We start from the raw sequence: 138,385 nt of genomic DNA, 5'->3' as shown, positions 1-138,385 counted from the left end.
AGTTCTCAGCTCTCTGCAGTCCCAAGGGTCAGCTCTCTGCAGTCCCATGGGTCAGCTCTCTGCAGGCCCAAGGGTCAGCTCTCTGCAGGCCCAAGGGTCAGCTCTCTGCAGGCCCAAGGGTCAGTTCTCAGCTCTCTGCAGTCCCAAGGGTCAGTTCTCTGCAGTCCCATGGGTCAGCTCTCTGCAGTCCCAATGGTCAGTTCTCAGCTCTCTGCAGTCCCAAGGGTCAGCTCTCTGCAGTCCCAAGGGTCATCTCTCTGCAGCCCCAAGGGTCAGCTCTCTGCAGTCCCAAGGGTCAGCTCTCTGCAGTCCCAAGGGTCATCTCTCTGCAGCCCCAAGGGTCAGCTCTCTGCAGCCCCAAGGGTCAGCTCTCTGCAGCCCCAAGGGTCAGCTCTCTGCAGTCCCAAGGGTCAGTTCTCCGCTCTCTGCAGTCCCATGGGTCATCTCTCTGCAGGCCCAAGGGTCAGTCTGAACTAGTAAGTGTCGACCTGTCTCAGTTGTCGCGTCCTGTCCTCTATAGTCAATAAACACCTGGCTGAGGCTGGAGAAGTAGTCAGATGTAGTTTCCTCAGATTTGTGTTTACAAGCAGTGATAGCTGTCCAATCTACCGTTCCTAGCTAGAATTGTGGCCTTCAATCTTTTTACTATATTAACTGGCAGCTCTAAATTAGCCTCTCCGGGCCTTTCACCTGGTTTTCTATCCCTATCCATTGTCATCAAATCTTCCCACTTATGCTTGAACAAGGCCTCATCGTCCACTTTCCTTATGGGTCTCCAAATATCTGGGGGCAGAATTAACCCAACGAACTGGTCTATGTCAGTCAGTGTTATTGCATAGGTAGTAATAACCGTGTCCAACCCTTCGTAGAATCCCGTAGGATTCTTCTGGGGTCAGGCAAGTCCTTTTTGAAAGCTAAGATGTCAGCTCGAAGCCACAGAGTGTACACCCAATTATATAACGTCCTACTTTTGGCGTCTGGACTATCCAGTCACTCAGTAGTACCTGCCCCCCCGAGTGGGGACAAAAACTGGAGCAGCTTCCCTTATTGGTGCCGTATGACCTCCATTTGCCCCCTCCTTTACTAATGGTTTTTACTCTTCCTCCTGGTCTCTCCTAAGACACTCCATCATTTGTGGCGTGAGCGCTAACAAACTGTTGCTTTCCTCAGCACTTCTCTCCCCTCGGTCAACTTACGATACAATCCCCTAACATGTTCTGCTGGTGTCACTCCGTGGCGTTTCTCATAAAAAGAGAATATTTCATAAGCAAATTGTTGTAGGAAGTAGCCCTTTTGAGGTGGTGCATAAGCCTCATAGATAGCCCGGATCTGGCTAGAGGGAAAAAGATCCTCCAGACAGGTGCGAACTAGAACACCCAAGGCCTGTTTCTGTGCAGATGTGATGCGGGGTGTGTGGGATCGAGCAGAAGATGCGGTCTTGGGGTCAGATTGAGCGGGAGGGGCAGTGGGATCAGGAGGTAGGGGTTGGGCATTGTCAGAGGGTATATTTCCATCAGCCAGCCGTGGGACAGGATGGGGAGGGACATGGTATGGTGGTGGTAAGGGATGGAGGAGAAGCTCCTCTTCATGGGGGTCTGCTCGCGCTAGTGGTGTATGACGCACAGGATACTGACAAGACACATTCAAACTGTGTTCTCTATCTGTACATGCAAGGTTGGTTGCAACTTTTTCCTGTTGTAATTCTATTAATTTCTGTTTATCGCGTTTTCTAGCCTCTTTTTGTAACCTTTCCTGAGCCCTTCTCTCTCTTTCAGCTCTCTCCTTTTTCCATTGGCCTAGTACAAACAAAAAGGTGTCGCAAATCAGCGACCCTACCAGAATCCTTTGTCTCGTTCTCCAGGTGGTCTCTTTACTGCAAAGATCGTCCAAGTCTATCGAGGGCCCGAGTCAGGACCGGAGCCACTTGCGGGGGTCTTTTCTGATGTAGTGAAGGTCAGGTGGTGGCTACCAAGATGAGGGTCTTTTTCACGTAGACCGGCCCCACCACCGTCCGTTCAACTTCCTCATCAGGATCCCACGACCGGGTAACGCAGGCCCAAGGGTCAGCTCTCTGCAGGCCCAAGGGTCAGTTCTCAGCTCTCTGCAGTCCCAAGGGTCAGTTCTCTGCAGTCCCATGGGTCAGCTCTCTGCAGTCCCAATGGTCAGTTCTCAGCTCTCTGCAGTCCCAAGGGTCAGCTCTCTGCAGTCCTACGGGTCAGTTCTCAGCTCTCTGCAGGCCCAAGGGTCACCTCTCTGCAGTCCCAAGGGTCATCTCTCTGCACCCCCAAGGGTCAGCTCTCTGCAGTCCCAAGGGTCAGCTCTCTGAAGGCCCAAGGGTCAGCTCTCTGCAGGCCCAAGGGTCATCTCTCTGCAGCCCCAAGGGTCAGCTCTCTGCAGTCCCAAGGGTCAGCTCTCTGCAGTCCCAAGGGTCAGCTCTCTGCAGGCCCAAGGGTCATCTCTCTGCAGGCCCAAGGGTCAGCTCTCTGAAGGCCCAAGGGTCAGCTCTCTGCAGGCCCAAGGGTCATCTCTCTGCAGCCCCAAGGGTCAGCTCTCTGCAGTCCCAAGGGTCAGCTCTCTGCAGTCCCAAGGGTCAGCTCTCTGCAGGCCCAAGGGTCATCTCTCTGCAGCCCCAAGGGTCAGCTCTCTGCAGTCCCAAGGGTCAGCTCTCTGCAGTCCCAAGGGTCAGCTCTCTGCAGGCCCAAGGGTCAGCTCTCTGCAGGCCCAAGGGTCATCTCTCTGCAGGCCCAAGGGTCAGCTCTCTGCAGGCCCAAAGGGTCAGTTCTCCACTCTCTGCAGTCGCATTGGTCAGCTCTCTGCAGGCCCAAGGGTCAGTTCTCAGCTCTCTGCAGTCCCAAGGGTCAGCTCTCTGCAGGCCCAAGGGTCAGCTCTCTGCAGGCCCAAGGGTCAGTTCTCAGCTCTCTGCAGTCCCAAGGGTCAGCTCTCTGCAGTCCCATGGGTCAGCTCTCTGCAGGCCCAAGGGTCAGCTCTCTGCAGGCCCAAGGGTCAGCTCTCTGCAGGCCCAAGGGTCAGTTCTCAGCTCTCTGCAGTCCCAAGGGTCAGTTCTCTGCAGTCCCATGGGTCAGCTCTCTGCAGTCCCAATGGTCAGTTCTCAGCTCTCTGCAGTCCCAAGGGTCAGCTCTCTGCAGTCCCATGGGTCAGCTCTCTGCAGTCCCAATGGTCAGTTCTCAGCTCTCTGCAGGCCCAAGGGTCAGCTCTCTGCAGGCCCAAGGGTCAGCTCTCTGCAGTCCCAATGGTCAGTTCTCAGCTCTCTGCAGTCCCAAGGGTCATCTCTCTGCAGGCCCAAGGGTCAGCTCTCTGCAGCCCCAAGGGTCATCTCTCTGCAGCCCCAAGGGTCAGCTCTCTGCAGTCCCAAGGGTCAGCTCTCTGCAGTCCCAAGGGTCATCTCTCTGCAGGCCCAAGGGTCAGCTCTCTGCAGTCCCAAGGGTCAGCTCTCTGCAGTCCCAAGGGTCATCTCTCTGCAGGCCCAAGGGTCAGCTCTCTGCAGGCCCAAAGGGTCAGTTCTCCGCTCTCTGCAGTCGCATTGGTCAGCTCTCTGCAGGCCCAAGGGTCAGCTCTCTGCAGGCCCAAGGGTCAGCTCTCTGCAGGCCCAAGGGTCAGTTCTCAGCTCTCTGCAGTCCCAAGGGTCAGCTCTCTGCAGTCCCATGGGTCAGCTCTCTGCAGGCCCAAGGGTCAGCTCTCTGCAGGCCCAAGGGTCAGCTCTCTGCAGGCCCAAGGGTCAGTTCTCAGCTCTCTGCAGTCCCAAGGGTCAGTTCTCTGCAGTCCCATGGGTCAGCTCTCTGCAGTCCCAATGGTCAGTTCTCAGCTCTCTGCAGTCCCAAGGGTCAGCTCTCTGCAGTCCCAAGGGTCAGCTCTCTGCAGTCCTAAGGGTCAGTTTTCAGCTCTCTGCAGGCCCAAGGGGCACCTCTCTGCAGTCCCAAGGGTCATCTCTCTGCAGCCCCAAGGGTCAGCTCTCTGCAGTCCCAAGGGTCAGTTCCCAGCTCTCTGCAGTCCCAAGGGTCAGTTCTCAGCTCTCTGCAGTCCCAAGGGTCAGTTCTCTGCAGTCCCAAGGGTCAGTTCTCTGCAGTCCCAGGGGTCAGCTCTCTGCGGCCCAAGGGTCAGCTCTCTGCAGTCCCAGGGGTCAGCTCTCAGCAGTCCCAAGGGTCATTTCTCTGCAGTCCCAGGGGTCAGCTCTCAGCAGTCCCAAGGGTCATTTCTCTGCAGTCCCAGGGGTCAGCTCTCTGCCGCCCAAGGGTCAGCTCTCCACTCTCTGCAGTCCCAGGGGTCAGCTCTCTGCAGTCCCAAGGGTCAGTTCTCTGCAGTCCCAAGGGTCAGTTCTCTGCAGTCCCAGGGGTCAGCTCTCTGCGGCCCAAGGGTCAGCTCTCCACTCTCTGCAGTCCCAGGGGTCAGTTCTCTGCAGTCCCAGGGGTCAGCTCTCAGCAGTCCCAAGGGTCATTTCTCTGCAGTCCCAGGGGTCAGCGCTCAGCTCTTCCTGGCATGACTCTACTTTGCCTTCCCTCGAAATGCATTGCAAAAACCTCTGTCGCTTGTCACGCAGTGCCTTAAACGGGCCGTCACTCTCATAAACTGAGTACCACCTGCGGGGGTATTAGCCCTTCTCATCATGACTGCAATACTTTAATTTAGAGGGTACTGTACTTCTACACAGGTGTGCAGTACTTTTAATGGGAGAGTACCACACTTCTCAGCAGGGGTGCAGTACTTTTATTGTGAAAGTCTTGTGTGTCTTAGCCGGGGTGCAGTACTTGTAATGTGAGAGTCTTGTGTGTCTCAGCAGGGGTGTAGGAGAGTAGGGTCTGCTTCCTATGGTCACCCCCACTTTTTGCTGTGATTTTCTGGTTTTTCGACTTTAGTCTGGCTGTGGCCCTGCTAATCAGGACCACACCCCAGCTGTTCTCTCTCTAAAATTGATACCATGTACTTCAGGTACATACCAAATTGGGTATCGGGTCACCTTTGTGAGCCCCAGTATAGTGTACCATAGGTATCCAGGGCATAGGTGTACCCAAAGCCTACCGGGGCCTGCAGCATGTATTGTGCCACCCCTGGCTTGCCATCAAACTGACACCACAGGTCTGTTCACACAGCCTAGGTAAGGTGGTGTAATCACCCCTTACTTAGATATACATACCTATATCTACCTTATATATAGACACATAGTAACCTATAAGTCACTCCTATGGCAGGCCTTAACAATCCTGGAGGCAGAGTGCTTGATTTTAGGTGAGAGGGTGCCCTAGCATGAGCTGAGCCCTTCTGCAGCTTTCAGAACCATCTCCTTATAGCTGTTCTATGATATACCCATACCATATACTCTTGAGTGCATTATAATCCTTGCGGGTAATGCTAACTTTGGTTTGTCTTTATCAAAACATGTTGTGTAAGGTGTCAAACACTTTGGAATACTACCCCCCCCCCACCAGTCCTGGTGGCGGGAGTAGCATTCCACCCTTCTAGAGGGAAAAGACATATAGTTACTGGTTTACCCGGTTAACGTTAAACAGAGCCTCAGCATCACAAAATGGATGCTGCTGCCACAGAAACGAGTCTGACCTCCTGCTGCTGGATGACACTCCGGCAAAGGAGGCCTGGACAATAGGTTTCCTGTCCAGGAAGGTGCCAGCACCTCCCCAGACAGGCTTTAGTGTATTGGGGCAGGGTGGGTTGCATTCAGTGAATGCTTTTCAGACACTGCCTAGGGAACACGAGGTGCTCCATGCATAGCCCGGTTCAAACCAGTTTCTGGGGTGCTCCAGCCCCGCTCTGGCGCAGAACTGGACAAAGGGAAAGGGATGTAGCCACCCCCTTCTCAGGTCAACCCATAGGAGGGACCTAGCCAGGTAGTCCAGCCCCTAACCTTAGTGTAAGTATAGGAGCAATGTCCCTAGGACTTCAGATTACCCTGGACGAATCTTCACAAGACATATCCCGGACCTTCGACGTTCCATTTCAACTGGAAGACGGAAGACATCTCCCTTGTGGTCAAGGAGTGACCACCCTGTGCAAACAGGCACCACCAGTAACTTGCCGGTCTGCATTGTCGAGTCTTCCACCGGAACTCGAAGACTCTGTGACACAGAACATAGACTTCCAGACATTGCGGATCCTGCTCGACGACTCCAGCAAAGCCGAGACCCATAGCGGACACGAGAGACGTGGGACCCATAACTCCTTGACATCCTGCATTTTGCTAACTGCTTGACTCCCGAGGTACCCTCACAGTTGTGCATTGGGGTATGAGAAGCCCCAGACCGGAGCACCATTTGCACTGAAGCTCAGCCCTCCACACTCCACGAGTGCCACGTGGGGCCTGCTCTTGCATTTCAGCTCGACGCGTCTTCCCAGTTCCTGGCCCGTTGGCTAGTGAGCCCCCAGAGGAATCCATCTTGAATCTAACTTGCTTTCCTGGTTGCTCCAGGCTTTCTCCAGCTTCCCTACAAAAGAGAAGCGCCATAGACCTTGCTGGTCTGCACTGAAGCCAATCTTCACTTCCTGCATCAGTTGCGTTTGCCAAGGCTTGTTAGGTCCAATCCGGATACCGACACCGCAGCCAACTAGATCCTTCGTTGCACAGTTCGAAACCAGCTCCTGGTCATCGTCGACACCTCCTGGTCCTCGTGGCTGCAGAGACAAGCTTCACCTCTTCACCTGAGATCATCGTGACATCGCCTGGTTCCTTCCTGGTACCTTCCTGGTCACTGGCTAGTGACCCAGACTCTGTCCCTTCTGCTTTCAGGTTCTTCAGATCTTCGATCCACCCTTGGATCCACCCGGACACTTTTCCTTTGGTCGCCTGCAGCACTTCTTTGCAGATCTCCATAGAAAACATTGACGAAACCCGACACCAAAAGGCACCTATGCACCCGGCCTCCCTGGGTGAAGTAACACGAGTACTCAGGTGCTCCAGTGGGTCTTGACTAGACACTTTGGTAGTTTAGTGTAGCCCCAGCGATTCCCTAGGCCTACTTTCTATTCCGGACGTGGTTCTTATACCACTATTTTGGTATATGGTTAGTGAGCCCCCCAGGGAAAAACTGTATACTGTGCAACTTATCGTATGCTAATTGAGTAACTTGTATTGTGCTTTTACCTCTGACCTCATAAAGAGTGCAGAGGGGTTGTGTTTAGAATAAATACATATATATTTGATATATACCTTGTGTGGTGTCCTCTCATTTGGTATTCAAGGGATTATATATGGTAAAACAACTTGCTTAACTCGCCTACTGAAGTCTTAGCCTGAAGACTGCTGGTTCATGCTACCACTAGGATAGCTTTCTATACGGTTGACTTTACAACTACCACCAATAAGGGTCGATTAGACTGGTGCAAGGTGCCCACTAGAACTAGTAGAAATCATATGCCAGGCTAAATTCTCACAAGGGGTGCAATACTTTTAATGTGAGAGTCCTGTGTGTCTCAGCAGGGGTTCAGTACTTTTAATGTGAGAGTCCTGTGTGTCTCAGCAGGGGTGCAGTACTTTTAATGTGAGAGTCTTGTGTGTCTCAGCAGGGGTGTAGTACTTTTAATGTGAGAGTCTTGTGTGTCTCAGCAGGGGTTCAGTACTTTTAATGTGAGAGTCTTGTGTGTCTCAGCAGGGGTGTAGCACTTTTAATGTGAGAGTCTTGTGTGTCTCAGCAGGGGTGCAGTACTTTTAATGTGAGAGTCTTGTGTGTCTCAGCAGGGGAGCAGTACTTTTAATGTGAGAGTCTTGTGTGTCTCAGCAGGGGTGCAGTACTTTTAATATGAGAGTCTTGTGTGTCTCAGCAGGGGCGCAGTACTTTTAATGTGAGAGTCTGGTGTGTCTCAGCAGGGGTGCAGTACTTTTAATGTGAGAGTCTTGTGTGTCTCAGCAGGGGTGTAGCACTTTTAATGTGAGAGTCTTGTGTGTCTCAGCAGGGGTGCAGTACTTTTAATGTGAGAGTCTTGTGTGTCTCAGCAGGGGTGCAGTACTTTTAATGTGAGAGTCTTGTGTGTCTCAGCAGGGGTGTAGCACTTTTAATGTGAGAGTCTTAAGTGTCTCAGCAGGGATGCAGTACTTTTAATGTGAGAGTCTTGTTTGTCTCAGCAGGGGTGCAGTACTTTTAATGTGAGAGTCTTGTGTGTCTCAGCAGGGGCGCAGTACTTTTAATGTGAGAGTCTGGTGTGTCTCAGCAGGGGTGTAGCACTTTTAATGTGAGAGTCTTGTGTGTCTCAGCAGGGGTGCAGTACTTTTAATGTGAGAGTCTTGTGTGTCTCAGCAGGGGTGCAGTACTTTTAATGTGAGAGTCTTGTGTGTCTCAGCAGGGGTGCAGTACTTTTAATGTGAGAGTCTTGTGTCTCTCAGCAGGGGTGCAGTACTTTTAATGTGAGAGTCTTGTGTGTCTCAGCAGGGGCGCAGTACTTTTAATGTGAGAGTCTTGTGTGTCTCAGCATGGGCGCAGTACTTTTAATGTGAGTCTTGTGTGTCTCAGCAGGGGCACAGTACTTTTAATATGAGAGTCTTGTGTGTCTCAGCAGGGGTGCAGTACTTTTAATGTGAGAGTCTTGTGTGTCTCAGCAGGTGTGCAGTACTTTTAATTTGAGTCTTGTGTGTCTCAGCAGGGGTGCAGTACTTTTAATGTGAGAGTCTTGTGTGTCTCAGCAGGGGCGCAGTACTTTCAATGTGAGAGTCTTGTGTGTCTCAGCAGGTGTGCAGTACTTTTAATGTGAGTCTTGTGTGTCTCAGCAGGGGTGCAGTACTTTTAATGTGAGAGTCTTGTGTGTCTCAGCAGGGGTGCAGTACTTTTAATGTGAGAGTCTTGTGTGTCTCAGCAGGGGCGCAGTACATTTAATATGAGAGTCTTGTGTGTCTCAGCAGGGGCGCAGTACTTTTAATGTGAGAGTCTTGTGTGTCTCAGCAGGGGTGCAGTACTTTTAATGTGAGAGTCTTGTGTGTCTCAGCAGGGGTGTAGCACTTTTAATGTGAGAGTCTTGTGTGTCTCAGCAGGGGTGCAGTACTTTTAATGTGAGAGTCTTGTGTGTCTCAGCAGGGGTGCAGTACTTTTAATGTGAGAGTCTTGTGTGTCTCAGCAGGGGTGTAGCACTTTTAATGTGAGAGTCTTGTGTGTCTCAGCAGGGGCGCAGTACTTTTAATGTGAGAGTCTTGTGTGTCTCAGCATGGGCGCAGTACTTTTAATGTGAGAGTCTTGTGTGTCTCAGCCGGGGTGCAGTACTTTTAATGTGAGAGTCTTGTGTGTCTCAGCATGGGCGCAGTACTTTTAATGTGTGAGTCTTGTGTGTCTCAGCAGGGGTGCAGTACTTTTAATGTGAGAGTGTTGTGTGTCTCAGCAGGGGCGCAGTACTTTTAATGTGAGAGTCTTGTGTGTCTCAGCATGGGCGCAGTACTTTTAATGTGTGAGTCTTGTGTGTCTCAGCAGGGGTGCAGTACTTTTAATGTGAGAGTCCTGTGTGTCTCAGCAGGGGCGCAGTACTTTTAATGTGAGAGCCTTGTGTGTCTCAGCCGGGGTGCAGTACTTTTAATGTGAGAGTCTTGTGTGTCTCAGCATGGGCGCAGTACTTTTAATGTGTGAGTCTTGTGTGTCTCAGCAGGGGTGCAGTACTTTTAATGTGAGAGTCTTGTGTGTCTCAGCAGGGGCGCAGTACTTTTAATGTGAGAGTCTTGTGTGTCTCAGCAGGGGCGCAGTACTTTTAATGTGAGAGTCTTGTGTGTCTCAGCAGGTGTGCAGTACTTTTAATGTGAGAGTCTTGTGTGTCTAAGCAGGGGTGCAGTACTTTTAATGTGAGAGTCCTGTGCGTCTCAGCAGGGGTGCAGTACTTTTAATATGAGAGTCTTGTGTGTCTCAGCAGGGGCGCAGTACTTTTAATGTGAGAGTCCTGTGCGTCTCAGCAGGGGTGCAGTACTTTTAATATGAGAGTCTTGTGTGTCTCAGCAGGGGCGCAGTACTTTTAATGTGAGTCTTGTGTGTCTCAGCAGGGGTGCAGTACTTTTAATGTGAGTCTTGTGTGTCTCAGCAGGGGTGCAGTACTTTTAATGTGAGAGTCTTGTGTGTCTCTGCAGGGGCGCAGTACTTTTAATGTGAGAGTCTTGTGTGTCTCAGCAGGGGTGTAGCACTTTTAATGTGAGAGTCTTGTGTGTCTCAGCAGGGGCGCAGTACTTTTAATGTGAGAGTCTTGTGTGTCTCAGCATGGGCGCAGTACTTTTCATGTGAGAGTCTTGTGTGTCTCAGCAGGGGCGCAGTACTTTTAATATGAGAGTCTTGTGTGTCTCAGCAGGGGTGCAGTACTTTTAATATGAGAGTCTTGTGTGTCTCAGCAGGGGCGCAGTACTTTTAATATGAGAGTCTTGTGTGTCTCAGCAGGGGCACAGTACTTTTAATGTGAGTCTTGTGTGTCTCAGCAGGGGCACAGTACTTTTAATGTGAGAGTCTTGTGTGTCTCAGCAGGGGCGCAGTACTTTTAATATGAGAGTCTTGTGTGTCTCAGCAGGGGTGCAGTACTTTTAATATGAGAGTCTTGTGTGTCTCAGCAGGGGTGCAGTACTTTTAATGTGAGAGTCTTGTGTGTCTCAGCAGGGGTGCAGTACCTTTAATGTGAGAGTCTTGTGTGTCTCAGCAGGGGTGCAGTACTTTTAATGTGAGAGTCTTGTGCGTCTCAGCATGGGCGCAGTACTTTTAATGTGAGAGTCTTGTGTGTCTCAGCAGGGGCGCAGTACTTTTAATGTGAGAGTCTTGTGTGTCTCAGCAGGGGCGCAGTACTTTTAATGTGAGAGTCTTGTGTGTCTCAGCAGGGGCGCAGTACTTTTAATATGAGAGTCTTGTGTGTCTCAGCAGGGGTTCAGTACTTTTAATGTGAGAGTCTTGTGTGTCTCAGCAGGGGCACAGTACTTTTAATATGAGAGTCGTGTGTGTCTCAGCAGGGGTGCAGTACTTTTAATATGAGAGTCTTGTGTGTCTCAGCAGGGGTGCAGTACTTTTAATGTGAGAGTCTTGTGTGTCTCAGCAGGTGTGCAGTACTTTTAATGTGAGTCTTGTGTGTCTCAGCAGGGGTGCAGTACTTTTAATGTGAGAGTCTTGTGTGTCTCAGCAGGGGCGCAGTACTTTTAATGTGAGAGTCTTGTGTGTCTCAGCAGGGGCGCAGTACTTTTAATGTGAGTCTTGTGTGTCTCAGCAGGGGCACAGTACTTTTAATATGAGAGTCTTGTGTGTCTCAGCAGGGGCACAGTACTTTTAATGTGAGAGTCTTGTGTGTCTCAGCAGGGGCGCAGTACTTTTAATGTGAGAGTCTTGTGTGTCTCAGCAGGGGCGCAGTACTTTTAATGTGAGTCTTGTGTGTCTCAGCAGGGGCACAGTACTTTTAATATGAGAGTCTTGTGTGTCTCAGCAGGGGTGCAGTACTTTTAATGTGAGAGTCTTGTGTGTCTCAGCAGGTGTGAAGTACTTTTAATGTGAGTCTTGTGTGTCTCAGGAGGGGCGCAGTACTTTTAATGTGAGAGTCTTGTGTGTCTCCGCAGGGGCGCAGTACTTTTAATGTGAGAGTCTTGTGTGTCTCAGCAGGGATGCAGTACTTTTAATATGAGTCTTCTGTGTCTCAGCAGGTGTGCAGTACTTTTAATGTGAGTCTTGTGTGTCTCAGCAGGGGTGCAGTACTTTTAATGTGAGAGTCTTGTGTGTCTCCGCAGGGGCGCAGTAATTTTAATGTGAGAGTCTTGTGTGTCTCAGCAGGGATGCAGTACTTTTAATATGAGTCTTCTGTGTCTCCGCAGGGGCGCAGTACTTTTAATGTGAGAGTCTTGTGTGTCTCAGCAGGGGTGCAGTACTTTTAATATGAGTCTTCTGTGTCTCAGCAGGGGTGCAGTACTTTTAATAGGAGAGTACCAGCACGTCTCAGAGGGGGTGCAGTACTTTTAATGTGAGAGTACTGTGCTTCTCAGCAGGGGTGCAGAACTTTTCATAGCAGACTACTATACTTCCCAGCAAGAGTTGCAACACTTTAATGGAAGTTGGGAACAACATCCCTTTTTTTCACCAGGGGTGCTGTACTTTTGATGAGAAAGCACTGTACTTGTCAGTAGGGGTGCAGTACTTTTAATGAGACAGCACCTTACTTCTTTGCAGGGCTGCAGTACTTTTAATGTGAGAGTACCGTACTTCTCGGCAGGGGTGCAGTACTTTTAATTGGAGAGTACCTTACTTCCTGGCAAGGTTGGAGTACTCTTAAAGTAAGAGTACCGTACATCTCAGGAGGGGTACATAACTTTTTATAGCAGAGTACTGTACTCCTCAGCAGGCATGCAGTACTTTTTATAGAAGAGCACTTTACTTCTCAGCAGGGGTGCAGTATTTTTAATGGGAGAGTACCTTACTTCTTGGCAAGGATGGAGTACTTTTATTGTGAGAGTACCATACTTCTCAGCAGGCATGCAGTACTTTTTATAGAAGAGTACTGTACTTCTCTGCAGATGTGCAGTACTGTTGAGGGGACACCACCATTCTTCTCACCAGGGGCGCAGTACTTATAATGAAAGAATACTGTATTTTTCAGCAGTGGTGCAGTAATTTTAATGGGAGAGTACCGTACATATCAGCAGGCATGTATTACTTTAAATCGGAGAGTACGAGTATCACACTACTCCCAGGACTTTAGTACCATTTTTTTATAGAAGAGCACCATACTTCTCAGCGGGGTGTAGTACTTTTGATGGGAAAGTACAAGTACTTCTCAGCAGGGGTGCAGTACTTTTAATAGAAGAGTACAAGTACTTCTCAGCAGGGGTGCAGTACTTTTAATAGAAGAGTACAAGTACTTCTCAGCAGGGGTGCAGCACTTTCAATATGAGAGTATCAACCTTCTGACAGGAGGAAGTACTTTCTTTATAGGAGGGTACTGTGCCTCTCTGAGGGGAGTCAGTACTTTCAACAGGAGAGTACAGTACTTATCAGGAGCGGTGCAGTAATTTCCACAGGAGAGTACAGTACTTATCAGGAGCTGTGTAGTACTTTCAAAAGGAGAGTACAGTACTTATCAGGAGCGGTGCAGTACTTTCAACCGGAGAGTGTAGTACTTATCAGGAGCGGTGCAGTACTTTCAAAAGGAGAGTGCAGTACTTATCAGGAGCGGTGCAGTACTTTCCACAGGAGAGTACAGTACTTATCATGAGTGGTGCAGTACTTTCAACAGGAGAGTGCAGTACTTATCAGGGGCAGTGCCGTTTTTTTCAGTAGGAGAGTACAGTACTTATCAGGAGTGGTGCAGTACTTTCCACAGGCGAGTACAGTACTTATCAGGAGCTGTCCAGTACTTTCCACCGGAGAGTGTAGTACTTATCAGGGGTGGTGCAGTACTTTCAAAAGGAGAGTGCAGTACTTAGCAGGAGCTGTGCAGATCTTTCCACAGGCGAGTACAGTACTTATCAGAAGCTGTGCAGTACTTTCAACCCGAGAGTGTAGTACTTATCAGGGGTGGTGCAGTACTTTCAAAAGGAGAGTGCAGTACTTATCGGGAGCGGTGCAGTACTTTCCACAGGAGAATACAGTATTTATCAGGAGTGGTGCAGTACTTTCCACAGGAGAGTACAGTATTTATCAGGAGTGGTGTAGTAGTTTCAATAGGAGAGTGCAGTACTTATCAGGACCTGTGTAGCACTTTCAACAGGAGAGTGTAGTACTTATCAGGGGCGGTGCCATTTTTTTCATTAGGAGAATACAGTACTTATCAGGAGCTGTGTAATACTTTCCACAGGCGAGTACAGTACTTATCAGGAGCTGTGCAGTACTTTCATCCGGAGAGTGTAGTACTTATCAGGGGTGGTGTAGTACTTTCAAAAGGAGAGTGCAGTACTTAGCATGAGCTGTGCAGTACTTTCAACAGGAGAGTGCAGTACTTATCAGGAGCTGTGCAGTACTTTCAACAGGAGAGTGCAGTACTTATCAGGAGCGGTGCCGTACTTTGAACAGGAGAGTGCAGTACTTATCAGGAGCGATGCAGTACTTTTAACAGGAGAGTGCAGTACTTAGCAGGGGCTGTGCAGTACTTTCCACAGGAGAGTACAGTACTTATCAGGAGCTGTGCAGTACTTTCAACAGGAGAGTGCAGTACTTATCAGGAGCTGTGCAGTACTTTCAACCGGAGAGTGCAGTACTTATCAGGAGCAGTGCAGTACTTTCCACAGGAGAGTACAGTACTTTTTCAGGAGCTGTGTAGTACTTTCCACAGGCGAGTTCAGTACTTATCAGGAGCTGTCCAGTACTTTCCACCGGAGAGTGTAGTACTTATCAGGGGTGGTGCAGTACTTTCAAAAGGAGAGTGCAGTACTTATCAGGAGTGGTGCAGTACTTTCCACAGGAGAGTACAGTACTTATCAGGAGCTGTGTAGTACTTTCAACAGGAGAGTGTAGTACTTATCAGGGGCGGTGCCGTTTTTTTCATTAGGAGAGTACAGTACTTATCAGGAGCTGTGCAGTACTTTCCACAGGAGAGTACAGTATTTATCAGGAGTGGTGCAGTACTTTCAATAGGAGAGTGCAGTACTTAGCATGAGCTGTACAGTACTTTCAACAGGAGAGTGCAGTACTTATCAGGAGCTGTGCAGTACTTTCAACAGGAGAGTGCAGTACTTATCAAGAGTGGTGCAGTACTTTCAACAGGAGAGTGCAGCACTTATCAGGAGCGGTGCAGTACTTTTAACAGAAGACTGCAGTACTTAGCAGGAGCTGTGCAGTACTTTCCACAGGAGAGTACAGTACTTATCAGGAGCTGTGCAGTACTTTCAACAGGAGAGTGTAGTACTTATCAGGAGCTGTGCAGTACTTTCAACAGGAGAGTGCAGTACTTATCAGGAGCTGTGCAGTACTTTCAACCGGAGAGTGCAGTACTTATCAGGAGCAGTGCAGTACTTTCCACAGGAGAGTACAGTACTTTTTCAGGAGCTATGCAGTACTTTCCACAGGCGAGTTCAGTACTTATCAGGAGCTGTCCAGTACTTTCAAACGGAGAGTGCAGTACTTATCAGGAGTGGTGCAGTACTTTCCACAGGAGAGTATAGTACTTATCAGGAGCTGTGTAGTACTTTCAACAGGTGAGTGTAGTACTTATCAGGGGTGGTGCCGTTTTTTCATTAGGAGAGTACAGTACTTATCAGGAGCTGTGCAGTACTTTCCAGAGGAGAGTACAATATTTATCAGGAGTGGTGCAGTACTTTCAATAGGAGAGTGCAGTACTTTTTCAGGAGGTGTGCAGTACTTTCAACAGGAGAGTACAGTACTTATCAGGGGTGGTGCAGTACTTTCAAAAGGAGAGTGCAGTACTTATCAGGAGTGGTGCAGTACTTTCCACAGGAGAGTACAGTACTTATCAGGAGCTGTGTAGTACTTTCAACAGGAGGGTGTAGTACTTATCAGGGGCGGTGCCGTTTTTTTTTATTAGGAGAGTACAGCACTTATCAGGAGCTGTGCAGTACTTTCCACGGGAGAGTACAGTACTTATCAGAAGCTGTGCAGTACCTATCAGGAGCAGTGCAGTACTTTCAACAGGAGAGTGCAGTACTTATCAGGAGCGGTGCAGTACTTTTAACAGGAGAGTGCAGTACTTCGCAGGAGCTGTGCAGTACTTTCCACAGGCGAGTACAGTACTTATCTGGATCTGTGCAGTACTTTAAACCGTAGAGTGTAGTACTTATCAGGGGTGGTGCAGTACTTTCAAAAGGAGAGTGCAGTACTTATAAGGAGTGGCGCAGTACTTTCCACAGGAGAGTACAGTATTTATCAGGAGTAGTGCAGTACTTTCAATAGGAGAGTGCAGTACTTATCAGGAGCTGTGTAGTACTTTCAACAGGAGAGTGTAGTACTTATCAGGGGCGGTGCCGTTTTTTTCATTAGGAGAGTACAGTACTTATCAGGAGCGGTGCAGTACTTTCTACAGGAGAGAACAGTACTTATCAGGAGCTGTGTAATACTTTCCACAGGCGATTACAGTACTTATCAGGAGCTGTGCAGTACTTTCAACCGGAGAGTGTAGTACTTATCAGGGGTGGTGCAGTACTTTCAAAAGGAGAGTGCAGTACTTAGCAGGAGCTGTGCAGTACTTTCAACAGGAGAGTGCAGTACTTATCAGGAGCTGTGCAGTACTTTCAATAGGAGAGTGCAGTACTTATTAGGAGCTGTGTAGTACTTTTAACAGGAGAGTGTAGTAATTATCAGGAGCGGTGCAGTACTTTCCACAGGAGAGTACAGTACTTATCAGGAGAGGTGCAGTACTTTCAACAGGAGAGTGCAGTACTTATCAGGAGTGGTGCAGTACTTTTAACAGGAGAGTGCAGTACTTAGCAGGAGCTGTGCAGTACTTTCCACAGGAGAGTGTAGTACTTAGCAGGAGCTGTGCAGTACTTTCAACAGGAGAGTGTAGTACTTATCAGGAGCTGTGCAGTACTTTCAACCGGAGAGTGCAGTACTTATCAGGAGCTGTGCAGTACTTTCAACCGGAGAGTGCAGTACTTATCAGGAGCTGTGCAGTACTTTCAACAGGAGAGTGTAGTACTTATCAGGGGTGGTGCAGTACTTTCAAAAGGAGAGTGCAGTACTTATCAGGAGCGGTGCAGTACTTTCCACAGGAGAGTACAGTACTTATCAGGAGAGGTGCAGTACTTTCAACAGGAGAGTGCAGTACTTAGCAGGAGCTGTGCAGTACTTTCAACAGGAGAGTGCAGTACTTATCAGGAACGGTGCAGTACTTTTAATAGGAGAGTGCAGTACTTATCAGGAGCTGTGCAGTACTTATCAGGAGCAGTGCAGTACTTAGCAGGAGCGGTGCAGTACTTTTAACAAGAGAGTGCAGTACTTATCAGAAGCTGTGCAGTACTTATCAGGAGCAGTGCAGTACTTTCAACAGCAGAGTGCAGTACTTATCAGGAGCGGTGCAGTACTTTTAACAGGAGAGTGCAGTACTTAGCAGGAGCTGTGCAGTACTTTACCAGGAGAGTGCAGTACTTAGCAGGAGCTGTGCAGTACTTTCAACAGGAGAGTGCAGTACTTATCAGGAGCAGTGCAGTACTTTTAACAGGAGAGTGCAGTACTTAGCAGGAGCTGTGCAGTACCTTCAACAGGAGAGTGCAGTACTTAGCAGGAGCTGTGCAGTACTTTCAACAGGAGAGTGCAGTACTTATCAGGAGCGGTGCAGTACTTTTAATAGGAGAGTGCAGTACTTATCAGGAGCTGTGCAGTACTTATCAGGAGCAGTGCAGTACTTAGCAGGAGCGGTGCAGTACTTTTAACAAGAGAGTGCAGTACTTATCAGAAGCTGTGCAGCACTTATCAGGAGCAGTGCAGTACTTTCAACAGCAGAGTGCAGTACTTATTAGGAGCGGTGCAGTACCTTTAACAGGAGAGTGCATTACTTAGCAGGAGCTGTGCAGTACTTTACCAGGAGAGTGCAGTACTTAGCAGGAGCTGTGCAGTACTTTCAACAGGAGAGTGCAGTACTTATCAGGAGCAGTGCAGTATTTTTAACCGGAGAGTGCAGTACTTAGCAGGAGCTGTGCAGTACTTTCAACAGGAGAGTGCAGTACTTAGCAGGAGCTGTGCAGTACTTTCAACAGGAGAGTGCAGTACTTATCAGGAGCGGTGCAGTACTTTTAACAGGAGAGTGCAGTACTTAGCAGGAGCTGTGCAGTACTTTCCACAGGAGAGTACAGTACTTATCAGAAGCTGCGCAGTATTTATCAGGAGCAGTGCAGTACTTTCAACAGGAGAGTGCAGTACTTATCAGGAGCTGTGTAGCACTTTCAACAGGAGAGTGTAGTACTTATCAGCGGCGGTGCCATTTTTTTCATTAGGAGAATACAGTACTTATCAGGAGCTGTGTAATACTTTCCACAGGCGAGTACACTACTTATCAGGAGCTGTGCAGTACTTTCAACAGGAGAGTGCAGTACTTATCAGGAGCTGTGCAGTACTTTCAACAGGAGAGTGCAGTACTTAGCAGGAGCTGTGCAGTACTTTCAACAGGAGAGTGCAGTACTTATCAGGAACGGTGCAGTACTTTTAATAGGAGAGTGCAGTACTTATCAGGAGCTGTGCAGTACTTATCAGGAGCAGTGCAGTACTTAGCAGGAGCGGTGCAGTACTTTTAACAAGAGAGTGCAGTACTTATCAGAAGCTGTGCAGTACTTATCAGGAGCAGTGCAGTACTTTCAACAGCAGAGTGCAGTACTTATCAGGAGCGGTGCAGTACTTTTAACAGGAGAGTGCAGTACTTAGCAGGAGCTGTGCAGTACTTTACCAGGAGAGTGCAGTACTTAGCAGGAGCTGTGCAGTACTTTCAACAGGAGAGTGCAGTACTTATCAGGAGCAGTGCAGTACTTTTAACAGGAGAGTGCAGTACTTAGCAGGAGCTGTGCAGTACCTTCAACAGGAGAGTGCAGTACTTAGCAGGAGCTGTGCAGTACTTTCAACAGGAGAGTGCAGTACTTATCAGGAGCGGTGCAGTACTTTTAATAGGAGAGTGCAGTACTTATCAGGAGCTGTGCAGTACTTATCAGGAGCAGTGCAGTACTTAGCAGGAGCGGTGCAGTACTTTTAACAAGAGAGTGCAGTACTTATCAGAAGCTGTGCAGCACTTATCAGGAGCAGTGCAGTACTTTCAACAGCAGAGTGCAGTACTTATTAGGAGCGGTGCAGTACCTTTAACAGGAGAGTGCATTACTTAGCAGGAGCTGTGCAGTACTTTACCAGGAGAGTGCAGTACTTAGCAGGAGCTGTGCAGTACTTTCAACAGGAGAGTGCAGTACTTATCAGGAGCAGTGCAGTATTTTTAACCGGAGAGTGCAGTACTTAGCAGGAGCTGTGCAGTACTTTCAACAGGAGAGTGCAGTACTTAGCAGGAGCTGTGCAGTACTTTCAACAGGAGAGTGCAGTACTTATCAGGAGCGGTGCAGTACTTTTAACAGGAGAGTGCAGTACTTAGCAGGAGCTGTGCAGTACTTTCCACAGGAGAGTACAGTACTTATCAGAAGCTGCGCAGTATTTATCAGGAGCAGTGCAGTACTTTCAACAGGAGAGTGCAGTACTTATCAGGAGCTGTGTAGCACTTTCAACAGGAGAGTGTAGTACTTATCAGCGGCGGTGCCATTTTTTTCATTAGGAGAATACAGTACTTATCAGGAGCTGTGTAATACTTTCCACAGGCGAGTACACTACTTATCAGGAGCTGTGCAGTACTTTCAACAGGAGAGTGCAGTACTTATCAGGAGCTGTGCAGTACTTTCAACAGGAGAGTGCAGTACTTATCAGGAGCTGTGCAGTACTTTCAACCGGAGAGTGCAGTACTTATCAGGAGCAGTGCAGTACTTTCCACAGGAGAGTACAGTACTTTTTCAGGAGCTGTGTAGTACTTTCCACAGGCGAGTTCCGTACTTATCAGGAGCTGTCCAGTACTTTCCACCGGAGAGTGTAGTACTTATCAGGGGTGGTGCAGTACTTTCAAAAGGAGAGTGCAGTACTTATCAGGAGTGGTGCAGTACATTCCACAGGAGAGTACAGTACTTATCAGGAGCTGTGTAGTACTTTCAACAGGAGAGTGTAGTACTTATCAGGGGCGGTGCCGTTTTTTTCATTAGGAGAGTACAGTACTTATCAGGAGCTGTGCAGTACTTTCCACAGGAGAGTACAGTATTTATCAGGAGTGGTGCAGTACTTTCAATAGGAGAGTGCAGTACTTATCAAGAGTGGTGCAGTACTTTCAACAGGAGAGTGCAGCACTTATCAGGAGCGGTGCAGTACTTTAAACAGGAGACTGCAGTACTTAGCAGGAGCTGTGCAGTACTTTCCACAGGAGAGTACAGTACTTATCAGGAGCTGTGCAGTACTTTCAACAGGAGAGTGTAGTACTTATCAGGAGCTGTGCAGTACTTTCAACAGGAGAGTGCAGTACTTATCAGGAGCTGTGCAGTACTTTCAACCGGAGAGTGCAGTACTTATCAGGAGCAGTGCAGTATTTTCCACAGGAGAGTACAGAACTTTTTCAGGAGCTGTGCAGTACTTTCCACAGGCAAGTTCAGTACTTATCGGGAGCTGTCCAGTACTTTCCACCGGAGAGTGTAGTACTTATCAGGGGTGGTGCAGTACTTTCAAACGGAGAGTGCAGTACTTATCAGGAGTGGTGCAGTACTTTCCACAGGAGAGTATAGTACTTATCAGGAGCTGTGTAGTACTTTCAACAGGTGAGTGTAGTACTTATCAGGGGCGGTGCCGTTTTTTCATTAGGAGAGTACAGTACTTTTTCAGGAGCTGTGCAGTACTTTCAACAGGAGAGTACAGTACTTATCAGGGGTGGTGCAGTACTTTCAAAAGGAGAGTGCAGTACTTATCAGGAGTGGTGCAGTACTTTCCACAGGAGAGTACAGTACTTATCAGGAGCTGTGTAGTACTTTCAACAGGAGGGTGTAGTACTTATCAGGGGCGGTGCAGTTTTTTTCATTAGGAGAGTACAGCACTTATCAGGAGCTGTGCAGTACTTTCCACGGGAGAGTACAGTACTTATCAGAAGCTGTGCAGTACCTATCAGGAGCAGTGCAGTACTTTCAACAGGAGAGTGCAGTACTTATCAGGAGCGGTGCAGGACTTTTAACAGGAGAGTGCAGTACTTCGCAGGAGCTGTGCAGTACTTTCCACAGGCGAGTACAGTACTTATCTGGATCTGTGCAGTACTTTCAACCGTAGAGTGTAGTACTTATCAGGGGTGGTGCAGTACTTTCAAAAGGAGAGTGCAGTACTTATCAGGAGTGGCGCAGTACTTTCCACAGGAGAGTACAGTATTTATCAGGAGCTGTGTAGTACTTTCAACAGGAGAGTGTAGTACTTATCAGGGGCGGTGCCGTTTTTTTCATTAGGAGAGTACAGTACTTATCAGGAGCGGTGCAGTACTTTCTACAGGAGAGAACAGTACTTATCAGGAGCTGTGTAATACTTTCCACAGGCGAGTACAGTACTTATCAGGAGCTGTGCAGTACTTTCAACCGGAGAGTGTAGTACTTATCAGGGGTGGTGCAGTACTTTCAAAAGGAGAGTGCAGTACTTAGCAGGAGCTGTGCAGTACTTTCAACAGGAGAGTGCAGTACTGTTAGACGGACCGGGAGGGTCGGCCGAGATTACGGGGAGAGGACTCCGGGGAGAGCCGTCTCCAACGACTGTACAGACAAGTAACTTCCCCCCCACAGACGGACACCACACAAGATTGAAGGTTCACGAGACTTTATATGCAATTCTTAGGTTACGATGATAGGATACAAGGAGGTCTGGACTCAGGGGTCCCCTCGGTTCTAGTCTCTGGCTTAGGAAAGGGGTAGCGGGACAGTCTTTGTTACCAATGAGTGAAAAAGAGCTCTCAATCCTCGAGCTCGGCGTTCTAGATGATCGGGCCGCGGCGGAGCCAGGCAGGTCCCGAGATGGACGAAGGAAAGGCGACGGTCCGCGGCGGAGCCTGCAGGTCCCGGTGAAGATGACGGTTACAACGGTCCGCGGCCACGCCAGCAGGTCCCGACGACGATGATGGATTTGAAGGTTGCGAAGGCTGTGGCAGCGCCAACAGGCAGGACGATGGTGCACAAGACAGAGCTACGGCAGCGCCAGTAGTCCGTCAAGGATGAGTTCCTCTTTACGTCTCTCGACTCCAAGATACAACTGCCTTCCTGCTCTGGAGCTGCCCCAGTTATAGGGCTGGCGTGCTTTGATGTCCGGACCCTCGTACTTGGAGGTCGGGAGGTCCAGGATGAGGGAGTCCAGACACCCAGCAGGGGGGTGGAGCCAGCGCCCGGGGAGGCGATGGGCGAGCGGCACTTGGCGGGGGAGAGCCATCGGCACCTCTTTCTCCTATTGACTTGCCAAGTAGCCCGCTCACCTCCTGGGTGGAGGGTGGTGCCGGAATGTCTGAGGCCGGGCCAGGCCCAGGGTTGAGGTCGATCGGGGGCCAGGCGGCCTCGTGGTGGAGTGTCCAAGATGGCGCCCCAGGCTGGGCGCGTGGGCCGGCAGTGGATCGGACCCACGAGGTCAACATGCTCGAGGGCAGGGGTCCCTGAGGGGACGGAGGACGTGCAATAGTGGTGTGTGGTACTTGCGTGACTGGACTCAGGCCTGGTTGAGCCGGGGGAGAGCGGCCCTTCATGTGGCCTGTCCAACATGCGTCCCCCCCAGCTGAAGGCGGGGAGAGTTACCCATCCTCTTGGGGACTCTCCTCGTCGAGGCGGAAAAACCGGGACAGGCCATCCGCGTTGGCGTGATCTGGCCCAGGCCGGTGTTCGACTGTGAAGTCCATACCTTGCAAGGAGATGGACCAGCGTAGCAACTTTGGGTTTTCCCCCCGCATATGCATCAGCCACTGCAGGGGTCGGTGGTCGGTCTGCACCCGAAAGTGGGTGCCAAAAAGGTAGGGCCGGAGCTTCTTGAGGGCCCATACCACAGCGAAGGCTTCCCTCTCTATGGTGCTCCAGCGTTGCTCCCGTGGTAGGAGTCTCCGGCTGATGAAGGCCACCGGTTGATCAAGGCCTTCGGTGTTCACTTGAGACAGGACTGCCCCAATGCCCTGGTCGGAGGCGTCCGTCTGGACGACGAACTCCCGGCTGTAGTCTGGGGCCTGGAGCACAGGAGCGGAACACATGGCGGCCTTCAATTGTTCAAATGCAGTTTGACACTCTGGGGTCCAGTTGACTTTCTTGGGCTGATTCTTTGACGTGAGTTCTGTGAGGGGCCCCACTATGGTACCATAGTCTCTCACGAACCTTCGGTAATAGCCCGTGAGGCCCAGGAAGGCTCGTACCTCGGTTTGGGTGATGGGGGGCTGCCAGTCCTGGATGGCGGCAATTTTCAGCTGTAGAGGGGCCACTAGGCCGCTTCCCACCTGGTGTCCGAGGTAGGTTACAGACCCTTGCCCAATTTGACACTTGCTGGCCTTGATCGTGAGGCCAGCTCGCTGAAGGGCTTGCAGCACTGCTCGGAGGTGGTGGAGGTGCTCGGTCCAATGGTGGCTGTATACAGCGATGTCGTCTAGGTAGGCGGCGCTGAACCCTTCGAGCCCCGCCAGGACCTGATTGACGAGCCGTTGGAATGTTGCTGGGGCATTCTTCATGCCGAAGGGCATGACCGTGAAATGGTAATGGCCATCGGGGGTGGAGAAGGCAGAGCGTTCTTGCGCTCGGGGTGTGAGGCCGATCTGCCAATAGCCTGCTGTCAGGTCGAAGATGCTGAGGTAGCGGGCAGCTCCCATTCGGTCGACTAGTTCATCCGCCCGGGGGATGGGATGTGCGTCTGTTCTGGTGACCGCATTCAAGCCCCGGTAGTCGACGCAGAACCGGAGTTCTGGTGTGGTGCCGGGGGCAGCTGCTTTGGGGACCAGTACGACAGGGCTGGCCCAGGGACTGTCTGATGGCTCGATGACCCCGAGCGTGAGCATCTTGGCTACTTCTTCCTGGATGCAGGCCCGTACCCGATCTGGCACGCGGTAGGCCCGGTGGCGGATAGGGGGGCTGTCCCCGGTGTCCACGTCGTGCACACACCAGGAAGTGACACCTGGGGTGAGGGAGAACAGGCTGGCGAACTGTGACAGGAGGGCTTGACACTCTTGGCGTTGTTCTCTGGTGAGGGTCTCCGAGAGCCGGACCCCATCCACGGAGCCGTCTTGCTCCTGAGTCCGTAGGAGGTCAGGCAGAGGCTCGGAGTCTTCTTCAACCCCATTGTCTGTGGCCATCAGGAGGCTGAGCTCTGTTCGCACAAAGTGGGGCTTTAGTCTGTTAGCGTGGAGGACCCGGAGAGGGTTCCGGGAGGATTCCATGTCGATGAGATAGGTGGCAGGACCCTTGCGCTCGATTACTTTGAAGGGCCCCGTCCATTTGTCTTGTAGGGCGCATGGCTCAGTGGGGGACATCACCCATACCTGTTGGCCAGGTTCGAATTCAATGGATGAGGCATTCTGGTCATACCATTTTTTCATGTCCTCTTGACTGGCCTCTAGGTTGGCTTTCGCTAGTTCTCTGAACCGCCGGGTCTGGTTGCGGAGGGTGAGGAGGTACCGGAAGACATCTGGAGGGTTCTCTAACGGAGGCATCTCCCAGCCCTCTTTGACTAGGCTGAGCGGCCCCCGCACTGGGTGTCCATATAGCAGTTCAAATGGGCTGAAGCCTAGGGATTTCTGAGGGACCTCTCGGTAGGCGAAGAGGAGGCACGGTAGCAGCACATCCCACTGGCGACGGAGGGGCTCTTCCAACCCCCCGATCATCCCCTTTAGCGTGCGGTTGAACCGCTCAACAAGTCCGTTCCCTTGGGGGTGATAGGGGGTCGTGAATCGGTAGGTGACCCCGCACTGTTGCCAGAGGGATTTCATGTATTTAGAGATAAAGTTCGTGCCTCTGTCGCTGACGACTTCTCGGGGGAAGCCCACACGGGAGAAGATCCCCATCAGAGCCCGGCCGACTACTGGGGCTGTCACAGTCCGCAGAGGAACAGCCTCAGGGTAGCGGGTGGCGTGGTCCACTAGCACCAAGATGAATCGATGGCCTTGTTTTGTGCGCGGGTCCAGGGGCCCCACAATGTCTATTCCGACCCTCTCAAATGGGGTAGTGACCACAGGGAAAGGTTGCAGGGGGGCCTTTAGTTTGCGGCCGCTCTTTCCACTGGCTTGGCACGTGGGGCAAGATCGGCAATGCTGGTGCACATCGTTCCTCATTTTGGGCCAGAAGAAGTGGGTCACTAGGCGACTGTAGGTTTTATCCTGTCCCAGGTGCCCTGCCAGGGGGACATCGTGGGCCAGGTTTAGCAGAAAGTCTCTAAAACGGAGGGGCACCACTAATACTCTGTTGGCCCCCAGCTCGGCGATTCTTTGCTCGCTGTACAGCAGATCATTGTCCCAGTAGACCCAATGAGTTCCGGAAGTATCCCCTGCGCTTTGGGCGAGCGCTTGCTGGCGGAGTCCCTCGAGGGAGGGACAGGTCTTCTGTTCTTGGCGAAATTGTTCTTGCGTGGGCCCTCCCTCTTGAGGCCACTGGTCGAGGTTAGCGAGGTCGGAGGGTTGAGCTGGTTCAGGAGGGATGTCATGGTCGGTGGTTTCGGCTGGGGCGACCGGGGGCGGTGGCGCCGGCCATTCGGGTTCTTCTGGGCGGTGGTTGGCACGGGCGGCCATGGACCGGGTGGTGACGCACGCCCAGTCTGGGACGCCTAACATCCCCAGGTGTTCTCTTCGCTCCACGGCTGCCCACGGAGAGCTTTCAAGGTCATTTCCAAGGAGGCAGTCTACGGGGGCGTCGTCTCGGACCGTTACTTTCAACATGCCGGAGACCCCTCCCCATTCGAAAGGGACGCAGGCCATCCGACACAAACTTTCCGAGTTATCGGCTGATCGTACAGGGCAGAGAATGTTCGGTAGATACTGTTCTGGGGCCACCAGGTGACAGCGGACGGCTGTTACACTGGCCCCGGTGTCACGAAGGGCTTCGGCCCGGCGTCCATTGATGCTCACCCATTGGCTGTACTTCTGGGTGTTAGCGGGTAGGGGGACCCGCGGGACCATGTCTTTTCCCCCTAAGCATGCTAGAGCCATGGCGGCTGGCTCCCACTCCTGATGCTCTTGTTCGTATTCTTCCTGCTCCTCGGAGATCTGTTCTTCTCCTAGGGCCGCGGCGGCCACTTGGCGGGGCCTTGGGCTCTGGTACTGCGGGCAGTTTGGGTCGTTGGCGTAGTGGCCGACTCGTTGGCATCGGTGACACGTGACATTGGCTCTGTACCCCGGTCGCGCCGGGGTGCTGCCCCGGTTGGCCGGGGGGGTGGTGCTGGTTGCGGGGGCGGCCGGAGCGTTGTCTCTTCCTCGTCCTTGGCCCCCTCCTCCTCCTCTGGGTCGGTGCTGACCATTGTTGTTCCGGTTCTGTTCGTAGAACCCATTCCGGCCCACTCTGGTGATCTCCCACCGGTCAGCTTCCGCTGCGAGCTGCCGGGGATCTGTTAACTTGCTGTCGAGGAGGTGCTGGCGGAGTTCAATGAAGCAATTGTTCGACAGATGCTCCCATACCATCAGATTGAACAGTTGTTCGTAGGTCGTGACGTTGCTTCCTCTGATCCAGCCCTCGAAGGCTCGGCTAAAGTAGGTTACGTAGTCCACCCAAGTCGTACCCGGGATGCGGGTGCAGTCTCGGAACCTCTGACGGTACATCTCGGGTGTGAGGCCATAGCGGGTGAGGAGGGCCGCTTTCATATGGTCATAGGAGGTCATCTGGTGGTCCGGGAGTTGTAGCAGGGTATCGCGGCCCTCATTGAGGAATCTCCCCCATAGACCGGCTCCCCAATCGCTTCTATCGATCCGGTGTGCAGTCATAGCGATTTCATAGGCCTTAAACCATTGCTGGATGTCGTCCTCTCAGAAATATTCTCGGACAACATCCTTGGGGATGTGTACCTTTTTCTCTGTGGCCCCTGAGGTGTGGGGTCGCTCGGGCACCCCTGCTTCTTTATTCTGCTTGCGCAGGTTGATCTCGGCTAGGTTCCGTTCGTGTTCGTACGCCAGTTTCTTTTCCTCGAGCTCCCTTTGTCTCTGTTTCTCCTCTCTTTCTTCTCGGAGACGCAGGTGCTCTAAGTTGATTTTTTGTTCGGCCAGCTTGAGTTCAATGTCCATCTTGAGTCGGGCCATTTCCAGCTCGTGTAGTCGGGTTCTTTCTCTTTCCTGGATCTCGTCTTGCGAGAGACCCGTTCTTTGCCCTTCAGGGGCCGTGGTGGTTTTTTCTGCGGTGCTTTGATCGGGGGTTCCGGCAGCCCCGGTCTCTGCCCAAGATTCTAGGGCATGCTTGAAATCGTCTTTGGTGCTTAGTCCGGTGGTAGCGATACCCAGTTCGATGCAGAATTGTTTTAGTTCACGATGGCTGTACTCCTCTAGTTTCTCCATTTGGAACTTCTCGGTTGATCCGCTTTCTTTAGTTGTCATTGTGATTTCGTCGTGGGGTGAGCTACTCTCTGTACGTTATGCGGTGATTCGAATCGCGCCGCTGGCCACCAATGTTAGACGGACCGGGAGGGTCGGCCGAGATTACGGGGAGAGGACTCCGGGGAGAGCCGTCTCCAACGACTGTACAGACAAGTAACTTCCCCCCCACAGACGGACACCACACAAGATTGAAGGTTCACGAGACTTTATATGCAATTCTTAGGTTACGATGATAGGATACAAGGAGGTCTGGACTCAGGGGTCCCCTCGGTTCTAGTCTCTGGCTTAGGAAAGGGGTAGCGGGACAGTCTTTGTTACCAATGAGTGAAAAAGAGCTCTCAATCCTCGAGCTCGGCGTTCTAGATGATCGGGCCGCGGCGGAGCCAGGCAGGTCCCGAGATGGACGAAGGAAAGGCGACGGTCCGCGGCGGAGCCTGCAGGTCCCGGTGAAGATGACGGTTACAACGGTCCGCGGCCACGCCAGCAGGTCCCGACGACGATGATGGATTTGAAGGTTGCGAAGGCTGTGGCAGCGCCAACAGGCAGGACGATGGTGCACAAGACAGAGCTACGGCAGCGCCAGTAGTCCGTCAAGGATGAGTTCCTCTTTACGTCTCTCGACTCCAAGATACAACTGCCTTCCTGCTCTGGAGCTGCCCCAGTTATAGGGCTGGCGTGCTTTGATGTCCGGACCCTCGTACTTGGAGGTCGGGAGGTCCGGGATGAGGGAGTCCAGACACCCAGCAGGGGGGTGGAGCCAGCGCCCGGGGAGGCGATGGGCGAGCGGCACTTGGCGGGGGAGAGCCATCGGCACCTCTTTCTCCTATTGACTTGCCAAGTAGCCCGCTCACCTCCTGGGTGGAGGGTGGTGCCGGAATGTCTGAGGCCGGGCCAGGCCCAGGGTTGAGGTCGATCGGGGGCCAGGCGGCCTCGTGGTGGAGTGTCCAAGATGGCGCCCCAGGCTGGGCGCGTGGGCCGGCAGTGGATCGGACCCACGAGGTCAACATGCTCGAGGGCAGGGGTCCCTGAGGGGACGGAGGACGTGCAATAGTGGTGTGTGGTACTTGCGTGACTGGACTCAGGCCTGGTTGAGCCGGGGGAGAGCGGCCCTTCATGTGGCCTGTCCAACAAGTACTTTATCAGGAGCTGTGCAGTACTTTCAATAGGAGAGTGCAGTACTTATTAGGAGCTGTGTAGTACTTTTAACAGGAGAGTGTAGTAATTATGAGGAGCAGTGCAGTACTTTCCACAGGAGAGTACAGTACTTATCAGGAGAGGTGCAGTACTTTCAACAGGAGAGTGCAGTACTTATCAGGAGCGGTGGAGTACTTTCAACAGGAGAGTGCCGTACTTATCAGGAGTGGTGTAGTACTTTTAACAGGAGAGTGCAGTACTTAGCAGGAGCTGTGCAGTACTTTCCACGGGAGAGTGTAGTACTTAGCAGGAGCTGTGCAGTACTTTCAACAGGAGAGTGTAGTACTTATCAGGAGCTGTGCAGTACTTTCAACCGGAGAGTGCAGTACTTATCAGGAGCTGTGCAGTACTTTCAACCGGAGAGTGCAGTACTTATCAGGGGTGGTGCAGTACTTTCAACCGGAGAGTGCAGTACTTATCAGGAGCTGTGCAGTACTTTCAACCGGAGAGTGCAGTACTTATCAGGAGCGGTGGAGTACTTTCAACAGGAGAGTGCAGTACTTATCAGGAGTGGTGCAGTACTTTTAACAGGAGAGTGCAGTACTTAGCAGGAGCTGTGCAGTACTTTCCACAGGAGAGTGTAGTACTTAGCAGGAGCTGTGCAGTACTTTCAACCGGAGAGTGCAGTACTTATCAGGAGCTGTGCAGTACTTTCAACCGGAGAGTGCAGTACTTATCAGGAGCGGTGGAGTACTTTCAACAGGAGAGTGCAGTACTTATCAGGAGTGGTGCAGTACTTTTAACAGGAGAGTGCAGTACTTAGCAGGAGCTGTGCAGTACTTTCCACAGGAGAGTGTAGTACTTAGCAGGAGCTGTGCAGTACTTTCAACAGGAGAGTGTAGTACTTATCAGGAGCTGTGCAGTACTTTCAACCGGAGAGTGCAGTACTTATCAGGAGCTGTGCAGTACTTTTAACAGGAGAGTGCAGTACTTATCGGGAGCTGTCCAGTACTTTCAACAGGAGAGTGTAGTACTTATCAGGGGTGGTGCAGTACTTTCAAAAGGAGAGTGCAGTACTTATCAGGAGCGGTGCAGTACTTTCCACAGGAGAGTACAGTACTTATCAGGAGAGGTGCAGTACTTTTAACAGGCGAGTGTAGTAATTATCAGGAGCGGTGCAGTACTTTGAACAAGAGAGTGTAGTTCTTATCAGGAGCTGTGCAGTGCTTTCAACAGGAGGGTATAGTACTTATCAGGAGTGGTGCAGTACATTCAACAGGAGAGTACAGTACTTATCAGGAGCGGTGCAGTACTTTTAACAGGAGAGTGTAGTAATTATCAGGAGCGGTGCAGTACGTTCCACAGGAGAGTACAGTACTTATCAGGAGAGGTGCAGTACTTTCAACAAGAGAGTGTAGTTCTTATCAGGAGCTGTGCAGTACTTTCAACAGGAGAGTTTAGAACTTATCAGGAGCTGTGCAGTTCTTTCAACAGGAGAGTGCAGTACTTATCAGGAGCTGTGCAGTACTTTCAACAGGAGAGTGCAGTACTTAGCAGGAGCTGTGCAGTACTTTCAACAGGAGAGTGCAGTACTTATCAGGAGCGGTGCAGTACTTTTAATAGGAGAGTGCAGTACTTATCAGGAGCTGTGCAGTACTTATCAGGAGCAGTGCAGTACTTAGCAGGAGCGGTGCAGTACTTTTAACAAGAGAGTGCAGTACTTATCAGAAGCTGTGCAGTACTTATCAGGAGCAGTGCAGTACTTTCAACAGCAGAGTGCAGTACTTATCAGGAGCGGTGCAGTACTTTTAACAGGAGAGTGCAGTACTTAGCAGGAGCTGTGCAGTACTTTACCAGGAGAGTGCAGTACTTAGCAGGAGCTGTGCAGTACTTTCAACAGGAGAGTGCAGTACTTAGCAGGAGCTGTGCAGTACCTTCAACAGGTGAGTGCAGTACTTAGCAGGAGCTGTGCAGTACTTTCAACAGGAGAGTGCAGTACTTATCAGGAGCGGTGCAGTACTTTTAATAGGAGAGTGCAGTACTTATCAGGAGCTGTGCAGTACTTATCAGGAGCAGTGCAGTACTTTTAATAGGAGAGTGCAGTACTTATCAGGAGCTGTGCAGTACTTATCAGGAGCGGTGCAGTACTTTCAACAGGAGAGTGCAGTACTTATCAGGAGCGGTGCAGTACTTTTAACAGGAGAGTGCAGTACTTAGCAGGAGCTGTGCAGTACTTTACCAGGAGAGTGCAGTACTTAGCAGGAGCTGTGCAGTACTTTCAACAGGAGAGTGCAGTACTTATCAGGAGCAGTGCAGTATTTTTAACCGGAGAGTGCAGTACTTAGCAGGAGCTGTGCAGTACTTTCAACAGGAGAGTGCAGTACTTAGCAGGAGCTGTGCAGTACTTTCAACAGGAGAGTGCAGTACTTAGCATGAGCTGTGCAGTACTTTCAACAGGAGAGTGCAGTACTTAGCAGGAGCTGTGCAGTACTTTCAACAGGAGAGTGCAGTACTTATCAGGAGCGGTGCAGTACTTTTAACAGGAGAGTACAGTACTTATCAGAAGCTGCGCAGTACTTATCAGGAGCAGTGCAGTACTTTCAACAGGAGAGTGCAGTACTTATCAGGAGCTGTTATCGGGAGCTGTGCAGTACTTTCAACAGGAGCTGTGCAGTACTTCAAATGGGAAAGTACTGGCACTTCCAGTATTACACAGAAGCACTTCATCCACATGGGCATGGTTCTTGACACTTGAAAAACCAACGTGTTTTTTAGGGACTGCTGCCACCGAGTGGCAACGCTGACGACTGCAGTCCAAAGATGCCAAATGAAACTCTGGGATGGGCAGAATAACTACTGAACGCACAAACATTCCAGCTTTGTGGGGCGTGTGAAGGATGGAACGTGTACCACAAATTATAACGCCAACTGCTCTCTTAGAGGGGTTTATTTTGCTTTTTTTTTTTACATTTTTTATTTGGCAAACAAGTCAGAAAATAAGAAGAGATATACAATACATATTCTAAAACATACAAGTTTTGAGTGATATGTCATGTATACAGAATGTACAGCAAGTTCTAGACATGCCCCATGTTAAGTTATATACAAATAAAGAAAAAAGAAACCAAAAAAAAAGGAGAAAACAAAAAGACGTTAGGTACAACTTGTTTCCTTCAGAATTATACAAAATGATTCCATATTTTTTCCATTTTCGCTACTGACTTTCAGCCTCTGCCCTTAGCAAGGGCCTTTTCCATAGTATAAATTCCGTGTAATAGATTTAACCACTCTGTCCTGCAGGGTGGGTTTGGTGAAATCCAAGCTCTGGCTACCACCAATCTAGCACAAGACAGAGCTATATTAAGCCAGCTAGTATTATTGTTCCCCATCGTGTGTAAAGAGAGTAAAACCATAGGTGCGGAGAGTGATGTATGAATCAGTTGTTTTTGACTTAAAGTATTTTCTATTTCTTTCCAAAACTCTGCAAGCATAGGACAAGAATAAATCATGTGAATAAGATCTGCTGCCACCAGATCGCTTTTAGGGCATTTAGTGCGATCATTATTTAGATTATTCTGTGGCCATTTGGATATTTTTAGTGGAGTATAATATAATTGACTGACCGTCCTATATAGTTGTAATTTTAGGCTAGAGGAGTGGACTAATTTGTTAATGTTAACAAAAGCATTTGATATATTCTGTGGTGTCACATTGATTCCTAGTTTTGGCGTCCACTTTTGTGACAGTCTTATACAGACATCCGCGTTATACTGACTAAGAAGTTTATATCCCATACTAATTAGCGACTTCTTTTTAGTGCTATATAAACAACCCCAAATGTCCGAGCTGGCAACTTTTTTCAACTTCTTAGTCCGTATTAAGTAATCTTTAATTTGCATGGGGGTTTATTTTGCATGCACAAAAAATCTGAAACATTTACTTTTATTCAAATCATTTTAATAACACACGCAGCTCCTTTTTATTTTTTAACGAAGATGAGCGAGACCTTACTGCACAAACCCTGAGACATATTTGTTTTTGTGTGCGGTTCTATACAGTGCGAACTCGACCCGAAGGTATTGGAGCGCTTTACATGAGCACCAGGTACGGTACACAAAGACACATTCATTTTGGTAGGCCCGGGGAGATTAAGTGATTTGCCCACAATCACAGGATGTTGAGCCGATGCCGAAAATCGAACCTGGTCCCTCTGCTCCAAAGCCAGTGCACGGAGAACGAGGAAGTAACGAGTAGAAATAAAGGCATTTCCCCTTCTTGCACCTCACCTGGGGAGGCGTAGCATTTTGACCAATTCCCATGCCTAGCACTCATGGTAAATAGGGGGGCACGCATCTAAATCCACCCATGGAATGCCTTCTCGGGGGCAGAGTAACTCAGCGATTCGATTCGCGCCGCCTCGCTTTACTCTAGATTTATCAAGCCGCGCGTAGTGGCCTTGCGTGGCTTGATGAATCTAGAGTAACTCAACGCTTCGATTCGCGCCGCCTAGCGTTACTCTAGATTTATCAAGCCACGCGTAGTGGCCTTGCGTGGCTTGATGAATCTAGAGTAACTCAATGCTTCGATTCACGCCACGTTGTGTTACTCTAGATTTATCAAGCCGCGCGTAGTGGCCTTGCGTGGCTTGATGAATCTAGAGTAACTCAACGCTTCGATTCACGCCGCCTCGCGGTACTCTAGATTTATCAAGCCGCGCGTAGTGGCCTTGTGTGTCTTGATGAATCTAGAGTAACTCAACGCTTCGATTCACGCCGCCTTGCGTTACTCTAGATTTATCAAGCCGCGCGTAGTGGCCTTGCGTGGCTTGATGAATCTAGAGTAACTCAACGCTTTGATTTGCGCCACGTTGCATTACTCTAGATTTATCAAGCCGCGCGTAGTGGCCTTGCGTGGCTTGATGAATCTAGAGTAACTCAACGCTTCGATTCACGCCGCCTTGCGGTACTCTAGATTTATCAAGCCACGTGTAGTGGCCTTGCGTGGCTTGATGAATCTAGAGTAACTCAACGCTTCGATTTGCGCCGCCTCGCGTTACTCTAGATTTATCAAGCCGCGCGTAGTGGCCTTCGTGGCTTGATGAATCTAGAGTAACCCAACGCTTCGATACGCGCCGCCTAGCGTTACTCTAGATTTATCAAGCCACGCGTAGTGGCCTTGCGTGGTTTGATGAATCTAAAGTAACTCAACGCTTCGATTCACGCCACGTTGCGTTACTCTAGATTTATCAAGCCGCGCGTAGTGGCCTTGCGTGGCTTGATGAATCTAGAGTAACTCAACGCTTCGATTCACGCCGCCTCGCGGTACTCTAGATTTCTCAAGCCGCGCGTAGTGGCCTTGTGTGGCTTGATGAATCTAGAGTAACTCAACGCTTCGATTCGTGCCACTCGTGTTACTCTAGATTTATCAAGCCGCGTGTAGTTGCCTTGCGTGGCTTGATGAATCTAGAGTAACTCAATGCTTCGATTCACGCCGCCTCGCGGTACTCTAGATTTATCAAGCCGCGCGTAGTGGCTTTGTGTGGCTTGATGAATCTAGAGTAACTCAACGCTTCGATTTGTGCCGCTCGCGTTACTCTAGATTTATCAAGCCGCGTGTAGTTGCCTTGCGTGGCTTGATGAATCTAGAGTAACTCAACGCTTCGATTCGATCTGCCTCGCGTTCCTCTAGATTTATCAAGCCGCGCTTAGTGGCCTTGCGTGGCTTGATGAATCTAGAGTAACTCAACGCTTCGATTCGCGCCGCCTAGCGTTACTCTAGATTTATCAAGCCACGCGTAGTGACCTTGCGTGGCTTGATGAATCTAGAGTAACTCAACGCTCCGATTCACGCCGCCTCGCGGTGCTCTAGATTTATCAAGCCGCGCGTAGTGGCCTTGTGTGGCTTGATGAATCTAGAGTAACTCAACGCTTCGATTCGTGCCGCTCGCGTTACTCTAGATTTATCAAGCCGCGTGTAGTTGCCTTGCGTGGCTTGATGAATTTAGAGTAACTCAACGCTTCGATTCGCTCTGCCTCGCGTTCCTCTAGATTTATCAAGCCGCGCTTAGTGGCCTTGCTTGGCTTGATGAATCTAGAGTAACTCAACGCTTCGATTCGCGCCGCCTAGCGTTACTCTAGATTTATCAAGCCACGCGTAGTGACCTTGCGTGGCTTGATGAATCTAGAGTAACTCAATGCTTCGATTCACGCCGCGTTGCGTTACTCTAGATTTATCAAGCCGCGCGTAGTGGCCTTGTGTGGCTTGATGAATCTAGAGTAACTCAACGCTTCGATTCACGCCGCTCGCGTTACTCTAGATTTATCAAGCCGCGCGTAGTGGCCTTGCGTGGCTTGATGAATCTCGAGTAACCCAACGCTTCGATACGCGCTGCCTAGCGTTACTCTAGATTTATCAAGCCACCTTGCGTGGCTTGATGAATCTAGAGTAACTCAACGCTTCGATTCGCGCCGCGTTGCGTTACTCTAGATTTATCAAGCTGCGCGTAGTGGCCTTGCGTGGCTTGATGAATCTAGAGTAACTCAACGCTTCGATTCACGCTGCCTTGCATTACTCTAGATTTATCAAGCCACGCGTAGTGACCTTGCGTGGCTTGATGAATCTAGAGTAACTCAATGCTTCGATTCACACCGCCTCGCGTTACTCTAGATTTATCAAGCCGCGCGTAGTGGCCTTGCGTGGCTTGATACAACAAACGTATGTTTTGTGTCTCCCTTGCGCCCCCTAGCATGGTGAATGGGCGACGCAAAACCTTGATATATGTGGGCCCTAGGACATGCATCTGGGGTGATGCTGGGGGCTGCTATGGAGGTGGAAATCACCAGAAAAGAGGCAGCATGCAGTCCCTCGACCTGAAAAGGTTTTAGCCCAAATATGCAAATGCTCTTCTCATGCAGCAGAATATGACATCATAAAACTTCACCTTCTGAACAACATAATTTAAAAAAATCTGGTATTTTTCTACAAGTAGCCCAACTGAATAACACAGAATCAGCCAGAGTTACGAAGCCACTCAGATGTCGCAAACCCTGTGATTCACTGACATTGCAGGGTTCGCTACTGCTAAATGGCTTTTTAGATATTACTAAAATTATTTTTTTAAGTGTTTACCAAATTACAAATTCGGTTTAAAAATACATATTGAATCATAATTTTGCAGAGTTGTGCTTAGGGAGTTCCTTCCCTCCGGGAAGCTGTGTGTCAATGGTTTGTGACCACAATTTCAGTTGCAGAGAAGTGACAGGTTACTGACTCCACAAAGGATGTGGTAACCCACTCAACAAGAGGAAGTGGTCCTTTTCGCACCCGTCTCTTTTTTATGTAATGATAAACATTGTTTGGGAGTGGGCCGTCATCTAGTGGACAACTGCCAACCCTAAAACAATTTTTTGTAACAATTTTCCTTCCTAAATGAAGACCTAAATCCTTTAAGGAAAACACACAGCATTTAAAAAAACAACTTTACTTTAATGTGATTAAAGTCATTGTGCTCTGTTGCCGCCATCAGACCCAGGGATGCCCTCCAACTGGAGCGAGTCGCAGTTTGTGAATGGTAATGTTGTAGGTCGAATGGCGGCCATCTTTGAATGGTGGTTTAGAGAAGCGACAGAACAGTACATAGATCAGTCGGCAAAATCAGAATCAATCTGCAAAAAGTTGGTGAGTAATTTGCGACCAATTATGGTGAATCAACTCTTAGTGCATCGGGCCCGGTGTGATTTATTAAAAGACAACAAAGCCCCTGCACTATACCCTGTCGATCAATTCTTGGTAGTACTGGTGTCAGTTGAAGTGGTGAAAGTTGATTAAGCACATCAAAACTATAGGTCAAAGCTTCGAGAATGAAAAAACATAAATTGACATATATCAGTTCAAAAACGCTCTGTTCTTGGTGTAGTAATTCAGTTTATTGTTCCTTTGCATAGGCCAACACGTGTTTCATCGCAGGGAACAGACTGCGAATCTTCAGGGCCTCTAAGTGATGGGCAAAAAATATGTTAATAAGAGCACCCGGTTGGGGCGTTACATGGAATCCTGTATTCGGATTTCCAAAGTGTACGTACTCAATAACTGCGGGTCCGTCTTCGAAATACGGCGCCGGGAACCAAAAGAGGGAGAACGGTACCAATGAGGTGCACCCGCCTTTTGTTTGGTATCAAACTTGTCCGCCCAACCTGAATACTACCACTTTTTTCTCCTCCCGGTTACCGCTCGAATTGTAAACAATCGAGATTCATCAAATCCCGCAGTTATTGAGTACGTACGCTTTGGAAATCCGAATACAGGATTCCATGTAACGCCCCAACCGGGTGCTCTTATTAACGTATTTTTCGCCCATCACTTAGAGGCCCTGAAGATTCGCAGTATGTTCCCTGCGATGGAACACGTGTTGGCCTATGCAAAGGAACAATAAACTGAATTACTACACCAAGAACAGAGCGTTTTTGAACTGATATATGTCAATTTATGTTTTTTCATTCTCGAAGCTTTGACCTATAGATTTGATGTGCTTAATCAACTTTCACCACTTCAACTGACACCAGTACTACCAAGAATTGATCGACAGGGTATAGTGCTGGGGCTTTGTTGTCTTTTGTTAATTGTGTGGATCTCCTTGGTCCATCCCTGAGCGGTTGTGAGGGATTACCGTTCGCCTCATTGCCTATACTGACTATTTTGTGTTACCTTTTACTTTGCGGCCACTCAGGTTGTGCGCCTAGTCATTCTGGAATACCTAAAAAACCTCCCAGCTGTGTATTGTACTCGTGTGATTTATTGTTTTAAATATACCCTCTACTGCCTGGAATATCATCCATTTAATCCTTCCATCAACAATACAGGCACGTAGTAATATAATATTGAATAGGTAGCTGTGTACTACCATGCAACAAAGCCGTCTTTGGGTTCTGCTGTCTTTGAAAAGCACTCAGAACTTGGCATTGAGTATAAAATACATCAAGATCTGGATGGGTGGGTGGGTGGATGGATGGATGGATGGGTGGTGGGTCGGTGGATGGATAGATGAATGGATGGGTGGATGGATGGATATGGATGAGCGGATGGATATGGATGGATGGGCGGATGGATGTGCGGACAGACATATGGATGGATGGATAGATGGATGGATGGGTGGATAGATGGATGGATGGGTGGATAGATGGATGGAGGGGTGGATGGATGGGCGGATGGATATGGATGGGTGGGTCGATGGATGGATGGGCAGGTGGGTGGGCGGACAGACATATGGATGGATGGATAGATGGATGTTGGATGGATAGATGGATGGATGGATGGGTGGATAGATGGATGGATACATGGATGGATGGGTGGAGATGGATGGATGGATAGATGAGTGGATGGGTGGATGGATTGGCAGATGGATGGAAGGGCAGGCGGGCGGACAGACATATGGATGGATGGATGGGTAGATAGATGGATGATAGATGGATGGATGGGTGGGTGGAGATGGATGGATGGATGGATAGATGGATGGATATGGATGGAAGGGTGGGTCGATGGATGGATGGGCAGGCGGGCAGACAGACATATGGATGGATGGGTAGATGGATAATCCTTTGCATACTTCGGTCGATCTCTGAATGCTGTCTCCCACAGTGCCGCTATTGTGGTGCACTCTTGATTCCTTAACATGTTGCAGACAGGTTAGAGTCAGGCCAAGGCCTTGTGACTATCACATTGTTCTGGTGACTTCTCGAATCCAGGTCATATATTTTGAGACACTTGTGTAGACGTCGGGGAACCGAGGATTTCCGCATCTCAATCCGGAAAATGACACCACTCCAAATGCTTTCTCCCCACAAATCAAGGGTCCCCCGGAATCCCCCTGCAAAAGACAAGAGCATATTACCAGCTCTGGAAGGATAAACAGCGCCCGTGCACAAGCCATGTATGTATATGGTATTTCTATAGCACAATCCTGGCAAAAAGGTAGCAGAGCGCTGTGCAGGGTCAAAGACGAGCAGAGAGTCGATGAGCGACGACAAAAGCATAATACCAGCTCTGGAAGGATAAACAGCGCCCGTGCACAAGCCATGTATGTATATGGTATTTCTATAACACAATCCTGGCAAAAAGGCAGCGGAGCGCTGTGCAGGGTCAAAGATGAGCAGAGAGTCGACGAGCGACGACAAGAGCATAATACCAGCTCTGGAAGGATAAACAGCGCCTGTGCACATGCCATGTATGTATATGGTATTTCTATAACACAATCCTGGCAAAAAGGCAGCGGAGCGCTGTGCAGGGTCAAAGATGAGCAGAGAGTCGACGAGCGATAGCAGAGTCTACGGTGCAAGAATACTCTGGGGGTCATTGAACTACATAGGGTCACAGATATGTAGGGTTGGGAGGGATTACCCCACAAGTGAAGGGTCCATTGCTGCATACATATGTACACACATACACATGTATGGTTGTACAAACATACATGTATAAATGCACACATGCATGCATATGCACACACATACACACAGATAGACACACATATGTACACACACACACATACATGCATATTTGCATACAACACACACATATCTAAATACATACATGCACACAAACACACACACTTATAAATACACCACACATGCGCACATACACTGACAGCCCTGACTCTCAGTCGGAGAACCGTACAGGCACCATTCTTAGGTGTGGGCACTTACTGAGCAGAAGCCGCGGGTGGCACCGTCCAGGCTGGTGGCGCACAGCACGTTCTCTGGCAGTGCCCCTCTCCAGGACTCGTTGCAAGCCTTCAGGGGCATCACGCTGACCGCTGTCTCCATCAGCCCCAGGGGCGGGCGCTCAAAGTCTGAGATGTCGCCCCACCCAGCCACCGAGCACATGGTCCCAGGAGTGATGTCGGCATCCCGCCGCGGAAGCGAGATGTTCCCAACGAAGTGGTTCATGGACGCCCTGTGCTCCAGCTGGAAACAAAGGACTGGAGAGGGTGAGACACAGGAATGGAGAGGGTGAGACACAGGAGAGGAGAGGGTGAGACACAGGACAGGTGGGGAAGGATAGAGACTGCCCAACATTGAACGCACTCACTACTAACCTCCCATCAGAAAACACTAGAGCCACTGGAATTATGTGATCTGGCAGCTATGGCAGATTCCGCATAATTATGGATATAGGCTGCATTTGTCACATAATTCATTAGTTACTGCATAATTTGCAGATTTACAAAATATTGTTTATAACTCAAATTGATCAAAAGGTACTTAAAACATGCCAACCTGTCGCTGCACAGCGGAACGCTCTTTGCTATGGGTCACTGGCCATTTCCCCTTTGCTTATTACTATATTTGAGATGTTAAACTGGTACCAATGAGGTGGAAACAGTGCCCAGACAGTGTTAACAAGTGTAAATATGAACTAAGTAATAACGTAATACTATCACAAAAAGTGCCGCATTATGTTGCATAATCTGCCTTTTCTTGAAGAGTAATTTAGCAAACTCAACCACATAACGTGGTTCTCCCCTGCTGAATAATTCCAGTACTCCTGCCAAATAAAAGAGCAAAACAACAGATCCAAATATTTGGCCCAATTCACAGAGCTAACTTAAGACAAAATCCTAAACTTACTACTTTTGATATTCACAGAAGGCATTTAGTAGTAGTAAAGTTAGGATTTTGTCTTAAGTCTGTCTTAAGTCTGTCTTTAGTCTGTCTTAAGTTTGTCTTAAGTCTGTCTTTAGTCTGTCTTATGTCTGTCTTAAGACTGTCTTTAGTTTGTCTTTAGTCTGTCTTAAGTCTGTCTTTAGTCTGTTTTAGTATGTCTTAAGTCTGTCTTTAGTCTGTCTTTAGTCTGTCTTTAGTTTGTCTTTAGTCTGTCTTGAGTCTGTCTTAAGTCTGTCTTTAGTCTGTCTTTAGTCTGTCTTAAGTCTGTCTTAAGTCAGTCTTAGGTCTGTCTTTAGTCTGTCTTTAATCTGTCTTAAGTCTGTCTTAAGTCTGTCTTTAGTCTGTCTTTAGTCGGTCTTAAGTCTGTCTTAAGTCTGTCTTAAGTCTGTCTTAAGTCTGTCTTTAGTCTGTCTTTAGTCTGTCTTAAGTCTGTCTTAAGTTTGTCTTAAGTCTGTCTTTAGTCTGTCTTTAGTTTGTCTTTAGTCTGTCTTAAGTCTGTCTTAAGTCTGTCTTTAGTCTGTCTTTAGTCGGTCTTAAGTCTGTCTTAAGTCTGTCTTAAGTCTGTCTTTAGTCTGTCTTTAGTCAGTCTTAAGTGTGTCTTAAGTCAATCTTTAGTCTGTCTGAAGTCTGTCTTTAGTCTGTCTTTAGTTTGTCTTTAGTCTGTCTTAAGTCTGTCTTAAGTCTGTCTTTAGTCTGTCTTTAGTCTGTCTTAAGTCTGTCTTAAGTCAGTCTTAAGTCTGTCTTTAGTCTGTCTTTAGTCTGTCTTAAGTCTGTCTTAAGTTTGTCTTAAGTTTGTCTTAAATTTGTCTTAAGTCTGTCTTAATCTGTCCTATGTTTGTCTTAAATCTGTCTTAAGTTTGTCTTAAGTCTGTCTTTAGTCTGTCTTTAGTCTGTCTTAAGTCTGTCTTAAGTCTGTCTTTAGTCTGTCTTTAGTCTGTCTTAAATCTGTCTTAAGTTTGTCTTTAGTCTGTCTTTAGTCTGTCTTTAGTTTGTCTTAAGTCTGTCTTTAGTCTGCCTTTAGTCTGTCTTAAGTCTGTCTTTAGTCTGTCTTTAGTTTGTTTTAGTCTGTCTTTAGTCTGTCTTAAGTCTGTCTTAAGTTTGTCTTTAGTCTGTCTTAAGTCTGTCTTAAGTCTGTCGTTAGTCTCTCTTTAGTCTGTCTGTAGTCTGTCTTAAGTCTGTCTTAAGTCTGTCTTTAGACTGTCTTTAGTCTGTCTTTAGTTTGTCTTTAGTCTGCCTTTAGTCTGTCTTAAGTCTGTCTTTAGTCTCTCTTAAGTCTGTCTTAAGTTTGTCTTGAGTCTGTCTTAAGTCTGTCTAAAGTCTGTCTTAAGTCTGTCTTAAGTCTGTTTTAAGTTTGTCTTAAGTCTGTCTTAAGTCTGTCTTAAGTCTGTCTTAAGTTTGTCTTAAATCTGTCTAAAGTCTCTCTTAAGTCTGTCTTAAGTTTGTCTTAAGTCTGTCTTTAGTCTGTCTTAAGTCTGTCTTAAGTTTGTCTTAAATCTGTCTAAAGTCTGTCTTAAGTCTGTCTTAAGTTTGTCTTAAGTCTGTCTTAAGTCTGTCTTAAGTCTGTCTTTAGTCTGTCTTAAGTCTGTCTTAAGTTTGTCTTTAGTCTGTCTTTAGTCTGTCTTTAGTCTGTCTTAAGTCTGTCTTTAGTCTGTCTTTAGTCGGTCTTAAGTCTGTCTTAAGTCTGTCTTAAGTCTGTCTTTAGTCTGTCTTTAGTCTGTCTTTAGTCTGTCTTAAGTTTGTCTTAAGTCTATCTTTAGTCTGTCTGAATTCTGTCTTTAGTCTGTCTTTAGTTTGTCTTTAGTCTGTCTTAAGTCTGTCTTAAGTCTGTCTTTAGTCTGTCTTTAGTCTGTCTTAAGTCTGTCTTAAGTCAGTCTTAAGTCTGTCTTTAGTCTGTCTTTAGTCTGTCTTAAGTTTGTCTTAAGTCTATCTTTAGTCTGTCTGAAGTCTGTCTTTAGTCTGTCTTTAGTTTGTCTTTAGTCTGTCTTTAGTCTGTCTTTAGTTTGTCTTTAGTCTGCCTTTGGTCTGTCTTAAGTCTGTCTTTAGTCTCTCTTAAGTCTGTCTTAAGTTTGTCTTAAGTCTGTCTTAAGTCTGTCTAAAGTCTGTCTTAAGTCTGTCTTAAGTCTGTCTTAAGTTTGTCTTAAGTCTGTCTTAAGTCTGTCTTAAGTCTGTCTTAAGTTTGTCTTAAATCTGTCTAAAGTCTCTCTTAAGTCTGTCTTAAGTTTGTCTTAAGTCTGTCTTTAGTCTGTCTTAAGTCTGTCTTAAGTTTGTCTTAAATCTGTCTAAAGTCTGTCTTAAGTCTGTCTTAAGTTTGTCTTAAGTCTGTCTTAAGTCTGTCTTAAGTCTGTCTTTAGTCTGTCTTTAGTCGGTCTTAAGTCTGTCTTAAGTCTGTCTTAAGTCTGTCTTTAGTCTGTCTTAAGTCTGTCTTAAGTTTGTCTTAAGTCTGTCTTTAGTCTGTCTTTAGTCTGTCTTAAGTCTGTCTTTAGTCTGTCTTTAGTCGGTCTTAAGTCTGTCTTAAGTCTGTCTTAAGTCTGTCTTTAGTCTGTCTTTAGTCTGTCTTTAGTCTGTCTTAAGTTTGTCTTAAGTCTACCTTTAGTCTGTCTGAATTCTGTCTTTAGTCTGTCTTTAGTTTGTCTTTAGTCTGTCTTAAGTCTGTCTTAAGTCTGTCTTTAGTCTGTCTTTAGTCTGTCTTAAGTCTGTCTTAAGTCAGTCTTAAGTCTGTCTTTAGTCTGTCTTTAGTCTGTCTTAAGTCTGTCTTAAGTTTGTCTTAAGTCTATCTTTAGTCTGTCTGAAGTCTGTCTTTAGTCTGTCTTTAGTTTGTCTTTAGTCTGTCTTAAGTCTGTCTTAAGTTTGTCTTTAGTCTGTCTTTAGTCTGTCTTAAGTCTGTCTTAAGTCAGTCTTAAGTCTGTCTTTAGTCTGTCTTTAGTCTGTCTTAAGTCTGTCTTAAGTTTGTCTTAAATTTGTCTTAAGTCTGTCTTAATCTGTCCTATGTTTGTCTTAAATCTGTCTTAAGTTTGTCTTAAGTCTGTCTTTAGTCTGTCTTTAGTCTGTCTTAAGTCTATCTTTAGACTGTCTTTAGTCTGTCTTTAGTTTGTCTTAAGTCTGTCTTAAGTCAGTCTTAAGTCTGTCTTTAGTCTGTCTTTAGTCTGTCTTAAGTCTGTCTTAAGTTTGTCTTAAGTCTGTCTTAAGTCTGTCTTAAGTCTGTCTTTAGTCTGTCTTAAGTCTGTCTTTAGTCTGTCTTTAGTCTGTCTTTAGTCTGTCTTAAGTTTGTCTTAAGTCTATCTTTAGTCTGTCTGAATTCTGTCTTTAGTCTGTCTTTAGTTTGTCTTTAGTCTGTCTTAAGTCTGTCTTAAGTCTGTCTTTAGTCTGTCTTTAGTCTGTCTTAAGTCTGTCTTAAGTCAGTCTTAAGTCTGTCTTTAGTCTGTCTTTAGTCTGTCTTAAGTCTGTCTTAAGTTTGTCTTAAGTCTATCTTTAGTCTGTCTGAAGTCTGTCTTTAGTCTGTCTTTAGTTTGTCTTTAGTCTGTCTTAAGTCTGTCTTAAGTCTGTCTTTAGTCTCTCTTTAGTCTGTCTGTAGTCTGTCTTAAGTCTGTCTTAAGTCTGTCTTTAGACTGTCTTTAGTCTGTCTTTAGTTTGTCTTTAGTCTGCCTTTAGTCTGTCTTAAGTCTGTCTTTAGTCTCTCTTAAGTCTGTCTTAAGTTTGTCTTAAGTCTGTCTTAAGTCTGTCTAAAGTCTGTCTTAAGTCTGTCTTAAGTCTGTCTTAAGTTTGTCTTAAGTCTGTCTTAAGTCTGTCTTAAGTCTGTCTTAAGTTTGTCTTAAATCTGTCTAAAGTCTCTCTTAAGTCTGTCTTAAGTTTGTCTTAAGTCTGTCTTTAGTCTGTCTTAAGTCTGTCTTAAGTTTGTCTTAAATCTGTCTAAAGTCTGTCTTAAGTCTGTCTTAAGTTTGTCTTAAGTCTGTCTTAAGTCTGTCTTAAGTCTGTCTTTAGTCTGTCTTTAGTCGGTCTTAAGTCTGTCTTAAGTCTGTCTTAAGTCTGTCTTTAGTCTGTCTTAAGTCTGTCTTAAGTTTGTCTTAAGTCTGTCTTTAGTATGTCTTTAGTCTGTCTTAAGTCTGTCTTTAGTCTGTCTTTAGTCGGTCTTAAGTCTGTCTTAAGTCTATCTTAAGTCTGTCTTTAGTCTGTCTTTAGTCTGTCTTAAGTCTGTCTTTAGTCTGTCTTTAGTCGGTCTTAAGTCTGTCTTAAGTCTGTCTTAAGTCTGTGTTTAGTCTGTCTTTAGTCTGTCTTTAGTCTGTCTTAAGTTTGTCTTAAGTCTATCTTTAGTCTGTCTGAATTCTGTCTTTAGTCTGTCTTTAGTTTGTCTTTAGTCTGTCTTAAGTCTGTCTTAAGTCTGTCTTTAGTCTGTCTTTAGTCTGTCTTAAGTCTGTCTTAAGTCAGTCTTAAGTCTGTCTTTAGTCTGTCTTTAGTCTGTCTTAAGTCTGTCTTAAGTTTGTCTTAAGTCTGTCTTAAGTCTGTCTTAAGTCTGTCTTTAGTCTGTCTTTAGTCGGTCTTAAGTCTGTCTTAAGTCTGTCTTAAGTCTGTCTTTAGTCTGTCTTAAGTCTGTCTTAAGTTTGTCTTAAGTCTGTCTTTAGTCTGTCTTTAGTCTGTCTTAAGTCTGTCTTTAGTCTGTCTTTAGTCGGTCTTAAGTCTGTCTTAAGTCTGTCTTAAGTCTGTCTTTAGTCTGTCTTTAGTCTGTCTTTAGTCTGTCTTAAGTTTGTCTTAAGTCTATCTTTAGTCTGTCTGAATTCTGTCTTTAGTCTGTCTTTAGTTTGTCTTTAGTCTGTCTTAAGTCTGTCTTAAGTCTGTCTTTAGTCTGTCTTTAGTCTGTCTTGAGTCTGTCTTAAGTCAGTCTTAAGTCTGTCTTTAGTCTGTCTTTAGTCTGTCTTAAGTCTGTCTTAAGTTTGTCTTAAGTCTATCTTTAGTCTGTCTGAAGTCTGTCTTTAGTCTGTCTTTAGTTTGTCTTTAGTCTGTCTTAAGTCTGTCTTAAGTTTGTCTTTAGTCTGTCTTTAGTCTGTCTTAAGTCTGTCTTAAGTCAGTCTTAAGTCTGTCTTTAGTCTGTCTTTAGTCTGTCTTAAGTCAGTCTTAAGTCTGTCTTTAGTCTGTCTTTAGTCTGTCTTAAGTCTGTCTTAAGTTTGTCTTAAGTCTATCTTTAGTCTGTCTGAAGTCTGTCTTTAGTCTGTCTTTAGTTTGTCTTTAGTCTGTCTTTAGTCTGTCTTTAGTTTGTCTTTAGTCTGCCTTTAGTCTGTCTTAAGTCTGTCTTTAGTCTCTCTTAAGTCTGTCTTAAGTTTGTCTTAAGTCTGTCTTAAGTCTGTCTAAAGTCTGTCTTAAGTCTGTCTTAAGTCTGTCTTAAGTTTGTCTTAAGTCTGTCTTAAGTCTGTCTTAAGTCTGTCTTAAGTTTGTCTTAAATCTGTCTAAAGTCTCTCTTAAGTCTGTCTTAAGTCTGTCTTTAGTCTGTCTTTAGTCTGTCTTTAGTCTGTCTTAAGTTTGTCTTAAGTCTATCTTTAGTCTGTCTGAATTCTGTCTTTAGTCTGTCTTTAGTTTGTCTTTAGTCTGTCTTAAGTCTGTCTTAAGTCTGTCTTTAGTCTGTCTTTAGTCTGTCTTGAGTCTGTCTTAAGTCAGTCTTAAGTCTGTCTTTAGTCTGTCTTTAGTCTGTCTTAAGTCTGTCTTAAGTTTGTCTTAAGTCTATCTTTAGTCTGTCTGAAGTCTGTCTTTAGTCTGTCTTTAGTTTGTCTTTAGTCTGTCTTAAGTCTGTCTTAAGTTTGTCTTTAGTCTGTCTTTAGTCTGTCTTAAGTCTGTCTTAAGTCAGTCTTAAGTCTGTCTTTAGTCTGTCTTTAGTCTGTCTTAAGTCAGTCTTAAGTCTGTCTTTAGTCTGTCTTTAGTCTGTCTTAAGTCTGTCTTAAGTTTGTCTTAAGTCTATCTTTAGTCTGTCTGAAGTCTGTCTTTAGTCTGTCTTTAGTTTGTCTTTAGTCTGTCTTTAGTCTGTCTTTAGTTTGTCTTTAGTCTGCCTTTAGTCTGTCTTAAGTCTGTCTTTAGTCTCTCTTAAGTCTGTCTTAAGTTTGTCTTAAGTCTGTCTTAAGTCTGTCTAAAGTCTGTCTTAAGTCTGTCTTAAGTCTGTCTTAAGTTTGTCTTAAGTCTGTCTTAAGTCTGTCTTAAGTCTGTCTTAAGTTTGTCTTAAATCTGTCTAAAGTCTCTCTTAAGTCTGTCTTAAGTTTGTCTTAAGTCTGTCTTTAGTCTGTCTTAAGTCTGTCTTAAGTTTGTCTTAAATCTGTCTAAAGTCTGTCTTAAGTCTGTCTTAAGTTTGTCTTAAGTCTGTCTTAAGTCTGTCTTAAGTCTGTCTTTAGTCTGTCTTTAGTCGGTCTTAAGTCTGTCTTAAGTCTGTCTTTAGTCTGTCTTTAGTCTGTCTTAAATCTGTCTTAAGTTTGTCTTTAGTCTGTCTTTAGTCTGTCTTTAGTTTGTCTTAAGTCTGTCTTTAGTCTGCCTTTAGTCTGTCTTAAGTCTGTCTTTAGTCTGTCTTTAGTTTGTTTTAGTCTGTCTTTAGTCTGTCTTAAGTCTGCCTTAAGTTTGTCTTTAGTCTGTCTTAAGTCTGTCTTAAGTCTGTCTTTAGTCTCTCTTTAGTCTGTCTGTAGTCTGTCTTAAGTCTGTCTTAAGTCTGTCTTTAGACTGTCTTTAGTCTGTCTTTAGTTTGTCTTTAGTCTGCCTTTAGTCTGTCTTAAGTCTGTCTTTAGTCTCTCTTAAGTCTGTCTTAAGTTTGTCTTAAGTCTGTCTTAAGTCTGTCTAAAGTCTGTCTTAAGTCTGTCTTAAGTCTGTCTTAAGTTTGTCTTAAGTCTGTCTTAAGTCTGTCTTAAGTCTGTCTTAAGTTTGTCTTAAATCTGTCTAAAGTCTCTCTTAAGTCTGTCTTAAGTTTGTCTTAAGTCTGTCTTTAGTCTGTCTTAAGTCTGTCTTAAGTTTGTCTTAAATCTGTCTAAAGTCTGTCTTAAGTCTGTCTTAAGTTTGTCTTAAGTCTGTCTTAAGTCTGTCTTAAGTCTGTCTTTAGTCTGTCTTTAGTCGGTCTTAAGTCTGTCTTAAGTCTGTCTTAAGTCTGTCTTTAGTCTGTCTTAAGTCTGTCTTAAGTTTGTCTTAAGTCTGTCTTTAGTCTGTCTTTAGTCTCTCTTAAGTCTGTCTTTAGTCTGTCTTTAGTCGGTCTTAAGTCTGTCTTAAGTCTGTCTTAAGTCTGTCTTTAGTCTGTCTTTAGTCTGTCTTTAGTCTGTCTTAAGTTTGTCTTAAGTCTATCTTTAGTCTGTCTGAATTCTGTCTTTAGTCTGTCTTTAGTTTGTCTTTAGTCTGTCTTAAGTCTGTCTTAAGTCTGTCTTTAGTCTGTCTTTAGTCTGTCTTAAGTCTGTCTTAAGTCAGTCTTAAGTCTGTCTTTAGTCTGTCTTTAGTCTGTCTTTAGTCTGTCTTTAGTCTGTCTTAAGTCTGTCTTAAGTTTGTCTTAAGTCTATCTTTAGTCTGTCTGAAGTCTGTCTTTAGTCTGTCTTTAGTTTGTCTTTAGTCTGTCTTAAGTCTGTCTTAAGTTTGTCTTTAGTCTGTCTTTAGTCTGTCTTAAGTCTGTCTTAAGTCTGTCTTAAGTCAGTCTTAAGTCTGTCTTTAGTCTGTCTTTAGTCTGTCTTAAGTCAGTCTTAAGTCTGTCTTTAGTCTGTCTTTAGTCTGTCTTAAGTCTGTCTTAAGTTTGTCTTAAGTCTATCTTTAGTCTGTCTGAAGTCTGTCTTTAGTCTGTCTTTAGTTTGTCTTTAGTCTGTCTTTAGTCTGTCTTTAGTTTGTCTTTAGTCTGCCTTTAGTCTGTCTTAAGTCTGTCTTTAGTCTCTCTTAAGTCTGTCTTAAGTTTGTCTTAAGTCTGTCTTAAGTCTGTCTAAAGTCTGTCTTAAGTCTGTCTTAAGTCTGTCTTAAGTTTGTCTTAAGTCTGTCTTAAGTCTGTCTTAAGTCTGTCTTAAGTTTGTCTTAAATCTGTCTAAAGTCTCTCTTAAGTCTGTCTTAAGTTTGTCTTAAGTCTGTCTTTAGTCTGTCTTAAGTCTGTCTTAAGTTTGTCTTAAATCTGTCTAAAGTCTGTCTTAAGTCTGTCTTAAGTTTGTCTTAAGTCTGTCTTAAGACTGTCTTAAGTCTGTCTTTAGTCTGTCTTTAGTCGGTCTTAAGTCTGTCTTAAGTCTGTCTTAAGTCTGTCTTTAGTCTGTCTTAAGTCTGTCTTAAGTTTGTCTTAAGTCTGTCTTTAGTCTGTCTTTAGTCTGTCTTAAGTCTGTCTTTAGTCTGTCTTTAGTCGGTCTTAAGTCTGTCTTAAGTCTGTCTTAAGTCTGTCTTTAGTCTGTCTTTAGTCTGTCTTTAGTCTGTCTTAAGTTTGTCTTAAGTCTATCTTTAGTCTGTCTGAATTCTGTCTTTAGTCTGTCTTTAGTTTGTCTTTAGTCTGTCTTAAGTCTGTCTTAAGTCTGTCTTTAGTCTGTCTTTAGTCTGTCTTAAGTCTGTCTTAAGTCAGTCTTAAGTCTGTCTTTAGTCTGTCTTTAGTCTGTCTTAAGTCTGTCTTAAGTTTGTCTTAAGTCTATCTTTATTCTGTCTGAAGTCTGTCTTTAGTCTGTCTTTAGTTTGTCTTTAGTCTGTCTTAAGTCTGTCTTAAGTTTGTCTTTAGTCTGTCTTTAGTCTGTCTTAAGTCTGTCTTAAGTCAGTCTTAAGTCTGTCTTTAGTCTGTCTTTAGTCTGTCTTAAGTCTGTCTTAAGTTTGTCTTAAATTTGTCTTAAGTCTGTCTTAATCTGTCCTATGTTTGTCTTAAATCTGTCTTAAGTTTGTCTTAAGTCTGTCTTTAGTCTGTCTTTAGTCTGTCTTAAGTCTATCTTTAGACTGTCTTTAGTCTGTCTTTAGTTTGTCTTTAGTCTGTCTTTAGTCTGCCTTTAGTCTGTCTTAAGTCTGTCTTTAGTTTGTCTTTAGTCTCTCTTAAGTCTGTCGTAAGTTTATCTTACGTCTGTCTTAAGTCTGTCTAAAGTCTGTCTTAAGTCTGTCTTAAGTCTGTCTTAAGTTTGTCTTAAGTTTGTCTTAAGTCTGTCTTAAGTCTGTCTTAAGTTTGTCTTAAATCTGTCTTAAGTCTGTCTTAAGTCTGTCTTAAGTATGTCTTGTTTGTCTTAAGTCTGTCTTTAGTCTGTCTTAAGTCTGTCTTAAGTTTGTCTTAAATCTGTCTAAAGTCTGTCTTAAGTCTGTCTTAAGTTTGTCTTAAGTCTGTCTTAAGCCTGTCTTAAGTTTGTCTTAAGTCTGTCTTTAGTCTGTCTTAAGTTTGTCTTTAGTCTGTCTTTAGTCTGCCTTTAGTCTGTCTTAAGTCTGTCTTTAGTTTGTCTTTAGTCTCTCTTAAGTCTGTCTTAAGTTTGTCTTACGTCTGTCTTAAGTCTGTCTAAAGTCTGTCTTAAGTCTGTCTTAAGTCTGTCTTAAGTCTGTCTTAAGTTTGTCTTAAGTCTGTCTTAAGTCTGTCTTAAGTTTGTCTTAAGTCTGTCTTAAGTCTGTCTTAAGTCTGTCTTTAGTCTGTCTTAAGTCTGTCTTAGGTTTGTCTTTAGTCTGTCTTTAGTCTGTCTTTAGTCTGTCTTAAGTCTGTCTTTAGTCTGTCTTTAGTCGGTCTTAAGTCTGTCTTAAGTCTGTCTTAAGTCTGTCTTTAGTCTGTCTTTAGTCTGTCTTTAGTCTGTCTTAAGTTTGTCTTAAGTCTATCTTTAGTCTGTCTGAATTCTGTCTTTAGTCTGTCTTTAGTTTGTCTTTAGTCTGTCTTAAGTCTGTCTTAAGTCTGTCTTTAGTCTGTCTTTAGTCTGTCTTAAGTCTGTCTTAAGTCAGTCTTAAGTCTGTCTTTAGTCTGTCTTTAGTCTGTCTTAAGTCTGTCTTAAGTTTGTCTTAAGTCTATCTTTAGTCTGTCTGAAGTCTGTCTTTAGTCTGTCTTTAGTTTGTCTTTAGTCTGTCTTAAGTCTGTCTTAAGTTTGTCTTTAGTCTGTCTTTAGTCTGTCTTAAGTCTGTCTTAAGTCAGTCTTAAGTCTGTCTTTAGTCTGTCTTTAGTCTGTCTTAAGTCAGTCTTAAGTCTGTCTTTAGTCTGTCTTTAGTCTGTCTTAAGTCTGTCTTAAGTTTGTCTTAAGTCTATCTTTAGTCTGTCTGAAGTCTGTCTTTAGTCTGTCTTTAGTTTGTCTTTAGTCTGTCTTTAGTCTGTCTTTAGTTTGTCTTTAGTCTGCCTTTGGTCTGTCTTAAGTCTGTCTTTAGTCTCACTTAAGTCTGTCTTAAGTTTGTCTTAAGTCTGTCTTAAGTCTGTCTAAAGTCTGTCTTAAGTCTGTCTTAAGTCTGTCTTAAGTCTGTCTTAAGTCTGTGTTAAGTCTGTCTTAAGTCTGTCTTAAGTCTGTCTTAAGTTTGTCTTAAATCTGTCTAAAGTCTCTCTTAAGTCTGTCTTAAGTTTGTCTTAAGTCTGTCTTTAGTCTGTCTTAAGTCTGTCTTAAGTTTGTCTTAAATCTGTCTAAAGTCTGTCTTAAGTCTGTCTTAAGTTTGTCTTAAGTCTGTCTTAAGTCTGTCTTAAGTCTGTCTTTAGTCTGTCTTTAGTCGGTCTTAAGTCTGTCTTAAGTCTGTCTTAAGTCTGTCTTTAGTCTGTCTTAAGTCTGTCTTAAGTTTGTCTTAAGTCTGTCTTTAGTCTGTCTTTAGTCTGTCTTAAGTCTGTCTTTAGTCTGTCTTTAGTCGGTCTTAAGTCTGTCTTAAGTCAGTCTTAAGTCTGTCTTTAGTCTGTCTTTAGTCTGTCTTAAGTCTGTCTTAAGTTTGTCTTAAGTCTGTCTTAAGTCTGTCTTAAGTCTGTCTTTAGTCTGTCTTAAGTCTGTCTTTAGTCTGTCTTTAGTCTGTCTTTAGTCTGTCTTAAGTTTGTCTTAAGTCTATCTTTAGTCTGTCTGAAGTCTGTCTTTAGTCTGTCTTTAGTTTGTCTTTAGTCTGTCTTAAGTCTGTCTTAAGTTTGTCTTTAGTCTGTCTTTAGTCTGTCTTAAGTCTGTCTTAAGTCAGTCTTTAGTCTGTCTTTAGTCTGTCTTTAGTCTGTCTTAAGTCAGTCTTAAGTCTGTCTTTAGTCTGTCTTAAGTCTATCTTTAGTCTGTCTGAAGTCTGTCTTTAGTCTGTCTTTAGTTTGTCTTTAGTCTGTCTTTAGTCTGTCTTTAGTTTGTCTTTAGTCTGCCTTTAGTCTGTCTTAAGTCTGTCTTTAGTCTCTCTTAAGTCTGTCTTAAGTTTGTCTTAAGTCTGTCTTAAGTCTGTCTAAAGTCTGTCTTAAGTCTGTCTTAAGTTTGTCTTAAGTCTGTCTTAAGTCTGTCTTAAGTCTGTCTTAAGTTTGTCTTAAATCTGTCTAAAGTCTCTCTTAAGTCTGTCTTAAGTCTGTCTTTAGTCTGTCTTTAGTCTGTCTTTAGTCTGTCTTAAGTTTGTCTTAAGTCTATCTTTAGTCTGTCTGAATTCTGTCTTTAGTCTGTCTTTAGTTTGTCTTTAGTCTGTCTTAAGTCTGTCTTAAGTCTGTCTTTAGTCTGTCTTTAGTCTGTCTTGAGTCTGTCTTAAGTCAGTCTTAAGTCTGTCTTTAGTCTGTCTTTAGTCTGTCTTAAGTCTGTCTTAAGTTTGTCTTAAGTCTATCTTTAGTCTGTCTGAAGTCTGTCTTTAGTCTGTCTTTAGTTTGTCTTTAGTCTGTCTTAAGTCTGTCTTAAGTTTGTCTTTAGTCTGTCTTTAGTCTGTCTTAAGTCTGTCTTAAGTCAGTCTTAAGTCTGTCTTTAGTCTGTCTTTAGTCTGTCTTAAGTCAGTCTTAAGTCTGTCTTTAGTCTGTCTTTAGTCTGTCTTAAGTCTGTCTTAAGTTTGTCTTAAGTCTATCTTTAGTCTGTCTGAAGTCTGTCTTTAGTCTGTCTTTAGTTTGTCTTTAGTCTGTCTTTAGTCTGTCTTTAGTTTGTCTTTAGTCTGCCTTTAGTCTGTCTTAAGTCTGTCTTTAGTCTCTCTTAAGTCTGTCTTAAGTTTGTCTTAAGTCTGTCTTAAGTCTGTCTAAAGTCTGTCTTAAGTCTGTCTTAAGTCTGTCTTAAGTTTGTCTTAAGTCTGTCTTAAGTCTGTCTTAAGTCTGTCTTAAGTTTGTCTTAAATCTGTCTAAAGTCTCTCTTAAGTCTGTCTTAAGTTTGTCTTAAGTCTGTCTTTAGTCTGTCTTAAGTCTGTCTTAAGTTTGTCTTAAATCTGTCTAAAGTCTGTCTTAAGTCTGTCTTAAGTTTGTCTTAAGTCTGTCTTAAGTCTGTCTTAAGTCTGTCTTTAGTCTGTCTTTAGTCGGTCTTAAGTCTGTCTTAAGTCTGTCTTTAGTCTGTCTTTAGTCTGTCTTAAATCTGTCTTAAGTTTGTCTTTAGTCTGTCTTTAGTCTGTCTTTAGTTTGTCTTAAGTCTGTCTTTAGTCTGCCTTTAGTCTGTCTTAAGTCTGTCTTTAGTCTGTCTTTAGTTTGTTTTAGTCTGTCTTTAGTCTGTCTTAAGTCTGCCTTAAGTTTGTCTTTAGTCTGTCTTAAGTCTGTCTTAAGTCTGTCTTTAGTCTCTCTTTAGTCTGTCTGTAGTCTGTCTTAAGTCTGTCTTAAGTCTGTCTTTAGACTGTCTTTAGTCTGTCTTTAGTTTGTCTTTAGTCTGCCTTTAGTCTGTCTTAAGTCTGTCTTTAGTCTCTCTTAAGTCTGTCTTAAGTTTGTCTTAAGTCTGTCTTAAGTCTGTCTAAAGTCTGTCTTAAGTCTGTCTTAAGTCTGTCTTAAGTTTGTCTTAAGTCTGTCTTAAGTCTGTCTTAAGTCTGTCTTAAGTTTGTCTTAAATCTGTCTAAAGTCTCTCTTAAGTCTGTCTTAAGTTTGTCTTAAGTCTGTCTTTAGTCTGTCTTAAGTCTGTCTTTAGTCTGTCTTTAGTCGGTCTTAAGTCTGTCTTAAGTCTGTCTTAAGTCTGTCTTTAGTCTGTCTTAAGTCTGTCTTAAGTTTGTCTTAAATCTGTCTAAAGTCTGTCTTAAGTCTGTCTTAAGTTTGTCTTAAGTCTGTCTTAAGTCTGTCTTAAGTCTGTCTTTAGTCTGTCTTTAGTCGGTCTTAAGTCTGTCTTAAGTCTGTCTTAAGTCTGTCTTTAGTCTGTCTTAAGTCTGTCTTAAGTTTGTCTTAAGTCTGTCTTTAGTCTGTCTTTAGTCTGTCTTAAGTCTGTCTTTAGTCTGTCTTTAGTCGGTCTTAAGTCTGTCTTAAGTCTGTCTTAAGTCTGTCTTTAGTCTGTCTTTAGTCTGTCTTTAGTCTGTCTTAAGTTTGTCTTAAGTCTATCTTTAGTCTGTCTGAATTCTGTCTTTAGTCTGTCTTTAGTTTGTCTTTAGTCTGTCTTAAGTCTGTCTTAAGTCTGTCTTTAGTCTGTCTTTAGTCTGTCTTAAGTCTGTCTTAAGTCAGTCTTAAGTCTGTCTTTAGTCTGTCTTTAGTCTGTCTTTAGTCTGTCTTTAGTCTGTCTTAAGTCTGTCTTAAGTTTGTCTTAAGTCTATCTTTAGTCTGTCTGAAGTCTGTCTTTAGTCTGTCTTTAGTTTGTCTTTAGTCTGTCTTAAGTCTGTCTTAAGTTTGTCTTTAGTCTGTCTTTAGTCTGTCTTAAGTCTGTCTTAAGTCAGTCTTAAGTCTGTCTTTAGTCTGTCTTTAGTCTGTCTTAAGTCAGTCTTAAGTCTGTCTTTAGTCTGTCTTTAGTCTGTCTTAAGTCTGTCTTAAGTTTGTCTTAAGTCTATCTTTAGTCTGTCTGAAGTCTGTCTTTAGTCTGTCTTTAGTTTGTCTTTAGTCTGTCTTTAGTCTGTCTTTAGTTTGTCTTTAGTCTGCCTTTAGTCTGTCTTAAGTCTGTCTTTAGTCTCTCTTAAGTCTGTCTTAAGTTTGTCTTAAGTCTGTCTTAAGTCTGTCTAAAGTCTGTCTTAAGTCTGTCTTAAGTCTGTCTTAAGTTTGTCTTAAGTCTGTCTTAAGTCTGTCTTAAGTCTGTCTTAAGTTTGTCTTAAGTCTGTCTTTAGTCTGTCTTAAGTCTGTCTTAAGTTTGTCTTAAATCTGTCTAAAGTCTGTCTTAAGTCTGTCTTAAGTTTGTCTTAAGTCTGTCTTAAGACTGTCTTAAGTCTGTCTTTAGTCTGTCTTTAGTCGGTCTTAAGTCTGTCTTAAGTCTGTCTTAAGTCTGTCTTTAGTCTGTCTTAAGTCTGTCTTAAGTTTGTCTTAAGTCTGTCTTTAGTCTGTCTTTAGTCTGTCTTAAGTCTGTCTTTAGTCTGTCTTTAGTCGGTCTTAAGTCTGTCTTAAGTCTGTCTTAAGTCTGTCTTTAGTCTGTCTTTAGTCTGTCTTTAGTCTGTCTTAAGTTTGTCTTAAGTCTATCTTTAGTCTGTCTGAATTCTGTCTTTAGTCTGTCTTTAGTTTGTCTTTAGTCTGTCTTAAGTCTGTCTTAAGTCTGTCTTTAGTCTGTCTTTAGTCTGTCTTAAGTCTGTCTTAAGTCAGTCTTAAGTCTGTCTTTACTCTGTCTTTAGTCTGTCTTAAGTCTGTCTTAAGTTTGTCTTAAGTCTATCTTTAGTCTGTCTGAAGTCTGTCTTTAGTCTGTCTTTAGTTTGTCTTTAGTCTGTCTTAAGTCTGTCTTAAGTTTGTCTTTAGTCTGTCTTTAGTCTGTCTTAAGTCTGTCTTAAGTCAGTCTTAAGTCTGTCTTTAGTCTGTCTTTAGTCTGTCTTAAGTCTGTCTTAAGTTTGTCTTAAATTTGTCTTAAGTCTGTCTTAATCTGTCCTATGTTTGTCTTAAGTCTGTCTTAAGTTTGTCTTAAGTCTGTCTTTAGTCTGTCTTAAGTCTGTCTTAAGTTTGTCTTAAATCTGTCTAAAGTCTGTCTTAAGTCTGTCTTAAGTTTGTCTTAAGTCTGTCTTAAGTCTGTCTTAAGTCTGTCTTTAGTCTGTCTTTAGTCGGTCTTAAGTCTGTCTTAAGTCTGTCTTAAGTCTGTCTTTAGTCTGTCTTAAGTCTGTCTTAAGTTTGTCTTAAGTCTGTCTTTAGTCTGTCTTTAGTCTGTCTTAAGTCTGTCTTTAGTCTGTCTTTAGTCGGTCTTAAGTCTGTCTTAAGTCAGTCTTAAGTCTGTCTTTAGTCTGTCTTTAGTCTGTCTTAAGTCTGTCTTAAGTTTGTCTTAAGTCTGTCTTAAGTCTGTCTTAAGTCTGTCTTTAGTCTGTCTTAAGTCTGTCTTTAGTCTGTCTTTAGTCTGTCTTTAGTCTGTCTTAAGTTTGTCTTAAGTCTATCTTTAGTCTGTCTGAAGTCTGTCTTTAGTCTGTCTTTAGTTTGTCTTTAGTCTGTCTTAAGTCTGTCTTAAGTTTGTCTTTAGTCTGTCTTTAGTCTGTCTTAAGTCTGTCTTAAGTCAGTCTTTAGTCTGTCTTTAGTCTGTCTTTAGTCTGTCTTAAGTCAGTCTTAAGTCTGTCTTTAGTCTGTCTTAAGTCTATCTTTAGTCTGTCTGAAGTCTGTCTTTAGTCTGTCTTTAGTTTGTCTTTAGTCTGTCTTTAGTCTGTCTTTAGTTTGTCTTTAGTCTGCCTTTAGTCTGTCTTAAGTCTGTCTTTAGTCTCTCTTAAGTCTGTCTTAAGTTTGTCTTAAGTCTGTCTTAAGTCTGTCTAAAGTCTGTCTTAAGTCTGTCTTAAGTTTGTCTTAAGTCTGTCTTAAGTCTGTCTTAAGTCTGTCTTAAGTTTGTCTTAAATCTGTCTAAAGTCTCTCTTAAGTCTGTCTTAAGTCTGTCTTTAGTCTGTCTTTAGTCTGTCTTTAGTCTGTCTTAAGTTTGTCTTAAGTCTATCTTTAGTCTGTCTGAATTCTGTCTTTAGTCTGTCTTTAGTTTGTCTTTAGTCTGTCTTAAGTCTGTCTTAAGTCTGTCTTTAGTCTGTCTTTAGTCTGTCTTGAGTCTGTCTTAAGTCAGTCTTAAGTCTGTCTTTAGTCTGTCTTTAGTCTGTCTTAAGTCTGTCTTAAGTTTGTCTTAAGTCTATCTTTAGTCTGTCTGAAGTCTGTCTTTAGTCTGTCTTTAGTTTGTCTTTAGTCTGTCTTAAGTCTGTCTTAAGTTTGTCTTTAGTCTGTCTTTAGTCTGTCTTAAGTCTGTCTTAAGTCAGTCTTAAGTCTGTCTTTAGTCTGTCTTTAGTCTGTCTTAAGTCAGTCTTAAGTCTGTCTTTAGTCTGTCTTTAGTCTGTCTTAAGTCTGTCTTAAGTTTGTCTTAAGTCTATCTTTAGTCTGTCTGAAGTCTGTCTTTAGTCTGTCTTTAGTTTGTCTTTAGTCTGTCTTTAGTCTGTCTTTAGTTTGTCTTTAGTCTGCCTTTAGTCTGTCTTAAGTCTGTCTTTAGTCTCTCTTAAGTCTGTCTTAAGTTTGTCTTAAGTCTGTCTTAAGTCTGTCTAAAGTCTGTCTTAAGTCTGTCTTAAGTCTGTCTTAAGTTTGTCTTAAGTCTGTCTTAAGTCTGTCTTAAGTCTGTCTTAAGTTTGTCTTAAATCTGTCTAAAGTCTCTCTTAAGTCTGTCTTAAGTTTGTCTTAAGTCTGTCTTTAGTCTGTCTTAAGTCTGTCTTAAGTTTGTCTTAAATCTGTCTAAAGTCTGTCTTAAGTCTGTCTTAAGTTTGTCTTAAGTCTGTCTTAAGTCTGTCTTAAGTCTGTCTTTAGTCTGTCTTTAGTCGGTCTTAAGTCTGTCTTAAGTCTGTCTTTAGTCTGTCTTTAGTCTGTCTTAAATCTGTCTTAAGTTTGTCTTTAGTCTGTCTTTAGTCTGTCTTTAGTTTGTCTTAAGTCTGTCTTTAGTCTGCCTTTAGTCTGTCTTAAGTCTGTCTTTAGTCTGTCTTTAGTTTGTTTTAGTCTGTCTTTAGTCTGTCTTAAGTCTGCCTTAAGTTTGTCTTTAGTCTGTCTTAAGTCTGTCTTAAGTCTGTCTTTAGTCTCTCTTTAGTCTGTCTGTAGTCTGTCTTAAGTCTGTCTTAAGTCTGTCTTTAGACTGTCTTTAGTCTGTCTTTAGTTTGTCTTTAGTCTGCCTTTAGTCTGTCTTAAGTCTGTCTTTAGTCTCTCTTAAGTCTGTCTTAAGTTTGTCTTAAGTCTGTCTTAAGTCTGTCTAAAGTCTGTCTTAAGTCTGTCTTAAGTCTGTCTTAAGTTTGTCTTAAGTCTGTCTTAAGTCTGTCTTAAGTCTGTCTTAAGTTTGTCTTAAATCTGTCTAAAGTCTCTCTTAAGTCTGTCTTAAGTTTGTCTTAAGTCTGTCTTTAGTCTGTCTTAAGTCTGTCTTAAGTTTGTCTTAAATCTGTCTAAAGTCTGTCTTAAGTCTGTCTTAAGTTTGTCTTAAGTCTGTCTTAAGTCTGTCTTAAGTCTGTCTTTAGTCTGTCTTTAGTCGGTCTTAAGTCTGTCTTAAGTCTGTCTTAAGTCTGTCTTTAGTCTGTCTTAAGTCTGTCTTAAGTTTGTCTTAAGTCTGTCTTTAGTCTGTCTTTAGTCTGTCTTAAGTCTGTCTTTAGTCTGTCTTTAGTCGGTCTTAAGTCTGTCTTAAGTCTGTCTTAAGTCTGTCTTTAGTCTGTCTTTAGTCTGTCTTTAGTCTGTCTTAAGTTTGTCTTAAGTCTATCTTTAGTCTGTCTGAATTCTGTCTTTAGTCTGTCTTTAGTTTGTCTTTAGTCTGTCTTAAGTCTGTCTTAAGTCTGTCTTTAGTCTGTCTTTAGTCTGTCTTAAGTCTGTCTTAAGTCAGTCTTAAGTCTGTCTTTAGTCTGTCTTTAGTCTGTCTTTAGTCTGTCTTTAGTCTGTCTTAAGTCTGTCTTAAGTTTGTCTTAAGTCTATCTTTAGTCTGTCTGAAGTCTGTCTTTAGTCTGTCTTTAGTTTGTCTTTAGTCTGTCTTAAGTCTGTCTTAAGTTTGTCTTTAGTCTGTCTTTAGTCTGTCTTAAGTCTGTCTTAAGTCAGTCTTAAGTCTGTCTTTAGTCTGTCTTTAGTCTGTCTTAAGTCAGTCTTAAGTCTGTCTTTAGTCTGTCTTTAGTCTGTCTTAAGTCTGTCTTAAGTTTGTCTTAAGTCTATCTTTAGTCTGTCTGAAGTCTGTCTTTAGTCTGTCTTTAGTTTGTCTTTAGTCTGTCTTTAGTCTGTCTTTAGTTTGTCTTTAGTCTGCCTTTAGTCTGTCTTAAGTCTGTCTTTAGTCTCTCTTAAGTCTGTCTTAAGTTTGTCTTAAGTCTGTCTTAAGTCTGTCTAAAGTCTGTCTTAAGTCTGTCTTAAGTCTGTCTTAAGTTTGTCTTAAGTCTGTCTTAAGTCTGTCTTAAGTCTGTCTTAAGTTTGTCTTAAGTCTGTCTTTAGTCTGTCTTAAGTCTGTCTTAAGTTTGTCTTAAATCTGTCTAAAGTCTGTCTTAAGTCTGTCTTAAGTTTGTCTTAAGTCTGTCTTAAGACTGTCTTAAGTCTGTCTTTAGTCTGTCTTTAGTCGGTCTTAAGTCTGTCTTAAGTCTGTCTTAAGTCTGTCTTTAGTCTGTCTTAAGTCTGTCTTAAGTTTGTCTTAAGTCTGTCTTTAGTCTGTCTTTAGTCTGTCTTAAGTCTGTCTTTAGTCTGTCTTTAGTCGGTCTTAAGTCTGTCTTAAGTCTGTCTTAAGTCTGTCTTTAGTCTGTCTTTAGTCTGTCTTTAGTCTGTCTTAAGTTTGTCTTAAGTCTATCTTTAGTCTGTCTGAATTCTGTCTTTAGTCTGTCTTTAGTTTGTCTTTAGTCTGTCTTAAGTCTGTCTTAAGTCTGTCTTTAGTCTGTCTTTAGTCTGTCTTAAGTCTGTCTTAAGTCAGTCTTAAGTCTGTCTTTACTCTGTCTTTAGTCTGTCTTAAGTCTGTCTTAAGTTTGTCTTAAGTCTATCTTTAGTCTGTCTGAAGTCTGTCTTTAGTCTGTCTTTAGTTTGTCTTTAGTCTGTCTTAAGTCTGTCTTAAGTTTGTCTTTAGTCTGTCTTTAGTCTGTCTTAAGTCTGTCTTAAGTCAGTCTTAAGTCTGTCTTTAGTCTGTCTTTAGTCTGTCTTAAGTCTGTCTTAAGTTTGTCTTAAATTTGTCTTAAGTCTGTCTTAATCTGTCCTATGTTTGTCTTAAATCTGTCTTAAGTTTGTCTTAAGTCTGTCTTTAGTCTGTCTTTAGTCTGTCTTAAGTCTATCTTTAGACTGTCTTTAGTCTGTCTTTAGTTTGTCTTTAGTCTGTCTTTAGTCTGCCTTTAGTCTGTCTTAAGTCTGTCTTTAGTTTGTCTTTAGTCTCTCTTAAGTCTGTCGTAAGTTTATCTTACGTCTGTCTTAAGTCTGTCTAAAGTCTGTCTTAAGTCTGTCTTAAGTCTGTCTTAAGTTTGTCTTAAGTTTGTCTTAAGTCTGTCTTAAGTCTGTCTTAAGTTTGTCTTAAATCTGTCTTAAGTCTGTCTTAAGTCTGTCTTAAGTATGTCTTGTTTGTCTTAAGTCTGTCTTTAGTCTGTCTTAAGTCTGTCTTAAGTTTGTCTTAAATCTGTCTAAAGTCTGTCTTAAGTCTGTCTTAAGTTTGTCTTAAGTCTGTCTTAAGTCTGTCTTAAGTTTGTCTTAAGTCTGTCTTTAGTCTGTCTTAAGTTTGTCTTTAGTCTGTCTTTAGTCTGCCTTTAGTCTGTCTTAAGTCTGTCTTTAGTTTGTCTTTAGTCTCTCTTAAGTCTGTCTTAAGTTTGTCTTACGTCTGTCTTAAGTCTGTCTAAAGTCTGTCTTAAGTCTGTCTTAGGTTTGTCTTAAGTCTGTCTTAAGTCTGTCTTAAGTTTGTCTTAAGTCTGTCTTAAGTCTGTCTTAAGTCTGTCTTTAGTCTGTCTTAAGTCTGTCTTAGGTTTGTCTTTAGTCTGTCTTTAGTCTGTCTTTAGTCTGTCTTAAGTCTGTCTTTAGTCGGTCTTTAGTCGGTCTTAAGTCTGTCTTAAGTCTGTCTTAAGTCTGTCTTTAGTCTGTCTTTAGTCTGTCTTTAGTCTGTCTTAAGTTTGTCTTAAGTCTATCTTTAGTCTGTCTGAATTCTGTCTTTAGTCTGTCTTTAGTTTGTCTTTAGTCTGTCTTAAGTCTGTCTTAAGTCTGTCTTTAGTCTGTCTTTAGTCTGTCTTAAGTCTGTCTTAAGTCAGTCTTAAGTCTGTCTTTAGTCTGTCTTTAGTCTGTCTTAAGTCTGTCTTAAGTTTGTCTTAAGTCTATCTTTAGTCTGTCTGAAGTCTGTCTTTAGTCTGTCTTTAGTTTGTCTTTAGTCTGTCTTAAGTCTGTCTTAAGTTTGTCTTTAGTCTGTCTTTAGTCTGTCTTAAGTCTGTCTTAAGTCAGTCTTAAGTCTGTCTTTAGTCTGTCTTTAGTCTGTCTTAAGTCAGTCTTAAGTCTGTCTTTAGTCTGTCTTTAGTCTGTCTTAAGTTTGTCTTAAGTCTATCTTTAGTCTGTCTGAATTCTGTCTTTAGTCTGTCTTTAGTTTGTCTTTAGTCTGTCTTAAGTCTGTCTTAAGTCTGTCTTTAGTCTGTCTTTAGTCTGTCTTAAGTCTGTCTTAAGTCAGTCTTAAGTCTGTCTTTAGTCTGTCTTTAGTCTGTCTTAAGTCTGTCTTAAGTTTGTCTTAAGTCTATCTTTAGTCTGTCTGAAGTCTGTCTTTAGTCTGTCTTTAGTTTGTCTTTAGTCTGTCTTAAGTCTGTCTTAAGTTTGTCTTTAGTCTGTCTTTAGTCTGTCTTAAGTCTGTCTTAAGTCAGTCTTAAGTCTGTCTTTAGTCTGTCTTTAGTCTGTCTTAAGTCAGTCTTAAGTCTGTCTTTAGTCTGTCTTTAGTCTGTCTTAAGTCTGTCTTAAGTTTGTCTTAAGTCTATCTTTAGTCTGTCTGAAGTCTGTCTTTAGTCTGTCTTTAGTTTGTCTTTAGTCTGTCTTTAGTCTGTCTTTAGTTTGTCTTTAGTCTGCCTTTGGTCTGTCTTAAGTCTGTCTTTAGTCTCTCTTAAGTCTGTCTTAAGTTTGTCTTAAGTCTGTCTTAAGTCTGTCTAAAGTCTGTCTTAAGTCTGTCTTAAGTCTGTCTTAAGTCTGTCTTAAGTTTGTCTTAAGTCTGTCTTAAGTCTGTCTTAAGTCTGTCTTAAGTTTGTCTTAAATCTGTCTAAAGTCTCTCTTAAGTCTGTCTTAAGTTTGTCTTAAGTCTGTCTTTAGTCTGTCTTAAGTCTGTCTTAAGTTTGTCTTAAATCTGTCTAAAGTCTGTCTTAAGTCTGTCTTAAGTTTGTCTTAAGTCTGTCTTAAGTCTGTCTTAAGTCTGTCTTTAGTCTGTCTTTAGTCGGTCTTAAGTCTGTCTTAAGTCTGTCTTAAGTCTGTCTTTAGTCTGTCTTAAGTCTGTCTTAAGTTTGTCTTAAGTCTGTCTTTAGTCTGTCTTTAGTCTGTCTTAAGTCTGTCTTTAGTCTGTCTTTAGTCGGTCTTAAGTCTGTCTTAAGTCAGTCTTAAGTCTGTCTTTAGTCTGTCTTTAGTCTGTCTTAAGTCTGTCTTAAGTTTGTCTTAAGTCTGTCTTAAGTCTGTCTTAAGTCTGTCTTTAGTCTGTCTTAAGTCTGTCTTTAGTCTGTCTTTAGTCTGTCTTTAGTCTGTCTTAAGTTTGTCTTAAGTCTATCTTTAGTCTGTCTGAATTCTGTCTTTAGTCTGTCTTTAGTTTGTCTTTAGTCTGTCTTAAGTCTGTCTTAAGTTTGTCTTAAGTCTATCTTTAGTCTGTCTGAAGTCTGTCTTTAGTCTGTCTTTAGTTTGTCTTTAGTCTGTCTTAAGTCTGTCTTAAGTCTGTCTTTAGTCTCTCTTTAGTCTGTCTGTAGTCTGTCTTAAGTCTGTCTTAAGTCTGTCTTTAGACTGTCTTTAGTCTGTCTTTAGTTTGTCTTTAGTCTGCCTTTAGTCTGTCTTAAGTCTGTCTTTAGTCTCTCTTAAGTCTGTCTTAAGTTTGTCTTAAGTCTGTCTTAAGTCTGTCTAAAGTCTGTCTTAAGTCTGTCTTAAGTCTGTCTTAAGTTTGTCTTAAGTCTGTCTTAAGTCTGTCTTAAGTCTGTCTTAAGTTTGTCTTAAATCTGTCTAAAGTCTCTCTTAAGTCTGTCTTAAGTTTGTCTTAAGTCTGTCTTTAGTCTGTCTTAAGTCTGTCTTAAGTTTGTCTTAAATCTGTCTAAAGTCTGTCTTAAGTCTGTCTTAAGTTTGTCTTAAGTCTGTCTTAAGTCTGTCTTAAGTCTGTCTTTAGTCTGTCTTTAGTCGGTCTTAAGTCTGTCTTAAGTCTGTCTTAAGTCTGTCTTTAGTCTGTCTTAAGTCTGTCTTAAGTTTGTCTTAAGTCTGTCTTTAGTCTGTCTTTAGTCTGTCTTAAGTCTGTCTTTAGTCTGTCTTTAGTCGGTCTTAAGTCTGTCTTAAGTCTATCTTAAGTCTGTCTTTAGTCTGTCTTTAGTCTGTCTTAAGTCTGTCTTTAGTCTGTCTTTAGTCGGTCTTAAGTCTGTCTTAAGTCTGTCTTAAGTCTGTCTTTAGTCTGTCTTTAGTCTGTCTTTAGTCTGTCTTAAGTTTGTCTTAAGTCTATCTTTAGTCTGTCTGAATTCTGTCTTTAGTCTGTCTTTAGTTTGTCTTTAGTCTGTCTTAAGTCTGTCTTAAGTCTGTCTTTAGTCTGTCTTTAGTCTGTCTTAAGTCTGTCTTAAGTCAGTCTTAAGTCTGTCTTTAGTCTGTCTTTAGTCTGTCTTAAGTCTGTCTTAAGTTTGTCTTAAGTCTGTCTTAAGTCTGTCTTAAGTCTGTCTTTAGTCTGTCTTTAGTCGGTCTTAAGTCTGTCTTAAGTCTGTCTTAAGTCTGTCTTTAGTCTGTCTTAAGTCTGTCTTAAGTTTGTCTTAAGTCTGTCTTTAGTCTGTCTTTAGTCTGTCTTAAGTCTGTCTTTAGTCTGTCTTTAGTCGGTCTTAAGTCTGTCTTAAGTCTGTCTTAAGTCTGTCTTTAGTCTGTCTTTAGTCTGTCTTTAGTCTGTCTTAAGTTTGTCTTAAGTCTATCTTTAGTCTGTCTGAATTCTGTCTTTAGTCTGTCTTTAGTTTGTCTTTAGTCTGTCTTAAGTCTGTCTTAAGTCTGTCTTTAGTCTGTCTTTAGTCTGTCTTGAGTCTGTCTTAAGTCAGTCTTAAGTCTGTCTTTAGTCTGTCTTTAGTCTGTCTTAAGTCTGTCTTAAGTTTGTCTTAAGTCTATCTTTAGTCTGTCTGAAGTCTGTCTTTAGTCTGTCTTTAGTTTGTCTTTAGTCTGTCTTAAGTCTGTCTTAAGTTTGTCTTTAGTCTGTCTTTAGTCTGTCTTAAGTCTGTCTTAAGTCAGTCTTAAGTCTGTCTTTAGTCTGTCTTTAGTCTGTCTTAAGTCAGTCTTAAGTCTGTCTTTAGTCTGTCTTTAGTCTGTCTTAAGTCTGTCTTAAGTTTGTCTTAAGTCTATCTTTAGTCTGTCTGAAGTCTGTCTTTAGTCTGTCTTTAGTTTGTCTTTAGTCTGTCTTTAGTCTGTCTTGTCGTGATCGTGTCGAGCTGGAAGGCTCGAGTAAGGAAATATCGCGGCAGCACTACATCTCCCAGAAAGCTCCAGGGCGAGACGACACAGTCTCCGCCCCCAGAGAGAGTATAAAAACACTTCCGTCACAAACCCAAGTTGCTTGTCAATCCTTCCGGTTACCTGATCGTGTATGGACCTAGCCTTCGTAGAACTGTGAATGCGCGGACGCTTGCCTTCCCGCTTTGGACGCCGAGAGCAACGGGTGCGCGGACGCTTGCCTTCCCGCTTTGGACGCCGAGAGCAACGGGAGTGCGGACGCTTGCCTTCCCGCTTTGGACGCCGAGATACTTTGGATATTCTCGTGAGTGATGATCTGGTCTCATTATTATTTAGCACGGCCGTGCTGTCTGAGAGTAGGTAATTGATGCCAACGAGTATTGTATGGTATTTCTCTCTTTACCTATCTCTTCCGAACGATATCCTTTTTCGATAGTGACTAGAACTACTCGAAGGGGAAATCGCCTTTCTACACCGTTGGTGTAGATAACTGTGACTAAAACAGAACCCGTTTACAGCTTGAATACGAGTCCTCGTTAATTCCCGACTTTGGGGACAAATCAAGCGGTAATCAACCGTAAGTGAATCCTTGGTTAAACTTGTGTATGTTTGCTTGTATCCCTTATCCTCAGAGCACTACTAACCTGTGTTCTTGCATTTACAGACCTTGTTGTGCCTTGAAGTCCTCCGTTACCATAGACCAGATCTTGAGGGGTGTCTTCACAACAACCTTCCCGGCTCAACTCCCCTTCCCTTTACCTGGAGGACTACCTGTCTCCGGTGCGTACCTCCACCGGAGAGGGTCAGTGTTATCGGGTATAGGGAAGACTATCTTCACTCCGTGGTCCCTGCTGGCTAGACCCCTAAAGGTTAGTGGCTTGTGTTTTGTTCTCTTGTGTTGTTTATCTGCCGCTAACCTTGACAGATTGACAAGCCCAAGGAAAAAGACCAGCCTGGGCCATGGATACTAATGCTGCCTTGACCTCGTTGCTCGAGGGATTTAGTGTACTCCAACAAGAAGTACATGCTTCCCGAGTGGAAAATCAAGAGCTCAGAAAAGACATGAATACCATGCGTAGAGAAGTCGCTGGTATGTCCCGCAGAAATCCCGGGGGTGGGTCATATATTAGAGAAGCTACGCTTCCTCCTCCTGGGCAAACCCTATCCCAGCCATCAACCCCAATAGCTTCAGGGGGGGGGTTCTTTAATCCCCATGCCGTACCTCCATCCTCCACAGACCACAATCCTACAGTGCACATCATCCAGAATACAGGAATACCTTTGGCTGCCCCAGAGAGGTTTTACGGAGATCCTAAGAAGTTTGAGACTTTTTTAAACCAGTGTCGTCTCCACTTCTTATGCAAACCAGCCGTGTTTCAAGATGATGCCGCAAAGACCGCATTTATGATGTCTTACATGGGAGGGAATGGGGCGAGCTGGACTATTCCGTTGATGGAAAAGAACGATCCCGTTCTTCATCGATTCCCAGACTTTTGTACAGCCTTAAGGAAACTCTTTGATCGCAAAACACATATGTTGTCGTTAGACAAAGAACTCCTGACGTTGCGACAAGGGTCACAAGATCTACTGGCATACATCACCTCATTTAACCGACTCTTAGCCGAAACTGACTGGCCGCAAGAAAAAAGGACCTCGTTGTTCTACCAGGGCCTCCGGAGCGAACTGAAAGATGTCCTGTCACAGGTAGTCCAATTACCCGCTACATGCGAAGAACTCATCGACCTCACTGTACAATTGGACCATCGGCTCCTGGAGAGGAAAGGAGATCGAAACAGAGGTGATGGACGCGGATGGTATCCGAGATTCAAGCTCCCCTCCGAAGATCACACCAAAAGCGCCGATAACGTGGAACCCATGCAGATAGGGGGTATTCGAGGTCCTCTAACGTCTGAAGAAAGAGAACGAAGAAGAAAGATGAAGCTATGTATGTATTGTGGGAAAGGGGGCCATTTTGTACGAGAATGTCGAGCCCGGACCCCACTTACGGACAAAACCCTGGGACCAAAGACTACTGCAGCCAGTGGATCCCGTGAGACGGCGGAAAACTAGAACGTCCAACCCCGACTGAGATCTCTGGGATGGACCAACAACCAACAAGGATCTCCAACTTCCTCGCCAATACGATGATGCCTGCTGTGGCACACATGAATTTGCCTATCTCTCTGTGGACTACCCAAGATCACTACATTCGGATGGATGCCTTATTGGATTCCGGGGCCACAGGAAACTACATGGATATTGACTACGCCGATTCCTTGGGGATACCATGGGAAGAGAAGACAGAACCTGAACAGGTAAAAGCAGTGGATGGCTCCATTTTGTCTTCTGGGCCGGTGGTTAAACATACTCTCCCTTTGAGAATGCAGCACGGAGAACATAGGGAGTTTATACAATTCGATTTGATAGCCGCTCCTCAGTTTCGTGTGATCCTAGGCATGCCCTGGCTTACGTTACATGATCCAGTAGTGAGTTGGTCAGCTCGTACCATCACCTTAAGCTCCTCCTATTGCATGGAACATTGTTATACCCCTGTCGAAGAAGAAGACCATGAAGAACGACCCAGTCTTGGACACTTGGCTGTGGCTTGCTCAGAAACAACTCTCTGCAGTACGACAAAACTACCAGAAATATATAACGAATATCGTTCTCTGTTCGACAAACACAAGGCCACCGGGTTGCCCCCGCACAGGGTATATGATTGTTGTATCGAACTCCTCCCCGGTGCCTCTATTCCTTGTAGCAGGGTGTATGCCCTGACGGAACATGAAAACATCTATTTACAGAACTACATTGAGGAGAATCTTGCTACGGGATTCATCAGTCATTCCACTTCCCCTGCTTCGTCTCCCCTCTTCTTCATCCCGAAGAAAGACTGCGCCGAATTACGTCCCTGCATCGACTACAGAGCACTGAACAATATCACAGTGAAAAATAGATATCCCCTTCCTTTGATTCCTGTCATGATGGACCAAATAAAGGGAGCTCGTTACTTCACCAAATTAGATCTGAGAGGGGCCTACCATCTGGTGAGGGTGAAAAAGGGGGATGAATGGAAGACCGCGTTCCGCACGAAGTTCGGCCTATTTGAATACAATGTAATGCCCTTCGGGTTATGCAACGCTCCTGCGGCCTTCCAATTCTTTATGGACGAAGTGCTCAGGGGTCTACTGGATACCATCTGCATGGTATACATAGATGATATCCTGGTATATTCCAGTACTCTCCAGGAACACGAACACCATGTCAAAGAAGTGTTGAGTCGTCTACACCAACACCAGTTGTTCGCAAAACTAGAAAAATGCCTCTTCCATGCCACTGAAGTCTCATTTTTGGGGTATGTGATAAACGCTAATGGGTTTCAGATGGAGAGTGGAAAGGTGGAAGCCATCACAAGTTGGAAAACTCCTCAAGACGTGAAGTCGGTGCAAAGCTTCCTTGGTTTTGCAAATTATTATCGGCGTTTCATCAAAGACTTTTCTAAAATCATCCACCCCATTTCCCAGCTATTAAAGAAAAACGTTCCCTTCAAGTGGGGAGAGGAGGCAGAACACTCTTTCTGCATTCTAAAGGATAGCTTTACCAAGGCCCCTATCTTAAGACATCCTGATGTACAACTTCCTTTCATCTTAGAAACAGATGCTTCGCAGTACGCATTGGGAGGGGTACTTTCGCAACGCCACCCGGAAACGGGACAAATCCATCCAGTAGCATTTTACTCCAAAAAACTCAGTCCAAGCGAAATCAACTATTCGATCACTGACAAAGAATTGTTGGCGATTAAGAGAGGGTGTGAGGAATGGAGACATTACCTACTGGGGGCACGACATACCATCGAGATCTACACGGACCATCGGAACTTACTGTTCTTAAAGACTGCAAAAGCGGTGACTCCCAGGCAGTTGAGATGGACTCTATTCTTCTCAGATTATGATTTCGTCATCAAATATCGGCCAGGCCCACAAAACGGAAAAGCCGATGCCCTCTCAAGGAATCAAGACACTCAAGAACCCCTTTCAGACATTCCTGAGGAACCAACAACCATCCTTCCTGAGAAATCCTTCCCTGAAGACACCATCGCCTTGCTCACATCCAGTGATTTCCTCGAGGATACCAGAGTGGCGGTAACAGAGATCGATGTCCAGGCTTGGTTAACGGAAGATCCTCAAATGAGAACACAAAAAGACGACCTCCTGTACTACCGACATGCCTTATATGTGCCGGACCCTGGGTTGCACATGCAGGTGCTCAATTGGGCACATGACTCTGTGTTGGGGGGACATTGGGGAGTGTATAAAACTATAGCTACCATAGAACGTTCGTTTTGGTGGCCGACCTTACGAAACGATGTTAAGAAATACATACGGAACTGTTCAGTATGCACGCAAGGAAAAGCAAAACACAACAAACCTTCGGGGCTGTTGCGCTCCATTCCCATTCCTCCTGCACCCTGGCATACGGTCTCGATGGATTTTATAGTCGAGATGCCCTTATGTCAGGGAAAAACTACGGTACTGGTGATAGTAGATCACTTGACTAAAATGGGACATTTCGTACCGCTAGAGGGTCTGCCAACATCAGCCGAACTAGCCATGATTATCTTACAACACCTCATCCGAGCGCATGGTATCCCCAGAGTATTCATCACCGACAGAGGGTCCCAGTTTACTTCTCGTTTTTGGAAGGCCCTTTGCGATTCCTTGGCCATAGACGCAAGACTCTCCACGAGTTATCACCCTCAGACAGATGGCAAGACTGAGAGGCTCAACCACACTCTCGAACAATACCTACGTTGTTTTACATTGCAGAACTCAACGGATTGGGTTACCCTCTTGTGGTTAGCTGAATTCACCTACAATAACTCTGACCACACTACACTGGGATGTTCTCCCTTTTTCTGTCTGTTTGGGTATCATCCGAATATTCTCCCCTTCGAATGGCCTGTTACGACCAATCTACCCAGCATCCAGGAACATCATGCCCATCTCCAGGCCATTCAAATTGACGCTAAACATCACTTGGCTGAAGCACAAGCGACGCAGAAGCGGTATGCCGACAAGAAACGCACTCCTGAACCGGTCTACAAAGTGGGGGATAAGGTATGGCTTTCCACAAAAAACATTCACCTCCGGGGAATTAACAAACTCAAACCTAGATATATAGGTCCCTATAGTGTTGAGAAGGTTATCAACCCTGTGGCCTTAAAACTATCCATTCCCCAGAACTGGAGGATACATCCGGTGTTTCACGTCTCACTACTCCTACCCTGTCATCTGGACACTAGATTGCCCGTCCATCCTGCCCCAGTATTGGTAGAAGGCCTGGAGGAGTATGAGGTGGAAGAGTTGTTGGATTCTCGGATCCATAGGGGTAGAGTGCAGTATCTGGTGAGCTGGAAGGGATTTGGGGTAGAGGAGAGAACATGGGAACCAGAGCAGAATTTGCACTGCCCTGACCTGATTTCGCAATTTCATCAGCGGTATCCAGGAAAACCGGGTCGACCGCCGGGTCGGCGATCCTCGAGAGGGGGTTCTGTCGTGATCGTGTGGAGCTGGAAGGCTCGAGTAAGGAAATATCGCGGCAGCACTACATCTCCCAGAAAGCTCCAGGGCGAGACGACACAGTCTCCGCCCCCAGAGAGAGTATAAAAACACTTCCGTCACAAACCCAAGTTGCTTGTCAATCCTTCCGGTTACCTGATCGTGTATGGACCTAGCCTTCGTAGAACTGTGAATGCGCGGACGCTTGCCTTCCCGCTTTGGACGCCGAGAGCAACGGGTGCGCGGACGCTTGCCTTCCCGCTTTGGACGCCGAGATACTTTGGATATTCTCGTGAGTGATGATCTGGTCTCCTTATTATTTAGCACGGCCGTGCTGTCTGAGAGTAGGTAATTGATGCCAACGAGTATTGTATGGTATTTCTCTCTTTACCTATCTCTTCCGAACGATATCCTTTTTCGATAGTGACTAGAACTACTCGAAGGGGAAATCGCCTTTCTACACCGTTGGTGTAGATAACTGTGACTAAAACAGAACCCGTTTACAGCTTGAATCCGAGTCCTCGTTAATTCCCGACTTTGGGGACAAATCAAGCGGTAATCAACCGTAAGTGAATCCTTGGTTAAACTTGTGTATGTTTGCTTGTATCCCTTATCCTCAGAGCACTACTAACCTGTGTTCTTGCATTTACAGACCTTGTTGTGCCTTGAAGTCCTCCGTTACCATAGACCAGATCTTGAGGGGTGTCTTCACAACAACCTTCCCGGCTCAACTCCCCTTCCCTTTACCTGGAGGACTACCTGTCTCCGGTGCGTACCTCCACCGGAGAGGGTCAGTGTTATCGGGTATAGGGAAGACTATCTTCACTCCGTGGTCCCTGCTGGCTAGAGCCCTAAAGGTTAGTGGCTTGTGTTTTGTTCTCTTGTGTTGTTTATCTGCCGCTAACCTTGACAGTCTTTAGTTTGTCTTTAGTCTGCCTTTAGTCTGTCTTAAGTCTGTCTTTAGTCTCTCTTAAGTCTGTCTTAAGTTTGTCTTAAGTCTGTCTTAAGTCTGTCTAAAGTCTGTCTTAAGTCTGTCTTAAGTCTGTCTTAAGTTTGTCTTAAGTCTGTCTTAAGTCTGTCTTAAGTCTGTCTTAAGTTTGTCTTAAATCTGTCTAAAGTCTCTCTTAAGTCTGTCTTAAGTTTGTCTTAAGTCTGTCTTTAGTCTGTCTTAAGTCTGTCTTAAGTTTTTCTTAAATCTGTCTAAAGTCTGTCTTAAGTCTGTCTTAAGTTTGTCTTAAGTCTGTCTTAAGTCTGTCTAAAGTCTGTCTTAAGTCTGTCTTAAGTCTGTCTTAAGTTTGTCTTAAGTCTGTCTTAAGTCTGTCTTAAGTCTGTCTTAAGTTTGTCTTAAGTCTGTCTTAAGTCTGTCTAAAGTCTGTCTTAAGTCTGTCTTAAGTCTGTCTTAAGTTTGTCTTAAGTCTGTCTTAAGTCTGTCTTAAGTCTGTCTTAAGTTTGTCTTAAATCTGTCTAAAGTCTCTCTTAAGTCTGTCTTAAGTTTGTCTTAAGTCTGTCTTTAGTCTGTCTTAAGTCTGTCTTAAGTTTTTCTTAAATCTGTCTAAAGTCTGTCTTAAGTCTGTCTTAAGTTTGTCTTAAGTCTGTCTTAAGTCTGTCTAAAGTCTGTCTTAAGTCTGTCTTAAGTCTGTCTTAAGTTTGTCTTAAGTCTGTCTTAAGTCTGTCTTAAGTCTGTCTTAAGTTTGTCTTAAATCTGTCTAAAGTCTCTCTTAAGTCTGTCTTAAGTTTGTCTTAAGTCTGTCTTTAGTCTGTCTTAAGTCTGTCTTAAGTTTGTCTTAAATCTGTCTAAAGTCTCTCTTAAGTCTGTCTTAAGTCTGTCTTTAGTCTGTCTTTAGTCTGTCTTTAGTCTGTCTTAAGTTTGTCTTAAGTCTATCTTTAGTCTGTCTGAATTCTGTCTTTAGTCTGTCTTTAGTTTGTCTTTAGTCTGTCTTAAGTCTGTCTTAAGTCTGTCTTTAGTCTGTCTTTAGTCTGTCTTGAGTCTGTCTTAAGTCAGTCTTAAGTCTGTCTTTAGTCTGTCTTTAGTCTGTCTTAAGTCTGTCTTAAGTTTGTCTTAAGTCTATCTTTAGTCTGTCTGAAGTCTGTCTTTAGTCTGTCTTTAGTTTGTCTTTAGTCTGTCTTAAGTCTGTCTTAAGTTTGTCTTTAGTCTGTCTTTAGTCTGTCTTAAGTCTGTCTTAAGTCAGTCTTAAGTCTGTCTTTAGTCTGTCTTAAGTCAGTCTTAAGTCTGTCTTTAGTCTGTCTTTAGTCTGTCTTAAGTCTGTCTTAAGTTTGTCTTAAGTCTATCTTTAGTCTGTCTGAAGTCTGTCTTTAGTCTGTCTTTAGTTTGTCTTTAGTCTGTCTTTAGTCTGTCTTTAGTTTGTCTTTAGTCTGCCTTTAGTCTGTCTTAAGTCTGTCTTTAGTCTCTCTTAAGTCTGTCTTAAGTTTGTCTTAAGTCTGTCTTAAGTCTGTCTAAAGTCTGTCTTAAGTCTGTCTTAAGTCTGTCTTAAGTTTGTCTTAAGTCTGTCTTAAGTCTGTCTTAAGTCTGTCTTAAGTTTGTCTTAAATCTGTCTAAAGTCTCTCTTAAGTCTGTCTTAAGTTTGTCTTAAGTCTGTCTTTAGTCTGTCTTAAGTCTGTCTTAAGTTTGTCTTAAATCTGTCTAAAGTCTGTCTTAAGTCTGTCTTAAGTTTGTCTTAAGTCTGTCTTAAGTCTGTCTTAAGTCTGTCTTTAGTCTGTCTTTAGTCGGTCTTAAGTCTGTCTTAAGTCTGTCTTTAGTCTGTCTTTAGTCTGTCTTAAATCTGTCTTAAGTTTGTCTTTAGTCTGTCTTTAGTCTGTCTTTAGTTTGTCTTAAGTCTGTCTTTAGTCTGCCTTTAGTCTGTCTTAAGTCTGTGTTTAGTCTGTCTTAAGTCTGTGTTTAGTCTGTCTTTAGTTTGTTTTAGTCTGTCTTTAGTCTGTCTTAAGTCTGCCTTAAGTTTGTCTTTAGTCTGTCTTAAGTCTGTCTTAAGTCTGTCTTTAGTCTCTCTTTAGTCTGTCTGTAGTCTGTCTTAAGTCTGTCTTAAGTCTGTCTTTAGACTGTCTTTAGTCTGTCTTTAGTTTGTCTTTAGTCTGCCTTTAGTCTGTCTTAAGTCTGTCTTTAGTCTCTCTTAAGTCTGTCTTAAGTTTGTCTTAAGTCTGTCTTAAGTCTGTCTAAAGTCTGTCTTAAGTCTGTCTTAAGTCTGTCTTAAGTCTGTCTTAAGTTTGTCTTAAGTCTGTCTTAAGTCTGTCTTAAGTCTGTCTTAAGTTTGTCTTAAATCTGTCTAAAGTCTCTCTTAAGTCTGTCTTAAGTTTGTCTTAAGTCTGTCTTTAGTCTGTCTTAAGTCTGTCTTAAGTTTGTCTTAAATCTGTCTAAAGTCTGTCTTAAGTCTGTCTTAAGTTTGTCTTAAGTCTGTCTTAAGTCTGTCTTAAGTCTGTCTTTAGTCTGTCTTTAGTCGGTCTTAAGTCTGTCTTAAGTCTGTCTTAAGTCTGTCTTTAGTCTGTCTTAAGTCTGTCTTAAGTTTGTCTTAAGTCTGTCTTTAGTCTGTCTTTAGTCTGTCTTAAGTCTGTCTTTAGTCTGTCTTTAGTCGGTCTTAAGTCTGTCTTAAGTCTGTCTTAAGTCTGTCTTTAGTCTGTCTTTAGTCTGTCTTTAGTCTGTCTTAAGTTTGTCTTAAGTCTATCTTTAGTCTGTCTGAATTCTGTCTTTAGTCTGTCTTTAGTTTGTCTTTAGTCTGTCTTAAGTCTGTCTTAAGTCTGTCTTTAGTCTGTCTTTAGTCTGTCTTAAGTCTGTCTTAAGTCAGTCTTAAGTCTGTCTTTAGTCTGTCTTTAGTCTGTCTTTAGTCTGTCTTTAGTCTGTCTTAAGTCTGTCTTAAGTTTGTCTTAAGTCTATCTTTAGTCTGTCTGAAGTCTGTCTTTAGTCTGTCTTTAGTTTGTCTTTAGTCTGTCTTAAGTCTGTCTTAAGTTTGTCTTTAGTCTGTCTTTAGTCTGTCTTAAGTCTGTCTTAAGTCAGTCTTAAGTCTGTCTTTAGTCTGTCTTTAGTCTGTCTTAAGTCAGTCTTAAGTCTGTCTTTAGTCTGTCTTTAGTCTGTCTTAAGTCTGTCTTAAGTTTGTCTTAAGTCTATCTTTAGTCTGTCTGAAGTCTGTCTTTAGTCTGTCTTTAGTTTGTCTTTAGTCTGTCTTTAGTCTGTCTTTAGTTTGTCTTTAGTCTGCCTTTAGTCTGTCTTAAGTCTGTCTTTAGTCTCTCTTAAGTCTGTCTTAAGTTTGTCTTAAGTCTGTCTTTAGTCTGTCTAAAGTCTGTCTTAAGTCTGTCTTAAGTCTGTCTTAAGTTTGTCTTAAGTCTGTCTTAAGTCTGTCTTAAGTCTGTCTTAAGTTTGTCTTAAATCTGTCTAAAGTCTCTCTTAAGTCTGTCTTAAGTTTGTCTTAAGTCTGTCTTTAGTCTGTCTTAAGTCTGTCTTAAGTTTGTCTTAAATCTGTCTAAAGTCTGTCTTAAGTCTGTCTTAAGTTTGTCTTAAGTCTGTCTTAAGACTGTCTTAAGTCTGTCTTTAGTCTGTCTTTAGTCGGTCTTAAGTCTGTCTTAAGTCTGTCTTAAGTCTGTCTTTAGTCTGTCTTAAGTCTGTCTTAAGTTTGTCTTAAGTCTGTCTTTAGTCTGTCTTTAGTCTGTCTTAAGTCTGTCTTTAGTCTGTCTTTAGTCGGTCTTAAGTCTGTCTTAAGTCTGTCTTAAGTCTGTCTTTAGTCTGTCTTTAGTCTGTCTTTAGTCTGTCTTAAGTTTGTCTTAAGTCTATCTTTAGTCTGTCTGAATTCTGTCTTTAGTCTGTCTTTAGTTTGTCTTTAGTCTGTCTTAAGTCTGTCTTAAGTCTGTCTTTAGTCTGTCTTTAGTCTGTCTTAAGTCTGTCTTAAGTCAGTCTTAAGTCTGTCTTTAGTCTGTCTTTAGTCTGTCTTAAGTCTGTCTTAAGTTTGTCTTAAGTCTATCTTTAGTCTGTCTGAAGTCTGTCTTTAGTCTGTCTTTAGTTTGTCTTTAGTCTGTCTTAAGTCTGTCTTAAGTTTGTCTTTAGTCTGTCTTAAGTCTGTCTTAAGTCAGTCTTAAGTCTGTCTTTAGTCTGTCTTTAGTCTGTCTTAAGTCTGTCTTAAGTTTGTCTTAAATTTGTCTTAAGTCTGTCTTAATCTGTCCTATGTTTGTCTTAAATCTGTCTTAAGTTTGTCTTAAGTCTGTCTTTAGTCTGTCTTTAGTCTGTCTTAAGTCTATCTTTAGACTGTCTTTAGTCTGTCTTTAGTTTGTCTTTAGTCTGTCTTTAGTCTGCCTTTAGTCTGTCTTAAGTCTGTCTTTAGTTTGTCTTTAGTCTCTCTTAAGTCTGTCGTAAGTTTATCTTACGTCTGTCTAAAGTCTGTCTAAAGTCTGTCTTAAGTCTGTCTTAAGTCTGTCTTAAGTTTGTCTTAAGTTTGTCTTAAGTCTGTCTTAAGTCTGTCTTAAGTTTGTCTTAAATCTGTCTTAAGTCTGTCTTAAGTCTGTCTTAAGTATGTCTTGTTTGTCTTAAGTCTGTCTTTAGTCTGTCTTAAGTCTGTCTTAAGTCTGTATTTAGTCTGTCTTTAGTCGGTCTTAAGTCTGTCTTAAGTCTGTCTTAAGTCTGTCTTTAGTCTGTCTTTAGTCTGTCTTTAGTCTGTCTTAAGTTTGTCTTAAGTCTATCTTTAGTCTGTCTGAATTCTGTCTTTAGTCTGTCTTTAGTTTGTCTTTAGTCTGTCTTAAGTCTGTCTTAAGTCTGTCTTTAGTCTGTCTTTAGTCTGTCTTAAGTCTGTCTTAAGTCAGTCTTAAGTCTGTCTTTAGTCTGTCTTTAGTCTGTCTTAAGTCTGTCTTAAGTTTGTCTTAAGTCTATCTTTAGTCTGTCTGAAGTCTGTCTTTAGTCTGTCTTTAGTTTGTCTTTAGTCTGTCTTAAGTCTGTCTTAAGTTTGTCTTTAGTCTGTCTTTAGTCTGTCTTAAGTCTGTCTTAAGTCAGTCTTAAGTCTGTCTTTAGTCTGTCTTTAGTCTGTCTTAAGTCAGTCTTAAGTCTGTCTTTAGTCTGTCTTTAGTCTGTCTTAAGTCTGTCTTAAGTTTGTCTTAAGTCTATCTTTAGTCTGTCTGAAGTCTGTCTTTAGTCTGTCTTTAGTTTGTCTTTAGTCTGTCTTTAGTCTGTCTTTAGTTTGTCTTTAGTCTGCCTTTGGTCTGTCTTAAGTCTGTCTTTAGTCTCACTTAAGTCTGTCTTAAGTTTGTCTTAAGTCTGTCTTAAGTCTGTCTTAAGTCTGTCTTAAGTCTGTGTTAAGTCTGTCTTAAGTCTGTCTTAAGTCTGTCTTAAGTTTGTCTTAAATCTGTCTAAAGTCTCTCTTAAGTCTGTCTTAAGTTTGTCTTAAGTCTGTCTTTAGTCTGTCTTAAGTCTGTCTTAAGTTTGTCTTAAATCTGTCTAAAGTCTGTCTTAAGTCTGTCTTAAGTTTGTCTTAAGTCTGTCTTAAGTCTGTCTTAAGTCTGTCTTTAGTCTGTCTTTAGTCGGTCTTAAGTCTGTCTTAAGTCTGTCTTAAGTCTGTCTTTAGTCTGTCTTAAGTCTGTCTTAAGTTTGTCTTAAGTCTGTCTTTAGTCTGTCTTTAGTCTGTCTTAAGTCTGTCTTTAGTCTGTCTTTAGTCGGTCTTAAGTCTGTCTTAAGTCAGTCTTAAGTCTGTCTTTAGTCTGTCTTTAGTCTGTCTTAAGTCTGTCTTAAGTTTGTCTTAAGTCTGTCTTAAGTCTGTCTTAAGTCTGTCTTTAGTCTGTCTTAAGTCTGTCTTTAGTCTGTCTTTAGTCTGTCTTTAGTCTGTCTTAAGTTTGTCTTAAGTCTATCTTTAGTCTGTCTGAAGTCTGTCTTTAGTCTGTCTTTAGTTTGTCTTTAGTCTGTCTTAAGTCTGTCTTAAGTTTGTCTTTAGTCTGTCTTTAGTCTGTCTTAAGTCTGTCTTAAGTCAGTCTTTAGTCTGTCTTTAGTCTGTCTTTAGTCTGTCTTAAGTCAGTCTTAAGTCTGTCTTTAGTCTGTCTTAAGTCTATCTTTAGTCTGTCTGAAGTCTGTCTTTAGTCTGTCTTTAGTTTGTCTTTAGTCTGTCTTTAGTCTGTCTTTAGTTTGTCTTTAGTCTGCCTTTAGTCTGTCTTAAGTCTGTCTTTAGTCTCTCTTAAGTCTGTCTTAAGTTTGTCTTAAGTCTGTCTTAAGTCTGTCTAAAGTCTGTCTTAAGTCTGTCTTAAGTTTGTCTTAAGTCTGTCTTAAGTCTGTCTTAAGTCTGTCTTAAGTTTGTCTTAAATCTGTCTAAAGTCTCTCTTAAGTCTGTCTTAAGTCTGTCTTTAGTCTGTCTTTAGTCTGTCTTTAGTCTGTCTTAAGTTTGTCTTAAGTCTATCTTTAGTCTGTCTGAATTCTGTCTTTAGTCTGTCTTTAGTTTGTCTTTAGTCTGTCTTAAGTCTGTCTTAAGTCTGTCTTTAGTCTGTCTTTAGTCTGTCTTGAGTCTGTCTTAAGTCAGTCTTAAGTCTGTCTTTAGTCTGTCTTTAGTCTGTCTTAAGTCTGTCTTAAGTTTGTCTTAAGTCTATCTTTAGTCTGTCTGAAGTCTGTCTTTAGTCTGTCTTTAGTTTGTCTTTAGTCTGTCTTAAGTCTGTCTTAAGTTTGTCTTTAGTCTGTCTTTAGTCTGTCTTAAGTCTGTCTTAAGTCAGTCTTAAGTCTGTCTTTAGTCTGTCTTTAGTCTGTCTTAAGTCAGTCTTAAGTCTGTCTTTAGTCTGTCTTTAGTCTGTCTTAAGTCTGTCTTAAGTTTGTCTTAAGTCTATCTTTAGTCTGTCTGAAGTCTGTCTTTAGTCTGTCTTTAGTTTGTCTTTAGTCTGTCTTTAGTCTGTCTTTAGTTTGTCTTTAGTCTGCCTTTAGTCTGTCTTAAGTCTGTCTTTAGTCTCTCTTAAGTCTGTCTTAAGTTTGTCTTAAGTCTGTCTTAAGTCTGTCTAAAGTCTGTCTTAAGTCTGTCTTAAGTCTGTCTTAAGTTTGTCTTAAGTCTGTCTTAAGTCTGTCTTAAGTCTGTCTTAAGTTTGTCTTAAATCTGTCTAAAGTCTCTCTTAAGTCTGTCTTAAGTTTGTCTTAAGTCTGTCTTTAGTCTGTCTTAAGTCTGTCTTAAGTTTGTCTTAAATCTGTCTAAAGTCTGTCTTAAGTCTGTCTTAAGTTTGTCTTAAGTCTGTCTTAAGTCTGTCTTAAGTCTGTCTTTAGTCTGTCTTTAGTCGGTCTTAAGTCTGTCTTAAGTCTGTCTTTAGTCTGTCTTTAGTCTGTCTTAAATCTGTCTTAAGTTTGTCTTTAGTCTGTCTTTAGTCTGTCTTTAGTTTGTCTTAAGTCTGTCTTTAGTCTGCCTTTAGTCTGTCTTAAGTCTGTCTTTAGTCTGTCTTTAGTTTGTTTTAGTCTGTCTTTAGTCTGTCTTAAGTCTGCCTTAAGTTTGTCTTTAGTCTGTCTTAAGTCTGTCTTAAGTCTGTCTTTAGTCTCTCTTTAGTCTGTCTGTAGTCTGTCTTAAGTCTGTCTTAAGTCTGTCTTTAGGCTGTCTTTAGTCTGTCTTTAGTTTGTCTTTAGTCTGCCTTTAGTCTGTCTTAAGTCTGTCTTTAGTCTCTCTTAAGTCTGTCTTAAGTTTGTCTTAAGTCTGTCTTAAGTCTGTCTAAAGTCTGTCTTAAGTCTGTCTTAAGTCTGTCTTAAGTTTGTCTTAAGTCTGTCTTAAGTCTGTCTTAAGTCTGTCTTAAGTTTGTCTTAAATCTGTCTAAAGTCTCTCTTAAGTCTGTCTTAAGTTTGTCTTAAGTCTGTCTTTAGTCTGTCTTAAGTCTGTCTTAAGTTTGTCTTAAATCTGTCTAAAGTCTGTCTTAAGTCTGTCTTAAGTTTGTCTTAAGTCTGTCTTAAGTCTGTCTTAAGTCTGTCTTTAGTCTGTCTTTAGTCGGTCTTAAGTCTGTCTTAAGTCTGTCTTAAGTCTGTCTTTAGTCTGTCTTAAGTCTGTCTTAAGTTTGTCTTAAGTCTGTCTTTAGTCTGTCTTTAGTCTGTCTTAAGTCTGTCTTTAGTCTGTCTTTAGTCGGTCTTAAGTCTGTCTTAAGTCTGTCTTAAGTCTGTCTTTAGTCTGTCTTTAGTCTGTCTTTAGTCTGTCTTAAGTTTGTCTTAAGTCTATCTTTAGTCTGTCTGAATTCTGTCTTTAGTCTGTCTTTAGTTTGTCTTTAGTCTGTCTTAAGTCTGTCTTAAGTCTGTCTTTAGTCTGTCTTTAGTCTGTCTTAAGTCTGTCTTAAGTCAGTCTTAAGTCTGTCTTTAGTCTGTCTTTAGTCTGTCTTTAGTCTGTCTTTAGTCTGTCTTAAGTCTGTCTTAAGTTTGTCTTAAGTCTATCTTTAGTCTGTCTGAAGTCTGTCTTTAGTCTGTCTTTAGTTTGTCTTTAGTCTGTCTTAAGTCTGTCTTAAGTTTGTCTTTAGTCTGTCTTTAGTCTGTCTTAAGTCTGTCTTAAGTCAGTCTTAAGTCTGTCTTTAGTCTGTCTTTAGTCTGTCTTAAGTCAGTCTTAAGTCTGTCTTTAGTCTGTCTTTAGTCTGTCTTAAGTCTGTCTTAAGTTTGTCTTAAGTCTATCTTTAGTCTGTCTGAAGTCTGTCTTTAGTCTGTCTTTAGTTTGTCTTTAGTCTGTCTTTAGTCTGTCTTTAGTTTGTCTTTAGTCTGCCTTTAGTCTGTCTTAAGTCTGTCTTTAGTCTCTCTTAAGTCTGTCTTAAGTTTGTCTTAAGTCTGTCTTAAGTCTGTCTAAAGTCTGTCTTAAGTCTGTCTTAAGTCTGTCTTAAGTTTGTCTTAAGTCTGTCTTAAGTCTGTCTTAAGTCTGTCTTAAGTTTGTCTTAAGTCTGTCTTTAGTCTGTCTTAAGTCTGTCTTAAGTTTGTCTTAAATCTGTCTAAAGTCTGTCTTAAGTCTGTCTTAAGTTTGTCTTAAGTCTGTCTTAAGACTGTCTTAAGTCTGTCTTTAGTCTGTCTTTAGTCGGTCTTAAGTCTGTCTTAAGTCTGTCTTAAGTCTGTCTTTAGTCTGTCTTAAGTCTGTCTTAAGTTTGTCTTAAGTCTGTCTTTAGTCTGTCTTTAGTCTGTCTTAAGTCTGTCTTTAGTCTGTCTTTAGTCGGTCTTAAGTCTGTCTTAAGTCTGTCTTAAGTCTGTCTTTAGTCTGTCTTTAGTCTGTCTTTAGTCTGTCTTAAGTTTGTCTTAAGTCTATCTTTAGTCTGTCTGAATTCTGTCTTTAGTCTGTCTTTAGTTTGTCTTTAGTCTGTCTTAAGTCTGTCTTAAGTCTGTCTTTAGTCTGTCTTTAGTCTGTCTTAAGTCTGTCTTAAGTCAGTCTTAAGTCTGTCTTTACTCTGTCTTTAGTCTGTCTTAAGTCTGTCTTAAGTTTGTCTTAAGTCTATCTTTAGTCTGTCTGAAGTCTGTCTTTAGTCTGTCTTTAGTTTGTCTTTAGTCTGTCTTAAGTCTGTCTTAAGTTTGTCTTTAGTCTGTCTTTAGTCTGTCTTAAGTCTGTCTTAAGTCAGTCTTAAGTCTGTCTTTAGTCTGTCTTTAGTCTGTCTTAAGTCTGTCTTAAGTTTGTCTTAAATTTGTCTTAAGTCTGTCTTAATCTGTCCTATGTTTGTCTTAAATCTGTCTTAAGTTTGTCTTAAGTCTGTCTTTAGTCTGTCTTTAGTCTGTCTTAAGTCTATCTTTAGACTGTCTTTAGTCTGTCTTTAGTTTGTCTTTAGTCTGTCTTTAGTCTGCCTTTAGTCTGTCTTAAGTCTGTCTTTAGTTTGTCTTTAGTCTCTCTTAAGTCTGTCGTAAGTTTATCTTACGTCTGTCTTAAGTCTGTCTAAAGTCTGTCTTAAGTCTGTCTTAAGTCTGTCTTAAGTTTGTCTTAAGTTTGTCTTAAGTCTGTCTTAAGTCTGTCTTAAGTTTGTCTTAAATCTGTCTTAAGTCTGTCTTAAGTCTGTCTTAAGTATGTCTTGTTTGTCTTAAGTCTGTCTTTAGTCTGTCTTAAGTCTGTCTTAAGTTTGTCTTAAATCTGTCTAAAGTCTGTCTTAAGTCTGTCTTAAGTTTGTCTTAAGTCTGTCTTAAGTCTGTCTTAAGTTTGTCTTAAGTCTGTCTTTAGTCTGTCTTAAGTTTGTCTTTAGTCTGTCTTTAGTCTGCCTTTAGTCTGTCTTAAGTCTGTCTTTAGTTTGTCTTTAGTCTCTCTTAAGTCTGTCTTAAGTTTGTCTTACGTCTGTCTTAAGTCTGTCTAAAGTCTGTCTTAAGTCTGTCTTAAGTCTGTCTTAGGTTTGTCTTAAGTCTGTCTTAAGTCTGTCTTAAGTTTGTCTTAAGTCTGTCTTAAGTCTGTCTTAAGTCTGTCTTTAGTCTGTCTTAAGTCTGTCTTAGGTTTGTCTTTAGTCTGTCTTTAGTCTGTCTTTAGTCTGTCTTAAGTCTGTCTTTAGTCTGTCTTTAGTCGGTCTTAAGTCTGTCTTAAGTCTGTCTTAAGTCTGTCTTTAGTCTGTCTTTAGTCTGTCTTTAGTCTGTCTTAAGTTTGTCTTAAGTCTATCTTTAGTCTGTCTGAATTCTGTCTTTAGTCTGTCTTTAGTTTGTCTTTAGTCTGTCTTAAGTCTGTCTTAAGTCTGTCTTTAGTCTGTCTTAAGTCTGTCTTAAGTTTGTCTTAAGTCTATCTTTAGTCTGTCTGAAGTCTGTCTTTAGTCTGTCTTTAGTTTGTCTTTAGTCTGTCTTAAGTCTGTCTTAAGTTTGTCTTTAGTCTGTCTTTAGTCTGTCTTAAGTCTGTCTTAAGTCTGTCTTTAGTCTGTCTTTAGTCTGTCTTAAGTCTGTCTTAAGTTTGTCTTAAGTCTATCTTTAGTCTGTCTGAAGTCTGTCTTTAGTCTGTCTTTAGTTTGTCTTTAGTCTGTCTTTAGTCTGTCTTTAGTTTGTCTTTAGTCTGCCTTTGGTCTGTCTTAAGTCTGTCTTTAGTCTCTCTTAAGTCTGTCTTAAGTTTGTCTTAAGTCTGTCTTAAGTCTGTCTAAAGTCTGTCTTAAGTCTGTCTTAAGTCTGTCTTAAGTCTGTCTTAAGTTTGTCTTAAGTCTGTCTTAAGTCTGTCTTAAGTCTGTCTTAAGTTTGTCTTAAATCTGTCTAAAGTCTCTCTTAAGTCTGTCTTAAGTTTGTCTTAAGTCTGTCTTTAGTCTGTCTTAAGTCTGTCTTAAGTTTGTCTTAAATCTGTCTAAAGTCTGTCTTAAGTCTGTCTTAAGTTTGTCTTAAGTCTGTCTTAAGTCTGTCTTAAGTCTGTCTTTAGTCTGTCTTTAGTCTGTCTTAAGTCTGTCTTAAGTCAGTCTTAAGTCTGTCTTTAGTCTGTCTTTAGTCTGTCTTAAGTCAGTCTTAAGTCTGTCTTTAGTCTGTCTTTAGTCTGTCTTAAGTCTGTCTTAAGTTTGTCTTAAGTCTATCTTTAGTCTGTCTGAAGTCTGTCTTTAGTCTGTCTTTAGTTTGTCTTTAGTCTGTCTTTAGTCTGTCTTTAGTTTGTCTTTAGTCTGCCTTTAGTCTGTCTTAAGTCTGTCTTTAGTCTCTCTTAAGTCTGTCTTAAGTTTGTCTTAAGTCTGTCTTAAGTCTGTCTAAAGTCTGTCTTAAGTCTGTCTTAAGTCTGTCTTAAGTTTGTCTTAAGTCTGTCTTAAGTCTGTCTTAAGTCTGTCTTAAGTTTGTCTTAAATCTGTCTAAAGTCTCTCTTAAGTCTGTCTTAAGTTTGTCTTAAGTCTGTCTTTAGTCTGTCTTAAGTCTGTCTTAAGTTTGTCTTAAATCTGTCTAAAGTCTGTCTTAAGTCTGTCTTAAGTTTGTCTTAAGTCTGTCTTAAGTCTGTCTTAAGTCTGTCTTTAGTCTGTCTTTAGTCGGTCTTAAGTCTGTCTTAAGTCTGTCTTTAGTCTGTCTTTAGTCTGTCTTAAATCTGTCTTAAGTTTGTCTTTAGTCTGTCTTTAGTCTGTCTTTAGTTTGTCTTAAGTCTGTCTTTAGTCTGCCTTTAGTCTGTCTTAAGTCTGTGTTTAGTCTGTCTTTAGTTTGTTTTAGTCTGTCTTTAGTCTGTCTTAAGTCTGCCTTAAGTTTGTCTTTAGTCTGTCTTAAGTCTGTCTTAAGTCTGTCTTTAGTCTCTGTTTAGTCTGTCTGTAGTCTGTCTTAAGTCTGTCTTAAGTCTGTCTTTAGACTGTCTTTAGTCTGTCTTTAGTTTGTCTTTAGTCTGCCTTTAGTCTGTCTTAAGTCTGTCTTTAGTCTCTCTTAAGTCTGTCTTAAGTTTGTCTTAAGTCTGTCTTAAGTCTGTCTAAAGTCTGTCTTAAGTCTGTCTTAAGTCTGTCTTAAGTCTGTCTTAAGTTTGTCTTAAGTCTGTCTTAAGTCTGTCTTAAGTCTGTCTTAAGTTTGTCTTAAATCTGTCTAAAGTCTCTCTTAAGTCTGTCTTAAGTTTGTCTTAAGTCTGTCTTTAGTCTGTCTTAAGTCTGTCTTAAGTTTGTCTTAAATCTGTCTAAAGTCTGTCTTAAGTCTGTCTTAAGTTTGTCTTAAGTCTGTCTTAAGTCTGTCTTAAGTCTGTCTTTAGTCTGTCTTTAGTCGGTCTTAAGTCTGTCTTAAGTCTGTCTTAAGTCTGTCTTTAGTCTGTCTTAAGTCTGTCTTAAGTTTGTCTTAAGTCTGTCTTTAGTCTGTCTTTAGTCTGTCTTAAGTCTGTCTTTAGTCTGTCTTTAGTCGGTCTTAAGTCTGTCTTAAGTCTGTCTTAAGTCTGTCTTTAGTCTGTCTTTAGTCTGTCTTTAGTCTGTCTTAAGTTTGTCTTAAGTCTATCTTTAGTCTGTCTGAATTCTGTCTTTAGTCTGTCTTTAGTTTGTCTTTAGTCTGTCTTAAGTCTGTCTTAAGTCTGTCTTTAGTCTGTCTTTAGTCTGTCTTAAGTCTGTCTTAAGTCAGTCTTAAGTCAGTCTTAAGTCTGTCTTTAGTCTGTCTTTAGTCTGTCTTTAGTCTGTCTTTAGTCTGTCTTAAGTCTGTCTTAAGTTTGTCTTAAGTCTATCTTTAGTCTGTCTGAAGTCTGTCTTTAGTCTGTCTTTAGTTTGTCTTTAGTCTGTCTTAAGTCTGTCTTAAGTTTGTCTTTAGTCTGTCTTTAGTCTGTCTTAAGTCTGTCTTAAGTCAGTCTTAAGTCTGTCTTTAGTCTGTCTTTAGTCTGTCTTAAGTCAGTCTTAAGTCTGTCTTTAGTCTGTCTTTAGTCTGTCTTAAGTCTGTCTTAAGTTTGTCTTAAGTCTATCTTTAGTCTGTCTGAAGTCTGTCTTTAGTCTGTCTTTAGTTTGTCTTTAGTCTGTCTTTAGTCTGTCTTTAGTTTGTCTTTAGTCTGCCTTTAGTCTGTCTTAAGTCTGTCTTTAGTCTCTCTTAAGTCTGTCTTAAGTTTGTCTTAAGTCTGTCTTTAGTCTGTCTAAAGTCTGTCTTAAGTCTGTCTTAAGTCTGTCTTAAGTTTGTCTTAAGTCTGTCTTAAGTCTGTCTTAAGTCTGTCTTAAGTTTGTCTTAAATCTGTCTAAAGTCTCTCTTAAGTCTGTCTTAAGTTTGTCTTAAGTCTGTCTTTAGTCTGTCTTAAGTCTGTCTTAAGTTTGTCTTAAATCTGTCTAAAGTCTGTCTTAAGTCTGTCTTAAGTTTGTCTTAAGTCTGTCTTAAGACTGTCTTAAGTCTGTCTTTAGTCTGTCTTTAGTCGGTCTTAAGTCTGTCTTAAGTCTGTCTTAAGTCTGTCTTTAGTCTGTCTTAAGTCTGTCTTAAGTTTGTCTTAAGTCTGTCTTTAGTCTGTCTTTAGTCTGTCTTAAGTCTGTCTTTAGTCTGTCTTTAGTCGGTCTTAAGTCTGTCTTAAGTCTGTCTTAAGTCTGTCTTTAGTCTGTCTTTAGTCTGTCTTTAGTCTGTCTTAAGTTTGTCTTAAGTCTATCTTTAGTCTGTCTGAATTCTGTCTTTAGTCTGTCTTTAGTTTGTCTTTAGTCTGTCTTAAGTCTGTCTTAAGTCTGTCTTTAGTCTGTCTTTAGTCTGTCTTAAGTCTGTCTTAAGTCAGTCTTAAGTCTGTCTTTAGTCTGTCTTTAGTCTGTCTTAAGTCTGTCTTAAGTTTGTCTTAAGTCTATCTTTAGTCTGTCTGAAGTCTGTCTTTAGTCTGTCTTTAGTTTGTCTTTAGTCTGTCTTAAGTCTGTCTTAAGTTTGTCTTTAGTCTGTCTTAAGTCTGTCTTAAGTCAGTCTTAAGTCTGTCTTTAGTCTGTCTTTAGTCTGTCTTAAGTCTGTCTTAAGTTTGTCTTAAATTTGTCTTAAGTCTGTCTTAATCTGTCCTATGTTTGTCTTAAATCTGTCTTAAGTTTGTCTTAAGTCTGTCTTTAGTCTGTCTTTAGTCTGTCTTAAGTCTATCTTTAGACTGTCTTTAGTCTGTCTTTAGTTTGTCTTTAGTCTGTCTTTAGTCTGCCTTTAGTCTGTCTTAAGTCTGTCTTTAGTTTGTCTTTAGTCTCTCTTAAGTCTGTCGTAAGTTTATCTTACGTCTGTCTTAAGTCTGTCTAAAGTCTGTCTTAAGTCTGTCTTAAGTCTGTCTTAAGTTTGTCTTAAGTTTGTCTTAAGTCTGTCTTAAGTCTGTCTTAAGTTTGTCTTAAATCTGTCTTAAGTCTGTCTTAAGTCTGTCTTAAGTATGTCTTGTTTGTCTTAAGTCTGTCTTTAGTCTGTCTTAAGTCTGTCTTAAGTTTGTCTTAAATCTGTCTAAAGTCTGTCTTAAGTCTGTCTTAAGTTTGTCTTAAGTCTGTCTTAAGTCTGTCTTAAGTTTGTCTTAAGTCTGTCTTTAGTCTGTCTTAAGTTTGTCTTTAGTCTGTCTTTAGTCTGCCTTTAGTCTGTCTTAAGTCTGTCTTTAGTTTGTCTTTAGTCTCTCTTAAGTCTGTCTTAAGTTTGTCTTATGTCTGTCTTAAGTCTGTCTAAAGTCTGTCTTAAGTCTGTCTTAAGTCTGTCTTAAGTTTGTCTTAAGTCTGTCTTAAGTCTGTCTTAAGTTTGTCTTAAGTCTGTCTTAAGTCTGTCTTAAGTCTGTCTTTAGTCTGTCTTAAGTCTGTCTTAAGTTTGTCTTTAGTCTGTCTTTAGTCTGTCTTTAGTCTGTCTTTAGTCTGTCTTAAGTCTGTCTTTAGTCTGTCTTTAGTCGGTCTTAAGTCTGTCTTAAGTCTGTCTTAAGTCTGTCTTTAGTCTGTCTTTAGTCTGTCTTTAGTCTGTCTTAAGTTTGTCTTAAGTCTATCTTTAGTCTGTCTGAATTCTGTCTTAAGTCAGTCTTAAGTCTGTCTTTAGTCTGTCTTTAGTCTGTCTTAAGTCTGTCTTAAGTTTGTCTTAAGTCTATCTTTAGTCTGTCTGAAGTCTGTCTTTAGTCTGTCTTTAGTTTGTCTTTAGTCTGTCTTAAGTCTGTCTTAAGTTTGTCTTTAGTCTGTCTTTAGTCTGTCTTAAGTCTGTCTTAAGTCAGTCTTAAGTCTGTCTTTAGTCTGTCTTTAGTCTGTCTTAAGTCAGTCTTAAGTCTGTCTTTAGTCTGTCTTTAGTCTGTCTTAAGTCTGTCTTAAGTTTGTCTTAAGTCTATCTTTAGTCTGTCTGAAGTCTGTCTTTAGTCTGTCTTTAGTTTGTCTTTAGTCTGTCTTTAGTCTGTCTTTAGTTTGTCTTTAGTCTGCCTTTGGTCTGTCTTAAGTCTGTCTTTAGTCTCTCTTAAGTCTGTCTTAAGTTTGTCTTAAGTCTGTCTTAAGTCTGTCTAAAGTCTGTCTTAAGTCTGTCTTAAGTCTGTCTTAAGTTTGTCTTAAGTCTGTCTTAAGTCTGTCTTAAGTCTGTCTTAAGTTTGTCTTAAATCTGTCTAAAGTCTCTCTTAAGTCTGTCTTAAGTTTGTCTTAAGTCTGTCTTTAGTCTGTCTTAAGTCTGTCTTAAGTTTGTCTTAAATCTGTCTAAAGTCTGTCTTAAGTCTGTCTTAAGTTTGTCTTAAGTCTGTCTTAAGTCTGTCTTAAGTCTGTCTTTAGTCTGTCTTTAGTCGGTCTTAAGTCTGTCTTAAGTCTGTCTTAAGTCTGTCTTTAGTCTGTCTTAAGTCTGTCTTAAGTTTGTCTTAAGTCTGTCTTTAGTCTGTCTTTAGTCTGTCTTAAGTCTGTCTTTAGTCTGTCTTTAGTCGGTCTTAAGTCTGTCTTAAGTCAGTCTTAAGTCTGTCTTTAGTCTGTCTTTAGTCTCTCTTAAGTCTGTCTTAAGTTTGTCTTAAGTCTGTCTTAAGTCTGTCTAAAGTCTGTCTTAAGTCTGTCTTAAGTCTGTCTTAAGTCTGTCTTAAGTTTGTCTTAAGTCTGTCTTAAGTCTGTCTTAAGTCTGTCTTAAGTTTGTCTTAAATCTGTCTAAAGTCTCTCTTAAGTCTGTCTTAAGTTTGTCTTAAGTCTGTCTTTAGTCTGTCTTAAGTCTGTCTTAAGTTTGTCTTAAATCTGTCTAAAGTCTGTCTTAAGTCTGTCTTAAGTTTGTCTTAAGTCTGTCTTAAGTCTGTCTTAAGTCTGTCTTTAGTCTGTCTTTAGTCGGTCTTAAGTCTGTCTTAAGTCTGTCTTAAGTCTGTCTTTAGTCTGTCTTAAGTCTGTCTTAAGTTTGTCTTAAGTCTGTCTTTAGTCTGTCTTTAGTCTGTCTTAAGTCTGTCTTTAGTCTGTCTTTAGTCGGTCTTAAGTCTGTCTTAAGTCTATCTTAAGTCTGTCTTTAGTCTGTCTTTAGTCTGTCTTAAGTCTGTCTTTAGTCTGTCTTTAGTCGGTCTTAAGTCTGTCTTAAGTCTGTCTTAAGTCTGTCTTTAGTCTGTCTTTAGTCTGTCTTTAGTCTGTCTTAAGTTTGTCTTAAGTCTATCTTTAGTCTGTCTGAATTCTGTCTTTAGTCTGTCTTTAGTTTGTCTTTAGTCTGTCTTAAGTCTGTCTTAAGTCTGTCTTTAGTCTGTCTTTAGTCTGTCTTAAGTCTGTCTTAAGTCAGTCTTAAGTCTGTCTTTAGTCTGTCTTTAGTCTGTCTTAAGTCTGTCTTAAGTTTGTCTTAAGTCTGTCTTAAGTCTGTCTTAAGTCTGTCTTTAGTCTGTCTTTAGTCGGTCTTAAGTCTGTCTTAAGTCTGTCTTAAGTCTGTCTTTAGTCTGTCTTAAGTCTGTCTTAAGTTTGTCTTAAGTCTGTCTTTAGTCTGTCTTTAGTCTGTCTTAAGTCTGTCTTTAGTCTGTCTTTAGTCGGTCTTAAGTCTGTCTTAAGTCTGTCTTAAGTCTGTCTTTAGTCTGTCTTTAGTCTGTCTTTAGTCTGTCTTAAGTTTGTCTTAAGTCTATCTTTAGTCTGTCTGAATTCTGTCTTTAGTCTGTCTTTAGTTTGTCTTTGGTCTGTCTTAAGTCTGTCTTAAGTCTGTCTTTAGTCTGTCTTTAGTCTGTCTTGAGTCTGTCTTAAGTCAGTCTTAAGTCTGTCTTTAGTCTGTCTTTAGTCTGTCTTAAGTCTGTCTTAAGTTTGTCTTAAGTCTATCTTTAGTCTGTCTGAAGTCTGTCTTTAGTCTGTCTTTAGTTTGTCTTTAGTCTGTCTTAAGTCTGTCTTAAGTTTGTCTTTAGTCTGTCTTTAGTCTGTCTTAAGTCTGTCTTAAGTCAGTCTTAAGTCTGTCTTTAGTCTGTCTTTAGTCTGTCTTAAGTCAGTCTTAAGTCTGTCTTTAGTCTGTCTTTAGTCTGTCTTAAGTCTGTCTTAAGTTTGTCTTAAGTCTATCTTTAGTCTGTCTGAAGTCTGTCTTTAGTCTGTCTTTAGTTTGTCTTTAGTCTGTCTTTAGTCTGTCTTTAGTTTGTCTTTAGTCTGCCTTTAGTCTGTCTTAAGTCTGTCTTTAGTCTCTCTTAAGTCTGTCTTAAGTTTGTCTTAAGTCTGTCTTAAGTCTGTCTAAAGTCTGTCTTAAGTCTGTCTTAAGTCTGTCTTAAGTTTGTCTTAAGTCTGTCTTAAGTCTGTCTTAAGTCTGTCTTAAGTTTGTCTTAAATCTGTCTAAAGTCTCTCTTAAGTCTGTCTTAAGTTTGTCTTAAGTCTGTCTTTAGTCTGTCTTAAGTCTGTCTTAAGTTTTTCTTAAATCTGTCTAAAGTCTGTCTTAAGTCTGTCTTAAGTTTGTCTTAAGTCTGTCTTAAGTCTGTCTTAAGTCTGTCTTTAGTCTGTCTTTAGTCGGTCTTAAGTCTGTCTTAAGTCTGTCTTTAGTCTGTCTTTAGTCTGTCTTAAATCTGTCTTAAGTTTGTCTTTAGTCTGTCTTTAGTCTGTCTTTAGTTTGTCTTAAGTCTGTCTTTAGTCTGCCTTTAGTCTGTCTTAAGTCTGTCTTTAGTCTGTCTTTAGTTTGTTTTAGTCTGTCTTTAGTCTGTCTTAAGTCTGCCTTAAGTTTGTCTTTAGTCTGTCTTAAGTCTGTCTTAAGTCTGTCTTTAGTCTCTCTTTAGTCTGTCTGTAGTCTGTCTTAAGTCTGTCTTAAGTCTGTCTTTAGACTGTCTTTAGTCTGTCTTTAGTTTGTCTTTAGTCTGCCTTTAGTCTGTCTTAAGTCTGTCTTTAGTCTCTCTTAAGTCGGTCTTAAGTTTGTCTTAAGTCTGTCTTAAGTCTGTCTAAAGTCTGTCTTAAGTCTGTCTTAAGTCTGTCTTAAGTTTGTCTTAAGTCTGTCTTAAGTCTGTCTTAAGTCTGTCTTAAGTTTGTCTTAAATCTGTCTAAAGTCTCTCTTAAGTCTGTCTTAAGTTTGTCTTAAGTCTGTCTTTAGTCTGTCTTAAGTCTGTCTTAAGTTTGTCTTAAATCTGTCTAAAGTCTGTCTCAAGTCTGTCTTAAGTTTGTCTTAAGTCTGTCTTAAGTCTGTCTTAAGTCTGTCTTTAGTCTGTCTTTAGTCGGTCTTAAGTCTGTCTTAAGTCTGTCTTAAGTCTGTCTTTAGTCTGTCTTAAGTCTGTCTTAAGTTTGTCTTAAGTCTGTCTTTAGTCTGTCTTTAGTCTGTCTTAAGTCTGTCTTTAGTCTGTCTTTAGTCGGTCTTAAGTCTGTCTTAAGTCTGTCTTAAGTCTGTCTTTAGTCTGTCTTTAGTCTGTCTTTAGTCTGTCTTAAGTTTGTCTTAAGTCTATCTTTAGTCTGTCTGAATTCTGTCTTTAGTCTGTCTTTAGTTTGTCTTTAGTCTGTCTTAAGTCTGTCTTAAGTCTGTCTTTAGTCTGTCTTTAGTCTGTCTTAAGTCTGTCTTAAGTCAGTCTTAAGTCTGTCTTTAGTCTGTCTTTAGTCTGTCTTTAGTCTGTCTTTAGTCTGTCTTAAGTTTGTCTTAAGTCTATCTTTAGTCTGTCTGAAGTCTGTCTTTAGTCTGTCTTTAGTTTGTCTTTAGTCTGTCTTAAGTCTGTCTTAAGTTTGTCTTTAGTCTGTCTTTAGTCTGTCTTAAGTCTGTCTTAAGTCAGTCTTAAGTCTGTCTTTAGTCTGTCTTTAGTCTGTCTTAAGTCAGTCTTAAGTCTGTCTTTAGTCTGTCTTTAGTCTGTCTTAAGTCTGTCTTAAGTTTGTCTTAAGTCTATCTTTAGTCTGTCTGAAGTCTGTCTTTAGTCTGTCTTTAGTTTGTCTTTAGTCTGTCTTTAGTCTGTCTTTAGTTTGTCTTTAGTCTGCCTTTAGTCTGTCTTAAGTCTGTCTTTAGTCTCTCTTAAGTCTGTCTTAAGTTTGTCTTAAGTCTGTCTTAAGTCTGTCTAAAGTCTGTCTTAAGTCTGTCTTAAGTCTGTCTTAAGTTTGTCTTAAGTCTGTCTTAAGTCTGTCTTAAGTATGTCTTAAGTTTGTCTTAAATCTGTCTAAAGTCTCTCTTAAGTCTGTCTTAAGTTTGTCTTAAGTCTGTCTTTAGTCTGTCTTAAGTCTGTCTTAAGTTTGTCTTAAATCTGTCTAAAGTCTCTCTTAAGTCTGTCTTAAGTTTGTCTTAAGTCTGTCTTTAGTCTGTCTTAAGTCTGTCTTAAGTTTTTCTTAAATCTGTCTAAAGTCTGTCTTAAGTCTGTCTTAAGTTTGTCTTAAGTCTGTCTTAAGTCTGTCTTAAGTCTGTCTTTAGTCTGTCTTTAGTCGGTCTTAAGTCTGTCTTAAGTCTGTCTTTAGTCTGTCTTTAGTCTGTCTTAAATCTGTCTTAAGTTTGTCTTTAGTCTGTCTTTAGTCTGTCTTTAGTTTGTCTTAAGTCTGTCTTTAGTCTGCCTTTAGTCTGTCTTAAGTCTGTCTTAAGTCTGTCTTTAGTCTGTCTTAAGTCTGTCTTAAGTTTGTCTTAAGTCTGTCTTTAGTCTGTCTTTAGTCTGTCTTAAGTCTGTCTTTAGTCTGTCTTTAGTCGGTCTTAAGTCTGTCTTAAGTCTATCTTAAGTCTATCTTAAGTCTGTCTTTAGTCTGTCTTTAGTCTGTCTTAAGTCTGTCTTTAGTCTGTCTTTAGTCGGTCTTAAGTCTGTCTTAAGTCTGTCTTAAGTCTGTCTTTAGTCTGTCTTTAGTCTGTCTTTAGTCTGTCTTAAGTTTGTCTTAAGTCTATCTTTAGTCTGTCTGAATTCTGTCTTTAGTCTGTCTTTAGTTTGTCTTTAGTCTGTCTTAAGTCTGTCTTAAGTCTGTCTTTAGTCTGTCTTTAGTCTGTCTTAAGTCTGTCTTAAGTCAGTCTTAAGTCTGTCTTTAGTCTGTCTTTAGTCTGTCTTTAGTCTGTCTTAAGTCTGTCTTAAGTTTGTCTTAAGTCTGTCTTAAGTCTGTCTTAAGTCTGTCTTTAGTCTGTCAATTTCAATTTCAAAATGCTTTATTCGGTTTGTACAAGTACAACCATATAGCAACACATAAATACAGTTTCAGGTTTATATTCATGTGAATTAAATGATAAAACATTTAAAATAACAGCATTATCCATACCACACTTTTTTGGTTCAATTTGTAGTACAACAGAATCACATTAGGGAGCTAGGTTAGGATTAATTACTCTATATATTCTAACAGCAAATATTATACAGTTGGTAAGTGTAAAGGACAAGAATTCAAAGAACCTATTATATACATAAAGTGCTATTGCTATAAACATGTCAATAACTATAAATATAAAGTGCAAAAGGGCAAAAGGTTATTTTGTCAATATAGTCATTATAGCAGCAATTTTATTTACAATAGATATCTGTGCAAAAAACGCATATGCAAAGACTCTAGTGCAAAAAAGCAAATTCCACATTAAAATGTAACATTTGAATTTAATCACCCTAGCAACAATTATTACACAGTAGGTAAGTACAAAAAAAGTGCAGATGTAAGGTGCTAAAATTTGGAAGACGTACTGTGTACAAAGTGCTATTGACATATCAAATAAATATAAAGTGCAGTAGAATATTTTATCACTATAGATGTTATAGCAGCAGTTAGATGTAAAGTGCAGTAAATATTTTATCACTATAAACGTTATAGCAGCAGTTAGTTTTCAACAGGGATATGTGCAAAAACGCTAGTGCAAAATAATCATATTATTATAGATTTTCTTTGCCACATACATTTTAGGATATAAGTGGCCACACGGTAACATACATCCGGGGAACCCAAATAAAACATCAGTTGCATTGCGGCTCTTGTATTGCACATGTTATAATTTAAAAATAATTGTTTCAGATAAAACTTCCTAAAACCAGTATAAAACTTGCAAAAGAGTAGAAAATGGCAGGTGCTCTGTTTGGATTTCCCATCGCATGGGCACAGGCATGCTCCAGGTTTTTTTACAGTGGGAAATGCCACTAGATGGTGAACTATTCCCAGCCTAAAACGGGCTAGAACAAAGCGATGGGAGTTGATACTAACAAATGTGAGATAGGGGGAAAAACCTACACCAAGATTGTATTCCATGTATAATTTGAACGTACTTTGTGTGGCATACTTCGCCATTCTGATCCCCTTTACGTGGTCCAGATAAATGGATTTAAGATCGCGCTTTGTTAAAATTGATTCTGTTAATGGGTCTTTAAAGATATCCTGGCCAAAGAGGGTCTTATACCAAGATTGAATATGTTTTAGCCAGGGGATTTTTGAGTGACAATCTAATTTAATACAATCCATAATTACTTCCTGGGTAAACCTGGTTTCTTCTTTGGCCCATATGGACCGCCACAGTGACAGGGGGCGCAATGCAATCAAATCTATAGCATGATTTATGCCTAACTCTCTATGTGTGATCTCATTTGAAGCCGAAGCAGGAAGGCATAATAGTCGTTTTAGATACTTGTTTTCCTCCTGCTGGATAGACAGGGCAATCTGGTGGTTGTATCCCCATATCCCTGCTCCATATAGAGCAGAGGACATACACCTGGAATTGTAAATGGAGATCATCTCTCTGATTCTACGACCCCCTAATTTTGAGGCAAATCTGAAAATACAGTTTACATTTCTGGTCATTTTTAAATCAACATTAGATTGTTCATTTACCCATCTCCCATCTCCGGAGAATGTGATACCTAGGTAACAGAAATATTGCACAGCCTCAAGTTTATCTCCATCTATAAAAAATGTTTTATTTTTCTTCGTTTTCTTCCCACAAGTCATAGTCATTGTTTTCCCCTTGTTAATTTTAAGCATCCTGCCATGAATAAAATTATAAAATTTGTCGATCAGCTTTTGTAACCCATTCGCGGTCCTAGAAATCAGGACCGCGTCGTCCGCGTATAAAAGGATGGGTATTTGCTTTCCGTTAATAATAGGGACATCAGCGTGGGATTCTTGTAAAAATTGGTCAACCTGATTAATAAAGAGGGAAAATAAAAGAGGGGCTAGCACGCACCCTTGTCGTATCCCTCTGCCAATTTTAAAAAAGGGGGTACATTCGCCATCTGTTCCAAATCTAACCTTACTTGAAAGGCTACTATACATTCTAGCCAAGAGGTGAATGATTTCTAGCGGGGCGCCCATGGCCAATAGTGTGGGCCAGAGCAGTGCGTGTTCCACCAAATCAAATGCGGAACTTAAATCGGCAAAGCACATAAACAAATTCCCTTCCTTGGCCTTCGTGTACTTGCCGATAATAAGTTCCAGGTTCACGCACTGCTCCATAGTCCCTAAACCCCTGTCTTTAGTCGGTCTTAAGTCTGTCTTAAGTCTGTCTTAAGTCTGTCTTTAGTCTGTCTTAAGTCTGTCTTAAGTTTGTCTTAAGTCTGTCTTTAGTCTGTCTTTAGTCTGTCTTAAGTCTGTCTTTAGTCTGTCTTTAGTCGGTCTTAAGTCTGTCTTAAGTCTGTCTTAAGTCTGTCTTTAGTCTGTCTTTAGTCTGTCTTTAGTCTGTCTTAAGTTTGTCTTAAGTCTATCTTTAGTCTGTCTGAATTCTGTCTTTAGTCTGTCTTTAGTTTGTCTTTGGTCTGTCTTAAGTCTGTCTTAAGTCTGTCTTTAGTCTGTCTTTAGTCTGTCTTGAGTCTGTCTTAAGTCAGTCTTAAGTCTGTCTTTAGTCTGTCTTTAGTCTGTCTTAAGTCTGTCTTAAGTTTGTCTTAAGTCTATCTTTAGTCTGTCTGAAGTCTGTCTTTAGTCTGTCTTTAGTTTGTCTTTAGTCTGTCTTAAGTCTGTCTTAAGTTTGTCTTTAGTCTGTCTTTAGTCTGTCTTAAGTCTGTCTTAAGTCAGTCTTAAGTCTGTCTTTAGTCTGTCTTTAGTCTGTCTTAAGTCAGTCTTAAGTCTGTCTTTAGTCTGTCTTTAGTCTGTCTTAAGTCTGTCTTAAGTTTGTCTTAAGTCTATCTTTAGTCTGTCTGAAGTCTGTCTTTAGTCTGTCTTTAGTTTGTCTTTAGTCTGTCTTTAGTCTGTCTTTAGTTTGTCTTTAGTCTGCCTTTAGTCTGTCTTAAGTCTGTCTTTAGTCTCTCTTAAGTCTGTCTTAAGTTTGTCTTAAGTCTGTCTTAAGTCTGTCTAAAGTCTGTCTTAAGTCTGTCTTAAGTCTGTCTTAAGTTTGTCTTAAGTCTGTCTTAAGTCTGTCTTAAGTCTGTCTTAAGTTTGTCTTAAATCTGTCTAAAGTCTCTCTTAAGTCTGTCTTAAGTTTGTCTTAAGTCTGTCTTTAGTCTGTCTTAAGTCTGTCTTAAGTTTTTCTTAAATCTGTCTAAAGTCTGTCTTAAGTCTGTCTTAAGTTTGTCTTAAGTCTGTCTTAAGTCTGTCTTAAGTCTGTCTTTAGTCTGTCTTTAGTCGGTCTTAAGTCTGTCTTAAGTCTGTCTTTAGTCTGTCTTTAGTCTGTCTTAAATCTGTCTTAAGTTTGTCTTTAGTCTGTCTTTAGTCTGTCTTTAGTTTGTCTTAAGTCTGTCTTTAGTCTGCCTTTAGTCTGTCTTAAGTCTGTCTTTAGTCTGTCTTTAGTTTGTTTTAGTCTGTCTTTAGTCTGTCTTAAGTCTGCCTTAAGTTTGTCTTTAGTCTGTCTTAAGTCTGTCTTAAGTCTGTCTTTAGTCTCTCTTTAGTCTGTCTGTAGTCTGTCTTAAGTCTGTCTTAAGTCTGTCTTTAGACTGTCTTTAGTCTGTCTTTAGTTTGTCTTAAGTCTGCCTTTAGTCTGTCTTAAGTCTGTCTTTAGTCTGTCTTAAGTTTGTCTTAAGTCTATCTTTAGTCTGTCTGAATTCTGTCTTTAGTCTGTCTTTAGTTTGTCTTTAGTCTGTCTTAAGCCTGTCTTAAGTCTGTCTTTAGTCTGTCTTTAGTCTGTCTTAAGTCTGTCTTAAGTCAGTCTTAAGTCTGTCTTTAGTCTGTCTTTAGTCTGTCTTAAGTCTGTCTTAAGTTTGTCTTAAGTCTATCTTTAGTCTGTCTGAAGTCTGTCTTTAGTCTGTCTTTAGTTTGTCTTTAGTCTGTCTTAAGTCTGTCTTAAGTTTGTCTTTAGTCTGTCTTTAGTCTGTCTTAAGTCTGTCTTAAGTCAGTCTTAAGTCTGTCTTTAGTCTGTCTTTAGTCTGTCTTAAGTCTGTCTTAAGTTTGTCTTAAATTTGTCTTAAGTCTGTCTTAATCTGTCCTATGTTTGTCTTAAATCTGTCTTAAGTTTGTCTTAAGTCTGTCTTTAGTCTGTCTTTAGTCTGTCTTAAGTCTATCTTTAGACTGTCTTTAGTCTGTCTTTAGTTTGTCTTTAGTCTGTCTTTAGTCTGCCTTTAGTCTGTCTTAAGTCTGTCTTTAGTTTGTCTTTAGTCTCTCTTAAGTCTGTCGTAAGTTTATCTTACGTCTGTCTTAAGTCTGTCTAAAGTCTGTCTTAAGTCTGTCTTAAGTCTGTCTTAAGTTTGTCTTAAGTCTGTCTTAAGTCTGTCTTAAGTTTGTCTTAAATCTGTCTTAAGTCTGTCTTAAGTCTGTCTTAAGTATGTCTTGTTTGTCTTAAGTCTGTCTTTAGTCTGTCTTAAGTCTGTCTTAAGTTTGTCTTAAATCTGTCTAAAGTCTGTCTTAAGTCTGTCTTAAGTTTGTCTTAAGTCTGTCTTAAGTCTGTCTTAAGTTTGTCTTAAGTCTGTCTTTAGTCTGTCTTAAGTTTGTCTTTAGTCTGTCTTTAGTCTGCCTTTAGTCTGTCTTAAGTCTGTCTTTAGTTTGTCTTTAGTCTCTCTTAAGTCTGTCTTAAGTTTGTCTTACGTCTGTCTTAAGTCTGTCTAAAGTCTGTCTTAAGTCTGTCTTAAGTCTGTCTTAAGTTTGTCTTAAGTCTGTCTTAAGTCTGTCTTAAGTCTGTCTTAAGTTTGTCTTAAATCTGTCTTAAGTCTGTCTTAAGTCTGTCTTGTTTGTCTTAAGTCTGTCTTTAGTCTGTCTTAAGTCTGTCTTAAGTTTGTCTTAAATCTGTCTAAAGTCTGTCTTAAGTCTGTCTTGAGTTTGTCTTAAGTCTGTCTTAAGTCTGTCTTAAGTTTGTCTTAAGTCTGTCTTTAGTCTGTCTTAAGTTTGTCTTAAGTCTGTCTTAAGTCTGTCTTAAGTCTGTCTTAAGTTTGTCTTAAATCTGTCTAAAGTCTGTCTTAAGTCTGTCTTAAGTTTGTCTTAAATCTGTCTAAAGTCTGTCTTAAGTCTGTCTTAAGTCTGTCTTAAGCCTGTCTTAAGTTTGTCTTAAGTCTGTCTTTAGTCTGTCTTAAGTCTGTCTTAAGTTTGTCTTAAGTTTGTCTTAAGTCTGTCTTTAGTCTGTCTTAAGTCTGTCTTAAGTCTGTCTTTAGTCTGTCTTAAGTCTGTCTTTAGTCTGTCTTTAGTTTGCAGAGAAGAAGTCAAAGGTCAGCTGAGCACGAGGCTGCAGCCTGAAGCCCAGGGGACTCACCTTGAGCAGGTGTAGGTCATTGATGCCAGACATGGGGTCATAGTACGGGTGACTGATGGAGGCTTGAACTTTGAAGGTCTGTCGCGAAGACTCCTGGGTAGTGAGGGAGTGAGCCCCCAAAACCACACTGACCATGTCTGGGGGCCTGAAGCAACAGAAGAAAGAGACACTTAGGGGAGACTGTCATCAGGTGTGGGTGAGTTGACTTAGCAGGTGTCGAATCAAGGGAGAGAGAGAGACAGAGAGGCAGAACGAGAGAGAGAGAAAGAGAGAGAGAGGGGAGAAAGAGAAGGGAGAGAGGGAGAGAGGGAGAGAGGGAGAGAGAGAGAAAGAGAGAGAGAGAGAGAGAGAGAGAGAGAGAGAGAGAGAGAGAGAGAGAGAGAGAGAGAGAGAGAGAGAGAGAAAGTAGTGGAGAGAGAGGGGTGGAAGAGGGGGAAGGAGAAAGAAAACCTATGGGAGACAGAGAAAGAGGAGAAGGAAGAGAGGGGGAGGGAGAGAGACAGAGAAGCAGAGGCAGAGAGAGAGAGAGGGAGAGAGAGCGGGGAGAGAGAGAGAGAGAGAGAGAGAGAGAGAGAGAGAAAGAAAGGGGAAGAGTGAGAGAGAGAGAGAGAGAGAGGGGAGATGGGGAGGGAGATAAATGTTAAATGTTAAATGTTAGGTTGGTCTTTTATAGCGCACGGCTACTCCAAAGGAGTGTCCCGGCGCTTTAATTAGTGACCGGAAAAGACAGACGGCAACAACACAAACAGGACCATTACAGAAAAATAAGGGAAATCCAGCACTGGAGAGAAAGCACACTACCGGGCAAAGAGCCATGTTTTAAGGCCCTTCCTAAAAGCCAGTAGATTAGATGTACTGCGTAGTGTCAATGGAAGAGAGTTCCAGAGCTGCGGAGCTCGCAGCCTGAAAGAGCGGCTTCCGATGCGAGCCTTTTTTACTCGGGGAACTACAGCCAGGAACAGAGACTCAGATCTCAGGGATCGGGCCGGGTGGTAAAAGGCAAGCCTCCTTTGGAGATATTGAGCTCCCGAGGCATGCAAGGCCTTGTGGGCCAGTGTCAAGGCCTTAAACTCTATCCGCTTCCGGATAGGCAGCCAATGGAGCGACTGCAATAGGCTAGAGAGTCTGGGCCGCCTGTGGAGACCAAAGATAGCCCGCGCGGCCGTGTTCTGCACCACCTGCAAGCGTTGCAATAGATACTCCGGCAAGCCAAGATATAGTATGTTGGAGTAATCTAATCTTGAGCTGATTAAGGCCTGAATTGTGTTCCTCCTATGCTCTTCAGAGAGCAGAGGGAAGAACTTCCGGAGCATCCTGAGAAGGCCAAAACAGGTTCCCGTGAGAGCCAGAACCTGGGATCTTAATGTCAGCCCGTTGTCGATCTTAATTCCCAGATTCTTAGCTAACTGGGAGGAATGCGCTGGAGGGAACATGTCTGCAGGCCACCATTCATGCCAGTCTGGATCACGTGGGCAGCCGAAGAAGAGTATCTCAGATTTATCTGAGTTGCACTTGAGGCTGTTTAGCTGGAACCATTTGAAAATAGCCCCAAAGTACTCGCGGATACTCTCTCCGTCGAAGTCTTCTCCTTTCCAACATGTAAAGAGGAGCTGGGTATCGTCAGCATAGGATAGGATCTGGGCCCCAAAGGACTCCACCAATGTCGCCAGAGGGGTCATGAAGATGTTAAAGAGAGTGGGGCTCAACACAGAGCCCTGAGGGACTCCGACTCCCAATGGCGGCATCACCGCAGAGCTAGGAGAGGCCAGGACCGTTCGTCGTCGGTCAGCCAGGAAAGATCTAAACCAGCTGAGCACCGTCCCCCTCAGACCGAGTGGGACGGGAGGGGAGAGAGAGAGAGGGAGAGAGGGAGAGAGGGGGGAGAGAGAAAGAAGTGGAGAGAGAGGGGTGGAAGAGGGGGCAGGAGAAAGAAAACCCTATGGGAGACAGAGAAAGAGGAGAAGGAAGAGAGGGGGAGGGGGAGACAGAGAGGCAGAGGCAGAGAGAGAGCGAGAGAGAATGAGAGCGAGAGGGAGAGAGAGCGGGGGAGAGAGCGGGGGGAGAGAGAGAAAGAGAGAGAGAGTGAGAGAGAGAAAGAGAGAGAAAGAGAGGGGAAGAGTGAGAGAGAGAGAGAGAGAGAGAGAGAGAGGGAGAGAGGGAGAGAGGGGGAGAGAGAAAGAAGTGGGGAGAGAGGGGTGGAAGAGGGGGAAGGAGAAAGAAAACCTATGGGAGACAGAGAAAGAGGAGAAGGAAGAGAGGGGGAGGGGGAGACAGAGAGGCAGAGGCAGAGAGAGAGAGAGAGAGAGAACAAGAGAGAGAGAGGGAGAGAGAGAGAGCGGGGAGAGAGAGAGAGAGAGAGAGAGAAAGAGAGGGGAAGAGTGAGAGAGAGAGAGAGAGAGAGAGGGGAGTGGGGGAGGGAGATAGAAAACCTACAAAGAAAGAGAGAGATAGGGGGAAGAAGAGAGGGGGAGAAGGAGAGAGAAAGAGAAAGAGGGAGAAAGAGGGAGAGAGAGGGAGAGAGCGCAGAGAGAGAGGAGAGAGGGGTAGAGAGAAGGAGAGAGAGAGAGAGAGAGAGGGGTGGGAGGAGGGGGACAGAAACCCTATGAGCGTGAGATAGAGTGAGGGAGAGAGTAAGGATAGAAAAAGAGAAAGAGAGAGGGAGAGAGAGAGAGAAAAGGGGAGGGAGAGGGTGTGTGTGTGTGTGTGTGTGTGTGAGAGAGAGAGAGAGATTGAGTAGACAGAGAGGGAGAGAGAAGGGAGAGTCTGTGAACGAGAGACAGCTCAGAAAGTATGTCAGCAAGAGAGGGGTAGCAGAGAAGAAGAGCTGGAGAGACAGTTTCCTGCCCCTCTGTGTTGCACCTGTGAGTGCAGGTACTGGTGCTCAGAAGAGGTGTGTAACCAATGCGCCAGGGGGCGCTTTTAGCAAGTGGGGACAAGCGCTTCGAGTGTACTCTCATCATTGAGACTGTCTCATCTACTTTCATCTCCAGGAGTCCCGTGCAGGACTCCACAGAGCCTATCTCACGGCCTGCTGTCTGCAGCGCCCCTGGTGGCCTCTGGTGTAACATGCATCATGGTGTGTGTTTAGACGCATGCAGTGTGAGCAGTTACCTCGGCTGGGACCGCGTGCGGATCAGCGGTTGCCCGCGGCCGCCGCAGGGTGCCACCCTCAACGGGCGGCTCCTTTAGTGCCATTTGGGCACTCCCCACCCCCATTATAAAGCGTGACTCCAGGAGGAGTCCCTTTACCAGATGCGTCACTTCCAGCACGCAGAGGAGGTGGGGAGGTATATATGTTTCCCCCAGCCATCTTGGCGTGGTCTTTGCGCCGGACACGCCGTCTCCCACCCTACCGCTTACCCGGCGTGGGGTTGGCAGGTGAAGTACATAGAACGTTGTAATGTTTTCTTTGTCATTGCAGATGGAGTTACAGGGCGATCTGGAAGCATATGGGTACAGAAAGGTACCTCTGCAAGAGCACAATAGGGGTGCCAGAGCCAAATCCCAGGAGCCTCAGGGGAGAATCCTGGAGTAATTACGTCGGCGCCCGTTAGTCCTTCGGGCGCTTGTGGGCTTGAACAAACGGGGGCCTTGCCTTGCTACGCTCCGCCCTGAAAGAGGCGTGAGTAAAAAGGGACCAATGTGTCACGTGATCCAGTAAGGAGATCACCCCCATAAGGGTAGCGCTGATTGGGTTTTCCACAGTGCTTGGCTCATCAGGCGGGCAGGGCAGGGCAGCATAGGTTGGTACAGCTGCCTGCCCTTGGATCTCCCATAAAATAACCCACCGTATTTGCATGGTTTTGTATGGAATAAACCTGCAGCAATATTTTTCCCAAACAAAAGTTGTGTTGTGTATTTATTTATGCATGGCTACTCTGTTGTGGTGTGGGTGGGGTGTGGTGTGTTGGACCCGGCCTCGTGGCGTGGCCCTCGCTGACCCCCATAAACCCCGAACGACGGACAGAACTGATTTCCGTCCACCCAGAACTATACACGAGACTCCTACATCGGACCTGAAACGACCTCCAGACCGCGTGCCTGCACCCATGCACGTGACCATCAGACTCCATGTTTGGCCACCCCGGCCAGCCGGCCACCTTCTTCCCTTTCGGCAGCTTCTGGCCGCTCCCGGCTGCAGCTGGGCGTGCGCGTCCGGCGCGCCCCGACCCGCCCAGGGCTGAACGACTCACCAAGTAACCGAAACCAAGGCTTCCATCACACCTCCGGCCCTCTCCAGAGGAACTGGATGTCCTCACACCTCCGACCCATCCCTGGGGGCTGGTTTCGATCGCACCTTCTGGCTTCCTAGTGAGCTGGCTCCAGGCCTTGATGAGCGTCTGGGATTCCCTGGACGCATGGTCCAAAAGCATCAAAGACACAGCCGACCAGACAATCAGGCGCCTGGCCCTCGGACCTCCGGCCTCCTGCCTCCGAGGGTCCGGACATCAAAGAGCTCCTGGACTATAAGACAGCCTGCCTTCCATCTAGCCGGCAGTTGTATCTTGGACAGGAAAGCCCTGCTGATCTGATCGCGGCTGACCTTGAGGAGAACAGACACTCTGACCCACCGAGCCCTGCTGACGTCGTCGCGGCTCATCCTCGAATCTACGGAGCGGAACCATTGGAGCCCTGCTGACGCTGTCGCGGCTCACTCTCGAAGAGTAAGACCTGAACCATCGGAGCCCTGCTGACGCGGTCGCGGCTCCCTCTCGAAGAGACAGACCTGAACCATCGGAAGCCTGCTGACCTCGTTGCGGCCCACTCTTGAGATCGAGAGACATTTGCTACCATCCAGAGCCCTGCGGACTCTGTCGCGGCTCTACCTGCCTACGAGTACGACGGAGTACTCCTGACCAAGCCCTGCTGACCTCGTCGCGGCTCGAAGAACTCTCTGGTCCGGCTGGACCATCGACGCTACCCTCACGACCATCTGGAATAAGAAGTGAGTAGGACAGCCAGTCCCATCGCCAGCCCCCGTACCCCCCAGTTCGAGAATTGAGAACTGTGCACACGGTGCGTGGCGTGCCAACCAGCCCTCTAAGACTGTCCCGCTTCCCCGTTCCCTTGGTACGAGACTTTTGCGATCCCTCGATTGCTGTGTATTGCTCCTTATCTTTATACTGATAAAGTTCATACTTGATAAAGATTCACGGTGTGGTGTCCGTTCGTAAGTGTGGTGTGTCGACAGTGTGTACGATCAGTCCTCCCCGGCGGGGACTCCCCCTCGATAAGACTCTGCAGTAATTGTGGGAGAGGAGGTCTCGGGTGGTTAGGAGAGTCATCCTGACCCCTGGGGTCACCGCCTTCCAACATTGGTGGCAGCGACGCGATACGAACCTACGTCTGAAGATCGTACCACTGACACACTACCTGAACCCACACGCAGCAAACGCAGGAGAAAGAAAGAGCAATAATGACGACCACAGATTCTGGTGTGAAGACGACATTCGATAAAGACCTCTTGGAAGACTACACCCATAGAGAGCTAAAGCAGTTCTGCAGAGAACTAAGTATCCCGAGTACCGGACTAAGTATTAAGGAAGATTTCCAGAAAGCGCTAACCGCTTGGGTAGAGTCCGGAGCACCTCTCCCCCCGACCGAAGATGAGGGAGGGAGGCCCCAGACCGAACCCGGTACACCGGCCGGTGAGAGAACCCAGCAGCCAACCCGGAGCCCAGCAACCGGGAGAGATCGGTCATCGGAAGAGATGGCCGACCGCGAACGTGACCGAAGCCATGAACTCGAACTGGCGCGCCTCAAATTGGAGGGCAAACTCAAGCTTGCAGAGAAGAAGCTGGCAGTTGAGCAGTTGCGGCTCAAGGGAGAGCTAGAAGAGAAGAAGCTCCAGAGGGAGCATGAAGGCCGGAAACTCCAGCTCGAGCACGAGCACGAGCGCAGCCTCAAAGAACTAGAGTTGAAAGCCAGAGCAGAAACAACCGGATCACCGGGACTCGGAGAGCAGGTGGTCCCCAAAGAAACGAAGGTGCACATCCCCAAAGACATTGTGAAGGAGTTTTACAAAGGGGACGACATCCAGCAGTGGTTCAAGGCCTACGAGGTTGCCATGTCCGCCCACCGGGTCCCCGAGAAGGACTGGGGGCCGGCCTGTGGAGCCGCTTCCTTAGCGAGGGAAGAGACACCCTGCTGGACCTACCGACCGCACACATGAACGCCTACACCCACATGAAAGACGCTCTCTTATTCCGCTACGGCCTCACGCCAGAAATGTATCGCCAGCGGTTTAGGGAGTGCAAGAAGATTCCGGGCACCACATGGGTGGACTATGTGAATTAATACACCCGGGCCTTAGATGGGTGCATCAAGGGCAGCAATGTGACCACTTTCGAAGGCCTAGTCGACCTAGTCGCTTACGAGCACCTGTCCGCCAATTGCTTTGTGGAACTGAGACAGCATCTCCTGGACAGTAAGCGCACTAATCCACGGAAACTGGCTGTTGAAACTGATCGCTGGATGGCCACCTGAGTCCAGAAGGGGCCCGGGGGAGACCCCCCACGGAACGACCAAGGATCTTCCCGCCAGCGGGGTGGGGGAGGTCGAGGCAAACAGCAAGGATCCCAGTCAGGGCCCCAGTGTAGTCCCCCCAGAAACCAGGCCCCACGCTCTCCTCCCGCGACGAGAGCCGCCCCGAGCGCAGGACCCCCGGGGCTCCGCCCCAGCTCCACATGCTACAAGTGTCAGCAACCCGGGCACTATGCCGGTGATCCCCGATGTCCCATGACCCAGAAATCCACTCCCACTGGCCCCTCCACCAGACAGATATCCTCAGTGGCCCTAGAAGAGGAAGAAATAGAAGAACAGGGGGAGTGGGAGCCCACAGCCATGGTCTTAGCCTCCCTGGGGAATAGCGACATGATCCCAGGAGATTACCTGCCCGACAACACAGAAAAGTATCGCCAGACAGTTAAGGTTAACGGGCACAGCATAGGAGCCCTTAGGGACACGGGAGCCAGCATCACGTCCGTTAGATACACGCTAGTCCCTGAGTCCATGATCATCCCCCACACCTCCTGTAGAGTGATAGCAGCTGACAATTCCGTCCACACCTGCAGGATAGCACAGGTTCCGTTTGAATGCGAGGGAGTTTTGGCCGATCTCCGGGTAGCGGTCCGCACGGACATGCCCGTAGACTGCCTCCTGGGGAGTGACCTGGAGAGTTCCAAGTGGAAAGAGGTAGAAAGAAGGACCCATTTAGAGATGTTGGGTCTGCCCCAATGGGCCTGTGTGAGCACCCGAGCCATGACCGCCAGAGTGTCCAACCCCGGGAACGAAGAGTCCGAGTTCCCCAGTGCAGCCCCTGATGTCCCCGAGGGAAGCGAGCACCCCACGGTCCTCGACCAGCCCTCCACCGAAGGAAGCGAATCCGACGAAGGTCCCCTCGGAACCGCCGTCGAGCCAGTCCTAACCCTAGAAGATATTCCCGAGTTGGCCCAGTGGCGCCAAGAAGGAGGACCGTCCCGAGAGGAGTTCTGCCAAGAGCAGACCTCCTGCCCTGCCCTTGAGGGGCTCCGGCGACAGGCCGCAGCCCAGGCTGCTGGAGACCAGTCCGGCTCCCATTACCTTTACTGGGAAAACGGCCTACTGTACAGTGAACAGAAGACCGCCGAACTAGGGTCAGCCCGCGTGCTGTTGGTACCTCTACGTTTCCGCGGCCTCCTCCTCAACCTGGCCCACGATGTGCCCCTGGCGGAACACCTGGGCCAACATAAGACATTCCAGCGGTTAGTGACCATTTCTACTGGCCCCACATGCGGGCCGATGTGGAACACCACTGTAAGTCCTGCCCCACGTGTCAGGCTAGCGGCAAAAGCGGAGGCAAGCGCAAGGCTCCCCTCCAGCCCTTTCCAGTTGTCAGTACCCCCTTTGAGAGGGTGGGGATCGACATCGTCGGACCTTTGGACCCCCGGACCTCCTTAGGTCACCGGTTCATTTTGGTTCTGGTCGATCACGCCACCCGATACCCCGAAGCCATCCCCCTCCGGACCGTGATGGCCCCGGTCATGGGCCGGGCCCTCATGGGGATCTTCTCCCGGGTGGGATTCCCGCGGGAAGTGGTGAGCGACCGAGGCACAAACTTTATTTCCCGGTACATGAAGTCCCTTTGGCAACAGTGTGGGGTGTCATACAGGTTCACCACCCCATACCATCCCCAGGTAACGGCCTGGTTGAGCGGTTCAACCGCACCCTGAAAGGGATGATCATGGGTCTCGAGGAGCCCTTGCGACGCAAGTGGGACGTCCTCCTGCCCTGCCTCCTGTTCGCATACCGAGAGGTTCCCCAGAAATCCTTGGGGTTCAGCCCTTTCGAGTTGCTCTATGGGCACCCCGTCGGGGGTCCCCTCAGCCTGGTCAAGGAAGGCTGGGAGACAGCCCCCCCGAGCACACCCCCGATGTGTTCTCCTACGCCCTGGCCCTCCGGAACCAGACGCGGAAGTTTGTTTCGCGAGCTGGCCGAGGCCAACCTGGAGGCCAGCCAAGAGGAGATGAAACGCTGGTACGACCAGAATGCCACTCTGGTCGAGTTTCAACCAGGCCAACAGGTTTGGGTCATGTCCCCAGTGGAACCTTGTGCCCTACAGGACAAGTGGACTGGACCCTTTAAGGTGATAGAGCGCAAGAGCCAGGTCACCTACCTCGTTGATACGAAATCAGCCAGGAACGCCCTGAAAGTCTTACACGTGAACCGGCTCAAACCCCACTTTGTGCGTTCTGAGTTGGGATTACTCCTTTCCACCGACGACGGAGAGGAAGAGGAAACGGACCCTCTGCCAGATCTCCTGTGTGCAAAGGATCAAGATGGCTCCGTAGAGGGAGTGGGTCTCTCCTCCTCCCTCACCCCCTTGCAGCGTGAAGAATGTCGCCACTTGTTGGGACAATTCTCAGACCTCTTCTCCCTCACCCCAGGCGTCACCAGTTGGTGCGTCCATGACGTGGACACCGGGGACAGCCCTCCGGTACGGCACAGAGCCTACCGAGTCCCTGACCGAGTTCGAGCCTGCATCAAGGCCGAAGTGGACGAAATGTTGGACCTAGGAGTGGTAGAAGCCTCCGACAGCCCATGGGCTAGCCCCGTGGTCCTGGTTCTGAAGGCAGCCGCCCCCGGCACCGTTCCTGAGCTGAGGTTCTGAGTAGACTACCGCGGACTCAACGCAGTCACCCGAACCGACGCACACCCCATCCCCCGAGCCGACGAACTCATTGACCGCTTAGGGTCAGCTCAGTACCTCAGTACCTTCGATCTCACAAGTGGCTACTGGCAGATCGGCCTCACGGAGAGGGCCCAAGAAAGGTCTGCTTTCTCCACTCCAGATGGCCACTTCCACTTCAGAGTGATGCCCTTTGGCATGAAAAACGCCCCCGCCACCTTCCAGCGACTGGTCAATCAGGTCCTGGCCGGGTTGGAAAGTTTCAGCGCAGCGTATCTCGACGACATTGCGGTGTTCAGTGCCCACTGGCCCGAGCACCTGCACCACCGCAGGGAGGTGTTGGACGCCCTGCGCTGCGCCGGGCTCACCATTAAAGCTAGCAAGTGCCAAATAGGACAAAGCTTCGTAGTGTACCTCGGGCACCAGGTCGGGAGCGGCGCGTAGCCCCCCTCCAACCCAAGATAGACGCTATCAATGCCTGGGAGACCCCCACGACCCAGGCCGAGGTGCGGGCCTTCCTAGGATTCACAGGGTACTACCGTAGATTCATCAAGGGTTACGGGAGTATCGTAGGCCCCCTCACAGAGTTGACAGCCAAGGCCAACCCCAAGAAGGTTAGCTGGACCCCCGCCTGCCAGAAGGCATTCGAGGAATTGAAACAGGCCATGTGCACCGCTCCAGTACTACAGGCCTGTTGGACAGGCCTCGTGAAAGACTCGCTCCCTCCCCGCATGGCAGGGCCCGGACACCGGCTCTCCCGGTGTCACCAGAAGAACTACCCCGGCAACCCGCAGAAGCCACCCGCAACCCGTCCCCCACGGGACGCCTGCTCCCGAACATCCCAGCATCGGCTGACCCGGGCCACCGTCAGCACCATTGCCCGGGCCCAGCCGCCATCTTGGACACTGCACCACGAGGCCGCGTGGCCTCAGCTCGACCCCAACCCTGGGCCTGGCCAGGCCCCGACATCGAGGCACCACCATCCACCCAGGAGGTGAAGAGACCACTTGGCAGGTCAATGGGAGAGAGGAGTGTCGATGGCTCTCCCCCGTCAGGTGCCGATCGCCCCCAGCCTCCCCGGGCGCTGGCTCCACCCCCCTGCTGGGTGTCTGGACTCCCTCATCCCGGACCTCTCGACCTCCAAGCGCGAGGGTCCGGACATCAAAGGAGGCCAGACCTATATCTGGGGCAGCTCCAGAGCAGGAAGGCAGTTGTATCCTGGAGTCGAGAGACACCTAGAAGAACTCATCCTTGACGGACTGTTGGCGCTGCCACAGCCCTGCCTTGTGAATCGTCGTCCTGCCTGCTGGCGCTGCCGCGGCCCTCTGCAACCTACATCCTCGTCGGGACCTGCTGGCGCTGCCGCGGCCCTCTGCAACCTACATCCTCGTCGGGACCTGCTGGCGCCGCCGCGGCCCTCTGCAACCTACATCCTCGTCGGGACCTGCTGGCGCTGCCGCGGCCCTCTGCAACCTACATCCTCGTCGGGACCTGCTGGCGCTGCCGCAGCCCATCCTTGTGTGAACCATCGCCCTTGCCGGCTGGCGCTGCCGCGGCACTTCTCAAGTGAGACTTATCATCCGAGCCTGCTGGCGCTGCCACGGCCCGACCTTCCAGAACTCCGAGCTCGAGGATTGTGAGCTATCCATCTTACCACCTCAGTACCAGATCGGTACCAAGACTGTCCCGCTACCCCTTTCCCTGCCAGAGACTAGAATTGAGTGGACCCTCGTGTCCCGATCTCACTGTATCGCTGATACCCTTGCTTCAAGAATCGTATATAAAGAGTGTTGACCTTATCCTCGTGTGGTGTCCGTCTGTGGGGGGGAAGTTACTTGTCTGTACGATCGCTGGAGACGGTCCTCCCCGGAGGCCTCTCCTCTTGTCCTCGGCCGACCCTCCAGGTCCCTGTCTAACATTGGTGGCCAGCGGCGCGATCCGAACCAACGCATAATCGTACAGAGAGTAACTCACCCCACGACTCAACCACAATGTCAACAAAAGAGAGCGGATCCACAGAGAAATTCCAGATGGAGAAACTAGAAGAGTACAGCCATCGAGAGCTAAAGCAATTTTGCATAGAACTAGGCATTGCTACCACCGGGCTGAGCACGAAAGAGGACTTCAAACTCGCCCTAGAATCTTGGGCAGAAACGGGTACGGCCGTACCCCAGAACCAAAACCTCGAGGCACCAGAAACAAACACCACTCCGACGGAAGGAAGGAGAGCGGGTCTCTCCCTGGAGGAGATCCAAGAACGAGAGAAAAGCAGACTCCATGAATTAGAGTTGGCACGGCTCTGGTTGGACGGAGAGCTGAAATTGGCGGAACATAAGATAACCTTAGAACACTTGCGGCTCCGGGAGGAGCGGGAAGAGAAACAAAGGCAGAGAGAACTCGAAGAGAAAAAACTGGCATACGAACATGAGCGCAAGCTAGCAGAGATAGAGATGCGGAAACAGAATAAAGATCTCGGGGTGCCCGAGCGCCCGCACACCCCGGGCACTGCCGAACCAAAAGTCCACATCCCCAAGGATGTCGTCAGAGAATATTATCGAAACGACGATATCCAGCAATGGTTTAAGGCCTACGAGATCGCCATGACCTCCCACCGGATTGATCGAAATGACTGGGGAGCCGGGCTATGGGGGAGGTTCGTCAATGAAGGGCGCGACGCCCTGCTGCAGCTCCCGGACCATCAGATGACATCCTATGACCACATGAAGGCCGCCCTCCTCACTCGATACGGACTCACGCCCGAGATGTACCGCCAGAGGTTCCGCGACTGCAAGCGGATCCCGGGTACAACTTGGGTGGAGTATGTGAACTATTTTAGCCGAGCCTTCGAGGGGTGGATCAAGGGCAGCCACGTAACCACCTACAAGCAACTCTTTAACCTCATTGTGTGGGAGCACCTCTCCAACAATTGCTTTGTCGAGCTCAGGCAGCACCTCCTCGACAGTAAACTGACTGAACCTCGGCAGCTCGCCGCCGAAGTTGACCGATGGGAAAGCACTCGAGTTGCCCGAAGTGGGCCAAGTGAACCAAACAGAACCAACCAAGGTCCCCATCGCCCCCGAGGAGGAGGAGGCCAGGGCCGGGGCAGAGACGCCGTCCCGGTAGCTCCCGCCAGCAACACCCCGCCCCCGGCCGGCAGGGAAAACCCCCCGATGCGTCCGGGGTTCCGAGCCAACGTTACTTGCCACCGGTGCCAGCGGACCGGCCACTATGCCAACGACCCTAACTGCCCGAAGAACCAAAGTCCCATACCCCGCCAGGTCGCTGCCGCTGCCCTGGGAGAGGAGCAAGCTCCCGAAGATTATGAAGAATACGAACAGGAACAGCCCGAGTGGGAACCTGCCGCCATGATCCTGGCTTGCCTGGGGGAGAGAGACATGATTCCGCGGGCTCCCCTACCCGCCAACACGAGGAAATACAGCCAGTGGGTGAACATTAATGGGCGCAAGGCCGAAGCCCTGCGTGACACCGGGGCCAGTGTGACGGCAGTCCGCTGTCATCTGGTGACCCCGGACCAGATCTTGCCAAACGTTCTTTGCCCCGTCCGATCAGCTGACAATTCAGAGAGCCTGTGTCGGATGGCCTGCGTCCCCTTCGAATGGGGAGGAGTGTCCGGTATGCTAAAGGTGACTGTCCGCGATGATGCCCCGGTGGACTGCCTCCTGGGAAACGACCTCGAAAGTTCCCCCTGGGCAGCCGTTGAGCGAAGAGAGCACCTGGGGATGTTGGGCCTCCCGGACTGGGCCTGCGTAACGACCCGGTCCATGGCCGCCCGCACCATCCCCGGTCCCGAAGAACCCGAATGGCCAGCACCTCCTCCCCCGATCATCCCAGAGGGGGACGCCCTCAGTACTGATCCCCCAGAACAAATCCAAGAAGGGCCCACTCAGCTCCAGGATCTTCCAGAACTGGCCCAGTGGCGTCAAGAGGGTGGGCCCACCCAGGAACAATTCCGGCAAGAACAGAAGACCTGTCCCTCCCTCGAGGGACTCCGACAGCAGGCCCTCGCCCAGAGCACAGGAGACACCTCAGGGGCACACTGGATCGATTGGGACAATGACCTACTGTACAGCGAACAAAGAATTGCTGAATTGGGGTCCAGCCGGGTGCTGGTGGTGCCCCTCCGCTTCAGAGACTTCCTTTTGAACTTAGCACATGATGTCCCCCTTGCCGGGCACTTGGGACAAGACAAAACCTACAACCGCCTGGTAACACACTTTTACTGGCCCAAAATGCGAAATGATGTCTCCAACCACTGCCGGGCCTGCCCCACCTGCCAGGCCAGCGGTAAGAGCGGCCGAAAAATCAAAGCACCCTTGCAACCATTCCCCGTCGTCACCACTCCGTTCGAACGGGTGGGAATAGACATTGTGGGGCCCCTGGACCCCCGAACAGCACAGGGGCACCGGTTCATCCTGGTCCTGGTGGACCACGCCACCCGCTATCCCGAGGCCATTCCTCTTCGGACCGTAACAGCACCAGTGGTAGGCCGAGCCTTAATGGGGATCTTCTCTCGAGTGGGCTTCCCCCGGAAAGTCGTCAGCGACAGGGGCACGAACTTTATCTCCAAATATATGAAATCTCTCTGGCAGCAGTGCGGGGTTACCTACCGGTTCACGACCCCCTATCACCCGCAAGGAAACGGACTGGTCGAACGGTTTAACCGCACTCTCAAGGGGATGATCATGGGCCTGGAGGAACCCCTACGTCGCCAATGGGACGTGCTGCTCCCGTGCCTCCTCTTCGCCTACCGAGAGGTTCCCCAGAAATCCCTCGGTTTTAGCCCCTTCGAGCTCCTGTACGGGCACCCTGTCCGGGGGCCCCTCAGCCTGGTTAAAGAAGAATGGGAGATGACCCCCCAGAAGACCCCCCCGGACGTGTATAAGTACCTCCTGACCCTCCGCAACCAGACCCGGCGATTCAGGGAACTCGCCAAAGCCAATCTTGAGGCCAGTCAGGAGGACATGAAGAAATGGTACGATCAACATGCCTCCTCCATTGAGTTTGAGCCCGGTCAGCAAGTATGGGTGATGTCTCCAGTCGAACCTTGTGCCTTGCAGGACAAATGGACAGGGCCCTTCAAGGTGATTGAGCGCAAGAGCCCTGTCACCTACCTAATAGACATGGAGTCCCCCCGGAACCCCCTCCGGGTCCTCCACGCCAACAGACTCAAACCACATTTTGTACGCTCGGAACTCAGCCTACTGATGGCAACAGATAGTGGGGCGGAAGAAGACTCCGAGCCCCTCCCTGACCTACTGAGGACCCGTGAGAAAGATGGCTCAGTGGACGGGGTCCGACTCTCCGATGCCTTGACCCCGGAACAACTGTCAGGCTCTCCTACTGCTATTTGCGAACCTGTTCTCGCTCACCCCGGGGGTCACCCCCTGGTGCCTCCATGACGTGGACACTGGGGATAGTCCCCCTATTCGACACAGGGCGTACCGAGTGCCGGATCGGGTGCGCGCCTGCATCCAGACCGAAGTCTCTAAAATGCTCGCACTCGGAGTCATCGAGCCATCCGACAGCCCCTGGGCCAGCCCAGTCGTACTGGTCCCCAAAGCTGCCGCCCCGGGCACCACCCCTGAGCTCCGATTCTGTGTAGACTATCGGGGCCTGAACGCTGTCACCCGAACCAACGCTCACCCCATTCCACGGGCAGATGAACTGGTTGACCGTATGGGGGCTGCCCGCTACCTGAGCATCTTCGATCTAACAGCGGGCTACTGGCAGATCGGCCTCACCCCCAGAGCCCAAGAACGATCCGCCTTCTCTACCCCGGATGGGCCCACCCAGGAACAATTCCGGCAAGAACAGAAGACCTGTCCCTCCCTCGAGGGACTCCAACAGCAGGCCCTCGCCCAGAGCACAGGAGACACCTCAGGGGCACACTGGATCTATTGGGACAATGACCTACTGTACAGCGAACAAAGAATTGCTGAATTGGGGGCCAGCCGGGTGCTGGTGGTGCCCCTCCGCTTCAGAGACTTCCTTTTGAACTTAGCACACGATGTCCCCCTTGCCGGGCACTTGGGACAAGACAAAACCTACAACCGCCTGGTAACACACTTTTACTGGCCCAAAATGCGAAATGATGTCTCCAACCACTGCCGGGCCTGCCCCACCTGCCAGGCCAGCGGTAAGAGCGGCCGAAAAATCAAAGCACCCTTGCAACCATTCCCCGTCGTCACCACTCCGTTCGAACGGGTGGGAATAGACATTGTGGGGCCCCTGGACCCCCGAACAGCACAGGGGCACCGGTTCATCCTGGTCCTGGTGGACCACGCCACCCGCTATCCCGAGGCCATTCCTCTTCGGACCGTAACAGCACCAGTGGTAGGCCGAGCCTTAATGGGGATCTTCTCTCGAGTGGGCTTCCCCCGGGAAGTCGTCAGCGACAGGGGCACGAACTTTATCTCCAAATATATGAAATCTCTCTGGCAGCAGTGCGGGGTTACCTACCAGTTCACGACCCCCTATCACCCGCAAGGAAACGGACTGGTCGAACGGTTTAACCGCACTCTCAAGGGGATGATCATGGGCCTGGAGGAACCCCTACGTCGCCAATGGGACGTGCTGCTCCCGTGCCTCCTCTTCACCTACCGAGAGGTTCCCCAGAAATCCCTCGGTTTTAGCCCCTTCGAGCTCCTGTACGGGCACCCTGTCCGGGGGCCCCTCAGCCTGGTTAAAGAAGAATGGGAGATGACCCCCCAGAAGACCCCCCCGGACGTGTATAAGTACCTCCTGACCCTCCGCAACCAGACCCGGCGATTCAGGGAACTCGCCAAAGCCAATCTTGAGGCCAGTCAGGAGGACATGAAGAAATGGTACGATCAACATGCCTCCTCCATTGAGTTCGAGCCCGGTCAGCAAGTATGGGTGATGTCTCCAGTCAAACCTTGTGCCTTGCAGGACAAATGGACAGGGCCCTTCAAGGTGATTGAGCGCAAGAGCCCTGTCACCTACCTAATAGACATGGAGTCCCCCCGGAACCCCCTCCGGGTCCTCCACGCCAACAGACTCAAACCACATTTTGTACGCTCGGAACTCAGCCTACTGATGGCAACAGATAGTGGGGCGGAAGAAGACTCCGAGCCCCTCCCTGACCTACTGAGGACCCGTGAGAAAGATGGCTCAGTGGACGGGGTCCGACTCTCCGATGCCTTGACCCCGGAACAACTGTCGGGCTCTCCTACTGCTATTTGCGAACCTGTTCTCGCTCACCCCGGGGGTCACCCCCTGGTGCCTCCACGACGTGGACACTGGGGATAGTCCCCCTATTCGACACAGGGCGTACCGAGTGCCGGATCGGGTGCGCGCCTGCATCCAGAACGAAGTCTCTAAAATGCTCGCACTCGGAGTCATCGAGCCATCCGACAGCCCCTGGGCCAGCCCAGTCGTACTGGTCCCCAAAGCTGCCGCCCCGGGCACCACCCCTGAGCTCCGATTCTGTGTAGACTATCGGGGCCTGAACGCTGTCACCCGAACCGACGCTCACCCCATTCCACGGGCAGATGAACTGGTTGACCGTATGGGGGCTGCCCGCTACCTGAGCATCTTCGATCTAACAGCGGGCTACTGGCAGATCGGCCTCACCCCCAGAGCCCAAGAACGATCCGCCTTCTCTACCCCGGATGGCCACTACCATTTCAAAGTGATGCCATTCAGTATGAAAAACGCTCCAGCCACTTTTCAACAACTCGTGAACCAGGTATTGGCGGGCCTCGAAGAGTTCAGCGCCGCCTACCTGGACGACATCGCTGTATATAGCCGTCACTGGGCAGACCACCTTCACCACCTCCGAGAAGTCCTGCACTCCCTCCAACAGGCCGGCCTTACCATCAAGGCCAGCAAATTCCAGATTGGCCAGGGGTCCGTGACCTACCTCGGACACCAAGTGGGGAGCGGTCTGGTGGCCCCCCTCCAGCTCAAGATCGCTGCCATCCAGTCCTGGCAGCCACCCGTCACACAAACCGAGGTCCGAGCCTTCTTGGGGCTCACTGGATACTACTGGCGGTTTGTGAAAGACTATGGCAGCATTGTGGCCCCTCACAGAACTCACATCCAAGAAAAACCCCAAAACAGTCAACTGGACCCTGGACTGTCAAGCGGCCTTCGAGAAGCTGAAGGCCGCCATGTGCACCGCTCCTGTGCTCCAGGCCCCCGACTACAGCCGAGAATTTATCGTCCAGACGGACGCCTCAGATCATGGCATTGGGGCAGTCCTCTCCCAACTCAACGCTGAGGGAGTCGACCAGCCAGTGGCCTTCATCAGCCGACGCCTGCTAGCTAGAGGACAGCGCTGGAGCACCATCAAGCGGGAGGCCTTCGCCGTAGTGTGGGCCCTCAAGAAGCTCCGGCCCTACCTCTTCGGTACCCATTTCCGGGTACAAACAGATCACAGACCCCTGCAATGGTTGATGCAGATGCGGGGGGAGAATCCAAAACTGTTGCGATGGTCCATCTCCCTGCAGGGGATGGACTTCACTGTGGAGCATCGTCCAGGCCAGGACCACGCCAACGCGGACGGCCTGTCACGCTTTTTCCGCCTCGACGAGGAGAGTACCCAAGAGGATGGGTGACTCTCCCCGCCTTCAGCTGTGGGGGACGCATGTTGGACAGGCCTCGTGAAAGGCTCGCTCCCTCCCCGCATGGCAGGGCCCGGACACCGGCTCTCCCGGTGTCACCAGAAGAACTACCCCGGCAACCCGCAGAAGCCACCCGCAACCCGTCCCCCACGGGACGCCTGCTCCCGAACATCCCAGCATCGGCTGACCCGGGCCACCGTCAGCACCATTGCCCGGGCCCAGCCGCCATCTTGGACACTGCACCACGAGGCCGCGTGGCCTCAGCTCGACCCCAACCCTGGGCCTGGCCAGGCCCCGACATCGAGGCACCACCATCCACCCAGGAGGTGAAGAGACCACTTGGCAGGTCAATGGGAGAGAGGAGTGTCGATGGCTCTCCCCCGCCAGGTGCCGATCGCCCCCAGCCTCCCCGGGCGCTGGCTCCACCCCCCTGCTGGGTGTCTGGACTCCCTCATCCCGGACCTCCCAACCTCCAAGCGCGAGGGTCCGGACATCAAAGGAGGCCAGACCTATATCTGGGGCAGCTCCAGAGCAGGAAGGCAGTTGTATCCTGGAGTCGAGAGACACCTAGAAGAACTCATCCTTGACGGACTGTTGGCGCTGCCACAGCCCTGCCTTGTGAATCGTCGTCCTGCCTGCTGGCGCTGCCGCGGCCCTCTGCAACCTACATCCTCGTCGGGACCTGCATGCGCTGCCGCGGCCCTCTGTAACCTACATCCTCGTCGGGACCTGCTGGCGCTGCCGCGGCCCTCTGCAACCTACATCCTCGTCGGGACCTGCTGGCGCTGCCGCGGCCCTCTGCAACCTACATCCTCGTCGGGACCTGCTGGCGCTGCCGCCGCCCTCTGCAACCTACATCCTCGTCGGGACCTGCTGGCGCTGCCGCTGCCCATCCTTGTGTGAACCATCGCCCTTGCGGCTGGCGCTGCCGCGGCCCTTCTCAAGTGAGACTTATCATCCGAGCCTGCTGCCGCTGCCGCGGCCCGACCTTCCAGAACTCCGAGCTCGAGGATTGTGAGCTATCCATCTTACCACCTCAGTACCAGATCGGTACCAAGACTGTCCCGCTACCCCTTTCCCTGCCAGAGACTAGAATTGAGTGGACCCTCGTGTCCCGATCTCACTGTATCGCTGATACCCTTGCTTCAAGAATCGTATATAAAGAGTGTTGACCTTATCCTCGTGTGGTGTCCGTCTGTGGGGGGGAAGTTACTTGTCTGTACGATCGCTGGAGACGGTCCTCCCCGGAGGCCTCTCCTCTTGTCCTCGGCCGACCCTCCAGGTTCCTGTCCAACAAGGCCCCTGACTACTCCAGAGAGTTCGTGGTCCAGACCGACGCCTCCGAACATGGCATCGGGCCGTGCTCTCCCAGGTGGACGACCAGGGGATTGATCATCCAGTAGCCTTTATCAGCGGGAGGCTACTACCCCGGGAGCAGAGATGAAGCACCATCGAGCGAGAGGCCTTCGCAGTAGTCTGGGCCTTGAAGAAGCTGAGGCCCTACCTATTCGGTACCCACTTCCTGGTCCAGACCGATCACCGTCCTCTCCGGTGGCTCATGCAGATGAGAGGAGAGAACCCTAAACTGCTACGCTGGTCCATCTCCCTCCAAGGGATGGATTTTACTGTGGAACACAGGCCTGGTGCCGACCACGCCAACGCCGACGGCCTGTCCCGCTTCTTCCACCTCAGCGAAGAGAACCCCCAAGAGGATGGGTAGTTCTCCTCGTCTTTCAGCTGGAGGGGACGCATGTTGGACCCGGCCTCGTGGCGTGGCCCTCGCTGACCCCCATAAACCCCGAACGACGGACAGAACTGATTTCCGGCCACCCAGAACTATAAACGAGACTCCTACATCGGACCTGAAACGACCTCCAGACCGCGTGCCTGCACCCATGCACGTGACCATCAGACTCCATGTTTGGCCACCCCGGCCAGCAGGCCGCCTTCTTCCCTTTCGGCAGCCTCTGGCCGCTCCCGGCTGCAGCTGGGCGTGCGCATCCGGCACGCCCCGACCCGCCCAGGGGGTGAACGACTCACCAAGTACCCGAAACCAAGGCTTCCATCACACCTCCGGCCCCCTCCAGAGGAACTGGATGTCCTCACACCTCCGACCCATCCCTGGGGGCTGGTTTCGATCGCACCTTCTGGCTTCCTAGTGAGCTGGCTCCAGGCCTTGATGAGCGTCTGATGCTTTTGGACCATGCGTCCAGGGAATCCCAAAGACACAGCCGCCCAGACAATCAGGCGCCTGGCCCTCGGACCTCCAGCCTCCTGCCTCTGAGGGTCCGGACATCAAAGAGCTCCTGGACTATAAGACAGCCTGCCTTCCATCTAGCCGGCAGTTGTATCTTGGACAAGAAAGCCCTGCTGATCTGATCGCGGCTGACCTTGAGGAGAACAGACTCTGACCCACCGAGCCCTGCTGACGTCGTCGCGGCTCATCCTCGAATCTACGGAACGGAACCATCGGAGCCCTGCTGACGCTGTCGCGGCTCACTCTCGAAGAGTAAGACCTGAACCATCGGAGCCCTGCTGAGGCGGTCGCGGCTCCCTCTCAAAGAGACAGACCTGAACCATCGGAAGCCTGCTGACCTCGTCGCGGCCCACTCTTGAGATCGAGAGGCATTTGCTACCATCTAGGGCCCTGCTGACGCTGTTGCGGCTCTACCTGCCTACGAGTACAACGGAGTACTCCTGACCAAGCCCTGCTGACCTCGTCGCGGCTCGAAGAACTCTCTGGTCCGGCTGGACCATCGACGCTACCCTCACGACCATCTGGAATAAGAAGTGAGAAGGACAGCCAGTCCCATCGCCAGCCCCCGTACCCCCCAGTTCGAGGATTGAGAACTGTGCGCAGGGTGCGTGGCGTGCCAACCGGCCCTCTAAGACTGTCCCGCTTCCCCATTCCCTTGGTACGAGACTTTCGCGATCCCTCGATCGCTGTGTATTGCTCCTTATCTTTATACTGATAAAGTTCATACTTGATAAAGATTCACGGTGTGGTGTCCGTTCGTAAGTGTGGTGTGTCGACAGTGTGTACGATCAGTCCTCCCCGGCGGGGACTCCCCCTCGATAAGACTCGGCAGTAATTGTGGGAGAGGAGGTCTCGGGTGGTTAGGAGAGTCATCCTGACCCCTGGGGTCACCGCCTTCCAACATGGTGCCATAATGGGACTAATTCCTTTGGGTCTCTCACTGGATTGAACTGATTCGCATGAGTGAGTTGTTGTGTTGGGTCGCCCTCGAGAGGTCTTGCCCATTTGGTTTCTTCCTCCTATCTCTGACTACTGAACGCCTCTAGTGTAACACCGGAAGTGGTGAGCATGCTTCCCACACCTACATGTAATGCTATGGTGGAAACATGATAATTATCGATTACAACTATTTTGAGTAACTCCTATTAAGAGTGTCAGTGGGGTTCCGGGTCATTGAGGCCATGAGTTATGCTGGACAAACACCGGGTATTATGACTCATGTTTAACTGCATATACATAATTCGTTGTTTTTGATATTTTTGTAATGATTTTATATGTATGGCGTAGGTGTAATCATGTCAGCTAAAGCCCTGAAGAAGTTCACGAAGAGCGAAACGTGTTGGATGTTTGGATGTTTTAGGACAGAAATCAATATAGAAGTGATGAGAAGTTAGGGACTCGTGTGATCTTACTGGACCAGCTCTACTCATGCCCCGCCCCCACCCTGGACCCGTGTGTATTTTCAGCGCCCGTCAGCAGCGTCTTTGCTGCTGGCTGCAGTTTTGGGAGCGCACCAAGTTGCCAACCTCAAACTACGGGTTCGACAGCCACAACTTCTCTATGAAGCATTTCGGTAGCGGTTCACACCCAGTGGAGGGAGCTTCGAAGCGCCTGGCCTGCAGGCAGCGCCTGGGTGGCAGAGTTGTGTCTGCTGTCACTCTACGCAGAATGTGCCATGGGGCCAGATGTGAGTGAGCAGAGAGAGACGCACTACCTTGTCTTAGGCGCAGCGCCTAGAAGTGTGGGGGAGGGGGGAGGAACAGACACACTAACTAATCTTTAGAGCATTGGCACCTGGTTTGGTTGAATTCCTACATGATATACCCCCCTCCACCCCTTATAAATAATGAACCTTAAACCTTTCAGAAAGGAGGAGGGCGAGAACGGGGTGCCAATACTCACACATCGTCGAAGCAGTGCGCCGCCGTCATCACCCACCGTCGCCGGATGAGGGCGCCCCCGCAGTGGTTCTGGCCGTTCAGCAGGATGGAAGCCATGTAGGGCCGGGAGTGGGGGGTTGCCTCCCTGCCCCCCACGATCCAGCCACGCAGGAGCTTCCCTGTGCCAAAGAGGGACGCGGTTAGGACAGCCGCCATCTACACCTGAAGGCAACCCTGTGCCTTGCACCCCAAAACCAATGAGCTGGGGTTTAGCACAGAAACCTCCCGCAGCTTATCTCGGATCACACTCACTCATAGGCCAGTCAGAGCACACTCTCAAAGCACACTCACTCATAGGTCAGTCAGAGCACACTCGCAAAGCACTTTAACTCGTAGGTCACTCAGAGCACACTCTCAAAGCACTTTCACTCGTAGGTCACTCAGAGCACACTCTCAAAGCACACTCACTCGTAGGTCACTCAGAGCACACTCTCAAAGCACACTCACACGTAGGTCACTCAGAGCACACTCTCGAAGCACACTCACTCATAGGTCAGTCAGAGCACACTCTCAAAGCACACTCACTCATAGGCCAGTCAGAGCACACTCTCAAAGCACACTCACTCATAGGTCAGTCAGAGCACACTCTCAAAGCACACTCACTCGTAGGTCACTCAGAGCACACTCTCAAGCACACTCACTTGTAGGTCCCTCAGAGTACACTCTCAAAGCACACTCACTCGTAGGTCACTCAGAGCACACTCTCAAAGCACACTCACACGTAGGTCACTCAAAGCACACTCTCAAAGCACACTCACTCGTATGTTAGTCAGAGCACACTCTCAAAGCACACTCACTCATAGGTCACTCAGAGCACACTCTCAAAGCACACTCACTCATAGGTCACTCAGAGCACACTCTCAAAGCACACTCACTCATAGGTCACTCAGAGCACACTCTCAAAGCACACTCACTTGCAGGTCACTCAGAGCACACTCTCAAAGCACACTCACTTGTAGGTCACTCAGAGTACACTCTCAAAGCACACTCACTCGTAAGTCACTCAGAGCACACTCTCAAAGCACACTCACTTGCAGGTCACTCAGAGCACACTCTCAAAGCACACTCACTTGTAGGTCACTCAGAGTACACTCTCAAAGCACACTCACTCGTAGGTCACTCAGAGCACACTCTCAAAGCACACTCACACGTAGGTCACTCAGAGCACACTCTCAAAGCACACTCACTCATAGGCCAGTCAGAGCACACTCTCAAAGCACATTCACTCGTAGGTCAGTCAGAGCAGACTCTCAAAGCACACTCACTCATAGGTCAGTCACAGCACACTCTCAAAGCACACTCACTCATAGGTCAGTCAGAGCACACTCTCAAAGCACACTCACTCGTAGGTCAGTCAGAGCACACTCTCAAAGCACACTCACTCATAGGTCAGTCAGAGCACACTAAGCACACTCACTCAGAGGTCAGTCAGAGCACACTCTCAAAGCACACTCACTCATAGGTCAGTCAGAGCACACTCTCAAAGCACACTCATGCGTAGGTCACTCAGAGCACACTCTCAAAGCACACTCACTTGCAGGTCACTCAGAGCACACTCTCAAAGCACACTCACTTGTAGGTCACTCAGAGTACACTCTCAAAGCACACTCACTTGTAGGTCACTCAGAGCACACTCTCAAAGCACACTCACTTGCAGGTCACTCAGAGCACACTCTCAAAGCACACTCACTTGTAGGTCACTCAGAGTACACTCTCAAAGCACACTCACTCATAGGTCAGTCAGAGCACACTCTCAAAGCACATTCACTCGTAGGTCAGTCAGAGCACACTCTCAAAGCACACTCACTTGCAGGTCACTCAGAGCACACTCTCAAAGCACACTCACTTGTAGGTCACTCAGAGTACACTCTCAAAGCACACTCACTCATAGGTCAGTCAGAGCACACTCTCAAAGCACACTCACTCGTAGGTCACTCAGAGCACACTCTCAAAGCACACTCACTTGCAGGTCACTCAGAGCACACTCTCAAAGCACACTCACTTGTAGGTCACTCAGAGTACACTCTCAAAGCCCACTCACTCATAGGTCAGTCAGAGCACACTCTTAAAGCACACTCACTCGTAGGTCACTCAGAGCACACTCTCAAAGCACACTCCCTTGCAGGTCACTCAGAGCACACTCTCAAAGCACACTCACTTGTAGGTCACTCAGAGTACACTCTCAAAGCACACTCACTCGTAGGTCACTCAGAGCACACTCTCAAAGCACACTCACTTGTAGGTCACTCAGAGTACACTCTCAAAGCACACTCACTCGTAGGTCACTCAGAGCACACTCTCAAAGCACACTCACACGTAGGTCACTCAGAGCACACTCTCAAAGCACACTCACTCGTAGGTTACTCAGAGCACACTAAGCACACTCACTCATAGGTCACTCAGAGTACACTCTCAAAGCACACTCACTCGTAGGTTGGTCAGAGCACACTTTAAAAGCACACTCACTCGTAGGTCAGTCAGAGCACACTCTCAAAGCACACTCACCCATAGGTCAGTCAGAGCACACTCTCAAAGCACACTCACTTATAAGTCACTCAAAGCACACTCGAGAAAGCTTGGCTCCTCGACCAGACCACAGACAACAGGACCGCCCTCAAACAAGCCACCCGCAAGCACCACCAGCTCATCCGCACCACCAAGAAGAAATCACTGAAGGAACGACTGGACAACAACGCCCACGACAGCAAGGAACTCTTCAGCATCGTCAAGGAGTTCTCCAACCCCTGCACCGGCAACAACGACATCACTCCTTCACAAGATCTCTGCGACTCTCTCGCCTCGTTCTTCCACCGCAAGATCGCCGACATCCACAACAGCTTTGGCGCACCATCCACGCACCCAACCGTCGAACCAACGCCCCCCACCGCTACCCTCCGCACCTGGTCCACGGTGACCACCGAAGACACAGCCCGCACGATGAACACCATCCACTCCGGATCTCCGACCGACCCCTGCCCCCACCACGTCTTTAACAAGGCAGACTCTACCATCGCACCCCAACTCCGGAACATCATCAACACCTCCTTCAACACCGCCACCTTCCCGGAGAGCTGGAAGCATGCCGAGCTCAGCGCCCTACTGAAGAAACCAACAGCGGACCCCACCGACCTCAAGAACTTCCGCCCCATCTCGCTCCTCCCTTTTCCTGTGAAATTCATCGAGAAGATCGTCAACAGTGGTAAAGGAACTCCTCAAAATCCTGGAGCCCCCACCAACTCAGGATAATCCTGCTGGGAAGTGTAGAGAGCTAGCAGAATTTTTCCATCTAAAAATTGAAAACATCATAGCTGCCCTGCCCCAAGTCATACAGGTTGCACAGATAGGCAATCAGATAGCAGGAGAAGGCCCCCGCCTGGATACCTTCGTTCCAATCCCTATAGCTGAGGTCGCAAAGGAGCTAAGATCCATGAAGAGTGGTTCACCAGAGGATCCAGCTCCAATGAGATTTTTTAAACAGGCAACATCTGTGGTTGCAGCTCCTATAGCGAACCTGATTAGTGCATCACTTATCCAGGGTGTGGTGCCGCCGAGCTGGAAAAGAGCGGTTGTAAAGGCTCTTCTGAAGAAACCCAATCTGGATTCGTCAGATTTGGCTAACTTCAGGCCCATCTCTCTGCTGCCGGGTCTTGGTAAGATCGCGGAAAGTCTGGTTAATCGACAACTATCCGTCTTTCTGGAATCCAATGGCTTGCTGAGAGACTCTCAAACCGGCTTTCGGCCAGGACAGGGCACAGACACCGCCCTCTTGGCAGTTGTTGAGGAAGCAAGGAGCATTTTGGATTCAGGAGGGTCAGTGGCAGTGATCCTCCTGGACCTCAGTGCTGCCTTTGACACTGTAAACCATCAAGTGTTGATCCAACGGCTGTCCAATGTGGGGGTCACAGGAGTGGCGTTGCAATGGCTTAGGTCGTTTCTGCATGGCCGTACCTATCAGGTCTGGGAAGGCAGCGAGAATTCTCCATCTATCCCCCTCCAGTGTGGTGTGCCACAGGGCTCCTCGTTGAGCCCTACGTTGTTTAACGTCTATATGGCCCCCCTGGAGGATGTGGTGGCCCCTTTTGGGATATGCTGACGATACCCAGCTGGTGGTCGCATTGTCTCAACTGGAGAAGAACCCAGATGCGCTGCGCTGTGCCTATGCCTGACCAATGTACACACCTGGATGTGTGAACGTCGCTTAAACTAAACGGTTCCAAGACGGAGATAATGCTGTTAGGGCACAAGACTCCCTCTCTCCCCTTGACCGTTTGGCCCAGCTGTCTGGGGGAGCTCCCCAGCCCCAAGCAGGAGATCAAGAGCTTGGGAGTCTGGTTGGAGCAGGATCTCTCCTTTAAAACTCAGGCCAAGAAAACGGCGGGTTTTGCTTTGGGCTTCTTCGTTCAGCCCGTAAAGTCCTGCCCCTCCTCCCCTTGCCATCGAGGAGGTTACTCATCCAGGGGTTAATTATCTCCAGGCTTGATTACTGCAACGCCATATTCCTTGGTGCTCCGGAAGCCACGCTCAGTAAGCTGCAGCAGGTGCAAAATGCTGCGGCTAGGCTGCTGACTAACACATCAAGGAGACAATCAGCTAAGCCCGCCTTGGAAGCATTGCATTGGCTACCGGTGAGAGAGAGGGTCAAGTTTAAGGCTCTCTGTACGGCCCACAAGATTCTTCAAGGGAAAGGACCCCCTTCTTTGAGGAAGCTAGTGGTGCCTTACAAACCCAACAGAGCTCTTCGCTCTGATCAAAAACATTTGCTACAGGTCTCCAGAGTCCACAAAGCTCGCACTGGAGGCAGAAGATTCTCGGTGCATACAGTCACCCTTTGGAATTCGCTCCCTATGCAACTGCGTCGTGAGACTTGCATCCTTCGTTTTCGGAAGTCTCTGAAAACACACCTTTTCCCATCTTAACACGCTGGATAGCTTTGCATCGGTCTGACGGACTCCTTGATAAGCGCTGGGATGCCCAAGGGTAACCACGCGCTATATGAGACTCAAATAAATAAATAAATAAAACAGACAGCTGATCACCTTCCTCGAGACGAACGGATCCCTCGACCCCTCACAATCCGGTTTCAGAGCCAACCACAGCACCGAGACCGCACTGATCGCAGCCACCGACGACATCCGAGCCCTGTTCGACAACGGGGAAACAGCGGCACTCATCCTCCTGGACCTCTCCTCAGCGTTCGACGCGGTCTGCCACCGCACTCTAGTTCAACGCCTCAGCAACATCGGCATCCAAGAGAAGGCACTGGAGTGGATCATCTCGTTCCTCGACGGGAGAACACAGAGAGTTCGCCTCCCCCCGTTTCGATCCGAGGCCACCAAAGTCATCTGTGGCGTACCACAAGGATCATCACTCAGCCCCACCCTCTTCAACGTCTACATGAAACCACTTGCAGCCATCGCACGCCAACACAACCTCAACATCATCACCTACGCCGACGACACCCAGCTGATCCTCTCCCTCACCAGGGACCCCGACATGGCCAGAACCAGCCTACACGAAGGAATGAAAGACGTCGCCGAGTGGATGAAGAACAGCCGCCTGAAACTGAACTCGGACAAGACGGAAGTCCTCATCCTGGGACAATCGCCCTCCGCCTGGGACGACTCCTGGTGGCCTCCCGCCCTGGGCACCGCTCCCAAACCAACAGATCACGCACGCAACCTGGGCTTCATCCTGGACTCTTCACTCTCGATGACCAGACAAGTCAACGCCGTCTCCTCATCGTGCTTCAACACCCTACGCATGCTCCGCAAGATCTTCCGCTGGATCCCGACCGAAACCAGGAAGACGGTCACCCAGGCACTCATCACCAACCGACTGGACTACGGAAACTCCCTCTACGCCGGAACCCAGCCAAGCTACAGAGGAGACTCCAATGCATCCAGAACGCCTTCGCCCGACTCATCCTGAACATCCCCCGACGTAGCCACATCTCCGGCCATCTGAGGGACCTGAACTGGCTCCCCATCAACAAGAGGATCACGTTCAGGCTCCTCACCCACGCACACAAGTCTCTCCACGACCATGGGCCCCAAGTACCTCAACGACCGACTGACCTTCTACACGCCCACCCGCCAGCTACGATCCACCAGCCTCGCCCTCGCCGCCGTACCACGCATCCGAAGAGCCACCACCGGAGGCAGATCCTTCTCCTACCTGGCGGCCAAGACATGGAACTCCTTCCCCATCCACCTCCGACTGACCCAGGACCATCTCGCCTTCAGGAGACAATGCAAGACCTGGCTGTTCGAGCAGGAGCGGACCCCATCCCCCAAGCGCCTTGAGACCCTCCCGGGTGAGTAGCGCGCTATACAAGTGTTCTGATTGATTGATTGATTGACTCTCAAAGCACACTCACTCGTAGGTTAGTCAGAGCACACTCTCAAAGCACACTCACTCGTAGGTCAGTCAGAGCACACTCTCAAAGCACACTCCCTCGTAGGTCCGTCAGAGCACACTCTCAAAGCACACTCATTCGTAGGTCACTCAGAGCACACTCTCAAAGCATACTCACTCATAGGTCAGTCAGAGCACACTCTCAAAGCACACTCACTTGTAAGTCACTCAAAGCACACTCGAGAAAGCTTGGCTCCTCGACCAGACCACAGACAACAGGACCGCCCTCAAACAAGCCACCCGCAAGCACCACCAGCTCATCCGCACCACCAAGAAGAAATCACTGAAGGAACGACTGGACAACAACGCCCACGACAGCAAGGAACTCTTCAGCATCGTCAAGGAGTTCTCCAACCCCTGCACCGGCAACAACGACATCACTCCTTCACAAGATCTCTGCGACTCTCTCGCCTCGTTCTTCCACCGCAAGATCGCCGACATCCACAACAGCTTTGGCGCACCATCCACGCACCCAACCGTCGAACCAACGCCCCCCACCGCCACCCTCCGCACCTGGACCACGGTGACCACCGAAGACACAGCCCGCACGATGAACACCATCCACTCCGGATCTCCGACCGACCCCTGCCCCCACCACGTCTTTAACAAGGCAGACTCTACCATCGCACCCCAACTCCGGAACATCATCAACACCTCCTTCAACACCGCCACCTTCCCGGAGAGCTGGAAGCATGCCGAGCTCAGCGCCCTACTGAAGAAACCAACAGCGGACCCCACCGACCTCAAGAACTTCCGCCCCATCTCGCTCCTCCCTTTTCCTGTGAAATTCATCGAGAAGATCGTCAACAGTGGTAAAGGAACTCCTCAAAATCCTGGAGCCCCCACCAACTCAGGATAATCCTGCTGAGAAGTGTAGAGAGCTAGCAGAATTTTTCCATCTAAAAATTGAAAACATCATAGCTGCCCTGCCCCAAGTCATACAGGTTGCACAGATAGGCAATCAGATAGCAGGAGAAGGCCCCCGCCTGGATACCTTCGTTCCAATCCCTATAGCTGAGGTCGCAAAGGAGCTAAGATCCATGAAGAGTGGTTCACCAGAGGATCCAGCTCCAATGAGATTTTTTAAACAGGCAACATCTGTGGTTGCAGCTCCTATAGCGAACCTGATTAGTGCATCACTTATCCAGGGTGTGGTGCCGCCGAGCTGGAAAAGAGCGGTTGTAAAGGCTCTTCTGAAGAAACCCAATCTGGATTCGTCAGATTTGGCTAACTTCAGGCCCATCTCTCTGCTGCGGGGTCTTGGTAAGATCGCGGAAAGTCTGGTTAATCGACAACTATCCGTCTTTCTGGAATCCAATGGCTTGCTGAGAGACTCTCAAACCGGCTTTCGGCCAGGACAGGGCACAGACACCGCCCTCTTGGCAGTTGTTGAGGAAGCAAGGAGCATTTTGGATTCAGGAGGGTCAGTGGCAGTGATCCTCCTGGACCTCAGTGCTGCCTTTGACACTGTAAACCATCAAGTGTTGATCCAACGGCTGTCCAATGTGGGGGTCACAGGAGTGGCGTTGCAATGGCTTAGGTCGTTTCTGCATGGCCGTACCTATCAGGTCTGGGAAGGCAGCGAGAATTCTCCATCTATCCCCCTCCAGTGTGGTGTGCCACAGGGCTCCTCGTTGAGCCCTACGTTGTTTAACGTCTATATGGCCCCCCTGGAGGATGTGGTGGCCCCTTTTGGGATATGCTGACGATACCCAGCTGGTGGTCGCATTGTCTCAACTGGAGAAGAACCCAGATGCGCTGCGCTGCGCCTATGCCTGACCAATGTACACGCCTGGATGTGTGAACGTCGCTTAAACTAAACGGTTCCAAGACGGAGATAATGCTGTTAGGGCACAAGACTCCCTCTCTCCCCTTGACCGTTTGGCCCAGCTGTCTGGGGGAGCTCCCCAGCCCCAAGCAGGAGATCAAGAGCTTGGGAGTCTGGTTGGAGCAGGATCTCTCCTTTAAAACTCAGGCCAAGAAAACGGCGGGTTTTGCTTTGGGCTTCTTCGTTCAGCCCGTAAAGTCCTGCCCCTCCTCCCCTTGCCATCGAGGAGGTTACTCATCCAGGGGTTAATTATCTCCAGGCTTGATTACTGCAACGCCATATTCCTTGGTGCTCCGGTAGCCACGCTCAGTAAGCTGCAGCAGGTGCAAAATGCTGCGGCTAGGCTGCTGACTAACACATCAAGGAGACAATCAGCTAAGCCCGCCTTGGAAGCATTGCATTGGCTACCGGTGAGAGAGAGGGTCAAGTTTAAGGCTCTCTGTACGGCCCACAAGATTCTTCAAGGGAAAGGACCCCCTTCTTTGAGGAAGCTAGTGGTGCCTTACAAACCCAACAGAGCTCTTCGCTCTGATCAAAAACATTTGCTACAGGTCCCCAGAGTCCACAAAGCTCGCACTGGAGGCAGAAGATTCTCGGTGCATACAGTCACCCTTTGGAATTCGCTCCCTATGCAACTGCGTCGTGAGACTTGCATCCTTCGTTTTCGGAAGTCTCTGAAAACACACCTTTTCCCATCTTAACACGCTGGATAGCTTTGCATCGGTCTGACGGACTCCTTGATAAGCGCTGGGATGCCCAAGGGTAACCACGCGCTATATGAGACTCAAATAAATAAATAAAACAGACAGCTGATCACCTTCCTCGAGACGAACGGATCCCTCGACCCCTCACAATCCGGTTTCAGAGCCAACCACAGCACCGAGACCGCACTGATCGCAGCCACCGATGACATCCGAGCCCTGCTCGACAACGGGGAAACAGCGGCACTCATCCTCCTGGACCTCTCCGCAGCGTTCAACGCGGTCTGCCACCGCACTCTAGTTCAACGCCTCAGCAACATCGGCATCCAAGAGAAGGCACTGGAGTGGATCATCTCGTTCCTCGACGGGAGAACACAGAGAGTTCGCCTCCCCCCGTTTCGATCCGAGGCCACCAAAGTCATCTGTGGCGTACCACAAGGATCATCACTCAGCCCCACCCTCTTCAACGTCTACATGAAACCACTTGCAGCCATCGCACGCCAACACAACCTCAACATCATCACCTACGCCGACGACACCCAGCTGATCCTCTCCCTCACCAGGGACCCCGACATGGCCAGAACCAGCCTACACGAAGGAATGAAAGACGTCGCCGAGTGGATGAAGAACAGCCGCCTGAAACTGAACTCGGACAAGACGGAAGTCCTCATCCTGGGACAATCGCCCTCCGCCTGGGACGACTCCTGGTGGCCTCCCGCCCTGGGCACCGCTCCCAAACCAACAGACCACGCACGCAACCTGGGCTTCATCCTGGACAAGTCAACGCCGTCTCCTCATCGTGCTTCAACACCCTACGCATGCTCCGCAAGATCTTCCGCTGGATCCCGACCGAAACCAGGAAGACGGTCACCCAGGCACTCATCACCAACCGACTGGACTACGGAAACTCCCTCTATGCCGGAACCCAGCCAAGCTACAGAGGAGACTCCAATGCATCCAGAACGCCTTCGCCCGACTCATCCTGAACATCCCCCGACGTAGCCACATCTCCGGCCATCTGAGGGACCCCATCCCCCAAGCGCCTTGAGACCCTCCCGGGTGAGTAGCGCGCTATACAAGTGTTCTGATTGATTGATTGATTGACTCTCAAAGCACACTCACTCGTAGGTTAGTCAGAGCACACTCTCAAAGCACACTCACTCGTAGGCCACTCAGAGCACACTCTCAAAGCACACTCATTCGTAGGACACACAGAGCACACTTTCAAAGCACACTCACCCACGCTCTCAAAGCACACTCACTTGGAGGCCACACAGAGCACGCTCTCAAAGCACACTAACTCGTAGGACACTCAGAGCACACTCTCAAAGCACACTCACTCGTAGGACACTCAGAGCACACTCTCAAAGCACACTCACTCACAGTCCACACAAAGCACACTCTCAAAGCACACTCACTCGTAGGACAATCAGAGCACACTCTAAAAGCAAACTCACTCGTAGGTCAGTCAGAGCACACTCTCAAAGCACACTCATTCGTAGGTCACAGAGAGCACATTTGCAAAGCACACTCACTCATAGGTCAGTCAGAGCACACTCTCAAAGCACACTCATTCGTACGCCACACAGAGCACACTCTCAAAGCACACTCACCCACACTCTCAAAGCACACTCACTCGTTGGTCACCCAGTGCACACACTCAAAGCACACTCACTTGTGAGCCACACAGAGCACACTCTCAAAGCATACTCACTCGTAGTCCACACAGAGCACACTCGCAAAGCCCACTCACTCGTAGGACACTCAGAGCACACTCTCAAAGCACACTCACTCATAGGACACTCAGAGCACACTCTCAAAGCACACTCACTCGTAGGACACTCGGAGCACACTCTCAAAGCACACTCACTTGTAGGCCACACAGAGCATGCTCTCAAAGCACACTTACTCGTAATCCACACAGAGCACACTCTCAAAGCACACTCACTTGTAGGCCACACAGAGCACGCTCTCAAAGCACACTCACTAGTAATCCACACAGAGCACACTCACAAAGCCCACTCGCTTGTAGGACACTCAGAGCACACTCTCAAAGCACATTCAATCGTAGACCACATAAAGCACACTCACTTGTAGGCCACACAGAGCACGCTCTCAAAGCACACTCACTCGTAATCCACACAGAGCACACTCGCAAAGCCCACTCGCTTGTAGGACACTCAGAGCACACTCTCAAAGCACACTCACTCGTAGGTCAGTCAGAACACAATCACAAAGCAGACTCACTTGTAGGTCACACAGAGCACATTTGCAAAGCACACTCACCTGTAGGTCCGTCAGAGCACACTCTCAATGCACACTCACTCGTAGGACAATCTGAGCACACTCTCAAAACACACTCACTCATAGGTCACACAGAGCACACTCAAAGCACACTCACTCGTAGGTCACACAGAGCACACTCTCAAAGCACACTCACTCGTAGTCCACACAGAGCTCACTTGTAAAGGCCACTCACTCGTAGGACACTCAGAGCATACTCTCAAAGCACACTCACTTGTAAGACACTCAGAGCACACTCTCAAAGCACTCCTAGGAAACTCAGAGCACATTCTCAAAGCACACTCACTCATAGGACACTCAGAGCACACTCTCAAAGCACACTCACTCGTAGGCTACCCAGAGCACACTCACCCACACTCTCAAAGCACACTCACTCGTTGATTACACAGCGCACACACAAAGCACACTCACTTGTAAGCCACTCAGAGCACACTCTCAAAGCACACTCACTCGGACACTCAGAGCACACTCTCAAAGCACACTCACTCGTAGGCCACACAGAGCATGCTCTCAAAGCACATTCACTTGTAGGACACTTGGAGCACACTCTCAATGCACACTCAGTCGTAGGACACTCATAGCATACTCTCAAAGCACACTCCCTTGTAAGACACACAGAACACACTCTCAAAGCACAGTGACTCGTAGGTCACCCAGAGCACACTCTCAAAGCACACTCACTTGTAGGCCACACAGAGCACACTCTCAAAGCACACTCACTCGTAGTCCACACAGAGCACACTCGCAAAGGCCACTCACTCGTAGGACACTCAGAGCATACTCTCAAAGCACACTCACTTGTAGGACACTCAGAGCACACTCTCAAAGCACTTGTAGGAAACTCAGAGCACACTTGCAAAGCACACTCACTTGTAGAACACTATGAGCACCCTCTTAAAGCACACTCACTCATAGGACACTCAAAGCACACTCTCAAAGCACACTCATTCGTAGGTCACAGAGAGCACATTTGCAAAGCACACTCACTCATAGGTCAGTCAGAGCACACTCTCAAAGCACACTCATTCGTACGCCACACAGAGCACACTCTCAAAGCACACTCACCCACACTCTCAAAGCACACTCACTCGTTGGTCACCCAGTGCACACACTCAAAGCACACTCACTTGTGAGCCACACAGAGCACACTCTCAAAGCATACTCACTCGTAGTCCACACAGAGCACACTCGCAAAGCCCACTCACTCGTAGGACACTCAGAGCACACTCTCAAAGCACACTCACTCATAGGACACTCAGAGCACACTCTCAAAGCACACTCACTCGTAGGACACTCGGAGCACACTCTCAAAGCACACTCACTTGTAGGCCACACAGAGCATGCTCTCAAAGCACACTTACTCGTAATCCACACAGAGCACACTCTCAAAGCACACTCACTTGTAGGCCACACAGAGCACGCTCTCAAAGCACACTCACTAGTAATCCACACAGAGCACACTCACAAAGCCCACTCGCTTGTAGGACACTCAGAGCACACTCTCAAAGCACATTCAATCGTAGACCACATAAAGCACACTCACTTGTAGGCCACACAGAGCACGCTCTCAAAGCACACTCACTCGTAATCCACACAGAGCACACTCGCAAAGCCCACTCGCTTGTAGGACACTCAGAGCACACTCTCAAAGCACACTCACTCGTAGGTCAGTCAGAACACAATCACAAAGCAGACTCACTTGTAGGTCACACAGAGCACATTTGCAAAGCACACTCACCTGTAGGTCCGTCAGAGCACACTCTCAATGCACACTCACTCGTAGGACAATCTGAGCACACTCTCAAAACACACTCACTCATAGGTCACACAGAGCACACTCAAAGCACACTCACTCGTAGGTCACACAGAGCACACTCTCAAAGCACACTCACTCGTAGTCCACACAGAGCTCACTTGTAAAGGCCACTCACTCGTAGGACACTCAGAGCATACTCTCAAAGCACACTCACTTGTAAGACACTCAGAGCACACTCTCAAAGCACTCCTAGGAAACTCAGAGCACATTCTCAAAGCACACTCACTCATAGGACACTCAGAGCACACTCTCAAAGCACACTCACTCGTAGGCTACCCAGAGCACACTCACCCACACTCTCAAAGCACACTCACTCGTTGATTACACAGCGCACACACAAAGCACACTCACTTGTAAGCCACTCAGAGCACACTCTCAAAGCACACTCACTCGGACACTCAGAGCACACTCTCAAAGCACACTCACTCGTAGGCCACACAGAGCATGCTCTCAAAGCACATTCACTTGTAGGACACTTGGAGCACACTCTCAATGCACACTCAGTCGTAGGACACTCATAGCATACTCTCAAAGCACACTCCCTTGTAAGACACACAGAACACACTCTCAAAGCACAGTGACTCGTAGGTCACCCAGAGCACACTCTCAAAGCACACTCACTTGTAGGCCACACAGAGCACACTCTCAAAGCACACTCACTCGTAGTCCACACAGAGCACACTCGCAAAGGCCACTCACTCGTAGGACACTCAGAGCATACTCTCAAAGCACACTCACTTGTAGGACACTCAGAGCACACTCTCAAAGCACTTGTAGGAAACTCAGAGCACACTTGCAAAGCACACTCACTTGTAGAACACTATGAGCACCCTCTTAAAGCACACTCACTCATAGGACACTCAAAGCACACTCACTCATAGGACACTCAGAGTACACTCTCAGAGCACACTCACTCGTAGGCCACCCAGAGCACACTCTCAAAGCACACTCACACGTAGGTCACCCAGAGAACACTCTCAAAGCACACTCACTCGTTGTACACTGAGAGCACACTCTCAATGCACACTCACTCTTAGGACACCGAGAGTACACTCTCAAAGCACACTCACTCATAGGCCACACAGAGCACATTTGCAAAGTACACTCACTCGTAGGACACTCAGAGCACACTTTCAAGGCACACTCACTCGTAGGATACTGAGACCACACTGTCAATGCACACTCACTCGTAGGACACTCAGAGCACACTCTCAAAGCACACTCACTCATTAAGCCACACGGAGCACATTTGCAAAGCACACTCACTAGTAGGCTACCCAGAGCACACTCACCCACACTCTCAAAGCACACTCACTCGTTGATTACACAGCGCACACACAAAGCACACTCACTTGTAAGCCACTCAGAGCACACTCTCAAAGCACACTCACTCGGACACTCAGAGCACACTCTCAAAGCACACTCACTCGTAGGCCACACAGAGCATGCTCTCAAAGCACATTCACTTGTAGGACACTTGGAGCACACTCTCAATGCACACTCAGTCGTAGGACACTCATAGCATACTCTCAAAGCACACTCCCTTGTAAGACACACAGAACACACTCTCAAAGCACAGTGACTCGTAGGTCACCCAGAGCACACTCTCAAAGCACACTCACTTGTAGGCCACACAGAGCACACTCTCAAAGCACACTCACTCGTAGTCCACACAGAGCACACTCGCAAAGGCCACTCACTCGTAGGACACTCAGAGCATACTCTCAAAGCACACTCACTTGTAGGACACTCAGAGCACACTCTCAAAGCACTTGTAGGAAACTCAGAGCACACTTGCAAAGCACACTCACTTGTAGAACACTATGAGCACCCTCTTAAAGCACACTCACTCATAGGACACTCAAAGCACACTCACTCATAGGACACTCAGAGTACACTCTCAGAGCACACTCACTCGTAGGCCACCCAGAGCACACTCTCAAAGCACACTCACACGTAGGTCACCCAGAGAACACTCTCAAAGCACACTCACTCGTTGTACACTGAGAGCACACTCTCAATGCACACTCACTCTTAGGACACCGAGAGTACACTCTCAAAGCACACTCACTCATAGGCCACACAGAGCACATTTGCAAAGTACACTCACTCGTAGGACACTCAGAGCACACTTTCAAGGCACACTCACTCGTAGGATACTGAGACCACACTGTCAATGCACACTCACTCGTAGGACACTCAGAGCACACTCTCAAAGCACACTCACTCATTAAGCCACACGGAGCACATTTGCAAAGCACACTCACTAGTAGGCCACACAGAGCACACTCTCAATGCACACTTAATCGTAGGACACTCAGAGTACACTCTCAAAGCACACTCACTCGTAGGCCACACAGAGCACACTCACAGCACACACTCACTTGTAGGACACTCAGAGCACACTCTCAAAGCACACTCACTCATAGGCCACAGAGAGCACACTCTCAATGCACACTCACTCGTAGGCCACACAGAGCACACTCTCAGCACACACTCACTTGTAGGACACTCAGAGCACACTCACTCATAGGCCACAGGGAGCACATGTGCAAAGCACACTCACTCGTAGGCCACACAGAGCACACTCTAAAAGCACACTCACCTTCATTCTCAATGCACACTCACTCATAGGACACTCAGAGCACACTTTCAAACCGCACCACTCACTCATAGGCCACAGGGAGCACATTTGCAAAGCACACTCACTCGTAGGCCACACAGAGGACACTCTCAAAGCACACTCACCCACATTCTCAATGCACACTCACTCGTAGGACACTCAGAGCACACTCTCAAAGCACACTCACTCATAGGCCACACAGAGCACATTTGCAAAGCACATTAACTTGTTCACTTGTAGGACACTCAGAGCACACTCGCAAAGCACACTCACACATAGGACACTCAGAGCACACTCTCAAAGCACACTCACTCATAGGCCACACAGAGCACATTTGCAAAGCACATTAACTTGTTCACTTGTAGGACACTCAGAGAACACTCGCAAAGCACACTCACACATAGGACACTCAGAGCACACTCTCAAAGCACACTCACTCGTAGAACACTCAGAGCACATTTGCAAAGCACACTCACTCGTAGGCCACACAGAGAACACTCACAAAGCACATTCTCGCATAGGACACTCAAAGCACACTCTCAAAGCACACTCACTCATAGGCCACAGGGAGCACATTTGCAAAGCACACTCACTCGTAGGCCACACAGAGCACACTCACAAAGTACACTCACCCACATTCTTAATGCACACTCACTCATAGGACACTCAGAGCACACTCTCTAAGCACACTCACTCATAGGCCACAGGGAACACAATTTGCAAAGCACACTCACTCCCAGACCACAGAGAGCACACTCTCAAAGCACACCCACCCACATTCTCAATGCACACTCACTCGTAGGACACTCAGAGCACACTCTCAAAGCACACTCACTCATAGGCCACATAGAGCACATCTGCAAAGCACACTCACTTGTAGGACACTCAGAGTACAATTGCAAAGCACACTCACTCGTAGGCCACATAGAGCACACTCGCAAAGCACACTCACGCATAGGACACTCAGAGCACACTCACAAAGCACACTTACTCATAGGCTGTACTGAGCACACTCTCACCGCTCCTAAGTTCTCTTTTCGGTCACTCAGAGCACACTTCAAGCACGCTCAGAGCTCGCTCAGAACACCCACTTAGGGCCCTTAGAAAGAGCCTGTCCAGTGCACATTACACAGACGCACCAAACTCTGTTCTGCAGACCCAGTGACTCTCAGAGACCTGAAGGCAGTTCAGTGGGTTCCTTACCTGCTGTGGCTGCAGTCACCAGCATGGAGAGGGCTGTGAAGAGGAGGAGGAGGGCAGCGGGTTTCATGCTGTCTGTTGTACCCCCAGCCTTCTGTTGCCCCGGGCTCTGCTTTCTGTGGTACCCCTAGCCTTCTGTTGCCCCCAGGCTCTGCTGTCTGTGGTACCCCAGCCTTCTGTTACCCCGGGCTCTACTGTGTGTGGCCTCGCCCTGCCCTACTGGCACTTCATTGCTCAGGATGTGGGAGGGTCCTGTGGTTTGGAGAAGAAACTCTGCTGGTGGTGGCGAAATCACGCTAGGTCTCGTGTACAAGCCCCCCTGATACTCAGGGTCTCTCTCACCCATGAATCTCAAGTGACCCCCATATCCAAGACCCCCTCAAACCATGTGCTTTCCTCATGTGAAAACCCTCATACCCTGAAACCCTCGCACCAAAGGGTCTTTTCTACCCATGTGCCCCTGTACCCAGGGAACCAGGAAACTAAGGACCTGACTCAAAAAGGGTCTCCACACTTGTGTCGGAGGCTCCACAGTTGTGGGGGTCTCTGCACTAGTGGCAGAGGCCACGCAGTCATGGAGGAGTCTCCGCACTCATGGCAGAGGCCCCGCAGTCATGGGGGGTCTCCACACTCATGGTGAGGCCCCGCAATTGTGGGCTTGTTTCAGCACTTGTGGCAGAGGCCCCACAGTGGTGGAGGAGTCTCCACACTCGGAGCGGTGGCCCTGCAGTTGTGGGGGAGTCTCCGCACTCGTGGCGGAGGCCCCAGAGTCGAGGGGAAGTCTGCAAACTCGTGGCAGAGGCCCCACAGTCATGGGGGAGTCTCTGTACTTGTGGCAGAGGCCCGCAGTCATGGTGCAGTCACTGCTCTCGTGGTGGAGAATCCGCACTCGTTGGGGAGTCTCTGCACTCCTGGTGGAGGCTCGCAATTGTGGGTGAGTTTCTGCACCTGGGGTGGAGGCCCGCAATCAGGGGGAGTCTCCGCAATCGTGGGGGAGTTTCTGCACTCGTGGCAGAGGCCCAGCAATCATGGGGGAGTTTTTGCGCTCGTGGCGGAGGCCCCGCAGTCATGGGAGAGTCATGGGAGAGTCTCGGCACTCGTGGCAGAGGCCCCGCAGTCATTGGAGAGTCTCCACACTCGTGGCAGAGGCCCCGCAGCCATGGGAGAGTCTCCGCACTCGTGGCAGAGGCCCCGCAGTCATTGGAGAGTCTCCACACTCGTGGCAGAGGCCCCGCAGTCATGGGAGAGTCTCCGCACTCGTGGCAGAGGCCCCGCAGTCATTGGAGAGTCTCCACACTCGTGGCAGAGGCCCCAGATTCATGGGGAGAGTCTCTGCACTCCTAGTGGAGGCCACGCAGTCATGGGAGAGTCATGGGAGAGTCTCGGCACTCGTGGCAGAGGCCCGCAGTCATGGGAGAGTCTCAGCACTCGTGGCAGAGGCCTCGCAGTCATTGGAGAGTCTCCACACTCGTGGCAGTGACCCCGCAGTCATTGGAGAGTCTCTGCACTCGTGGCAGTGACCCTACAGTCGTGGGGGGAGTCTCTGCACTCGTGGCGGCGGCCCCGCAGTCATTGGAGAGTCTCTGCACTCGTGGCAGTGACCCCACAGTCGTGAGAGAGTCTCCACACTAGTGGCAGAGGCCCCACAGTTGTGTGGGAGCCTGAGCACTCGTGGCAGAGGCCCCAGATTCATGGGGAGAGTCTCTGCACTCCTGGTGGAGGCCACGCAGTCATGGGAGAGTCTCCGCACTCGTGGATGAGGCCACGCAGTCATGGGAGAGTCTCCACACTCGTGGTAGAGGCCTGCAGTCATAGGAGAGTCTCTGCACTCGTGGCAGAGGCCCCGCAGTCATGAGAGAGTCTCCGCACTCGTGGCAGAGGCCCCGCAGTCATGGAAGAGTCTCCGCACTCGTGGCAGAGGCCCCGCAGTCATAGGAGAGTCTCCACACTCGTGGCAGAGGACCCGCAGTCATAGGAGAGTCCCCGCACTCGTGGCAGAGGCCCCGCAGTCATTGGAGAGTCTCTACACTCGTGGCAGAGGCCCCAGATTCATGGGGAGAGTCTCTGCACTCCTAGTGGAGGCCACGCAGTCATGGGAGAGTCATGGGAGAGTCTCGGCACTCGTGGCAGAGGCCCGCAGTCATGGGAGAGTCTCCGCACTCGTGGCAGAGGCCCTGCAGTCATTGGAGAGTCTCCACACTCGTGGCAGAGGCCCCAGATTCATGGGGAGAGTCTCTGCACTCCTAGTGGAGGCCACGCAGTCATGGGAGAGTCATGGGAGAGTCTCGGCACTCGTGGCAGAGGCCCCGCAGTCATGGGAGAGTCTCTGCACTCGTGGCAGAGGCCCCGCAGTCATTGGAGAGTCTCCACACTCGTGGCAGAGGCCCCGCAGTCATGGGAGAGTCTCCGCACTCGTGGCAGAGGCCCCGCAGTCATTGGAGAGTCTCCACACTCGTGGCAGAGGCCCCAGATTCATGGGGAGAGTCTCTGCACTCCTAGTGGAGGCCACGCAGTCATGGGAGAGTCATGGGAGAGTCTCGGCACTCGTGGCAGAGGCCCCGCAGTCATGGGAGAGTCTCCGCACTCGTGGCAGAGGCCCTGCAGTCATGGGAGAGTCTCCACACTCGTGGCAGAGGCCCCAGATTCATGGGGAGAGTCTCTGCACTCCTAGTGGAGGCCACGCAGTCATGGGAGAGTCATGGGAGAGTCTCGGCACTCGTGGCAGAGGCCCCGCAGTCATCGGAGAGTCTCCACACTCGTGGCAGAGGCCCCAGATTCATGGGGAGAGTCTCTGCACTCCTAGTGGAGGCCACGCAGTCATGGGAGAGTCATGGGAGAGTCTCGGCACTCGTGGCAGAGGCCCCGCAGTCATGGGAGAGTCTCCACACTCGTGGCAGAGGCCCCTCAGTCATTGGAGAGTCTCCACACTCGTGGCAGTGACCCCGCAGTCATTGGAGAGTCTCTGCACTCGTGGCAGTGACCCTACAGTCGTGGGGGGAGTCTCTGCACTCGTGGCGGCGGCCCCGCAGTCATTGGAGAGTCTCTGCACTCGTAGCAGTGACCCCACAGTCGTGAGAGAGTCTCCACACTAGTGGCAGAGGCCCCACAGTTGTGCGGGAGCCTGAGCACTCGTGGCAGAGGCCCCAGATTCATGGGGAGAGTCTCTGCACTCCTGGTGGAGGCCACGCAGTCATGGGAGAGTCTCCGCACTCGTGGATGAGGCCACGCAGTCTTGGGAGAGTCTCCACACTCGTGGTAGAGGCCCGCAGTCATAGGAGAGTCTCTGCACTCGTGGCAGAGGCCCCGCAGTCATGAGAGAGTCTCTGCACTCGTGGCAGAGGCCCCGCAGTCATGGAAGAGTCTCCGCACTCGTGCAGAGGCCCCGCAGTCATAGGAGAGTCTCCGCACTCGTGGCAGAGGACCCGCAGTCATAGGAGAGTCTCCGCACTCGTGGCAGAGGCCCCGCAGTCATGGAAGAGTCTCCGCACTCGTGGCAGAGGCCCCGCAGTTATAGGAGAGTGTTAGACCCGGGACCCTGGCCGGCCAAGACTCGCGTCGAGGTCAGTCAGGGATCGCCAGTTCTAAGTGTCAGGGCAAGGGAGTTACACACCAAGGCAACCCCCACTCGCCCTCTAGGTAACGTGGCGCGAGCAGTCAAGGCTAAACTTGGAGGCGATATGAGTTAAGTATTTGCGCACGCACCCCAGCAACAACACCCAAGGCCCACCACAAAGGAAACTCCACACAAG

The 138,385-nt window shown here is 46.4% G+C and overlaps 1 protein-coding gene across 1 annotated transcript; it reads right to left on the bottom strand.

Annotated features, from left to right (window-relative positions):
• Positions 1–36,649: 36,649 nt before the first annotated feature.
• On the bottom strand, positions 36,650–134,825 carry PRSS57 (serine protease 57). The gene is made up of 5 exons (XM_086946736.1): positions 134,640–134,825; positions 117,713–117,869; positions 95,782–95,926; positions 38,772–39,032; positions 36,650–37,939 (listed from the first exon to the last, which is right to left on the bottom strand). The coding sequence occupies exons 1-5, from the start codon at positions 134,704–134,706 to the stop codon at positions 37,787–37,789; spliced, it is 783 nt and encodes a 260-aa protein (XP_086802862.1). The 5' UTR covers positions 134,707–134,825; the 3' UTR covers positions 36,650–37,786.
• Positions 134,826–138,385: the final 3,560 nt, after the last annotated feature.

Source organism: Lissotriton vulgaris, chromosome 12, assembly GCF_964263255.1.
Source record: "Lissotriton vulgaris chromosome 12, aLisVul1.2, whole genome shotgun sequence".
Taxonomy (NCBI): domain Eukaryota; kingdom Metazoa; phylum Chordata; class Amphibia; order Caudata; family Salamandridae; genus Lissotriton; species Lissotriton vulgaris.
This window is presented reverse-complemented; position numbering and strand designations above follow the sequence as displayed.

What these genes read in the sequence shown, in the direction of transcription:
- PRSS57 (XM_086946736.1), bottom strand. Translation starts at nt 134,706, where the DNA reads ATGAAACCCGCTGCCCTCCTCCTCCTCTTCACAGCCCTCTCCATGCTG. An exon ending in ATGACCTACACCTGCTCAAG is followed by an intron (nt 39,033 to 95,781) that starts GTGAGTCCCCTG and finishes CTTTGTTTCCAG; the next exon opens with CTGGAGCACAGGGCGTCCAT. An exon ending in CCACCCGCGGCTTCTGCTCA is followed by an intron (nt 37,940 to 38,771) that starts GTAAGTGCCCAC and finishes TGTCTTTTGCAG; the next exon opens with GGGGATTCCGGGGGACCCTT.